This window comes from Anolis sagrei, chromosome 2 (assembly GCF_037176765.1).
Source record: "Anolis sagrei isolate rAnoSag1 chromosome 2, rAnoSag1.mat, whole genome shotgun sequence".
NCBI lineage: Eukaryota > Metazoa > Chordata > Lepidosauria > Squamata > Dactyloidae > Anolis > Anolis sagrei.
The window spans coordinates 240384041-240528219 of record NC_090022.1 but is presented as its reverse complement, the minus strand read 5'-3'; the positions used below and the strand labels follow the sequence as shown (position 1 = coordinate 240528219).

Sequence of the window (144179 nt, the reverse complement as noted above, 5' to 3'; positions counted from 1 at the left end):
GGATGACAGTTTCCAGAATTCTCAGCCAATATGGCAATGCTGAATGGAATATTCTGGGCACTATAGTGTCCCTAAATAACTTTGCCAAGCTGTGTTATGTGTACTAGACCCCAGTCTTGCTTTTTCCTTGACACTTTATGGCTGAAATCCTACATCAAATAAGTGTAATATTATTCTCCACACACGTGGTCTTGTGCCATTGCTTCCTTAGCTATCAGGATATGATTTGTGGTGGGGAGGGCTCTTTACTGATGGGAAGGGGAACAATTCACTTCCACATCATACAGCCCACTAACTATTACACTTTCTTTACTAATAAAAAACAACAGCAACTTTTTCAAAGCTTTTGCATTTTTTGTTTTTACAAAATATTGGAAGAGGCCAGCAGCCCACCATCCACAAGCAAGCAAGCAAGCAGCATGTCACCTTGTAAGAAAAACACTCCTGTATGATCTACTGGAGCAAGAGGCATTTTCAAAATGTATTATGTGGAATCTAGCCATGTTTGGGGGGAAAGCAATGTTTGGGGAGCATATTATTTTAAGTATTCATGGTTCTGAGCAGGTCATCAGCTTCACTGATTTAGAAAGGTAAGGTGGCAGCGGCAGCCCCTCCAAAAAGGTATTAGAAGGGTTCAGGGACAAGGGGAAAAGGGTGACTTCAGGTCAGGGGTGGAGTGGTTGGCTGGTCACCTCACCCCACAACAAGCCAATCAGTCATCTGAAGAAGTAAAAGCTTTGGGAAGGAGAAAACCCCCAGGATGGCCAAGGGTCAGACGTGGAGTGGCAACAGTTAAATGATTATGATTCCACAGAAGCCCAATGGTATTATTATTATTATTATTATTATTATTATTATTATTAGGTGACAACAGCCAAAGTATTATTGTTAATTGAAATTAAGAAGGCAGAGAGATTGGTAGAGGAAGGAAGGCTGGCATAACCTGGTGTTTTTTGCACAATTCTTTTGAATAGCATTATTCTTAACAACAATAATCCTTTATGTCCTGATGGAGGTTGGGGTTAGATAGAAACAATGGATTCTGTTGGCACAGAAGCCTGACAGTTGTTTATTATTATTATTATTATTATTATTATTATTATTATTATTATTATTATTCTAGGTGGCAGCCGCCAAATGATGATGATGATTAATAATTGAAATTTAAAAGGCTGGGAGAATACAGTATAAACAACAGTGAGAACTTGTTTGCAAAGGAATGAAATTAAAGGTACAGTGTTCCCTCACTTATCGTGGGGGTTCCGTTCCAGGACACTATATTTGTTTTAATATTAACATGTATACATTATTTATTTATACATTATTTTAGTAGTTACAGTATACACTATTCCCCCTTGTGTCTTCAGTCTTCTCACTCACTCTTCTCATTCTCTCTCCCTCATCATCCTTTACTCCATCCACTCTGTTGGATCTTGCTTTCGCGTTGTTCCTCATAATCCTTGTTGTTTTCGGCCAGTTCATCATTTGCGTCCCATCACTTCCTTCTTCTTTCAATCTTCTCTTTCTCACTTCTTCCATCTCTCTATGGTGTTCTTCTCACCTTCCACCTTTTCAGCCCTTCCTCTGAATCAGGCCTTCTCTATCTCTCTCCTTCTTGTCCTCCAACCAACTCATTGGTATCTCTTATACTGAGTCCTCCAGTCTCCTCTCTTGCTTTTCTCTCTTTGTTTTTCGGAGCCTGAATCCTCCTTCCCTCTCTTAGGTTTTTCCTTTGTTTAAAGAAATGTTCCACATAGACTAAACAACTCTCCCTCAAGGTCAGTCCTTTCCTTTTCAAAAATAGCAGAAAAATAGCACACCAGCCTCCCGCGAAACAGTGAGTCCACGTAAAGCAAACCGCAAACTAGCAAGGGAACACTGTGTTATAAGCACATCCACCCACTCAAGAGATACTCTTTCTTTTCTCCCAAGTCCCCAAATGTGCACAACCACCCACCAGACTTTTCAACTCCCAGTCCTACTAAATAAAAAGAATCAATAAAATGACAAAAAATCAAAAAGTTTCATGCTAGAAGTCAAGCCAAGCAAAAAGCTAAAGAAGCTGTGAGTGGCAAGGCAAGGCAATTGGAATGGATCATCTCTCTCTGGGGCCAGGACACAACTGAGCAAAGGAAGTGCTTGCCCCAATAAATAGACACAGTTTGCGTAAGACATGTCATGCCATTCTTCTACTCTGATTGGATTAACAGGCAGGGCTCAGAGGGACACCCCATGTGAACATGCGGCAGCCTCTCCACATGCCACATGATCACAAATAGACAAGAAGGTAGCAGCGACCAGCAGCCACGTGGGCTAATTTGGTAGAAAAAACATGGTGGCTGAGTCCTTGCCATTACAGCTGTCCAGACAAGCCAAACAACCAAAGAAGCTGAAGGCAAACAGCCAAAATGAATATGTGCACAAGCCTACTCTCTAACATTTCTTTCTTCTTCACAATTCATACATAAATAGTCTCCTCTTGAACCTTGGCACTGTTCAACTTCTTTGGATCTCTCACTCATTTTGCTCTTCAACTTTCCCAATTCATTCACACTGTGCCTTTCATTCGGCATTGTACTTCATGACCAGGACTTACACAATGAAAATATTTTGCATTTTCACCACAATAAGAATCTTGTTTACATCAGTTGGTAACAATGACAATTATCTCTATTTCAATTACAGTGCAAGGAAAAGTCAACAAGGGTTGAAGACCTCTATAAGGCAATGTATGCAGGAAGGTTTTTCATAAGGAAAAAGTAGATAGTTCTGAAAACATAATAATCTTCCTTAGATTCAAGACAATCAATTTGTCCAGTCACAAGGCAATTCAACTTACTTATAGTAGGTGCATGCTGATTGTTATTTTTGTTGTTGTTGTTGTCACTATTATTAATAATTACCTGCCTCTCAATGCAGCTCCCGGTGGCGCAGTGGGTTAAACCCCTGTGCCGGCAGGACTGAAGACCGACAGGTCACAGGTTCGAATCCGGAGAGAGGTGGATGAGCTCCCTCTATCAGCTCCAGCTCCTCATGCAGGGACATGAGAGAAGCCTCCCACAAGGATGATAAAACATCAAATCATCCGGGCATCCCCTGGGCAACATCCTTGCAGATGGTCAATTCTCTCACACCAGAAACAACTTGCAGTTTCTCAGGTCGCTCCTGACACGACAAAAAAAATGCAGAGTACAACATGGTTAAAATACACAAATATGACACCATTAAAAAGCACATATCAAAATACACACAACAAAGACTGTAAGCAACACCATTTTAAATTTCAGAGAGATTTAAAATGGTATTTCTTTGTCCATATAAGAGACCTTTTTTTCAGCAGCCAAGAAGGAAATCAGTCTATCTATCTCTACTTCTCTCTTCATCTGACTGACTTCTCTCTGAACACTCACATAGCTGGAGCCTGAACAAAACTGCAAGCATATCTAAAAGTTCCAGGCTCAGACATTACCCCATGCATTGCCTGATCAATTGGCTTCATGCACTTTTTTTTGCAGTTGACACACACACATTCACTGATTGCTTGCATGCTCTAACAGATTTGTGTCTCATGTGCCATCACTTGGAAGAGACACACACAAACAATTGGAAAAGTGTGAAGGCTTGCAAGAAACTGAAGCTGAGAAAAAGGACTAAAGCCATCCCTAAACACATCCAAAATGTTGACCGACATGGAAGTTAATGTTTGGAATCATTGTCAAAATACCGTAGTTGGTAAAAAGTCTTAAAGGAATAAAATATGTGTGACAGAGGAGAGGTGGGCTTATTTGCTGCTCCCAGCTTATCTATCTGAATACATCCCTCCCTATGAAACTTCTAGGAAGTTAAGATAATCTGGAAGGGCCCTGCTCTCGATCACAGGCATGTTTGGCGGGGACGAGAGACAGGGCCTTCTCAGTTGTGGCCCCTCAGCTGTGGAACTCCCTGCCCAAAGATATTAGATCAGTCCCCTCCCTCCTGACCTTTCGGAAAAGATTGAAAACCTGGCTTTTTAAGCAAGTGTTTAGAACTTCAGTGTGACCAGATAAACTCAAAAAGCAATATGAACACGGAACGGTTAAGACTATGTAAACGGATGAAGAATTGAACCGGAAGACATTGTTTTATAGATTTTTATATGGTTTTTTGCTTCTATTTATGATGTAATTTAATTGCTTTTAACTGAGATGTGTGTGTGTGTGTGTGTGTGTGTGTGTGTGGCATCTAATTGTGCCGGTCTGTACACTTCCCTGAGTCACCTTCGGGCTGAAATGGGTGGGATAAAAATGACATAAATAAATAATAAATAAATAACTGTAGGAGAAATGCTGCTGAAAAAATTGATTGAAATCCACAAAAGCTCATGCTAAAAGAAATCAATTAGCCTTGCTATATTCATTCATCTTTTTCCTTTATATGCTGAAATGTTGTTGCTTTTGTTTATTCCCACCAAACATGTCTGGGAAAGTTGTTTGGAGAGAGATGAAACAGGCTCATATAAGAAAAGATGTTCCTTCAAATATATTATGTCCAAGCCATGTATTCCATCTTCTACTCAATATTAATGATAAATGTGTCCTGTCCTATATTTCATCAGGCAACCCTAACTGCTTGTAAACTACAATGCTTGTTGCTATGGACAAATGACCACTTTCCTCATTTCTGCAGGAAAATAACCACTTGATGAAGTTACTCCATAGCTCTCTGTGAAATACTAAGAATATAATTACATTTTCCCTATATGTATAAAAAATGAAAGTTGTGGAGGAACTTATTCTAGATTGCACTAAACTAGCATATGATTACTTCTATAGATGCAAACTTCAATCCCATGGGGGAATTTTTGAAATCGCCATTTTGTGTTTGTAACAGCCTAAATTGCCATAGCAAATCAAACATAACAGACAGGAGTTTCTAGCCACCTAAGAGCTACAAAATATTTCTGTAGAAACGGTTCAGATCTTTCACTAAGAAGCAATGAGTAGTGAGATCAACAAGAAGACAGCAAGGGATTTAGATTCATGAGTTGGTCAGCCCTGTATTCTATGCACGAATAAACCCTGTTGTGTCCATATTCATTGCTTGCTGCCCTTAAGCCTTCTTTCAGTGTGACAAAATGTGAAATGTATTCAATAACTTTCATTTCCTTGCATGTATTATTTGACAAAGTGTTCTTGATGGTGTAATAAGCAAATAGCCTCAAGAACAAGATATCAAGAAGTGTAATGGTTTTTATAAAATAACACATTCAGAAAATGACTGGAGAACTATTGATACCAGTAATTAAGCTACCCATGAAATCAAAACCATTTAAATAAATCAATAAAAGACAGGTCATAATCTGCTGAATCATATACAATATGACCCCCATATTCATGGGGAAAACTTTTCTGGACTTTTCATGGCTATGTGAAACCACTGATAATAGCAAATTTTACTATTTTCAGTTGGACAAATGACAGGGGTATTGAGTAGAGGGTGAAACCTGTACAAAAGACACAACTGAATGAGTGTAAATGTGGATAAATTAAATCACATATATAGATTTTTCAGCTTTGGGAGTGCTACTGCATCAATAAAGCCCCTTACAGTACATTCTTAAATGTTTCTCAAAAGAGGAAAGTTTTAACTCGTTAATGAAATAGCAAGAAAGAGGAAGCAACCCTATCTTCTATGAAGAGGAGGAGTTCCAAAATCTGGAAGCAACACTGAGAATGCCCTTTCCCTTGTTTCCATCAAATTTGCTGGAAAGATTGTGGGATGGAAAGAGGCCTCTCCAGAAAATCTTAAGAGACCGAGGTCCTCTCTGCAATGCCATATAAAATCCAGATTATCTGATTTGAACTGGATTATATGGCAGTGTAGACTCATATAACCCAGTTCAAAGTAGATGATGTGGATTATCTACTTTAATAATCTAGATTATATGGGCCCTGAATAGGCTCATTTGGGAGGAAGAGTCCTTCAAATATGCATGGCTTGGACCTAACAAAGCTCTATCCTTAAATTGGGGGGCAGGAGAAAGTGATGTGTATGACCAACTGATGCCAAACCAGAGATTGATGGACTATGGATGATAGAAATAGCACATCAGAAAAGATAAATCAGGGATGCAGTGAGGACATCAATGTGGAGTACCTCCCTCTGTCTTACTATGGTTGATCAAGTGAAAGGAAAAGATTTCTGCACCTTTAAACGTTGGAAAGAATTGCTTCTCACTCAACCAGCAACACCTGTTGAAATCCCCTCCTCTATGTCGCTCTCTCCATTTTCCACTTTGGCAACCCATTTTGTACATGTGGTTTCTCATTTCTTTCTTTCCAACATGGAATGCAAGCATCATGTTTGAAATACCAATCAGTATTCTGCTGAAGCTGTGAAACAAATACAGTCAGAAGTCTCTAGTTGATTTAAATACTTATATACCTATTGTCCTTTATACTTTCAAACTGGGAAGGAAGCTGCAGCTTTGCTGAAAGAAGACATTTTAAGCAGTGTTGAAGCTTGACACCATTCAACAATATCTGAACTTTTACAGAGCTCTGTTCACTTCCTCTGGCAGAGAGGCCTTGCGCTATTGAAAATGCACTAGCATCACCTTTTGAAATGCATTATCCTTGGGATCCAATTGTTAAGCCAGGGCTGTGAAGCTTACTTGAAAGAACAGTGGCTCCTTCAGAGAAGCTCCTAATCTGTACAACATAGATCTTGGAAAATCACTATGAGAGAGAGAGAGATGAGAGAGAGAGAGAATGAGAGAGAGATTAATTTCCCTCTTAGGTTTTATACCAAAGTTTAAGTCAAAGTCAAATACAGTCACAAGGGTTTTCAACAGCCAACTTTGTGTCAAAGAGATGTTTAAATAAAGGGGGCAGCAGATGTGTGAATGCTTCTAACACAGCATAAAGGAATAGGAAGCTTTAAAAGGAGTTGCTACAGAACAAAATCGGAGAGATAAATCTGTCAAAAATTGCAATTGTTTCTTGGGCTCCTGACCTCCCTGAAAAGCTAAGGGCAAACACTGCCCTTCACTCTGCAGTTTTAGAACTTTTGACAATGTGGTTCTATCTGCTAAGCAAGCTAAAAGAGAAAAATTTGGGAGGTGTTGGGTGTGTGGTTCCTACTTCATAGCTTATTTAATGTTAGAGTTCATTTGCTTCAGAGCACTTCTCCAAGCAAGGTATATCAAGATGCTCTGTTCCAATAGAGCAATAACATATTTTCTGCACACTATAAAGTCAAGTGTGGTTGGTGGACCCTTTGCAGCAGGAGCAGCAAACCCACTCCTGATTTTTACAGCCACTCCTCCCACACGCTCTCCAAGCTGTGTGGGAGGTCTTTTGGTGCTTAACTTCTGAAAGGACTGGGTTCACACCAAATGGGTCCCATACAATTTGGAGCTGCTGTGGTAGGAGTGATAGCAAAATCAAGAGTGGGCATAGCAAGGTCATGATGGAGAATCCCTTGGCAACTCTTATATACAACTATATGGAGGACCGAAGTACAATTCAGTTTATGATATAGCTCAGTATTTTACACTGATCACTTTACATTCTGAATCAAGTAAACTCCTTGATTCATACTGGGCACCACTATCTTCCAGGTAGTTCCCATGTGCCTCGTCCCACCTCTTAACTACAGAAGCCTTCAAGAAGAAGCTACTAGAACATGGCTTAAAAGCAGGAAGACTCTTGTTGCCCTCAATTACATGGAGTGCCTACTGTCCCAATGAGCCAAGCAGCAAGGTATACATGGTTTAGAGAGATATTTCTTTCAGAGAAAAGACCTGAGCTTACTTCCTCATAGACACATATAAGCCTGAACCTCATGACATAAAACAACAGTGCTGGTGTAGGAGGAGAAGGGCACGGTTTCTTATAAGAATTGGAAATATCCTTTAGCCTAAGAGGATGAATTCAACTTGGAAGAATTTGTCAAAGTCCCTAGTTTGGTCGAGTTAGGTCATAAATATCAGTATTTAAAGCATTTACTGCTAATAACAAAACATTAGAAGTACAGTAAACCCTCCATAACTGCATAGTCCATATCCACAATTTCATTTATACATGCCTGGCTAAAATGATCTCTCTAGGCATTTGCATGCTTCTCTCAGAAGTCACTTTAGAGTCAGATTGGAGAACCTAGCAAGTGCTAAGAGGGATACTTGTCTAGGAATCTCTACATCCTCAATGCAACTCTATACTATGCTAGCACTGTTAGTCATTTATTTTAATGTAGTTCCAAATTATCCATATTTATTTATTTATCGAGTCATCAGCAGGATTGTGCCCTCTGTGGATATGTAGAGCTTACTGTACTACAGCTTTTCAGAAGGGTGGACTCAAGTTTCACCACCCAATAAAAAGGAGGGAATGAGGCACAAGTATAGGAAAGTCTAGAAGGATGTAAAAAAGAAAGATGTTCTCCGGTTTATAAAAGTATTGCGTGTGAAACATGAAAGGGGAAGTAACACAGGTCCCATAGCTGGGCCTGATTTTAGTTCTTATTTTGTATATTAGGATATTAAATCAAATCTTGGCACACTTGTCTTTACCTAGATTATTGCAATGCTTTTTATTTTGATTTATTTCCCAAATTGATATTTTGTTTAACGTCCAAAAATATTATTACAGTGTATTTTTGATTTTGAAATGCAACAACGATATTATTATTGGAAGGTTCATTTTTATATAGTCTTGTTTGTCTTTGTACATTGTTGTAAAACATCATTTTCCTTTTGGAGAAAGAGGATGGAATAATAACATTTTAATCAATCTGGAAACTAGTTTTTCCTTTCCTTTGCTACAGAAAGAATTCAGAAGCTTTTGCTTAGCATGACATTCCTTTCTGATCAAACCATACATATCAATTTCTATATCCACACACATATATGTCCACATGCGTGCACACACACACATACACGCAAGGTCATTCATTGTTCAGTCCAGGTATACAGAATTGCACATGGATTCTTATAAATGAAGCAATTCCAGAAAACCAATTTCTGTTCAATATAGTATATGGTTTATGATGATGATGTATACTGTATTGAATATTGCTACTAAAAGAATCTCATCATCATCATGTAAAGAACTGCTTCAAATAAGACTAAATTGCTTTTCTGGTTGTTTCACATTATACAACAACTCTTTTATCTTAATATGAGCACTTTAACTTGTAAGATAAGTCAAACCAGCATTGCAGCTAGACCTTTGATAGTGGTTCCCATTGCACAATAGCATCCTCATCCTTCTGGCAATCTCCATAATTTTCCTATTCCTAACTATCAATAAGTAAAACCCATCAATAGCTCCCAATCGTGAAATGTTCCTGCCACCAATCTTGGCGAGATAAGTCCCTTCCACTTCTGTGCTGGGATTGTCTTCTTCTATTCCCCCCTTATGTTCAGTATTTCCAAGCTGTTTTTATTTTCTACTTTCTTTTTCTGTTTGACTTCCAAAAAAATTTCTGGAACTGCACAATTGCACTAAACATTAAAATTAAAAAAAACTGGAGGTATCACTACAGATGATGATGATGATGATGATGATGATGATGATGCTGATGATGATGATGATGGCTTCCAATAGAATCCTGATGATGCACTGATTCACTTCCTGGGTTTTAGGATTAATAGCCTTTGAATGAATGTCTCTTTCTAAGATGTGGGTAAATTCTACCTTTGTACTAATAGATGTATTTTCCTCCTTCAGTATTACATACCCCAAACCGAGAGATTTATTATTCCAGAGCTGTCTGCATATAAGGAAAGAAAATGCTTAAATGTCAAGAGGCCATTACAAATATGCATTTCGGAGAGCAGTATTTTACTTTTAGTAAATACGGAACGTGACATTTTTAGAAAAGCATTATACTTAATCACGTGCTGCTCAGTTGGACCTTCTTCTAGCATCTCCATGACTGCAAAGTGCAGCTAAAGCCCTGACAGCATTGTGATTGGTTTCCCTCTTGCATAACAATAAATAATATAGCTGAACTAGGAACAGCAGATACAATGCAAGGCTAGCATTATGAGAAGGAGGTATTCTTGCGCTCCACTGTGACAAAAGGAATGTGTCCCCACGCACACATGAATATTGCATGTAAGGGAAAGCTTCTTGGAGTAGTCTAAATTCTGGGACACTTTAACTCTACACAAGGAAAAGTAAGCATAGTTCATTGCCAATGACATGCTAGTGTATTCTGAAGCAAGGATCTAGCCTACTCTTCCTCTACTCTTCCTCTAACAAACTTGCTTACCACATACAGAGAGCTTTTTACAACAGAGTGCTTTTGTTGGGAGTCAGCTGGTAAATCTTCTCGAGGCTTCAATCAGAATTTCAAAGGATACGTTAAAACTGTTGCGCCTATTAGAGTACTATGGGTAGCTCTTTTGATTCCAGACTAAAACATAGAGTAGATTCACCACCCTACCCACCCCTTACAATCTGAAACCCTATTTTCTCAAGAGAACTACATCACGTGATTTCTATTGGCAACTTCTATTGCTTGGTCTTGCCCCTCATAGCATGAAGGAAGATGTTAAGGTTTCAGCACATTTTAAACAGTATAACTGGGCTCTTCCATATGATCTTTGGATTCCTGGTGAAGAATGAAAAGCTAATGCACACAAATAAACTCATCACAAATTGCACTGTACCAAAGTCAGGAACAGAGACAATTAATATGTTTCTCCTCACATCCATATGAATGTATGTGGTTTCAGAAGAGAGAAAGTATGTTGTCTATCCTGTTATGATATTAAACTCAGTGATAATTCTGATTTAAAAGCTAAATTCGATGTTTCTGTACATCCTAACATTTGGATTCGGTCAGTGAGCACTAGAGACAGTTTCATAGTTGTCATGAAAGCCATGAAGTCCTGCTTACAATAGCTTTGACATGAGTACTAAAGTCAACAACATTATTCAGGGATTCCCTAGTAGAGGTGTGTGTGGTGCTCACTTCTCCCATTTTATCTGTTCTTTTGTTCCTTTAGTTTCATCCTGGAAAACAAAATGGGAACCCCTTCCCTGGAACAAAAATAAGCTCAAAACGAAAGAAAGCGGGAGAGGGTACCATTTTTTGCCTGGTTTTTGGGCCACATGGCGCCCCTCATGTGGCTGCGAATTGCTGAGTGCTATGTACGTCTGAGCGCTGCCTGTCCAGCCAATTGTCAGAAAAGAACACCATCTGCCTTGCCCGATCCCTGCCTTAGCCACAGCAGACCGTCTCCTCTGCAGACCAAGGGGAAAGCATCACCGGGGGGGGGGGGGGGGGTTAAGCTCTGTCTTTAAACCAAGTTCTCTTCTGCAGATTGAGGGGAAAGCACCACAGAAATAGTGGTATCTTAAGCCCTGTCTTTAAAACCAGGTCTCCCTTGCATACCAAGGGGAAAGCATCACAGGAGGAGTGGTACCTTAACTCACTCTGATGCTTTTAATCCAGATTGTAATGAAGGATATAAGGACAAACCATGCAATGGCCAAAAATGATGGGAAGGGGAGGGGAAATCCCCCCCCCCCATTGTTGGCAGTTAAAGAAGAAGTAAAATCGTGGGGCTGGGCACTGGGCTGTATGTGTGGTGTGTGGGGCATCTTTGACATTTGGCAGGAAGGAATGGCACCCTGCCCTGCCTCCCCCCTGCTGCTGTTCCTGGAGAAGTTAGAGGGCAGGGCCAGCTGGGGGAGGAGGGGGGAAAGAGAAATAATGTTTTTATGGAGATTCTATTTATAGAAAGAAAAAGATCCCTAAAAATTGGGAGATGACCCAAACTTTATAAAACTTGGTGAGCTAAAAGTAGTAGATGTACCCTCCATGTGTAGCGATTTTGACTCCTATAGCCCTAAAACCGAGGGGAAAGGGAGCCTGGGAAACCCTGCCCATAGTCGCTAATGGGTTGAGAATATTCATTTTTTCAGATGTGGAACAAAAATGCCCATTCAGAAAAGCACCCATTTTCAAGAGGCATGCAAAAACTAAAACAGAGGGCTTACGAATGAAACAAACAGAAACTGATAGCACTTCTATACAAATGCACAAGACTCTTCCCTAGATCTGCCCTGGCCTTTTTGCCTCTGTTATGCTGCATCATGAAACTGTCTGGGCAGTCATCTCAGATGAACGCCACCCAGCATATGCTACATATATACATATATGTCTCATATGCATAGATTATACTGATATGATTATAAATAAGACAGGACAGGATGACCTGAACATGTTGGGAATGCATCCCAAAAGCAAATAACACGGCTTCTTGTCTTCTAATGCAAGCAACTTTGTTATATGGACACTGACGTAACTCACTGAGTAAAGACTGGCCTTTTGAGTCAGAATGTAAAAACAATGTACAGTTACTAGAGCTAAATGCAAAACAATTGAACTGTCAATTCAACTATTGCATTTAAATAAATTTAACAGTATATCGACATTCAAACTGAGAAAATACAAAACATTTGTAAGGATATATTTGTTTAAAATTATAGACATTATTTCTGTTAAACAAGGAATTGTATGTAGGCTTTCTTTTCTTCTCTCAGTCACTAATAGTTTATTGTAATGTTATTTTGTTACTGCATTCATATGTTTTTTTAACTGTAGTTTTGATGATTTTACTTGTTTATTTATGGTGGCAGGGTATAAATAAAGATTATTATTATTATTATTATTATTATTATTATTATTATAAAAGAAAAAAAAGCATCACCTCTGTTCACATGCACAATTTTTGCAAGGTAGTTCAGTGCTAGGACACCATCTTGTGGATAGTATAGCTAATTGGAACTTGTAATACGTTACGGGTCAATCGTACAATGTCGATAATGCAGAACATAATCTAATTGCCAAATAGACATATCTAGTAACAACCTTTGCTGGCATTGTTCTCTCAGAAGGCTATCAGCTGTGCTCCTCTTTAAACTTTCCTGCCTTTGCTCCCTGTAAGGAAAGGTTCCCTGTAAGGAAACATTACAAACATCACTACAGGACTCTTACTTCATTCAGAAGAAAAATATTTCCTTACAACTGGTTCATAGATACGTCATAGGCTAGTAGAGTATAGCACCATCACTGTACATTACACTTTACAAAGTAAAGCAACAATAACAAAAAGAAATAACTCTACCAAAAACATACTGTTAAACACACACAGAAGAAATTATCTTAGTCTAATGCTGTACAACTGTGTAAACATGTTATCCAGGCAGAAATAAAACTACCAATGCAAAATAGTATAAAGAAAATTTACAAATATACATAATAAAAATATATAAGATTATAAAACAGATAATAAATTAAAGTTACAAAATGTTTTTTGGGGAAAGGAAAGTTGAATTGAGATTTTAAAAAACAATAAGGAAAAGAGCAGTCTTGAAATGTTCAGAGAGGCAATTCCAAGAGTGAGGAGCAGAGACTGAAAAGGACAAAGTTAAACTAAGGAAGAGGAAACCATTGTTGAATAAAAAGCCTAGAGTTCAAAAAATGAATTTCTGAGCAATGTAATGTTTGTTTTATTTTTTATTTCATTTTGTCTTAGTGATATGCCATCTTGCAGCCAACATAGCATTCAAGGTGCCTTATGACCGTTTAAAAACAAAGGATAACTTTAAAAAGCCCACTAATACAGTGTTTTTGTTAAAAAAAAACACACATAATAACCAACTTTAAAATGGCATTTAAAGCAAAATAAAATACAGACGTGACATCTTCCACTACAATTCCATTGCTGCAACAAGTTAAAAACCAAAATCCTGCTTAATAAAAGATCTTTGTCTCCTAGCAGAAAGAAAAGGGAGAAGGGTGAATTGAATCTCCCATGGAAAGGATGCTCGTAATTTGGGAATAGCCAGAAAGAAGTACACGTATCTTGGGCAAAATGTTTTAGGATTAGGAACAGATCACAACCTATCAATAATTAAGGGCCTTGTCAAACGTATCACCAGAAATAGCCAGTCTCGCTTCAACAATGCCCCTAAAGAAGTGGTTGTTTTTTCCTCAGGTATTATTAAAGCACATATTGTGGTTTAAAACAGGCATAGCAATGCTTGGATTATTAAGACAAATTCTAACTTGTATCAGATAAAGGAAAATAAACTATAGTGTGGTCAAGGCATAGGGAGGGGAGAACTAATGACATAATTGTGCATGCTAGGTATTGGAAAGCTGTGTTCCTTGCGTCAGAGGTTCCAGTTAGCCTGTCAACTGCCCTGCAGGATATCTCTGAGCTTGAATAACTAGTGATAATAATTTTTCCCCTAAGACAACATATCTGTGTGTGTGTCATCAAATGGCTTGTCAACAATTGGTGACCCTTTGTATTTCCATTGCCCAAGATTTTAAGGCTAGTGATACTCAGATATTAAACTGCTGAACTTGCTAACCAAAAGGTCAGTGGTTTGAATCTAGGGAGTGGGGCAAACTCCCATTGTTAGCCCCAGCTTTTGCCAACCTAGCAGTTAAAAAACATGCAAATGTGAGTAGGTCAATAGGTACCACTTTGGTGGGAAGATAACAGCTCTCCATGCGAGCCACATGACCTTGGAGGCATCTGTGGACAATGCAGGCTCTTCGGCTTAGAAATGAAGATGAGCACCACCTCCCGAGTTGGACACAACTAGACTTAATGTTTATCTTTACCTTTTAAATACCCAGATGTGATTGGTCCATCCTCTGAAATCTAACCCTCATCATCTGGTACTCATTGGTAACCTCCCACCCAAATAATAATCAGGGCTGACCCTCCTTAGCTTTCAAGATCTGACAGTGCCTTTAGGGTATTTAGGCAACAGTGTGATCTTGTGGTTTGGTTGATGGACTAAGATTCTGGAGAGCCTAAGGTGAATCTCTCATGGGGTTTTCAGAGTCAGAGTAAATTATAATGAATTAATCCATCGATCAGTTGTAATTTCACATCCCCTCAAGGACATGACAAAAGTCTATAATGCTAGAGCCAATGTCCAAAATTGGGAGAGGGAGTATGAGAATGGAACATAATATAATCTCCCCTGTGTGGTTTCTGTAAAGTCCCTTTTCAGCCTTAATACCAGCAGCAGAAGCAAACACTTTGGAAAAGATGATATTTCTTACAATAGAAGCAGGCAGTGAAAGAGATAAAAGAGAGCCAACACAATTATGTGCTTTTGGCACAGCTGTAGTCAACCTTCCTTGGGAGACAGCCAAAGTGATTGTCAGAAGTAGGGTGATAGGCTTATCAGCAGACATAAAGAATAGAAAAGATTAGCCAATTAAGACAAAAGATAAAAGCAACACGCACAAGGCTTCAAGAGCTTATTAACTCACCATAGGGAATGCATTTGGAGAAGAGAAGTATGGAATATATTGCTATTCCTACTAGACAGAAATAAAATAAGCTAGACATGAAATTGTTGTGAAAACCTAAGTCTCAAAATGGCACTAGCCCCATGATCTATTGACATAAATAGAAGATATAATATCACAGTCTTGTTATGAAACAAAAAGAGAAGGGATTGTCTATGTTTGTTGCTCATAAATAAACAGAGGTTATCTCCTTGCTTCTTTTTAAAAATAAGCTTGTACTTCCCAGAAAAATACTAACACCTCCTGGTCTACTCGTCCATAATGGAAATTTGTTCCACGCTGGAAATGAAATTGAACCTACCTTCCTAGAAAACCAGTGGAAGCCAAAGTTATCTGAGGCATTGCAATGCTTAGATTGTACTTTCACTATCTGAAGTTATGAATTCTAAATCAACTGAGAAACACAGTCAATTGTAAGTGCTGAAAGTGATGGAATCTTCTTCAAGTATTCCTTCTGAGGATTACAATTTTTAGGAAGACAGCATGGCTACTTTGAATCTAAAAATCTCTAACCTTTTCAAGCTCTAAGTGTTATCAGAACCACAATCTACAGTGTGAAACTCTATAATATGTGTAGAAAATAGCAGTGCATTATTAAACTCTTCTGCCAACTTTCTTCACTGTCCAGCTTTCTCCTGCATACATGGAAATTCAGTTTTATTTATTTTACTCACCAAAAAAAATAGATCTCGCTCATATGCCAACAGTACCACAAGAACAGACTCACTCCCAGAATCATTGCCATTCCAGCCAATTCAACTACCCATTACAAATGTTTATTTATATATTTTAATAATACTATATTCCACTTTATATTCATGGATTCTAAGTAGTTATGCAATATTTTTTAAAACCATGAACAATAGCATTAGCCTTAGAAGACTAAAAGTACATTAAATAATTCATCACCAAGACAATTTAAACCCACTTAAAGCCATTTAAAATACAGTGAACTCTCCACTTTGTGAGAGTTGGGGCATAGGATCCTTGTAGAAATTTTACCCGTCCAATAAAACAAAGAGTATTTTATTTTACTTAAGAGAACACCTCCCTAGAAATTTCTGGATTACCCAGGGCAACTCTCCGTTCAACTTCTGATGTCTTGGTGATGAACAATTTAATGTACTTTTAGTTTTTTGAAATTAATGTTCTTTTTCATGGTTTTAAAGTAGATTTGATTATTCACAAGTTTGACCTAGAGATTTCTAGAGAAGGTAGCCATCAAATCTGCAAAAGTCAGTCCCACAAATGGGAAAGGCCAACTATAATGTAAGCCACAGTGCATGTGAAAATTGGATAAATTCAGTTAGGCCTTCAAAACTTCAATAAAAAGCTATGTTTTGCAATGACACCAACACTGGTGTCAGTTGGATCCTTCAGGGGAGGATATCCCTTACAAGAAGAGAAGTCCCTCTTCCATGCCATCCCAAAGAGTTATCTTCCCCATATACACAACTTGGTTAGGTTAGGAGAAGCACCCCTCCAAAAGAACTCATTGTTCTGGAAAATAAATATAGGGAAAGTTCCCCATCCAGTACCAAATCCCTTAGCCATTTTGAGCTTTAAATTTTATCCTCACAATTAGAAGTCTCCTAACAGCCAGTTCAATTCCATTAAAACTGATGTTACATTGTTTCTGTAAAGTTACCCAGCCAGGCATTTAGCTGCTGGATTTTATCCTAACTGCAGGTTTATCATCTTCAGAGTATTTGTCTATCAGGTAGTTACAATTTTATGGACATCCTGTGGCTTAGGGTGAGTCTACACTAATTGCTAAGTCTGGCACGCTCCCAGTCAGGCATGTAGCCAGGGGGGAGAGCTCGGGGGGCTTCAGCCCCCCCCCCCCCCCCGAAATTCTCATGGTGCTTCACGAAAAGGCCTTACTGGTGCATTATTTAAACTGTTATGTTTATTCATATCATGATCTGATAACCATACTCAATATATCCCATATGCATGAGGGTATTGGGGTAATGATACAAAAGGTTTGCTAGGCTAGACCCTCTTTCACTCAGACTCACCCCCCCCCCAAAACTCACCCCCCCTCGAACCCCCCTGAAAAAAATTCAGCCCCCCCCCCCCAAAACGAAATCCTGGCTACGGGCCTGCTCCCAGTGGCAGATGCTGTGGACTGGCCACCTTGGGGACCAGACCCACACACTGAACTCACTACAGCACTGCATTGGCGCCCATATGGTCCAGCTGGGCCAAGATTACACCAGCCCTACTAGACTGTCACCTCACCCTCTTTAACCTCTGCAGCCAGTGCCATTGTTGCTCCTGGCTCAGTGGTTCTCAACCTGTGGATCCCCAGATGTTTTGGCCTTCAACTCCCAGAAATCCTAACAGCTGGTAAACTGGCTGGGATTTCGGGGGGTTGTAAGCCAAAACATCTGGTGACCCACAGGGGTTGAGAACCACTGTCCTAGTTGGCTATGGTGCTCCATGAGTATGCTTGGCTATCATGGACACCCCTCCTTTCTGATCACATGGGCATCTCTGTTGGTGTCAGAAGTGGTTGCCCACAATGGTTAGGTACTTGCATTAAGCTCCATGGCCACTTGAGAGCAGTGGTGGCAGCAATACATGCATTGTCCATCTGTGAAAGACATAGAGAAGGATAGAGAAAAGATGATGGCACTGGTCTCTCATTTAAACAGAGAATCAGACTGAATCAGAGCTGACCCTGTAGTCTAGATTGCTCTATAGCCATAAAATACCCTGGAGTTTCCAGCAAACACAGGAATATTCCCAGACTTTGCCCAAAACAAATAAAGTTGGTTTAGCTCTGTAAAACCCATGATACCCATTGGAAGTTGCCAAATGTTGTGGAAAGTGCCAGAAGTGAATCCTAGGTGAGTCTGAGTTTTCTTACCTATGTAACTAGCCCTAAGTTATTACTTTCCAGAAAATGTTGCAGCTGGAAGACCAGCTGTTGTGTAAGCACTGTACTTTGTACCTGCCTGAGAAATAGATGCCAGCTGGTTAGGAGAGCTGATGTGTTTACATGTAAAATTGTATATACTGTAGATGAATCAATCCAAGAAATCACCACTCCTTTCCCACAAGATTCATTAGAAATATGAGAGATGAGATGAATAGCTATTTTACTGATAGGATAGGAGCCAGAAGCAATTATTCATCCATGGGATAGCAGCAGCTATTTTCACACATAACAGACATATGTTCAGGAAGGACTTTACCTTTTTTGTGCTTCTACCATACTGGTCACAGTATTATATGTCATTATATGTTCAGTGAAGGAATGTGATGGAGCATTAATTTCTAATAAGCATAATGTATAAGAACCTTTATCCTATGAAAGTGAAGTGTTTCTTTACAACAGATGTCTGCATCTTATTTTTTTACTCTGACATTGTCTTTAGCTGGTATCCTGTACAAATACCTGTCTAAATGAAGATCTATATCACGGAAAGATTTCTTGAAAGGAAAATAATTAATAATATTAATGTGTATCTTGTTCTTTTTTTCTAGACCTGTGCAAGTTAGCCTTTACAAAAATCTCTCCCTCGAATATGAACTGACATCTTTGCTGGTTGTCTCATTTGATTTTCTGCAACTGACATTATTTGTAATCACACACAAGCTGGTATCTTGTTAGTGGAATACACAGACATAAATCAGACTTATACTTGAATATGATTTTTTATTTTAATCAATGTGGAGATTGGTATTCCATTCTTCCCTCTGCAAATGATAAAAGATAGTCTCTGGATTTGCCATAGAACAACTGCAGCTTCTTCCATGGTCATTCTGTGTTTTCTGGAAAAGGTGAAAGGGTTGGAGGGAGGTGTCAGAGAAGGATCTGGCTATATCCCTGCAACCAGATGTAAAGTGGTTATATCATCCACTCAGGTCTGCTGAAATCCCTCAGAAGACACAGAATAGTTACAGTGAGCCCTCAACATTTACTCAAAATTAGAGGCACAATAGTTTGGCTATTTAAAAAGTTACACCTTTTTCCCCAGGAGATAATATCTCTCTAGAAATATCTAAGTCCTGCAGATGACTCTATGGTCAACTTCCAGCAGATGTTGACCATAAGAGTCTCACTGGAGGACATAGAGATTCCTTCAGAGAACATTTCGATTAAATCTGCAAATAATCAAATTCACAAAAGTAAAGCCCACAAATGGGGAGGGCTGACTGTACACCATCCATTGAGACCTCTGGAGGACCTTGGTGATTGATATAATTATTTTACTTCTGACAATAGGAGCACAACCAGAGGTTTTTCCCCTCCCATGGAATGACCATCAGCATGCCTTCAGTATGTCTACGGATAGTGGAAATGGCCAGGTGTATCACAATTCTCTCTCCTCTCTCTTCATTGCCTAGTAAAGAAGTTTGACAGCTTTCATTGCCACTTTTATTTAAATACAGTTTCTTATGATAGCTATTTCACTACAAAACTCTAGTGGATAAAACACAAAACTATGGGTGGGGAAAAAATGTCCCACGGCCTCATTCAGCACTCCTGTCCCAAACTGTTTTTGCTATCACTTTCTGTCATTTGTCTTCATGTTGAAGAGATCCTGATTTCTGTCTCAGAACATTTGCGAGTAATGGAACTTGCCAGGCTTCCTTCAGTATCCGCAGGGTCCTTTGAAAACTTCAAATATCAGTATCAAGATAATCAATAAATTGCTTTCTCTCAATTATATCATTGTCAGGGGCCAATCTGATGAAGAAGGAAATAACTTTAAGTATAGTTTTCTTCATGGCTGGGGAACTCCTTCTCATTGGGTGCCAGGGTGGCTCAACTTCTGCCAGAAGGAAAAAACGTTTTTTCTATTCAAGCAGGCTTTTGATTATTAAACTTTGTGGGAAATGGATTTTTATTTAGGTGTGTGTGCCACACATGAGGCTGAAAGTAGCTATCTTTTAGTTTTAAAAAACAAAACAGATCAGAATACTGTAAGCTATTTGCGTCTGGGTCAAAATGCATTTTTCTCCTGTCCAGCTCATTGTGGCCTCTACACCCATAACAGAGCATAAGGCAGAAGCACAATAAGACCATATTGAAACTTCTATCTTCTACCTTCATCATTTAGTAAAGTAACATTTAATTAACAATAATAGTAACTTAAAAGTTACAGTTATATCACAGAGACTGTTAAATTATTTCTTATTTAGATACAACTGTAAGATAGTTTAGGCATACCTTTGTTATTTGAAAAAGAAACTAGTTATAATAAATCACTTATTTATAACTAGTTCCCACAGACTCTCTGTATATATCCTTTTGTTATGAAAATAATAGTTTTGTTTTAAGAAAGCTTGACCAGGCCTGGCTTTATTATATCTTTTTCTTTTTATAAATGAATTCCTTGCCTTCAGATATTTTGGACATTTTTCCATTTCTGAACAATAGCTGCTGTATGGAACTCTCCCCAGCTCTTTGAACTCATAGGGATCTTGAGGTTCACTTGCCTCAGTTTATGGCAAACCTCCCTGTAAATCTTCACAAAACAAAAACAATTGTATTTCAGTGCCCTACCGTGAAATACAGTGCATAGGCTCTGGGCATATGAAGACCATTGTACATCCTTTCTAGGCATACGTATTTTTGTAATTTTATTTCAGAAAGCTTTGGGCTCCATTTTACAATATATTTTCCTTATAATGCATAGTACATCCTTTTAGACAAGGTCATTCATCATTACATTACATTATATACTAATTTCTTGCATAACCCGGTAGCATAATTCTTAACCATGCATGCAGCTCACACATTATAAACAACAGATATTAAAGTCATTTGGGAAATGACTCTCATTACTGGGATGTCAAAGGCAAGGATAAATTTATTTCCAAATTTCCTCTTGTGGAGTAACAGAAGTGCATTGACTGAACATATTAACAAAGCAGAAGAAAGTCTTTATGAAAATCAAATTATTTCCAAGCAACATTTTATTTAGTTGAATAATACAATTGCTTCCTAAGCTATGGCATGTGAACTCCTTTGGGCTTTGAAAAAAGGATTGTTGTTGTTTTGTGCCTTGAGATTGGCTCTGACTTAAAGCTATCATACGGTTCTCTTGACTAGAAGTATTCAGAGAAAGTTTTACATTGCCTGTCCATCATACTGAGAGAGTACATCCCTGAAGTCATCTAGTGGTTTCCATGGCTGAGCAGGGATTTGATAACTGGGATCTTGGAGTGCTAGCCCAACACCCAAAGCACTACAAATGAGTGCCCCGTCCTGGCTTTCAAGAAACATACCTTCTCCCTTGCGGTCATGTTATGGCTTTAAAAAAGATAGTGTAATTGCAATTTTATGTACAGTTATCTGGAACTAAGCCTCACTGAATTACATTGGCATGCTTCTGTCTCCATGTATTTAATAATGCATTAACTACACGAAGACAGTATCCCAGTCTGATAGGAAGGCTTCAGGGATATCACACTCTCTCAGTCTGATAGAAAGGTACAGGAAAGGCATTTTTTTTAAAAAAAATGTAAATTGGAAGTGATGTCCGGTCACTTATTTTGAAAATGGGGGTGGGAGCTATCAATGTGGCAAAAAATCTTTAAGCAAAATCTCCAAGCCAATTAAATGCGAGTTTTAACTTTTCATTGCAAAGGCAAAGGAATGCTACCACTAAAATTGTTAGAATCAAATAGGACCTCTATCAAAGAAAAGGAAACTGGTATGCAATGCACTCTACGAGGGGCTGCCCTTAAAAACGGCTCAGAAGTTCCAACTGGTCCAACGAGCAGCAGCCAGGATGCTATCTGGGGTTCCTTACAGAGAGAGGTCAACCCTCCTGTTCAAGGAGCTCCACTGGCTGCCGTTTATTTTCCGAGCCCAAGTTAAGGTGCAGGTGCTTACCTACAAAGCCCTGAACGGTTTGGGACCATCCTACCTGCATGACCACATCTCCATCTACGAACCCACGCGTTCGCTTCGGTCATCTGGAGAGGCCCTGCTCGTGATCCCGCCTGCGCCACAAGCGCGCTTGGTGGGGACATGAGACAGGGCCTTTTCTGTGGTGGCCCCCCGACTCTGGAACACCCTCCCCAAAGATCTTAGACAGGCCCCTACATTGGCAGTCTTCAGAAAGAACCTGAAGACCTGGCTGTTCCGATGAGCCTTCCCAGATTAGGAAATCTCCAATACCAAGTCCCATAAGCACTTTACTAGAACAAAGATTGCTGCACACCGCACACTGCACTTGCCCTATAATGCCTTAGATACCACCTGTCACATCAGCACTTTTAATCCTGTACCCATTGCTCTGGCCTGGCCCAGTTGTATTGTGTTTTAGTGTATTGTTTATTGCCTGTTGTTTATTATACTTAATTGTTTTAATTTGCTTAGGTTTTGTATCGTTGTATTGTTATTTGTATTGTTTATTGTATTGCTATACTGTGTGTTGAGGCCTTGGCCTTTGTAAGCCACATCGAGTCCTTTGGGAGATGCTAGCGGGGTACAAATAAAGTTTAATAATAATAATAATAATAATAATAATAATAATAATAATAAATATGCAGATTCTAATTGATTACTTTCTTCATTCTCTGTGGAAAATTTAGGATGAATCCACACTTCTACTTCACCCAGTTGTGTTTTTTTTATTTACTCTACGGTTTCTAGGTGTTTTTGTTTTGTTTTGTTTTGGTTTTTTTTTTTTTGCAATGTGTGTCCTGTGCCTGGATTATGATTGAGATGGAATCAGGAGGCCAGAAAAGATGAGTGAATGGTTACCTTGGCCTCCTTATCTGGCAAGCATGGCATTGCCATTCTGTTTTTGTTTCTTTGTTTTTTTGCTCACAGTATATGTGGAAATAACCACATATTTGAATGTCTGAGATTTTCCATTTGCTAATTTCTATGTGTTATATTTTGTTAAACCTAACGTGAATTTAAACCCAAATGTCTGGGGTCAGATTTCACTTCTAAAACCATTTACATGAGAGGAGGTTTACATTTCTTTATATATTTATTGTTCAAAAAATATGTTGTCATTCCTTCATATTTGACAGATCTAGGGGTGCAAGACACCCACTGAAGTGGTAAAACCCGGAATAATTTGTGGACTATTTGCTCCCAGGTCCACTATTGCCCTTCCCAGTTTTGAATAGGATAACACTGCTGTCCATTTTCAGCTGTGTTCAGTTATATCCAACTTAGGACCTCATCACATTTAAGAAAGGAAGAATCCTAGGATGCTTCAAGCCTTTTGGGGGGATTGAGTCCCATACCAACCATCACATGACATCATGTTACTTCCAGCGAGGCCCCACCCTCAACCAGGGTGGAAGCCTTCCAGTGGAGCCAGCATGCTTCTGCCCTGTTTGGGTGACGCTTCCCCGTGTGATGGGGAAGTATTGTCATACCAAAGTACATGGGCCAACAAAGTCATCCCTCATACCTGTCATTTCACCACACTTGCTGGCAAAATGATATTGGGGGGGGCTTCCCATGTGATAAGGCTTTTAGTAAAAGGTTAAGTGAATAGTCACTGGGGGGGGGGGGAATCAAAACTGGTAGGGTGGCTGGACCAGGCCACATACACATTTCCTTGCTTGCTCACTTTAGCAAAGAAAGGAGAAAGAAGATGGAACAAGGGAGCAAGAGGAGGGCAGACAAGTGGTGTATGAGTGTCTAGGGTAGACAGAAAGAGTTGAATGAGAGAAGGGGTAATAGAAGAGAGTGCCATCACCACTGGGCTGCCTCAGCCCCTTCTCGCTGTCTCAATAAGGCCTTATTCAGTCCTGACTAAGCCCAGGTCCACCAAAGGCAGTGCTATAAAAGCAGCTGCTCCAACCCCTTTCCACTGCCACTGCCCTCATCTTGTTTCCATCAGCACCCCTCTTCAGCCTTCTTTTATAGCTTAGACTAGGAAAGTGAGTGAGTTTCTACTTGAAAGGCAAATGTAATATAACTGAATCAGACTACTTTAAATAGAAGGCTTTTACAAGCATATTTGTATAAACATATAAATTTGTATTTTAGCTAAGCTTATTTTTTTTCCTGCAACTGTGACTTTGGAAATATTTGACCAGAGCCATAGATTCTTCATGTAATACAATAGATGTAAGCTGTCACCATGATGATTAAACTTACAAAATGAATTGCCTTTAAATCTTTCAACTGTAAATAAGAAGTTGGCATGTTGAAAGGGAGGGTTGATTTAGGAAGGTTTCTTTTTTAGGAAGGTTTCTTTTAAAATAGGATAGGTGAAATCTGATGCTACATGAAAACACTATACATTGACTTTTATAGATTATCAGATGATGAAAACATAATACGCCCTTTAATTTTTTTTAAAAAAAATCACATACAAGACCATTTTACAATCCTCTAAAACTGAGTTTAAAATTTTAGTTGAAAACTAAAATTGTCACAAAATATTTCAATTTTTTTATTTCTTATCAAAAGCATTGCATAAATTAGTATAAAACCGATAAAAATAGAAGGCACGCAGGTGGCTAAATATCTTTTTACCAAAAACGGACAACAACAACAGCACTGTCTGTAGCCTCCAACAATTCCTCCTCTGTACATGAGGCAGGGCACAGTGGACAAGCATACAGATGCGGAGTTGTCTGTTCTGCTCCACAGTCACACAAGGTTTGGGATTCTTTTAACTAGTGCCATCTTGCCAGGTTGTCTTTTGATCTGCCCACTCTGCTTCTGAGTCTATTTCATTGACATCCTTGTTTATGCAGACAGATGGAAGGATCCAGTGATCCAACTTTGACATGTGGACCAGAAGATCCAACCACACCACCCCAGTTCCAGCTCTAGAGGGCTGGGAACCCTTTACCCTTTTTTTACTTTGGAGGAAAAGGAAGACATTTCTGAAAATTTCACCAGTAGAATGATGGATTTCTGGGAAAAAAGAACTCCAAAATGAATAATCTCAATATATTTTTTAAAATGACTGGACTCTTTCTTTTCAGTCCTGCACATGTTTACTTGGCGGTAGATTCTGCTTTAGATGAATTCATTTTCTCCCCAGCAGATGACACATGCTTCAAGTACACATTGCTCAAAACATGCCATTGTGAAAAAGGAACCAGTACTACATATATAACCTAATGTGGTTTCATCTCTCCTCCTCCTTGAAGAATATGATGAGCATTCAATTTTATCTGTTTCAATTCATTGTCTTCCTGCTTTGAAGGCAGCATTCAATTTTTGTTTCCTCGCACTGCATTGTCTTTGAATGTCTATTTTTTTCAGTGTGCATTTAGTCAAGTTTCTTTTTCTTCATATATTATTATATTGATGCTTTTGCCCACACTATGAAAATATGATTAAATATTGAAGCAGAGTTTAATTTAAAATTCACTCACTAGACCACAGAAAAAAAGGTTTCAAATATACTCATGCTGCTTATTTTCTTGAATAAAAATACTCACAAGCATCATATTAAAGTATAATGCAAGAAAAACAATATTGGTCCAGATGCCTGGAACAACTGCATATGATAATTAACTGGCAAAAAGGAACAATTTCAAGGCTTAATAAAAAATGTATGACTTAAAGTCATTTTCTTTTAAAATACAAAGAAACACAACCTCTCTTCCTAATCCCATTTGGGTCTTTACTACAAGCATATGAATGCCAAAAGGTATTCTCATTATTTTGCCAAGTTGGGATGTGTGTGTGCATTACGTTTTCAAGCCGCTTGTCAACATGTATTTCAAAGGGTTTTCTTAGGCAAGGTGGTTTTCCCACTTCCTTCCTCTGAAATTATAATAATCTGTAATTGCCAAAGAAATACTGCAATACACCTCTTGACCACCTGATTCCATTAATTAATTTTACAAGTTACTTTCTTGTCATTTTTTCAATGAGAATGGCTATTTCAATAGCCAGGACAACAGTTTGCTATTATTTAATCATTAGTAAATTTGCCACTAATTCTCATACCAACAAGATTTCACTCTTCCTCTAATGCAATCTGCCTCACAAATAATATATAGCTGTCTTTATATTCCCTTATTCTTCTGCCCTCTAGCATGCACATCCATTTAAATTTTATGCCAGAGCTGATTTTACAGAGATTCTGTGCATTAATAATGTTTTCAAGTTGCCAGTCAATTTGCGACAACCCCATTGATTTCATAAAATTTTTGAAGGCAAGGAATATTCAGATTCAGTTTTGCCATTTCCTCCTCCTAAGCATTTCACCCATCCTTCTCCACACAGTATAATGCCACAGCCTAGACAACACACTGTGAAAATAACAAAACTCCTTGAACGCTATTCTCATTTATGTGTTTATTTATTTATTTCCTTATTTTATAGCTTGTCTTTCGCCCAGTACTGGAAACAAAGATATCTTACAATGTAATTGGAAATATAATTATTTTAAACTAAATGTCTATAATCTTCAAACCAGCATGTTCACTGTTTATGGTGGCTGGAGGTATTCCAACCTGTGTTTTGCAAAACAACTAATTTTCCCAAATGTAGGATTCTAAAGTGCCAACTTTACGTATCTATGAGTAAGGCAAGATATAAACAAAATATATCAGACTGAACAAGACTACAGCCTGAAACACATCTGAAAAACTGGATTTCCAAATCTGCCAAGTCTGATGTATTGCAGAATTGGGCAACAACTCTAATTTTAAAGACTGCCAAAGGTCAGATTTCATAGCCGCCTGGAAGAATAACTATCAAGTTAGGTCACAGATGTCCAGGTTATGCAATCAAAGAGCAGCCAAATAAAGACAAAAAGCTTGCCTGAACCAATCTGTGAATTGGCTAAACCAAGTTTATTTTACTCGAATTTTACACAAAATTCCTTTCAATTAGCAGAAACACTGTGACTTTGCCCTCCTGACACGTTGTCTCCATATATTCTTCTAACAAGCAGCCACATTGTATAACAATTACACTCTAATCCTGGGTTTACCATGTTTCATTATTTATGTATGTATTTATTTATTTATTTAGAGTTTTTATACCCCGGTCTTCTCACCTCCGGGGAGGGACTCAGGCCGGCTAACAACATAAAATTCAATACAATAAGAAAAACATTATAGGTCATCAATATAAAATACATTAAAATACACTTCATACAATTCATACAAATTACAGCAAAAATCAGTTCATCCAAAAGAATCACAAATTCATCGCCATCTGCCAGAAAGGTCAGCAGTTATTAACTCAGTCATCATTCTGCGAATGCAGTATCCCAAAGCCATGTTTTTACCTGCTTTCTAAACATCAGGAGGGAAGAGGCAGATTTTATCTCCATCGGGAGGGAGTTCCAAAGCCGAGGGGCCACCACCGAAAAGGCCCTGTCCCTCGTCCCCACCAAACACGATTGCGAAGGCGGTGGGACTGAGAGCAGGGCCGCTCTAGAAGATCTTAACAACCTTGATGGTTCATAGGGGAGAATCCGTTCGGACAGGTAAATAGGGCCAGAGCCGTTTAGGGATTTATAGGTCAACACCAGCACTTTGAATTGTGCTCAGAAGCTGATTGGCAGCCAGTGGAGCTGGCGCAACAGAAGAGTAGTATGCTCCCTGTACCCCCTCCCATTAGTAATCTGGATGCCGCTCGTTGTACTAGTTGTAGCTTCCGGGCAGTCTTCAGAGGCAACCCCACATAGAGAGCATTATAGTAGTCTATACAGGATGTAACCAGAGCATGTACCACTGTGGCCAAGTCAGACTTCCCAAGGTACGGGCGCAGCTGGCGCACAAGTTTTAATTGTGCAAAAGCTCCCCTGACCACCACCAAGACCTGGGGTTCCAGGCTCAGCTATGAGTCCAGGATAACTCCCAAGCTGCGAACCTGTGCCTTCAGGGGGAGTGTAAACCCGTCAAGCACAGGCTGTAACCCTATGCCCTGTTCGGCCTTTCGACTGACCAGGAGTACCTCTGTCTTATCTGGATTTAGTTTCAATCTGTTAGCCCTCATCCAGTCCGTTACACCGGCCAAGCACCGGTTCAGGACTTGAACAGCCTCCTTAGTATCAGGTGGGAAGGAGTAACAGAGTTGGACATCATCTGGATATTTCTTATGACCATATACCTGGAGTTTTATCACTCTTCCAGGGAAAAATAAAAAGATATGCAATACAAGTTTCCCTTGCATTTCAGTACTTCACTTTCTGATTCCTCACTCTTTTGAAAGATCTTTCAATGTGTGCAACAACACTTTTGATCCATGGTCCACTCTTTCAACTTTCAACTATGCCCCATCTACACTGCCATATAATGCAGTGTGAATCTGCATTGTATGGCCAGTGTAGACTCATATAATACCATTCAGTACAGTTAAACTGCATTATAAGAATCTACACTGACCATATAGTACAATTTCAAACTGGATTGTGTGGTAGAATAGATGGGGCCTCAGCTCATTTTGTGCTAACACAGCTTAAAATGTTGTCTCCTTTGTTTTCTGCACAAAAATCCCATTTGTGAATTTTGTACAGAGGAAGTCCAAAACTATGGATAATCTTCAAAGACTGCACAGTCTGGAGATCTTCTCACAGCAGGAAGAAAATTGCTAAAGTTATTCATGACTTCCTTCAAGAATGAAATCAGAAAAATATCCTTACAAGAAGAAAAAAGATTGATGGGGGGGGGGGGGCTCCAAGATGTGCCTTACAGTCCTTTAGCTTTTTAGCCACATAGTCACATCCATTTAAGTGAATGATTGGCATTTGATTCCTAGGAACTCAGCAGTGGTAATGGGGAATTGGTAGTAATAGCAAACTGCTTCTTTATTAATATATATTCTGGAAACTGAGAAGAGGCAAAACAAACTAGTGTGGTATAGTGGTGAGAATGTCGGGATGAAATTGGAAAAAACTGGTATGAGGAGGAGATTAGGGAAGCCTTATTGGTACCAGCCAACCACAGCTCAGGCAATGTTGTAATGGTTGCAGTTTGTCTCTGACATAAGGCAGATAAGGGGAAAGATGCCATAGAGATAGGAAAAAGCTATTATAGAGATAAGACAGTTAACAAGGAAGAAAAACCGAAAAGGGTTTTGGGGTGTCTTAATAAGCATCTACTTTTTTAATTTACCTAATTTTTCTACAACTGTGCCTGGCTCTTCCTACTAAGTTTGGAAGGAAGTCTGCTTATGCTTACTACAGTGAAACCCTAGAACAACACATCCACTGGTCCACATTGGGGACATCTTGAGCTCAAGTATCCAATCCAAGAAGGGAATAAGAAGAGCAAAGAGGCAAGGTGGGTTACAGAAAAGTTGTAACTACAGGCTAACCTAGAGATGTGATCCTTCACACCTAGATTCAAACTTCCACTCTTGAAACCCTTTGGATAATCTGGGGGCAGAAGCTCTTTCATAGGTTTGAATCTCACTCTAGTTTTCTTTTGGCTGAAATTTCACAGGAGTTTGGTAAGGAAAAAATTAGAGAGAAGGAGACATATGTGTGGTATCTTTCATTCACCAGAGGAAATGTGGGATAGAAATATAACAAACAACAGTTTATTGGGGGCAGAATTACTCAATTTTTGATACTTTTATTTTCATTGTTTTTAGTGTAGGAATTAATTATTTTGCAGAAAAATAGCACTACTGGTGAATATTGTTCTCAGAAGGAAAAAAATAACAAAATCACCAGGCTGAAGAATTAATGTAGAAACATAACTGAAGTGTGAGAATCTCCAAACTTTTTATCCTTTTAGGTGATAGATTCAAGATTTAATCCTCCAGGGTCATAAATATGTCAGCCAATGAAAAAGGGTTCTGTTTATGATAAGCTACATTATCATATGTTTTGCATTACATGAAAAATTCATCACCATGTTTATAGTTCGGGTGAAAAGTGGTACCTTGTATACATTTTACTTCTTTCAATCAAAATTGTAAACACAGCAGTGAAGTATATTTATGTAATGCAAATAAGAACTGTAAAAGACACCTCAGAGAATGTTTTCTAGAAATGTGATAAAATCTAGACGTATTGTTAAAGTGACTGCCTCCTATTCTAAGATATGGCATGAAAAAGAATAAATAACAATAAAATTTGGGGGCTTTAATTATTATGAGGTCAAGGAACTTTTTCAACAATAAGAGCTTTAAATTTCTTTCTTGACTTGTATCTTGCTTGTATCCCGGAATGGGCATCCAAATAAATATATGGAATTATTACAGGTATAGCTAAACATTACAGAAGCACAGCTTTTTTTAAAAAAAAAAAAAAAAACAAAAATTCAGAACACCAAACAATTCTATACACACAAGGTCTCCTCCCAGACTCAAGAACGCCCTCCTAAGAGAGGTTAAAATTGGCACAGTTCTTCTTGCTATACTTTAATAGGCAGCTAAATACCTTTTTATTTCAGCAGGTATTTGGGAAGCTAAGTAATTATAAAGGTGTTTCATGTGTTGGATTGTTCATCTTTGTTGCTCTTTTTTGAATAATTCGTTTCAACTGTTTTAATTAATTAAATGGTTTGTTTAAATTTTATTGATAGTTAACCATACTTTTAATTTTCCTACAACCGTATCTGTTTTAAATGGGGGGCAGGGGAGAAAGAAGAAGACACAGTCATAGATGCCCATGATTTTAATTAATACTTATAGGACATTGGTAGATTGTGAAACTTGAAATCATCCTGCTGGGTGAATCTAATAAGGAACATGACCCCAAGCTTCCAAACAGAAATTGATTGCAAGCTCCAGAATCCCCCAACCAGCCTGGCACTGGTTAGTTTCTATCCTGGTTGGAGGAATACAGAAGCTATGGTTCAAAATGTGACTTTTCCATATCATTTTCCAAATCTACTATTGCCAGCAGCATTACAAATGGAAAAAGCCTTAATTCTCACATAAACAGTACATAGTGGCCCAAACTTCCATGTTAGATGAAGTCGGTATTGAAATGGGAAAGCTTTGTCCAATTTCTACCTTCCAGTTGAAGCTTCCCAATAATCGTGCTAGGAAATATTTGTTATGGCACATGCTAAATATATATTTGATAGTAACTGTTGTGTGGTGGTTTGAGTGTGGTACTAGAACTCTAGGGAAATCCTTTCAGATATAGAAACCTACTGGTGACAATGAACTAGTCACACACTCTCAGCCTCAGATGACAGCAATGGAAAATCTCACCCAAATAAATCTTGTCAAGAAAACCATGGCAGAAATTTACCTTAGTAAAGGTAAAAGTTTCCCCTTGACATTAAGTCTCGTCATGTCCGACTCGGGGGGGGGGGGGGGTGGTGCTCATTTCTAAGCCGAAGAACCTCCAAGGTCATATGGCTGGCATGATTGCATGGAGTGTCGTTACCTTCCCACCAGGGCAGTTCCTATTTATCTACTCACATTTGCATGTTTTTGAACTGCTAGGTTGGCAGAAGCTGGTGCTAACCCCATTCCCCCAATTTGAACCACTGATCTTTCGATCAGCAAGTTCAGTAGCTCAGCGGTTTAACCCATTGTGCAACCAGGGAAATCTTAGGCCACCAACTTAGGGTGGCCTTAAGTTGGAAATCATTTGAAAGCACATAACATTTTAATTGTTTTCTTGCTTAATTGTATTCTGCATTTCCATGTTTTAGAGTTTGCCTATTCCATAATCAGTTTCCCTCCCCCTGTGAGCATAGGAATGAAGAAGAATACTTTAGAAGAGCAAACAAGACTTGCATTTTTCAGATAATTAATCAAACATTTTACAGAAAAAAAGACAAAGCCTACAACCAGGAGCTTAATTGCGCATGAAGACACATTTTTGTTCATTTGACATGTACAATTACAGTGCTACGTTTCCTGCATGCAAATATATTTTTGTTGACAGAATTTGGGAGTTGGCTACAGAAGCAATTCCGCCTACATGTTGTTTCTTTCTTTCACACTACTTTGGCATATTCAGATATATGGCAGACATGCCACTCAACATTTGAATCACTCAAATTATGACAGCAAATCGTGAAAATGATCAGGAATATGAATTTCTATCCATTATCTGTCATATTTTACTTGACAAAAAACAAAAGGTCACATTTAAAATATTTGGTATAGAGTTTCTCCTGTGTCAATTAGCACATTTTAGGAACCGATCCATACAATACTTGTGACAAAATATTCCAGTGTGGGATACTCCTGTTTAAATATTCACCCAGCCACCTGTCATGCCCACTCCACAACATGCAATTCTATTTCCCCTCCATGTCATCAATTTTCCACACAGCCCTCAATATTCTGGGCTTTGAATTTTTCCTCTATTGAAGTTGCTCTTCTCCCACAAATGTTTTGTTTTGTAATTCTTTTTTTTTAACTCTTCTTCCAAGACAATTAGTAATGCAGATTACATCAGGATTATGGTGTGATGTATTATAATCTATACTACCAGGAAAATGCACAGGAAACTATGACTAGAGATGGTAATCCCAATCCTTCAGACATCTGGATGGACAAAAAGAATGACTTAGAAATGGAAGATCCTGAAGACTGAATACTAAAGGCATAATAAAACACAGTTTGTCTGATCCAGCCATGGTGTTTCAAGGTTTTTCAATACCATTCAGCTCAATCAACTGCCTGTACCAAAACATCTCTGAGGCCCCATCTACACTGTTGTATGGTGTAGTATAGGTATTGAATTAGCTTCCCCATCCAGAGGTTCATTACGTCTCCACTGACTATGATGCAGGGAATGTAAAGCCTACTGGATTTTTTCATTGGGTGGGGAGAGAGATGGGGGCAGAGAGGATAGGGAGGCACTGGTGCCAGCACAGCTGGCCTGCAAGGCCTGTCCCCCACTAATGAGATGAGTTTTCGCACGCACATTTGGCCAAGGTGTGGTGCTGAACTGGCCCTGAGAGATAGCTAGTCAACCTATGCTTAGAAAGTTCCAACTAAGGATGACCAACAAATCTGGCAAGGACCTAAAGCAGGGGGAACTGTCATCTTAATATAGAATTCCATTCCTTTCTGTGTTGTTTTAAAGTGGAGAATTTAGTCTAATAGACTCCAACCATTTCAACAGCAAACACCCACTTCATCCATTGATATTGCTTTCTTTTCCTTTTTATATATATATAAGGGTAACTTCTATGCAGTAATAGAAATGTGAAATTTCATGATTTTGGGCAATACTCAGTTGTGTTTCTGCACATGCATGTATTTATGTACCATTATATAGTACAACCCCCCTATTTCTGTGAAACCACTACCCACAGTTTCGATTATCCACATTAAACAAATCTGTGTCCTCTTTAGGCATTTCTTAGAGGCAATATGTGACGATGGTATTTTTAGCATGTTCACATTAAGTCTAAAAACATATTCCCTGTGGATACGGGGTGCAGACTGAACTGTGTTTATTGGCCCTGCTGTAGACTGCTTTGGAATGACTGGTGAAAACTCTCTGTGACAGCTACCTGGCCTGCTTCTCCCCTCGCTCATGCTTCCTCAGACACCACTAGAGAGTTTCCCTAGACTTCAGGGCTTCGACAATTAAATCTCAGGGTCTGGCCTTGCAGCCCTATGCTTCAGCCAAACTCCAAATGAAACTTAATTGTACAATTTTCTATTTCCCAACAGTACAAACAAAATATAGCAACTGGTGTGGAAACAGCATTATCCCCAAATTTATGCAAACTGGCATCCTTTTAAAGACTCAGCATTAATTCAGTCCAAAAGGCATTTCCAGTATAAAACTTCTGTTAGAAACTACTGTTGATTACAAAGTGACAGTACATAGGTCCCTCCATGGCCATCCATATAAATATCTGTGCCAAAATAGTGCACGTGCAGTTCTACACTGCATAAATGACATGTCTGGTCTGGATTACAAAGTCAGAAAAAAGACCCAAATAAATATAACTGGAAGCATGCATGCTAAATTATTCTGCATTGTTGTGTGATCCAAAACCCACAAATCAGCCAATTCTCCGGGCAACATAGCTGTTGAAGTTTTAATATGGAAAGTTTTGCTGATTCCCATTAATTACAGGTGCCCTGAGAACTGCTTATCGCTTGCATGCCAAAGAGCACCACAACAGAGATGCCCAGTATGACATGGATAGTAAGTAATTAAGCAGATCCTTCCTTATGATGAGCCAGAACTCTTCATAAGTATGACATTTAAATTAGAAGTAGTGATGAATTGATCCCTGAAGCTCTGGAATGTTTTTAATGTACTGTGTTGAATTGTGACAAAGGCAAGACTTATGAAAATTGATTACATATTATCTTAGCAAACTGGTGAGACAAAGGGTAATTATACACTTCTTCAAACAGTGACAGTATACTAATACCATTGCTAGGCCAACTAAAAGGCACAAAAATCTCTGTTCAACTTGTGAATATGTTTTGAAAGCAGGTGAGGGGACAGGACAGAGTGATAAGATACTTGTTCTCTTCAGATGGTATAAGAGTAAGGCTCTCAAAACTGGATCATGGGACCATTCTCATGATCAGAAGTCATAACCAACCCCCCCCCCCCCCCCCCAAAAAAAAAGAAAAACTAAAAAAAACCTTCTTTCTGCAGTAGGATCCTGATCTTAAATAGCTCAACTATCACACTACCCACAAAAAGGTAGGTGGGGTGTTGTGGCTGTCACCAACCATAACAATAGAAAAGAGATGAAAGAGGAATGCTTCTGGTGTCTCTTGGTTGTTTGAGCCCAGGGACCACAGGATAGCAGTCAACACAGCTGCTGCTAGTTCTGGTTAGGAACGCCTCAGCTGTCTTGATAATCCCTAACTCAAGAGGGAACCCAAATCCTGGTGTAGGGTTCAGGTTTTCTCCAGAATTAGCTTAACCTCAAGGATTGGGGTGGCAAGCAACTTACAGTTTATTTTGGGGAAACATGCAATGTTAGTGCAGTGCATTATTAGTAGGTGCAGCATGGAAAGAGGGGACTCTGGAGCAGCTCCAAGGCAGAGTGCTGCAATTTATCTGATTTATTTTGCTGGTGTAAACAATCCCTCGGAAGGATATCAAACAACATGGAACATGTCCAGTGAAGAGCAACCAAGATGATCAAAATTCTGGAAACCAATCTTTATGAGAAATGGCTTAGGGAATTGAATAGGGTAGATTAGATAGCTGTTGTGGTCCCTTCCTATGATTTCCTTCTTATTTTTTTGGCTGTTAGTTTTGTTCTTATTTCAATGTATGATTAGAACAAATTTACCAGGCTCAAAGTTTATGCTTAAACAGTTTGAGATACTTGTCTTCCATTCATTTTCTTTAAAACTATATCACTCTGATCTGAAGAACTGGACCAGAAATAATGACTTTGTCTTAAAAATATGGTTGAGTATGTACAATACAAAATTGATATCATTTTATGCCAATTTGAGAATCAAGGAAACTGATAAAAGATAGAGGTGATTCTCTCCCCCCCCCCCCCCCCCAATCTTTATCCTGGTAATAATTTCATAAATCTGTAGCAGTGCAGTATTTTACATGTTTATTCAGAATAATCACCTACTGTACAACCTAGGTAAATGGGTAATATAAGAATGTATCCAAAGGGGTTCATTAAAGAAGAAAGGTTATTCTACAGCTAGAGACTTTATCAGGAAGGTTTATGGATTCACCATGCATCGTGGCAAATCCACGGGGTCCTGGCAGGTGCATGGAGAACTTGTCGCTCCGTACCACGCATTGTGTGACTCACCAGGGACTCCATCACATGGGGGGAAGTGGCAGCACCTGTCTTTCCTCTATTATCCTGGAGGCAACACAGGAAGGCTCCCATGTTGCTGTGGCGCCAGCATACACCACTTATTTTCCTCTTTCCTGACAGAGCCCAGCCCAGCCCAACTGAAAACATGGCTGTGGGACCAAACATTTGAGCAGTAAATGTAGCAATGCAATAATGAGAGTGATTTAATGCGATTGACAAATGGATAGACCTTGGACTATGATTTGAATTTGCATGATCTTAATTGATGTTTTAATTACTTGGTTTTAATTACATGTGTTAGTTGTAATTGTATGTTGTTGGCATCAAATTGCTGCCTGTTGTGAGTCTGCCCTGAGTCCCCCTCCCAGGGTGAGAAGGGGGGGTACAAATGTGGGAAATAAATAACAAATAAGTAGGTGTGTTGTGTAATGGGCTCCGTTGAGCAAGTGGCATATAATGGGCAAAGGAGCCCATCTGATGAAATTGTAGGAAAGCCTCTTCCCCTCATAAATGCACCCTCTAAGTACATAGGGTAGTGGAAATGCCAATAGTTAGATCCCCCCCCCCCTCCACACACACATCTTTTGCTGATTTACTTTTTCCCACTTAAATAACATCTGAACAGGAGCACCTTCTATATAACACACCTCCATTTAATGCACTTGCTGCTTGATTTTAGATGAATTGTTCGAGTGACTGAATTAATTATTGCCTTTGTCTGTGAAACAAGATGTATGCAGCAGGCCATTTTAGTAGGAAGCCAACATTTTGTCATTTAGTCATGTCATGTTACACATTAGGCTGTAGAAACCCCTATGGGGATGTTAGACACAAGTTGGCAAATTTCCAGATGAAACATAACAAGGCTTGAATGAATATCCTAGAAGGGATGATACCAAAAAAAAATCCTGTTAAGCACTCTTTAGCACCATCCCTTCTAGGTTTACTCTGTTTCCCACTCTAGCAAAGCCGCACCCACACATACTGCACAGCATGAATGTTAGATTACCCGAATTGCACTTTGAAGACAGGAGGCTTTTGATTATTCCACACAGAAATTTTGCCCAAAATAATAGCGCACAACAAGATGAGCAATGAATAGGTCTGTCCATTTTGCTTCCCAGCTCCACAATTCAGTTCTTTTAAAAGATCACAATTTCCTTTCACTATGGCATTAGTTACTAATAGAATAAAATCAGACCTCTATAGTTATAATAGATTGTTATAGCACCCTTTATTCCATTAATTAAAATATAATAAATAATAAAATATATTTATATCTCGCACCTATCTCCCTGTGGGTGGTTAACTGTATGTCATAGAGGTCCACTTCTAACAGAGTATAACTTTGAAGCACAGACACATCTTGTAAACAGTGTGACTTTTAAATAAATTAAAGAACCTGCAAAAACTGACATGACAGAATGCCCCTAAATAACACCATGTTTCAGCTTCTTAACCACTTCTGACCTGCACATCACTATTTTCATAACATTTAAGGCCTCTTAATTATAGTACAAATATTTACACCCTCAGGCATTATGCTGCTTAGCAATATGTCTTCTAAACCGATTACATTTTAGAAAGCTGTTGAAGTGAATTAACAAATTAACATCATTTATTAATACCATAAGTCTGTTATACTAGCAGAACACTGAATAATGTATAAACATCATACATGAGTCTCAGGTAGCAACATCTCGTTTGAGAGCAATATAATACATTTGTTTTACAAGAACTGATAAATCAGGTTGTTTTTGAAGTTTCCCTGCTGCAAACATTAAAATTTGTGCCTTAAAATATATGTGATAAATGCAAGGTTTTAGAAATAGGGTGAGATGGTGGCAGAAGACTACAAAGTAGCAGAATCCAATTTATCCAAGTAAAATGTAAGGAAGAAGATCTGCATTGTCCAATTAATGTGCATGTCCCTCCAAATTCATCCCAACATATGCCTAACCTATCATGCAGTTTTATTGCCAAGATTTATTCAGAATGGATCTCATTGCCTTCAACTAAGGCTGAGACAGTGTGACTTGCTCAAGATCAACTAGTGGATTTTCTACAGGTTACTGGGAATCTGGTATCCCAGAATCCTTGGGGTGGATCCAGACAGGCCTTTATCCCAGGAGAATCCACATTTTTAAAATATGGATTTTCCTGGGGGCCTGTCCACACCCACTCCAGAAAGTGCGCACTTTCTGGGGTAGGTGTCCAGATGATCTTGTGGGACTGGCCTGCAAGAACATCTGGAGGCCCTTCCCCCTCCCCCAAAGCCTCCAGGTCCCTTAGAAATGTAATGGAAACTTACCCAGCCTCCATTGCAGGCTTCGAGTAGCTCTTCCAGCACATAGAAATGACATGGCAGGAGAGCGGGGGTGGGGGAGTGATTTTCCTCCTCCCCCCCCCCCCCGGCTCCCCTGGCCCATCATTTCAACAAGTCGGGAAGCTGCTTGAAATTTTTAATGGAGGCTGGGTAAGTTTTCATTACTTTTCTAAGGGGTTTTGGGGAGGGGATTGGTATTCCCACAGTTTACCGGCGTATTTAGCTTGCTAAACTGTGGTAAACTGTGGGAATGGTGTCTGGACTGTAGCCCAGACACTGGAAATAGTGGGCTTATCCCGCACCTTCCAAGAAGCTGTGGAATAAATCCACTATCTAATTAATTCTCTACAAACCAGCACAGCAATTCCTGAAAAGGATATGTTGGATCACTAACAGTGGACAGCAAACTATGCTTTTTGACATGCAGTGACACAAAAAATGGAAAGAAATATTGCTGACCTATTTTTACAATGATAGTAAAGTTTTGTTTTATACAACTTTATAGTTCTCAGCATTACTCTTCAAGATATTAGATATTAGCAAATTAAGAACTGTAGGATGGGTGGAAAAATCCTTAAGAATCCCAACTCTATGTGAGTCACTATATTTGTCTATGGGGAGAATGGATAAGGGGCCCTGGAAGCAATATTCATATACAGTATGTAAACCAGAGTCTCTGCAAATAGATTTTCGCTTATTGCAAGGTTCCTTTTGATGCTGTCATGAGGATGGTGGTGAGTAAGGTTCACCCTTTCTTTGCTGTCTCTCTCAGTCCTGACTCATTCTACCATGAAAGGGCAACTATAATTTACTGAATGAAGAGCATGAGATGATAACTGAAACAAAAAGCATGAATGGATAACTGCAAGTCACTGAATAATGCTGGCATTTTATTTGCCCCTACACCCCGCTAGTGGGACATACTGTTTCATTTCAGGAAGCAATGTGATGACATTTCTAATTTCAGTATCTGAAAAGCATTTGTTTTTCCCTCCCACAGAAAAACATTTAGATGTTATGGGTGGAGAAACAAGCAAAATGCCACATTTTGGAACTGTTTCGCTGACTTAAAATTACTTTTCTACCTCAAGAAAATGAGGACTTTATAGCTTTGTGAGCATCCTAGAAGAGGGACTAAAATGGGTTTTTGGGGCATAATTGATCTGGCTCTTCCTCATCCCTATGCTATATTTTAGCTAAGACTACACCATGGCAACCAATTTGTGTTGGTTACTTACTGGGTGAAGAGCTATGGAGAAGATTTGTGGGTAAACCTTCTCAAACCTGCCCATCGTGTGTTAGAATTGGACACAGGTGGACTCAACTGTGAACTAGGCATACCACTGTACACAACCTCAACATTATTATATCAGCACATACAAGAGCATCCTAAGGCCAAATCAAGCTTTCTTCAACCTTCCTGTCATTCCATATTCAAGGCTGTTGCTAATCTCTTACCTCAGCAACTCAATCACTAGACTATGGTCTTATCTTGGGATAGTTTACTCATGCCACCTCATTTGGACAACAACAACAATGATAATACTGTTTATATACTGCCCCCAAGAGGACTCAGGGCAGTTTCCAATATAAGGTAAAATATTCAATTACCAGAACGGAAAACCATACAATTAAATTAAACATCAAGATAGTGATATCCCTCACTCTACTTGTTCCCTTTGTGGCTAAACTTCCACATTGCTTAAATAGCCCTCTAGGCCAGGGATCCTCAAACTTTTAAAGCAGAGAGCTGGTTCATGGTCTCTCAGATTGTTGGGGGGCTGGACTATAGTTTGAAAAAAAAACACAAACCAAATCCTATGCACATTACAAAAAAGAAATAATGAAAGAACAGGACAATATTTAAGATGAAGAACAATTTTGACCAATGTAAACTAACCAGTATTTCAATAGGAAGTGTGGGCCTGCTTTTGGCCCATTAAATAGTCAAGTTAATTAGGATTGTTGTTGATGTTGCATTCCTTCAAGTCTCCAGCCTTGGGGAAACCTTAATGATCTGATCATAAAGGCCGCTGGAATCAGCATATATCATGGTGATTTGGGCAGTGCATATCAGGGAGAGTGGAGAACCCATCGCCCCACACCCTGCATCACCTGACTCACCCAGCTAAGCATCTCACAGGGGAAAGCATTAACCATGTTGTTTCTGCTGCAGCATACTCAATTCACTGCCCTTTTAAGCATAGAGCCCCACTGGAAGTAGCTGCGCATTGTTTAATGTGAGCTGTTGGGCTCCTTTCTTAAAGGGGTGGTGAAGTGGAGCATGCCACCAATTCTTCCCCATTTGATGAGGTTGTTGGGTGGAGTCTGGGTAAATGACATTGGAGGACCACATCCAGTCTGTGGGTCTTAGTTTGGGGACCCCTGCTCTAGGCCTTCAGAAATATTGTGGCACACACCAAAAGAGGGGAGGAGAATGGATGGACACAGTCAACCAGGCCTCTGATTGGCTGAGAAAGAAAGTGAAATACACACAGAGAAAAACCTCAAATCCCATCCTTCTGGAATGTTTAAAAAGCCACACGAAGACTTCAGTTGAAATGAAACAGGAGTATGTTGTTTATTTTGAACTGTCAATATGCGTAATGGTTTCAAATAACTTGCCAGGCTTTACTTACAGAGGATGGTACTTATATCTTGAGTTTCTTAAAACAAAGTTCCACACACACAAATCCAAACAGGATCTTTTAAACTTTTGAAATCTCCCTTCCTCCCACAGCACTCTAATCTCTATAGAGGCCTATTAACTATTATCCTTAAAGAGGTATCTGTCATAAAGCAAACAGTTCAAAAATTCTTTCTTCCTCCTTCAAACTTCTGCCTTCTTCCCCACCAAACGCCTAACTTAAAATGGCTGCCTTGCTTTTCTTTTCCTCTGGCTTCACCCATCTCCACTTACTTTTCCCCTCCAATTTCATCAGTCAATCAGACTGCACTTCTGGTTAAGAGGCTGCCTGATTGCTCCACCCACCTTACTCCTTAGCTTATGCAAACTGAGCCTGGTTTCTACCTTTCACACCAATCCTTTAAGGTAGGCCAATCTGTTAAACAAGTCAATTTATAGGTACATGATTCCAGCCTAGTTTGAACTAACAGTAAGATTTAAGTTTGGGTTTGTAACCTTGTTGGTATCCATGGGCTACAATCAATCACATAATTAGGCCTGTCTAAAACCCACTGAAATCAATGATATTCAATATTTCTTATCTCTATGTATTTATTTAGATGTATAGGTTGTTAGTAATGTGGACTAATAGTTTTGTAACTCTATTACTCCCTGTCAGTATTATACACGCTAAGTTGATAAGCACCGTTAACATGGAAGACTTTGTGATGTAATGGAATTCAAAGAGGGAATGTTGAGCACCTACAGGGCCGTAGCCAGAAAAAAAATTCGGGGAGGGTTGACAATTTCGGGGTTGAAAATTTCGGGGGGGGGGGGGGGGGTTGAAACCTGCTTCCTAGCTCACGCTGAGGCAAAGAGCACAGCAGGGGGCAGAGCAACCTTCCATAGCCTGCAGCTCCGCCCCTGTCAACCACCTCCACCAAGTCTGGCTTCCTTAATGAGAGCATTCAACACACACACACACCCAACTTGGTTGCTTCACTACATCGGGTATTGCTGCAAGTAATGACAGTGTGAATAAATTGTAAATATTTGCTTGAGATAGTGCTTACAGTTCTGGAGGGACTCTTGATTTTTTGCATCTCATAGAGCATGGGGATTTGGTTAACCAGTTAAAATTCATGAGTAAACCAGGTTTTTTAAAAAAAATCTGAAACATTTCAGGGCGGGGGGGGGGTTGAACCCCTAAAATCACCCTCTCGCTACAGGCCTGAGCACCTATATGCCACTTTTGTTTATGGACACATTATTGTTCAAATGTTATAAATCTTTACAGCATTGCATATAACAGCAATATGAAATATCCCTTCTTTAGTGCATGGAATCTCAGGATTGTTTCATCTTATTCTGAGGTGTAATTAGTTGTCAGAATGGAAGAGCAAATCAATCACATTGCTCAGGAGATTATAGTGACAAAAAAATTCTAAGAAGAAAATGCAAAAGGATGAGTAGTTTTCATTTTGACACTCAGTCATCATTTTGGACATCCTACAGGGAATGTCATACTATTGTCCCGCAACAAGTCTCTTGTCACTAAATGAAACAGAGGCTTGTTCCTTTCCCTGTCACTAATGGTCAAAAATTATAATAATATGTAATGCTACGACACTACTGTTCTGGCTTATCAAATGTGACAGCTATCCTCTTGTGTTTCTGAATTATAACACATGCCTATAATGAAAAAGCTCCCCCCCCCCCCCCCATATATGTGTGTGTGTTTTAAATCTACTTTTGTGTGGCAGATTTGAAAAGCACAATAAAGTTATTTTACAAATTCAATATTTTTATCAATTTAGTTGTAATACAGTTTCGATTATGTGTACCAGTGCAATTTCTTTTAGTGCTTTTGAATGGATTTTGTGCTATATAAGAGAGAATTTGTGTTTTGAAAATCTATTAAAAGACAGTAACCCCATTCTGTCTGCTTACTCTTTACACCCCAATTGAATTTTACTCAGTTACATATTACAAAATAAAAATGTCATCGCAAGTTGTGAAAAAGAGCTTATTGGGATGGAGCCTTTCTGATGTCATTTTGGATTTAGAATGTTAAATACCTGTTAAACCCATTTGCCTGATGGCAGAGGTCCAACCTCTAATTCAGCTGTGTTTATCCCTGTAGCACCCCAGGCACACTCAAAACATTTACCTGCCATTGGCTGTTATATCTAAAATAAAAATAAAAATAGGATATTCTGGTGGTGTTATTTCTTATGTTTGCTGCATTTCTTAAGCTTCATCTTTGTGCTCGGACTTCTACCAAGTCCTGCTGTCCTCAACTGGCAGAATTTCAGTAGAGCACTGTATTCCTATTTTTTTTTTTCAAATTTCTTTTAATTACCTTTATCTCTTTTAGTTTTCAAAAAGAGTGGATTACATTCACAATCGGAGACCTTATGGAAGTCTTATGGAGACCCTTGTATGCCTTTGAGTAATTCATGTTGCTTATTGTTATAAACATCACATTTTCTTTGTATATTTTAGAATGAATATTCATTTATATCTCTAGCATCCAAAAATTATCATATCATGGATATGTAAAAGATAATCCTGTTTCACAAAGACAGATTTCTTTTTGTCAGAATGGTTTGATTTTTTTATGCACGTTAACAAAAATATAAACACCCAGCTGTTAAATTTAGTTACAATTTTTCTTTGTTCAATTTCTACTTACCCTTTCAATTATTTTAAGTTTAGCTCATTGTCGACAACCTTTAAATAAGTATAAAAATAAATGGAAATGTGTTGATTTGCGAATACACACTTGCATCATCAGTCAACATCTTAAAATACACACTCCTCCAAACTCTCTGAATTTTGTTTAGTATATTTATAGAGCTTTTTTTCTTCCCAAAGGACCATAATTTATGCTCCAGTTAGGCCACCACTTGTTATTTACAAGTGTGCCAATTGTTTCATCACTTTTGATACCTGACTTTTCTCCAGTTTTTCAAATACAGGTTGTGCTAAAGGTAAAGGTTTCTCCTTGACATAAAATCTAGTCATGTCAGACTCTGGGGCTGGTGCTCATCTCCATTTCTAAGCCAAAGAGCCGGTGTTGTCATGTCAGGAGAAACTTGAGAAACTGCAAGTTGCTTCTGGTGTGAGAGAATTAGCCGTCTGCAAGGACATTGCCCAGGGGACACCAGGATGTTTTACCATCCTTGTTGGAGGCTTCTCTCATGTCCCCGAATGAGGAGCTGGAGCTGATAGAGAGAGCTCATCTGCACTCTCCCCGGATTTGAACCTGCGACTTGTCGGTTTTCAGTCCTACCAGTACAAGGATTTAACCCACTGCGACACCGGGGGCTCCTTGCATAATGAATGAAGAATGGGGAAAGATCACTAATCAATGTTTAGTGCAGGTATGGGCAAACTGAGGTCTGAGTGTTGGATGTGGTCCTTTGGGCTTTTTTCTCAGGGCCTGCTCTCTCTTACCATCCCATCCTTCCATCCCTCTCCTTCATCCTTCTCTTTCTGCCTTCCTTCCTTCCTTCCCTCCCTATGTTTGTCTCCCTCCCTGCCTCCTTCCTTTCCTTCCACCCTTTTGTACTTCCTTCCTTACTTCTTCCCTCCCTTCCTTTTTGTCTTTCCTTCTTTCTCTCTTCCATCCCCTTCCTCCATTCCTTCCTTCCATCCTCTTCTTCCCTCCCTTCTCTTTTTCCCTCCTCCTTTCCTTCCTTCCTTCCTTCCTTCCTTCCTTCTTTTTTTCCTTCCTCCTTTCCTCTTGGGAGATGTTTAGCTGGGAGAAGAGATGACTGAGAGGGAACATGGGAACCATGTTTAAAGATGTAAAAGAGTGTCCCATTTGGGGTGGAGGCGGGGGGGGGGGGGGGAGAGAGAACCGACTTTCTACTGCTCTAGAGACCAGGGCACAGTGGAGCAATTGTTTCAAATGGCAGGGAAAGAGATTCAACAGAAAGGATTAGGAAGACCTTTCTGAGAATAAGAGCTGTTGGGAGAGTGGCATAGGCTTCCTCAGAGTGTGGTGGAGTCTCCTTCTCTGGAAGCTTTTCGACAGAGGCTGTCTGTTAGGAGTACTTTGATTGTCCCTCCCATCATGGCAGGGGGTTGGACTGGATGACCCTTGGGGGTCTCTTCCAGCACTAGGATTCTAGGATTCTATATCAGTAGGCAATATGAGGTCTAATGGATACACTTTTTCTCTCCCAGCACCATCTCATCCTGACCTAGGTCAACTCTTTTGTGATCCAAATCTTTCCCATCTTTCCTTCACTTTCTGCCTCCGAAAGAGAAGAGGAAGGGGAGGAAAGAGCAGGGAGAGGGCTTGGGGAGAACCCCCTCCCTCCCAGCCCACCCGCCCTGCTCCATCCTGCCATGTGGCCCCCAAGTTAGAAAGTTTGCCCATGCCTGGTGTAGTGCCTGCTGAGTTATTTTGCTCAAGGAGTCTGACAGTAGGAAAGAGAAGAGAGGGAAAGAGAGGGAGAACTCTGCTTACATAAGGTCCCTGCAAAAAACAAAACAAGACAAAAAAAAACCAGAGGTCTAGATGCTTCACCAGCTATGTTAGCACACCTTCTGCCCTTTTAGTAATGTAACTTGGAATGGAAGGCTCATCCTTCCCTTGCATCCCATGAAGCTTTTTCATCCTCTCTGAGCTGGATACAGTGACATTTTCTTCAATTTCTTCTCACTGGAGAGTACACATGGCAGTGGGATTCTGAGAAAAGTAACTTTTCCAAGCTCTGATCTTGGAAAGCTCTGCATGTGACACTTATTGCAAGATAGGCTGCTTGCTATTCTATCCCTTCTTCTACTGCCTGCCTGCTACCACTTCAGATTTCTTTCAAGCAATTCCTTGGCTTCCAGGATGTGAACTTCAGAGGACAGAACTGCCAGCCAAACCTCCCACCATCTTTAGCTGAATCAGGCCATTCCTCTGTTTTCTTTGTAAGCCAAAATCTTGCTTCCAGCTTATAATACAACTCAAGCAATAAAGATGTTCTAAATCTAGACTTTCAGCTTTTGAAGGGTTTTTTTTAAAATAAAGAATTGTATGAACAATTCAGAAATATAACCCAAATACCAAGCCAAACAAACATATAGCTATCCAGTCTGAGCAAGCTAACAGACCCTACATACATGTTGGATACAGTATATATCTTCAATACAGTCTGATGGATACCAAAGCTAATACAAGTCATTCATCTATATTTTGCTTGATTAGATGGCGAAACCACTATATAACTTTTGGGGAAAGTGTGCATCAGTCACATTTGGAGGGCACCTTTGAAAATGGATTCTTACATTGACATATCTCTTCTCCTATGTAACAGAAAAGAGAGTAATTCAAGGCAATTTCTTAACTGCTATGGCAAGACAATGTTTGGTTTGTTCATTTTCTCACAATGGACCAGTAAATCACTCACATTTATATATCTACAGCAGTTCTAAATCAACACATATATTCCTATGATTTCAAAGAAAAAGCAATAAAGATAATAACAGGAGAACAAAAGGAGAGAACTACTTATATTTTACATCCAACCTTACAATATCTTGTTGTTTGTTTGTTCAGTCATTTCCGACTCTTCGTGACCTCATTGACCAGCCCACGCCAGAGCTCCCTGTCGGCTGTCACCACACCCAGCTCCTTCAAGGTTAAGCCAGTCACTTCAAGGATACCATCTATCCATCTTGCCCTTGGTTGGTCCCTCTTCTTTTTTCCTACCATTTTCCCCAGCATCATCATCTTCTCCAAGCTTTCCTGTCTTCTCATTAAGTACTTCATCTTTGCCTCAAATATCCTTCCCTCCAGTGAGCAGTTGGGCATTATTTCCTAGAGTATGTACTGGTTTGATCTTCTTGCAATCCAAGTCACTCACAGAATTTTCCTCCAGCATCACAGTTCAAAAGCATCTATCTTCCTTTGCTCAGCCTTCTTCATCTTGCATCCATAGGTTACTACAGGGAATACTATTGCTATAACTATGCGGATCTTTGTTGCCAGTGTGATATCTCTACTCTTACTATTTTATTGAGATTTGTCATTGCTCTCCTCCCAGGAAATAAACTTATTATATAGGAGTATGGAAACTTTAGAAAAAACAACAGAACCGATTTACGTATATTGTTCCAATATCTGTTATATAAAACCTACTTTTCCATCTTATTCTTGACACACACTATACCTTCCAAAGCTATTTTGAGTATGATTGGCATTGGAGCTCAATATCCCCACAGTCCATGTTGTAGGCCTGATCCCAAATATATTTTATCTGCAGTTATTTTAATGAAGAGGGTAACCAAAAGATAGGATGCCTAGGTGCATCTCACTCACTGCAGTGCCTCAAATCTTAATATACAGTAAGATTACATGTTTAATTTTAAGGCTGATGTAAATGTAGAAATATGAGAAAAAAGCAATAAAGGTGTTGACAGTCTGCTTGAAATTACTTCTTGATTGCTGTAGGGGGAATGAAAGTTGCATTGCCAGTTAGAAGGTAACCTGTTACTGCTTTATTTACACTGCTCAAAAATGTCATGACACAAAATAAAAGGGCTCCATGAAGCATCCAGAAATGTCACTGCAAAGACTAGAGGATGAACTACAGCAGGCATGGGCAAACTTTCTAACTTGGGGGCCGCATGGTGGGCCAAAGTGGGGTGGGTGGGCTGGGAGGGAGGGGGTATTAAACGGCCACAGCTTTATTCACATTTCTCCTGTTGTTTTGGTATATGTCTTCAAATTGTCTCTGTCTTATGGACATTTTAAAACAAATGTATTGTGGGGTTTTCCTGGAAATATTTGTTCAGAGGAGGTTGTCTTTATCTTCCTCTGTAGTTGAGAAAGTGTGACTTTGCTGCCTAACAGGAATTTGAATCCTGGCCTCCAAAGTCATCTTCCATATTCTGTTAAGGGGTCTCTGTTGTCATCCCCTGCCACATAATAAAATGTGTGACAAAAACATCAATGAAACATAACAAATGTATCTATTCTAATTTTCCTTGCATCTCATCATGTGTCTACCATCTTCTTCCCCCCTTCCTCCCCAATGATGTACATAGGAACCAATTAATATCAATTAAGAAATAATAATATCTGTTTTTATGCCTGTTTCTTATAGCTAGGATACAGCCATACTTTCACCAACTGATTTTTAGAGTAAAGAGGACACTTTCTACTATGGACATGTTTTGATGTTTTAAGTAATTTTCATGCATTATTAACCAGCATGAACTGCTGCAGTTTGACATGCTTTGTTTGCCATCAGCTAACAAAGCATGTCTGTTTTGGGGTTGTTTTTTTGTTTTTGGCAGCGAATATTGAAAAGCAACCCAAATATGAATAATCAACTTAGTTATCTTCTGTTAATATACTGGAGAATAATTTTGTCACACATCACTCCTTAGTCACCAGTTCAAGGTTCATACAAAAGAGACCATGCCTGCTAATGTCTTCATAAATACCTTATGAGCTTTATAACAATTCTGTTGATTTTAAATTACCTCTGTAGTAGGAATTGGTCATGAACCAGATCAATTAGGAATATAGATTCAAAAGTTTGACCAAGACATTAGAGTCAAGGAGTGAAACTAGAATCAGAAAAGACATCTGAATCAAATGACATACTAAAAGTCAAGAACAAATATCGAACAGTGGTTATTCAATATAATTACATCACGCCTCAGAAAGTCCATGTTATTGGGGCCAGTTCAAATGGATCAAGAAGTATTCCTATCCGAGAGGGACCAATAGCTTCTCTAAGTGAGTAGAGTTAGCCCTGCATTGAGTGTCCATCATTCCTTAGTTCAACTGTACCCAAACCAATGCCCTCTAGAATCTAGTGTCTGAATCTGGAAGACAATCAACTTGGAAGAGAAAAGGGTCTCTTGAAGCCTATCTTAAATAAATGTTTTTCCCTATAGTTCAGGGGCTCAATGTATAAGGCAACTAAGCACAGATCCCTACACCAAGCCTCTTTAACCTGTGGCCCTCCAGGTGTTTTGGACTTCAGTTCCCAGAATTGCTGGCCATTGAACAAGCTGACTAGGGTTTTTGGGAGTTGGAGGAAGAACCACCTGGAGGACTGTAGATTGAAGAGGTCTACCATACACTATCCTTTGAGTATCTGCAGCGATGACATGGTTTTTGGCAGATGTCATAAAATGAGAAAACTAAGGCAAATACCCAGAAGTTTTGACTAGCTTAGATATTAGGATCAAGTGTGTACCTAATCATTTGGAGTAAAATATGTGTGGATGCAAAATCAAAAAAAAATTAGTTGTTTATCTTTATTTTGAAATAAGGGCTCAGTAATTCCAAATTCCCCTTCACCAGGCAAATATCACCTTGGAGACGCATCTAAACATGAAGGCAGGAATTCATTTGAACAGTGTGAAGCTTTTAAAGGATGTGTGAACTTTAAAAAAGTGTCCCTTTTAGCCATGTCAAATCTTTCAGGAGTCTAATTACACTTTGCTCCTTTATTTATAAACAGGACCTGAGCAAGAGAACCACGAAATGACACGACATATAATTTTAAACGTCTCAGATGTTGCCTTTAATTGACATTTCTTTCCTTCTGAAAACCTGCTTCCAGCTTTTGTTCACAGGAGTCAAGATTATTATAAGGTTCTGGACCTATTCTGCAGAGGAAAAGTCCTCTGTGGTGGGGCATAATCTAATGGATGATTAGACCTGATTTTTGACTGAAGTCTGAAGAAATTGCTCAGTGACATTAAAAAGTTGAGAAAGCCTCCCCTCACACATCTACCTTAATTGGTAGTTACATAATGTTTGGTGGGCTGTGTCGAGTTGACATCCTTTCTTTAAGCACCCTTTTGAGAAAGGTGGGCTGAAATAAACCCCCAGCTTTATTTCTACACTTTCTTTGCTTTGGGAAATACTAGTGGGCTAGATATTTATTTTATTTATTTCAGCATTGTCTCTGGGTATTTCTTTAAGAGAATAGTCTTCTACAATTAACACTTACTATAAACCAATTAAACAAATTTCACCACCCCACAGAAGCAATTCTATCTGATCTCATTTCACTAGTATATGCAGTGTTTGTGTATGTAAGAGAAATGCTGTCTTCTTTTGGTTTAGTTGAGGATCAAATGATACATCATTACAGACAGCACATCATTAGATGCTGAAAGCACATCCTTATGCCAGGGACTCGATACAAACTACTCTTGACTGAGCAGCACAAAACAAAATAAGCTGATTTAAAAGCTATAGAAAGTGGGAAACACTTCTGCTGCAATAAAAAAAAAATCAACACTTAGGGAATTCCTACATCAATGTCATATTAGTAAATAATAGTTTCAATACGAGCAGCACAAAAATTGATCTGTTCCTCCAATCACTCACTACAAAACTGCAACGTTGTGCAAACAGCAGGAATGAGTCCCATTGAAATCAACTGTGCTTATGTGTGAGAAGTATGTGACTGCACTACAAACATTTAAACTTTATGGCTAGTATCTTGTTGAGCAGTTATGAATACATAACCTATAGCTGTGTATTCATGATCCTAGCCCATAGTTAAGCTCCCAAATCCCATTTAGTAAGCTACCACTGAGCTCAATGGGGCTCCATTCTCCTGTTGATGAAGAAGCAGCTGCTTGATGTTACTATCCAATCCCTACAATAAATGATCTCTGTTGTGATGGAAACTTGCAAAATAGTTGCTTTTTTAACCTGTTGCATTGGAGACTGCACACAGGAGGGTGTACAAGCATCAGACAGCTGCTTCTCGGTCTCAGAGGAATGTCGTTCCATTGTTATCATGGGAAAGCAGGAAATCAATTTAAATTACTCAGTGCTAGCCTAAACATTATAGTGACCACATGAATTTTATAAGATTTCTTTCTTTAGGCAGGGAATACTCAGGGGTGGTTTCTCCTGAAGGAACATGCACACATACATCCAAAACCAGCCTAGTTCTGCCCAGGGTTGGACACACTTTCAGTCCAAGAGCTGAATTAAGTTTCAGTGAAGTTGTTGAGAACCAGAACCAGAAAGTAAAATACATAAATCTGGGACAGCATCCAAATTATTCCTATATTTGTTTTTGGTGCAAGCATAAGTTGAAAAGACCAATACGTTGATAGCTGGACACAAAGGGGAGCTTGGAGGGGCTTTCCTGCTACTGATGGGCAAACATTTATCAGTCCTACCCAAAGGTAATTCAGTGGCACAGATTCAAATTTCATTTTCAAAGCAGCAGTACACTGAATTTCAATAACATCTTCATATTCTGTCATGGACAATATCTAAGTTTCATTTAAGTTGATAAATGGATTTTATGCCCATTCAATGTCTATGCTGATTTCTGGGAAGTACCGCTCATGTAGTTTTATTTTAAAGTACATTTAAAAATTGATTTTTCAAATTTTTCGTGGAACTCCTATGATGCTTTTGTGGAACCATAGGGTTCCATGGAACAGTTTGGGAACTGCTGTTCTATGGTGTTCATTGCATCTATACCCATATTTATGGTATTTTATTTTAAAAGATACAAACCTCATCTTATCACCCAAAACGTGTATGTGTTCCTCTAAAATATAAAATGAGACCCACCATGGTGTATTGGTTTGAACATTGAACTATCATTCTGGGCATCACAGTTCAATTCCTTGCTCAAACAAGTAAACCCATTGGGTAACCTTGGATGAGTCACACACTTGCAGCTTCAGTAAACCCTATGATACATCACCTTAGGGTTTCCCTAAGTCAGACATGACTTGAAGGCGCACCACAACAACACAAAACACAAAATTAGCAACAGAAAGACAAAATGGGTTGAATAATTTATCTGTCTATGGTTTTTAAAATGGCACATTAAAATTTCTCACTTAATATTTTCTTAAAAAGGAAGACCTTCATCAGCTTATGGGAAATGATCAGTAAAGAACCAAGGTACTCTTGCTTATAAGGAAGTTCCAGAACTTGCTGGAAACATTGTTTCCCCAATAAACATAATTGCTTCTTGGAAAATAGAACAGGGAGATCACAGAAGAGTCATCATCATCACCATCATCATTACTTAAAACACAACAAGATGAGTCCACAGCAAACAACACTCTGCTGGTTGTTGTATTGATTTACATGTTGGACACTTCCCAAATGTCTAGGACTGTGTGATGTATCAGCGAATAATGCATGCAGATCCGGGTAAGGTGGCCTTCTGCAACTGGCAGATGGTAGTTTTGTTAGCGTGCAGGCCAAGGTTTTTATGCACTGCACCCAGTGTGCCAATAACCACAGGCACCACCTTTACTGGCTTGTGCCAGTGTCTTTGTAGTTCAATCTTTAAATCCTTGTATCGTGTCAGCTTTTCCAGTTGTTTTTCTTTAATCCTGCTGTCACCTGGGATTGCAACATTGACGATCCACACTTTGTTTTTTAACACGATCATAAGGTCAGGAGTATTGTGCTCCAAAACTTTGTCAATCTGAATTCAGAAGTCCCAGAGTAGTTTGACGTGTTCATTTTCTGTAACTTTTTCAGGCTTGAGATCCCACCAGTTCTATTATTATTATTATTATTATTATTATTATTATTATTATTATTATGTTTATTTATACCCTGCTTTTTCTCTCTTCAGGAAGACTCAATAGGCAGGCAGATTCATACATGAGAATGAAGGTTTCTATGATGTAATTCCTCAAGAGTATGATTTTTTAAAAAACCTGAATACTTATGAATGTATCTATGACCTATCGTCATCTTTAAGAGCCTGACACAAGTGTGTCTGATAGGCAGATAGTGACAATACAGGTGTCCTTATGTCTTGCTGAATCCTTTCTTTTTTGTGTCTGTTGTCTCTTTTCCCAGAAGCCTTTATTTAAATTTATAAATAGGTTTTGCACCCACTCAATGTCCATGCTAGTGTCTGGGAAGTACCTGTTGTGTGCCTGTTTGCACAGGCACATTTTCAATTAAGTTTATTCCACTCAGTGTCATTAGTAATGTAGGGCTATTTTTCTTGCATTTTTAAAAAGAAAAATATGTTGCTTTTAAAGGGTGCTTGTCATGGACTGGCTGCAGTCATTTTAATTCATGAAATACATGAAAAACTGTCAAGCAGAAAGATGGAAAACACACACATAAATACATAAAAGTAAAAGGGTCTATAAACAGATGTTGATGTCACCTTCTGTAAACACATACATGCATGAGATAAATACTCTGGTATATTAATGCTTATGCTCAGACATTGAATATTTCCTGCAAGAATCATTAAGATGTATGAAGCAGGAAAGGCTTTGCCACACTTTGTACAATTAAAGGATAACAATTTATAGAAATCAGTAAAATTGCTGAGGTATTAAATAAGAATTTCAGTGTATTCACAGGAGGCCTTGTGGAAAACTTGCCCTAAATACTTAATTATACATCGAGCTTCCCAGCTGACTGCTCCAGTGACGTACTATTATTATAGAAATGAAATTTGGATTAACTTGGCACTAAGAGCAGATGGATATCACTTAGGAATTTCAGTTATAGAGGGGTGGAGATGGGAAATTTGAAGAACCATTTGCAAATAAAGATTGGTTTTCTGCCCATTTAACTTGTTAACATCCTTTGAGGCCATTGTGCATATAAATGAGAATGCGGATTCACTCACTCAAATCTTTAATGAAGAAGTATTCTCCATGGATGCGTGGAGTCTTCTTCTATGATGCCTCTCCAGCTCATGCAGAATTTAGCTGCACACACACCCCTTTTATCAGAATCACTGCATGCTTTTGGAAATAGCTGAAGGCTAAGTAATCCAGAATCATGGAATTTATTCCAGAATAAGTCATTAGTGCAGTTTTATCCAATGGGACTCCAACATGCAACATACCTTGAACATACCGGTCTCTTACTTACATGGATTAGACCAAACTAATTTGGGAGCTTTATTCTAATAAGGGCAAAACACAGGTGTCTTGCTGATATGGTGCTACAACATGAATGCTTGAGACCATTGTGTTCTAAATTAGCAATTTTCAACCTTTGCACTCCCAGTTTTTTAGATGCCAGTTGGCAGTGCTGGCTGGGACTTTTGCGAATTTAAACCTCTTGAACACCACTTACCACTATCAGTCTTATGGGAAAATATTCCAATTAAATGTGGCAGGCCGATGATGATAAGTCTAATATCTCAAATCTTGGGGTTTGCTTTCCCAGCGTGACAAATCGAAATCTGCTCCATTTTTTTTATTCTATCAGGAGCAACTTGAGAGAGAGAATTGAGCGAATTGGCCGTCTGCAAAGACCTTGTCCAGGGGACATCAGGATGTTTTTTGATGTGTTACCATCCTTGTGGGAGGCATTTCTCATGTGCCCGCATGAGGAGCTGGAGCTGATAGTGGGAACTCATACATGCTCTCCCCAGATTCAAACCTGCAACCTGTCAGTCTTCAGTCCTGCTCTAATGAAAACATGCAGAGACTGAGGACAGGATTGTTGGCCAAGACAAGATGTCATGGACTTTTTCAAAGATCTGACATAAAAACATTTACAAGCATGGCCATTTTATAGACATTTTGCAGACAGAAGAAAGAGTGGATATTTGCTGTGACTGGGGTAAATTACGATCCACAATCTCATCGGTTCAAAAGTACATTAATTTACAGTTGAAAAATGCAGTCCTAGTCCTGGAGACTAGTACGCAGAACAATGGCTTCAAACTACAAGAAAGGAGATTCCACCTGAACATTAGGAAGAACTTCCTGACTGTGAGAGCTATTCAGAACTCTCTGCCCCGGAGTGTGGTAGAGACTCCTTCTTTGCAAGCTTTTAAACAGAGGCTGGATGGCCATCTGTCAGGGGTGCTTTGAATTTTATTTTCCTGCTTCTTGGCAGGGGGTTGGACTGGATGGCCCATTAGGACTCTTCCAACTATGATTCTATGATTTAAACACTTACCACTATTAGTCTTATGGAAAAATATTCCCAATAAATGTGACAGGCCGATGAGGATAACTCTAATATCTCAAATCTTTCTGTTTGCTTTCCCAGCGTGCCGGATCCAAATCTGCTCCAATGAAGACACGCAGAGACTGAGGATAGGATCGTTGGCCAAGGCAAGATGTCATGAACTTTTTCAAAGATCTGACATAAACAATATGGACAATAGAAAGAGTGGACATTTGCTGTGATTGGGGTAAATTATAATTCACAATCTCATTTGTTCAAAAGTACATTCATTTACAGTTTCAAAATGAATGGTGTGGTGGAAAACTTAATGAAGTTTTTACTGGAAGCATTCTGCAATCTCATGTATTTGTGCCACCGCTTTCTGCCTCCAGGGGGCACATCAGTTTCAGGATGGGATTAACTTGATAAACAATGCTTGTTGATTGACATGGCTGGCAAAAGGAAAAGATTCCTATAGTAAGAGAAAAGGTGATCTTTCCAACCTGATAGGTTTAGGATTTCAAGGGTCTGTTGTATAGAGAGATGGAAAGGTGTTGTTCTCATAGCCTGTTTGACCAAAGGCTGGAGTTACACCCTTGTCAGTATTTACTAAGTATTGGGAAAGGAATGAGGAGTTGGCAGTGGGGTCAGTTGCGAGTCATTCTCTTTGGTTTTTCTTTGATGACTGAGATACCTTTCAATCATTCTCAGACCTCAGCACTTTTGAGGTCCCTTTTTTAGGACAACTACTCTAGACACCTCCTCCTGTTCCAGTAGGTCTTCTGCTCAATCACTACCACCACACATTAAAGGCCAAGAACAACCAGCTGCCTTATGCATACGATCATAATGATGTTTTATTTGTCAGCATTGCTTATGATGATTTTTTTGTATTTTGATATTACATGGAAGGCTCCTTGGAAGTTGGAATGATATGTCATGAAAGACGGCATAGTAATAATTGTAATTGACAAATGGAAACCCTAGCAAGTCCTGCATTTCCCAGAGAAAGTGATAGCATCAAACACTAAAAAAAAGTCAGAGTTTAGAATATATAATCTTGCTGCTAACTCTATTCCATTATTTGCCACTGCCCTGGTTTTCCCATAATGCTCACCTTACCTTAGTGAAACTGATATCACTTTTAAACAGAAAGCAACCCCCCTCACTCTCTAATAGTAAAATGAAGTGGTTTTTTTGGGAGGGGGCTGGCATGTTCATGTGCTGTGGTTAGCTAAAACAGACATCCTCAAACTTTGGTCCTATGGCTGTTTGGGCCTCCAACTCTCAGAAGGCCTTGCCAACTTGATCAATGGTCAGGATTTGGAGAGTTGGAAGCCCAAACAGCTGGAGGGTGGGCACATTTTGAGGGTGCCTGGCAGTTAAAGCATTCCAGCATGAGCGCAAGAACTTGGAAGTATTTGGTGTACTTATGCTTGTTCTCCAAGTTCATAGGGTAATCATTTATTGACTTTGCTCCTGGGGAACATAGCGCCAGCAAATTTCTTTTACAGTGCATAACAGTGCAGGGTAATGGAAGAAATGTTTTAAGTGATAATAGTGGGCTATTGCAATGCAAGCAATGGGAGTGAATAATTATGAACAGCTGTAACAACTTCTCAGTGTAAGTTCTAAGTGAGAGAAGGTGTTATAGTAGAGCTGAGTTCTTAATTAAAGCCATAGAACCAGATAGTTAAATTGAGAAAAAGGCATATTGGCTGGTCTAAGTAGTCAAGTAGTAAAAAGGTAAAAACAGCAATAAGTTGTTAGAGTGGTCCAGCATTTCTGAGTTCTCAAATAATATGTTAGATGGTATACCATACAGCTGTGGACAAGTCTGCATAAGGTCCACCAGACGCAGTGCCCAAACACAAATCAAGTAACATGAAAGGCGCTGCAGACTACTTCAACTAGAGAAGTCAACCATAGCAGAGCACTTGATGAACCAACCTGGTCTCAGCATATTATTTGAGAACACAGAAATGCTGGACTACTCTAACAACTACCGTGTCTGGCTATACAGATAAGTCATTGAAATCCACAAGCATGTGGACAATTTCAACAGAAAGAAAGTGAAAAGAAGCAGGGGAGCTGAGGGATGATTTATTGTTGCCACCAATTCGAAAGGAACCAGTATTCAGGAGATTTTGCCCCAGTTCTCAATTTTAAAAAGACTTAGCCGATTTGCAATGGAGGTTGCCGATTAGGAACCAAATTTACCATCAAGTTAGGAGGGAGGCTGTTCAATTGCACTTCCTCCTTTATTAAGAAAGTAATAACTTAGTAGTAATTACACTGTATATACTGTAGCGTGACTGGAGAGAAGAATGTAGATTTATTTGATTACTTTTCCCTACATTTCTGCCACCACATGAGGTAAGTTGTAATATTGTGAGAAATGGCACTTGGTACACAGAATAGACGGAGCTGAGGCAATCTTCAAATAAAAGTTAACAATTTTATTAAGTACACAGCGTGTGGTTGCAAGACGTAACTTTTCCTTGTTGCACTTGGAATACTTGTAACTTTAACAGTTCATTCTTTCAAGTAACACAGTATCTTTCTGATGTAGAGCACTTGTTTCAGAAAAAGTTCCCATACAGGGATGTTTCCCTTAGTTGATCCTCCCTAGATCAAATACTAAGTAAACTATTCTTTAGCCTCTCCTTAAACTAAAAGAATACCAGCTATGTTTCACCATTCGGCTGCACTAGCCTGAGAAACTTCCAATAGCCAAACCCAGCTTTTCAAAGCCTCAAAGCTTTGCTTCACAAGTCACTCTGTCACTTTTCCTTTCCTTCTCTCCCAACTCCTCACTCCTCTGAACCTAACTCCTGACTGCTCACTCCTCTAAACCTAAACCCCTAACTGCTCACTCCTCTGAACCTAACTCCTAACTGGTTTTTAACTGTCGTTTTTTCAAACTCTCCCCTCTAAGCTCCTCCCACTTCCCTCTCTCCTGCATCGGTCTCCATGGCAACGCACATGGAGGACTCCTCTGACTTAGGCCGCTCCAGCCTTACTGCAGCCAATCTAAACACAAATACAGTTAAAATCATACAATTTATAATCAACTCCTGTACAGAAAGAAACTATGAAAATGAACTATCAATTTAAAAGAAAAAAACCAAACCTCTAAAATCATAACAGTAAATAGAGCAAAACTCAAAAACAGGGGAATTCCAGACAAGAAACAATCAGGGCCAGCTAATCACCTCCCAACAAAGGATTCCCCCGGACATGATCTTGAAAACTGCTAGGCCATTAAATGCTAATCAAAGTGGCCAACTGCCATAGTCACACCTACCTCAAACAGACAAAAGTTCTTTATCCCATGCTGGACATGCCGCAGATAAATAAACCCCATTTTCCTAGTTTTCAACAGACCTCGCAAATTCCTCGGATGCTTGCCATAGATGCAGGCAAAACGTCAGGAGAGAATGCTTCTGGAACATGGCTATAACGCCTGGAAAACACACAACAACCCAGAAAATATAGGGATTGACAATCAATTATAGGTCACTTTATAAGGAATCCACTTGGAAAGTCAATAATTCATAATAATGCATGATCCATGAAGTTTTATAACAAATCTAAATAAATGTGTTTTGGCCTACAACTCCCAGAAATCCCAGCCAGTTTTCCAGCTGTTAGGATTTCTGGGAGTTGAAGGCCAAAACATCTGGGGACACACAGGTTGAGAACCACTGGTGTAAGCAAACCAATGACCTGATGTATTTTGACACAGCTGTCTTCCTTTGTGGCCAATATTGAAATCCTCTATTCCTATTAATCTTCCCATTCTTTCCAGCAGTCAGAGTATAAAGCTTCTCACATCACAAGAATAAAAATGTATCTTGCTTTCACCAGCTCTAGCCTTATTATGGATTTATGGATCACTGGCTTTCCATCACTAAAGTAAGGAGACTTGTGTCAGGATGCTGGTAAAGCTGCTCTTCCTGAGGTAGCTCAGCTAGCTACAGCCTGAAATGTGAGTATTATACCTTATAAATTCTTGCAAATATCAACAAATTTCATATAAACGCTTTCCCATTAAGAAACACAGGGTGTTCCAAAGAATCTTTAGGTAAAAGTATTCTGACAATTAGTAAGCAGCATTTAAGTGGTCAGAAATATACTTTGCAGTTGTTGCTGTTTTGCCTTGCTATCTACTTACTATTTGTATTATTTGTAAAATTGCACTATTGCTATTGTGGCACAATTCATTAGAATATAATGAACTGAGGAATAAATTATTGAATTTTTCATTTGAAATCTACAAAAAAATTACTCACGTTCAGAACATTCGAACGACAAGGCAATGCTCAGCATGACATGATATATATTAGTGTAACTTCATGAGAGCATTTTCAGCTGCTGGCTTGTTTGTTTTTTTAAAAAAGCAAACACTTCTGCTGTGCTAACTCTTGCAATTTTAAGGTGTATAAATCAGTACACTGGTATGGTGAAGCACATAAACAAAACTTCTTGACATGCCATTTGCTCCTTATCTCAGCACTTGTCACTTTAAGATTGTCAAATCCAAGCTCTCAACAACAAAATATTTCCAGATATCATTTTTAGCATCTTAAGAACATAAACTGTGTACAAAATCTTCTTTTGCTTAGGGAGATATGCAACGATGAGATCAGAATTTTTGCTTTTATTATGATTTGTCTGGCAGAGTGTAATCTTCACTCTCATAAAGGTTGCAGAGTAGAAGCATTGCTAGTACGTGTTGTGTAAAGTGGCAGCAATGTCGTGTGACCATGTTCAAGCAAATCAAAATAGTCACAATTCATCTGGAACTTCTGAATCCTCTGATTTTATGTCCATATTTTAACACCTTTTAAAATAGCACAAACACACCATAGAAGAAAGAACATGAGCTCCAAGGCGAGATAAGATCATCCCTCTTGCAAAGGGCAGCATCCTCCTGATACGAAAGCATTTTGGTTTCAGTCAGAGTTGCAAAGTTACTTTCAAAAAGCAATTCATTCTGTTCCTTGTCATAATGTTCAAAAATATTCCATGGCCATTTCAATTTTTTAATTTTTGAAGATACCTTACTATGTCAGTTATTCATTTTTTTCACTTTTGTCATTATTTTTTAATTAGATTGATCACAGAATGGCATTAAACTTGGAAAAACTGTTAAAGTGCCTTAAAATCCGTGTTTTCTGGTTTGTCTTCCAAATGACCAAGAACACCTCTATCTTTTCTGGAGTTTCATTTTGTTTGCCCTCATCCAACCCATAACTGATGACAAACACTGGTTCAGGATCAAGAGTAATAGTCAGTTTTCATCTATATATAGGTGACCCCACACAGCAAAATAAATCAATCACCAGGAATAGACAGAATACCAACAGAACTGCTTCAACTACAGAGACAGCATCTACTCTAGTGAAATCTGTCAACAAAATATGAAAACAAAACAGTAGGGCACAAATGTGAAATCCTCTATATAAATATCTTGGCTCAGTAATTAATCAGAATGGAGACTGTAGTTAAGGAATCAGAAGACGACCACAACTTGGAAAGGTAATTGTGAAGAAGTTAGACAAGATCCTGAAGTCTCAGTAAGTCAAAGATAGCTGAACAACCTATGCTATTTGCATGACAAATATGTTTACATGTAGTTCATTGGAAGAAATTGTTTATCTGCCTGTGCAATTTTTGAAGGAGTAGAATGACCCATTTTACATTAAAAAAAAAATTCCTTCCAACCGTCTCCCCCCCCCCCCCCCCCACGATACCAGTAAGAAGGACTGTCTGAGCAAAGTGGCCACATTTATAGAAAAGGTACACAGACGTCTTTATTTCCATTTATGTTCTTAATATGCTTGAAGTGACTTGCTTTCTCTCTCTTTTTAGCAAAAAAGGTAACCCCCAAGTTATGAAGAAAATAGGTTCTGAAAGTATGTTCTTTAATTGAATGTGTATGTACGTCAGAACAGGTACATGTTTTAAGCTTAACGTTTTGGATAGCATAAAGAAGAGTTGACATCCCTGTGGTGTTTGTGTTGTGATCTGTGCCACTGTTTAGAAGATTTCACCTCACTTTTGTTCCATGTGACAACTGGATTTTGAAAAAAAATTGGCTTGTTGTGGAAACAAGTATTGGTGCTAAAGCTTCAGTGGAGAAACCTTTCCCCCATGATAACACTTCTAGGAGTGAATTTCCCTTCTGAGAGGTAGATTTCTTTCACTTCCTGTTGCCTCACACCCGTTTGTAACTATGAGTCATTTGTAAGTCAGATGTTTGTAATTCAGGGGCTGTCTGTAATTCTTAACATACTAAGCAAGCTTATAAATAACATAACACACTATAACATGTAACATATCACATAGCCAGTATGGAACTATCTCTCTCTCTCTATATATATATGTGTGTGGGGGGGGGGGGGGAGTGTGTGTGTGTGTGTGGGGATAGATGGATGGATGGATGGATGGAGGGAGGGATGGATGGATGGATGGATGGATAAAAACTACTTAGACCCATAATTTAAAATAATGGCAGGTCCTAAACATAGGAACCTGATACCACAGCTCCACACAAATTCAGAGACAGCCAACAAATGCATTACCAATAATCTATTGTCGTGGCATATCCTGAGTTAGGCCAAATGTACGAAAAATTTTCTGAAGAGTTGCCAGAGAAAAGATAATTTCAGTCCTCATTTTTCCCCTTTCCAAAACATGGTGTTATTATATTGGAAACAATGGTTTTTTAGAGAGCATTTCGCAAAATCTCCCTAGCTGTTGTTTGAAAACAGGAGAAAGGAGCACTTCGGTGCCTTTAAAGTAGATTTACTTTGGCATACATTTTCATTTGTTATAATCTACTTTCTCAGATCATTACAGTACAATATTCCAGCTTCGAATGCACAGTTGTATGGTTTGGGGTGGTATCAAAATGAAATGGGGCAGAGAAAATGACATTTGTATTATTTACACTGGTCATAAACTTTCACAACCTGGTGGCTAGCATAAACATCTTGGCATTTGTAAACTAATAGGCATGTCTGCTAGGCTGTTGGAGACCTCTGAATGTTTAGAACGAATTCTGCTTTTAAGAAAGTTCACTCTGTTGATGTCAGAATGTTTTTAGAAGAAGAAAATGGGGAAGGAGGCTACATACAAACTCTTGCAATTACCAGCCAATTAATATGTGGTGCAAGCTAAGAATTTTTTGTTTATTAACTGGGATTTGTGAATGTAGTCCAATTCACTATCTTCTTTTCAGAACTTGAAATTGCGGTGTTCTGTAATAGTCACTATGAGATTACTTAAAGCCGCTATTTATAAGATAATACTCTAACACGGCTCCCATTTTAAAAAATCTATTGCAAAAGCAACTTTTCCACTACTCTGTGTGTACAGCTAAAGTTGGGGGAAGGTAGCCTGGAAATTAATTGGGCAAACTACAGAAGGGGGCCTAGAAAGAGAAGGATAGTCCATTTTATTTGGGGGGGGGGGGAGGTTGAAGGAGAAAAACCATTTCCCCCATTTTTGCAAGTTATTCCCCCTCCCCCTTTCCCATATCATTGCTTTTCCCGTATCATTGTCGTGGTTAAGCCTGTGATGGGGATTGTGGCCAGGATAATAATGTTAGTCATGATGAAGCTGAGGATTCTGGGATGGTCACGCCTACATTAGATGTTCCAGTAGATGTTTCAGTACAAGTAGAGAAAGAGACTGTGTTAGCTTTCCCAAGACAGCCAAGGTCGGATTATGAAAAGAATGTGTTAATTGGGGATTTAGAAGAAGATGACTCCTTCGAGGTAGATAGATGGGGTCAGATCTGTCAACAAAGACAGATGGCCGAGGGGAGGACATTGCTCTCAAAGACTAATAGACAAGAAGAAACCTCCTGAGTCTTCCCAAGGAAAAAGGCATAGTTTTTGTTTAGTATATATGAGGGGTGATTGAGGCTGATTTCTCAGAGGAATCAATGTCTGGGTTTAAGGAAGCAATCCTCTCTCTTGTTTAAGCTTCATGGGTCTTGTATTTCATGTAATCTAGTGTATTGTTCCTGGAATTATTATATTGCTCCTGGATTATATTGGATTTCAAGACTCTTGTAATCACCTTGGATCTTTGTCATGTTTTTCATATATTCCTGTTCCTCTGAATGACGTTTGTGTGCCAGGTCTCCAGTTGCAGTTTGCCTGTGCCTTGGTGTTTGGATTCCTGTTACCAAGCTTAAGTGACTATTCTCGTTGACAATCGATCTGTATATATAATAAAGAAGAGTGTTTGTTTGTATCGGACAGAGGAAGTGCGGCGGGAGGTGTATGTGGCAGCGTTCTGATTGGCTGCCGCTGTGGTGCTATTTGCATATGGTCTCTGATTGGCCAGCTTCAATAGGCGCCCCTGGTGGAGAAGAGGGTTCATGGCAGAAACGGGGCATGACAGAAGGAAATTTGCATATGGTCTCTGATTGGCCAGCCTCAAATGCAAGATTCCGAGATGAGAAAGAGAGGAAAGGAAAGGCCGGGGCCTGGGTCAGAACACTACCAATACAGACCGAAATAGGCACACAGAGCCCCCATCACCCACTCTACATCCTACTGCAGTTTGGAGGACTATGAACCATGGATGATGGGACTTGCAGTACCACCACTCACATTCTGAGACCGCTGTTAACCTTATCCAATGACTGATCAGGACCAAACTTCGCACATAGACCTCTCATGACCCACTTTACGTCCTGGTGTGGTTTGGCCGGGGATGGACCGTGGATTATGGGACTTGCAGTACCATTGCTCAATTCCTCAGACCACTGCAACCCTCATCCGATTACCAATAAATACCAAAGTTGGCACACTGCGTCTCCATGACACACACTACATCCAGGTGCAGTTTGAAGGAGGATGCACCATGGACGATGGGACTTGCAATACCTGCACTCCCTTCCTAAGACCATTACAACTGCCAACGATGATGGATCAGGACCACAATTTACACAGAGAGCCTGCATAACTCACTCTACATCCTGGTGCGGTTTGGAAGAATTTGACAATGGATGATGGGACTTGCAGTCACTTCACTCACTTCCTGAGACCCTCGCCAATGACTCATCAAGACTAAACTTGGCACATGGAGCTTCAATGACCCACTCTACATCCTGGAGCAGTTTGGAGGACGACAGACCATGGATGATGGGACTTCAAGTATCTCCACTACCCAAGACTGCTGCAAAACTCATCTAATGACCAATCAAGACTAACGTTGGCACACAGAGCCCCCATGACTCACTCTACATCCTGCTGCAGTTTTGGAGAAGGATGGACCATGGATGATGGAACTTCCAGTACCTTCACTCACATTCTGAGACCTCTGCAAACCTCATCCAATGATGGATCAAGACCAAACATGGCACATAGACCTCTCATGACCCACTTTACGTCCTGGTGTTGTTTGGAAAAAATTGGAGATGGATGATGGGACTTACAGTACCTTTGCTCACTTCCTGAGACCACTGAGACCCTCGCCAATGACTAATCAAGACTAAACTTGCCACATGGAGCTCCAATGACCCACTCTACATCCTGCTGCAGTTTGGAGAAGGACAGACCATGGATGATGGGACTTCAAGTACCTCCACTCCCTTCCAAAGATTGCTGCAACCCTCTTCTAATGACCAATCAAGACCACACTTGGCACACAGAGCCCCCATGATCCACTCTACATCCTGCTGCAGTTTGAAAGGGGATGGACTTTGGATGATGGGACTTGCAGTACCTTCACTCACTTACTGACACCACTGCCACCCTCATCTAATGACTGATAAAGACCAAACTTGGCACACAGAGCCCCCATGACCCACTCTATATCCTGCTGCTGTTTGTAGGAGGATGGCCCATGGATGATGGGACTTCAAGTACCTTCACTCACTTCCTGAAAATAATGCTGCCATTATCCAAAGACCAATAAAGACCAAACTTGGCATACAGAACCGCCATTACCCACTTTCTCTAATAACCCGGGCAACGCCGGGTCCCCAAGCTAGTATATAAATAAATGCTCTGTTCATTTTAAGTGACATCATAACTCAAAATCCGCTGGATGAATTGCCGCCAAATTTGGCCACAAGACACTAACTTACCCTAGGAGTGACTATCACAAAAATGGAATTTATCATTTGGGAGTTCTAGTTGCTTGGATTTATAGTTCATCTACAATCACAGAGCATTCTGAACTCCACCAACGATGGAATTGAACCAAACTTGGCAAACAGAACTCCCAAACAGAAAATACTGAAAGGGTTTGGTGGGCATTGACCTTGAGTTTTGGAGTTGTAGTTCGCCTACATCCAGAGTGCACTGTGGACTCACACAATGAAGGATCGAGACCAAACTTGGCACAAATACCCCATATGCCCAAATATGACCACAGATTGAGTTTGGGGGAAATAGACCTTGACATTTAGAAGTTGTAGTTACTGGGATTTATAGTTCAACAACAATCAAAGAACATTCTGAACCTCACAAATGATAGAATTAGGCCAAACTTCCCACACAGAACCCCCATGACCAACAGAAAACATTGTGTTTTTTGTGGTATTTGGCAACTCTTCTGACACCCTCTCATGCCGCCCCCACCCTCGAGGTCCCGACCCCCAGGTTGAGAAATGCTGTCTTAAGGCCATCTAGTCCAACTCCCTTCACCAGGGCAAGAAAATAATCAAAGCCCTCCTGACAAAGTCATCCATGACTCAGAGCATTATGTGTGTGTGTGTGTGTGTGTGTGTGTATAACAGATATAGCATCATAGATTTGAAAGGGACCCCTAAAGAAGATCAATTATATGTTGCATGTTCCAGAGTAGGCAAATCAGACAATCTCTACATCAACACTGACAAAGAAATAACAAGAAATACTGTTTACTCACAAGCATAAAGAAATTTCATATATTAGAAACCAACACTTTCTCATTATTTTCCAGATCACCAGACTGGTCACAGCAATATGTGGCAGAGAATAGCTAGTATTTTATATGACTTTTGATGGGGTTTTTTATAATTATTCTTTAGCTGAAGCTACATTTATTCTTCAATAAACCGCTTTGCTTATATACTGGACTCTGGAGTGTGAGATTGGTTCAGAGGTGCCTTCCCAGCCCTGGTGTGCAACAATCATAAACTATGGTTGTTTTGATGACAGTGACATGGGTGGGGGAAATAACAGGAAAACAGGGGGAAATGGTTTAACTCCCTTAAACCCCTGTCCTGTCCTTTTCCCTGTTCCTAGTAAAATCGACTATCCTTCTCTCTCCAGCTCTCCCTGGTGGCCTTTATAAAGACTCACTAGGACCGTCTGGGTAGGGGGTCACACAATCCCACCATCTACCCCTAATTATAAAGGCAGGCTTTATGGCCAAACAATATGACTGGACAGGGGGCAAACAGACCCCAACACTGTCCCTCCTTTAATAAGGAATTTACACCACTCTGGCACTTAGATAACACTTGAGGGGATGTCTCTTGATTTAAACCTTCGCTGCCACCATAAATCAAATGAATCAGGAACCCTCTAGCTATTTAGGATGTTAAAAGGTTGCTTAAAACACCACCAAGTACTGTCCATTAAAAGGGCTTCTGTGTAGGAAAACAGATGAGGCTGAATTTTAAAAGAAAAGGGACTAAATTCACAAATGGCACTTGACTCAGGCTTAAGTTTCAAAAATAACAAGAAAGGTTTATTGAATAGAAGTTACAGAATAAAGTGAATGCAGTTGAATAGGCTTGGCTGTTACAATTAAAGTGTTCTTGTTCTTAAAAGCGTATCGGTTGCATGAGAGAATGTTCTATCTTTGTTACAGTTCCTATACAAAACCCAGCTATTTTTTTCTCTAAAATAGCTGTAACCAGTCTGCCACAGCCTACTTTGCTGTGCAAACTACAGACAAGCTGTCTATTCCTAACAGGAACTCCTACAAGCTTCTCTGATCCCACTCTGACTCTAACACTAACCAGAACTGAACTGAACTGACTAAAAGCAGCTTCTCACTTTCCCTCCAACAGTCTAACTCCGCCCCCTTCTACAAACCAATCCTGGCTGTTTCAGGGCTGGCCCAGGCCTAGGCCACTCCCCCTCTCTGAACTGGAGCTTTTCCCTAAACCAAAATGGCTCCTGCCGCTCCCTGCCAGGCCTTCTAAACTGAAACTACCTAGCCTGTCTCTTCTAGGCCCTGCCACCCCAGCTGGCAAGGTAAGGGATCTTCACAGCCTTCACCTTGATAATAGAACAGTACCATTGATTGAATTGATAATATATCTTTCTCCCAAAAGTAAATCTCAAAGAAATCCACAACAGGGTTAAAAAAACCCAGAAACAAACATAAACGTGGCAAGTTATCATGTTAAAATAATCACATTATATTAAATAACAAGTTGACTTAAAGGCACAGTAGTAAAGAAGTACAACATCCCATTCAAAGTTTGTTTACTGCAGTGGGGAATAGAAGGAGCACCAAATTAAAAATAGGTGATAAAGATGTGACAAAACCATTGGTATGTGTATTGGTGAACTCTCTTAGGGGCCCCTTCCACAGAGCTGAATAAAATCCCACATTTTCTGCTTTGAGCTGGGATATATGGCAGTGTGGACTTAGAAAACCCAGTTCAAAACAGATATTGTGGGATTTTCTGCCTTGACATTCTATGTTATATGTATGTGTGGAAGGGTCCAGAGTGAATCCAAAGGTGTGAGTTGATTGAACAAGTTTTACAGCCAAGCTTGACATAAAGGAAACTCTACTGTGTAAGCCAAGTCTCTCTTGTTCTTGAAACACTGGGAAGATCTTTTCTTTCCCACTTTCCAACAAGAAAGCCAACCGTTATCTACTGAACATAAGGCTAAGGTAAATAGTGCAATAAAAGCTTCTTGACCATGTTAGATGGATTTGAACCAGCTCCATGCCCATTTGAACCATATGATAATTTCCTAGGCTTATTAAAGTTGCATGGTACTATTTTTTTTGCATGGCTGGCAAACATCCACAGTGTGAGAAGGTCATGTTTATTTCAGAACCTAATTCAGCAGCACTTCTCACTCACTTCTGCGGAACTTACTGTTGAGTAGCTATGCAAAGAACAGAACACAAAGTCTCTAGAGAGGACAGCAGTTATTTTAAATAGGTTTTTTGGACTCTAAAAAGTAATGTTGATGCTCCATACTTCTGATTCAGTTTTATTTAAATTCATGTACAAAAGTATGCAGACTGCCACCAATTTGAAGATCTGTGCATTAAGAATTTATGCAAATAACCTGGCAAATTGTCACATTACGTTGATCTGAATCCCCCCCTCCCCTGGTGCTTTTGGGAAGAAATATAAGGGTGGAGAGAGGTATTGTTACTACATGATGGTGTAATGGCAGTTAGTATACATGGCATGTTCACAAAAGTCAATGAATACATGAAAGACAAATCCATCAGTGGCTGCTAACAATCACAGCACCATTCAAACACAGTGCTGTGCTCTCAACTAGCAGATGCTGGAAATTAACAATTTGAGATGAATATTGCCATCATGTCTTGCTGGTGAATCTCCCCAAGGAATGAGTCTAACCACTGCCAATAGACAGGAAGCTGTGTTAAATGGGCCGTGGTTGCAACCTAGCATGGCACTTCTGCTCATAACACACATCTGAGTGCAAACAGATCCAAATGCTAAACTAGAGGCTTCTGATACTCATTTATATTTCACCTGCTAAACATTTTTTAACCGAATCCAATTGCTAAGCAACAGTGCCACTCAGAGGCTAGTGAATCTGTAATGTGCAAAAAGATTGTTCGACTAATTTTCCTAAACAACAGTGGCACCCAGAGGCCAGTAAGGTACAATTTGCCATGGGATTATATTCAAAGATAAAGTAATGAGGATTCCGAATCTAAATACTCATTATGGAATAATGTTTAGCGTATGGTCTATACCAACAGTACAGAGAATGATTTAATTGTTCTTTTATTGAACATACATGAAATTACAGTTTATCTCCTTCAAAATATGTTCCTTGTGAGTGAAGACATTGATTCCAGCGTTGCTGTCACTTTTCATAGCATTGCAGGACATCTTCACTTGAGATGTTGTTCAAAGCCCTAGTCGCAGCTTCCTGGATGTTTCAACTATCCCAAAGTGATGTCCTTTCAGGTGAGTTTTGACTCTGAAGAAAGAAATAACATGGAACCAAGTCAGGGTTATACGGAAGCTGGGGAGGCATTCAGAACACCCTTCATATGATGAGCCGCATTGTTCTCAGTTCTTGAAGTTGAAGGATCTGTTTCAGACTGCACTTTTTGCCCATGACAAGATACAAAAACTACTATGTACTTTGCTAATGTATCGACTGTTACTAAGGCACAGATCCAATTGGGGAAGGTCAAACTGTATGCTTTGGTTCCTTCTCTACTTGTTTCAGTCCCCACTTTCATTTCATGGCCCTTGTGCGCTGCACGAAAAAATCATTCTCATTACTTTTGGGACACATCACGTAGGTACAATTGTATTGTTGATGCTGCAGGCTCCACATTTTTAACATTCATATTCTGAGAATTGAGATATACAACACTGCATCGACTTCCGGTTGGTGGCCGTAAGATGGTGGACGTGTCCTGAGACTCTCCAGACAGGGAGCTTAGGACAACCAGGTACTGGTAGGTCAGGGGACAGAACCCCCTCCTCTGTCGATGGTCTGAGGTCGCAGAGGCCATCTCTAAGCGTTGCCGGCCGACGGCGTCTAAGAGGTGCCCCCCTCAAGGGGACATCCAAAGACGCCCGGCACTCGGACACGCTAGAGGGACTCCATTCCATGGTAGAAGGACTTAACCTTCAACTCCTCATTGGCTGCCAACACACCGAAAAGCGAAGAACAGAAATTAAAATTAAGAAAAAAAATATACAAAGCGAGCATGGTTAACTTACCAACAACTACTAAAGGAAAATGAGGATGGACAATTAACATTAAAATCTTTAGAAGAAATAAAACAATTAAATAAGAAAATAACATGGCTAAATTATCACCAAATTTATCAAGAATACAAAGAAGATAACAAGCAGGGTTTCAGCCAAAATCTAGGTTTATGGGAAATAGTAATGAAGAAGAAAAGGAAATTAATAAAAATTATCTACCAACAATTACTCGCATGGTCCACCGAAGAAGAACAAATTAAAAATTGCCAGGTGAAGTGGGCTAAGGACATAGGACACAGCATTTTAACAACTCAATGGGAAAAAATTTGGACAACTAAAATAAAGTACACAGAAGCCAGTGATCTAAGGGAGAACTGGTTTAAAATGTTCTATCGCTGGTACTTTACTCCAGAAAAATTATCAAAATTTAACAAAAATGGATCAAATCTGTGCTGGAAATGCGGTAAAGAAAGGGGTACCTTTTTCCATCAATGGTGGTCCTGTAAACTAGTCAAGAAATTCTGGCTGGAGGTGCATAAGGCAACGCAAAAAATTATAAAAGCTAACTTTCCCCAAACACCAGAAATGTACCTATTAGGAATCACAAATACCAAATTAAACGAAAACCAGGAAAAAATAACTTTTCTTCTTAGCACGGCCGCAAGAATTTTATTAGCAAAAGCATGGAAGTCGAAGGAAATCTCGAGCATAGAGGATTGGTACATCAAAATGCTGGATATTATACAAATGGACAGACTCTCCCAGAATCTAAAAGGGACAAATAAATGTACAAACTGGTCAGGCTTTAAAGACTATATTAAATTAAAGGGACTCCCTTTACAAATCAACCTGTCTTGTATATGAAGAAAAGAAACATAAAGACTATGCTGACAATGAATCACAATAACAACCAGAGAAGAAGATTTCTGGAAGACTGACGGGGAAGTAACCTCTCTTCTCTTTCTTTCTCCCCTCTCCTTCCCCCTCCCACCTCTTTCCTCCTCGTCTCCAAACCCCGTCTTCACTACCCTTTCCACCCTCAGTCTACCCCGCCGCCACCCATCCCACCCTTCTCCCTTTCTGCTTTCACCCCTATGTATGTTTTGAGATGCAAAACTCAATAAAGATATTTTTTTTAAAAAAACAACATCACTGCATCCTATAAAAGAGCTGGAAACGGGGATATAGCTTGTACACTCATGTATGAATCCAGAAATTTCAGTCAAAAAAATCAACCCATAAATTCTAGGTCAACTTACCAATGAGTCAATGTGAGGACTTTACTTTAACTGCTATCAAAAAAGGAATATCCTCTTTCTCTGAATAGAGTAGCAAAATACAAAAGCTTAATGTATCCTGAAAAAACCTAAAAGAAGCACTGACTCTGGGCCCTTCCACACAGTCCTATATCCCAGAATATCAAGGCAGAAAATCCCACAATATCTGCTTTGAACTGGCTTATATGAGTCCACACTCAGATAATGTGGGATTTTCTGCCTTGATATTCTGGGATATAGGGCTGTGTGGAAAGGCCTCCCTCTACTCTTTCTGACATGGCCACTTCTGCCCTTTTTGAATCCTATGATGGGGAAAGGATGGCAGCAACCAGTGCCAGTTGGCCCCTGAGGCAACACTGATCCTTTCCTTCCTACATGGAATGACCTTTAGCTCATCCACAGGTCACATCAAAAACCACAGTTTTGGCCCCCAATCTGCCCTCAACTCATACATGAGTATATAGCAGGCATGGGCAAACTTTGTTCCTTCAGGTATTTTGGACTTCAGCTCCTGCAATTCCTAACAGCTGGTAGGCTGTTAGGAATTGTGGGAGTTGAAGTCCAAAACACCTGGAGGAACAAAGTTTGCTCATGCCTTCTATATTGGTTAGTATGTCAGCAAAATTCCTAGAAGTGTTTTTACAAAATCACACAAAAATTTACACAGGAATATAATCCATACATTTAATTACAGTATTTTAAGATTTATGCACACAGACATGTACCAGGCAATGCTTTCAAGCCAGTCCCATTTTCCAATTTCTCGAGGTGTTACCAAGAAATGAAAGCTAAGATGGATCCGTACAAAGAAGAGGCCTTGTTCTTAATTAATACGGTAGTTTCAAAATGAGAAATTAACAGATTTGCCTTTAGCAATTACTAATTTCAGGGCTGTTACTTATTCCCATGGAGAAATACTAAGTTTTGCATACCCACCCACATTCTATTACAATGACTGATGTTTTGCTAGTTATAACTTTACTCAGAGAAAAAACATATTTTGCCTGAACCTGGGAAAAGTGCATCTCCAGAGGTGTTGAGCAGTACTATACCCATATTCCAAACATATACATAAAAATACAAAAAGGAATTTGATATAAAAAGTGTTAACGCATTTTAACACCTACCTAACTCAACATTTCTTAGAACAATTGTCCTACAAACCTCAGAAGTGTAGGCTGTCCCAAAACACATTCTTCCTGATTAAAGGCTTTGGGTTGGAATATACTGATAGATTAACAATTATATTTGTTCAGTTTTTTAAATGGTTTATGCGAGCTGTGAAGGACTCCAAGTCACTTTAACTATGGGAATGTTATGGGAATTTTAAAATACTGTTTACATTTTGTCCTCTTTTAATTTTTGCAGATTTGTATTTTTAAATTGAATGCTGATGGTTTCATGTTAAACTGCATTAAGTCTCCTGCAGGAGAGATAAAAAGGGGGTATAAACAAATATACCAGCCAGCACGTCAACGACTTAAATCAACGACTTTTGGCAGACCGTGCAAAAAGAATCTGTGAACCCCATCTCCTCCAAGATGAACTGAACCACCTCAACTGGGCTCTACAGGCCAATGGATATTCCACCTCAGACATCAGAAGAGCTGAAAGACCAAGAACAAGCCACAAGAGTAAAGATGAAGATCCACCCAGAGGAAAAGTGTTCCTGCCATACATCAAGGGAACCACTGATTGCATAGGAAAGCTGATGAGGAAACACAACATACAAACAATCTACAAACCCACCAAGAAAATCCAACAAATGCTACGTTCAGCAAAGGACAAGAGGGATCCTCTCACCTCTGCAGGAGTCTACCGTATACCATGCAGCTGTGGACAAGTCTACATAGGGACCACCAAACGCAGCGCCCAAACAAGAATCCAGGAACATGAAAGGCACTGCAGACTACTCCAACCAGAGAAATCAGCCATAGCAGAGCACCTGATGAACCAACCTGGACACAGCATTTTATTTGAGAACACAAAAATGCTGGACCACTCTCACAACCACCATGTCAGACTACACAGAGAAGCCATTGAAATCCACAAACATGTGGACAATTTCAACAGAAAGGAAGAAACCATGAAAATGAACAAAATCTGGCTACCAGTATTAAAAAATTCTAAAATTAAAACAGCAGAGAGAAAAACAGGCAGGGACTTCTAAGCACCTTTCATTAAGAGTTTGCTCCAGGCACAGTCAGCCCATTGTATGCTAATCAAGGTGGTCAGTTGAAAAGATTCACACCTAGCCCAACTTACAAAAGCCTTTTGTCTCACCCTGGTCAGTCCACAGATATATAAACCCCTTTTTTCCCAGCTCCAGCAGACCTCTGAGGAAGCCTGCCATAGATGCAGGCGAAACGTCAGGAGAAATGCCTCTAGAACATGGCCATATAGCCCGAAAAAACCCACAAGAACTGAGTGATTCCGGCCATGAAAGCCTTCGACAATAAATCAAGAAATAGTTTTCTAAGATCTACAAAGACACTTGCTGGAACACCTCAGCAAGTGAGAGTCCAAAAGTGGCAGGCTCAAACCCAGAACCTCAATCAAATAGAGAGATTCCCCCCTGGGCACACAGAAAACTGGGAGACTTGGAAGGCGCTGAGCAGACTGCGCTCTGGCACCACGAGATGCAAAGCCAATCTTAAGAAATGGGGCTACAATGTGGAATCCACAACATGCCAATGTGGAGAGGAGCAAACCACTGACCACCTGCTGCAATGCAACCTGAGCCCCGCCACATGCACAATGGAGGATCTCCTTGCAGCAACACCAGAGGCACTCCAAGTGGCCAGATACTGGTCAAAGGACATTTAATCAACTACCAAACTCGCAAACGTTGTGTTATGTCTGTCTGTCTGTCTGTCTGTTTTCTTAAAAATGTAATACAAATGTCTGGTTGCTCCTGACATGATAAATAAATAAATAAATAAATAAAATCATAATAAAATAATTTCTCTGACATTTTATGTAGACCTGGATGCTTTGGACCTAAACAAATAGTTCTTAAGATATTTTAACTTTGCAAATCCCATTGCCAATAAATACTGTAAATCATTCCTGTTCCTTTTCTCCTTTATTGATTAGTTACAGCAGACTACATTGTTTGGCATTCTAGGAAACCCTGGCTTGAAAGTTCTATTTCTCAACTGAAATGTGATGCTGCAACTTAAGAGTTCATCTACACTCAATTAATGCAGTTTGATGCCACTTTAATCACCATGGCTCAGTGCTATAGAATCATAGGAGTTGTAGTTTTGCAGTCTCGGTTGCCTTCTCTGCCAAAGAGTGCAGGTGCCTCAGCAAATTACAATTCCTGTGATTCTATAGCACTGAACCATAGCAGTTAGTGGTGTCAAACAGCATTAATTATACTGTAAATGGACACTTAGCTGGCTATAAAAACTCTTATATCCATTTTTTTCTCATTGGCAAAATACAAAAGTAAAACTCAGGGCCCTTCTACACAAATAAATATTATTATTATTATTATTATTATTATTATAGTCATATCATCCATAATAATAATAATAATAATAATAATAATAATATTTATTTGTTTAACTCCTGCCACCATTTCACAAATGGTACTCAGGGCAGCTTATAAAATAGCACAACAAAAGTGCAACACAGAATACAACAAAATTTGCAACAACAAAAAATCAATAAACAGCACCAATTAACATGAAATAAGAACTAACAAAATTAACCGAAGCAATTCAATTAAAGTAAAAAAAAACTAATAAAACACAACAATAGATTATAGCTTAAAACAGGTGATACAACCGAATAGCAGCCCATATCAACCGAATATTAAGGCAAAAAATCCCACAATATCTGCTTTGAACTGGGTTATACAGCCATATAATCCAGTTCAAAGCAGATCACGTGGGATTTTATTCAGCTGTGTGGAAGGAGCATCAGGGGCCCTTCCACTCAGCCCTATATCCCAGAAGATAAAGGCAGAAAATCCTGCATAATCTGCTTTGTATTGCAATTTATGGCAGTGTGGACTCAAATAACCAAGTTCAAAGCAGATATTGTGGGATTTTCTGCCTTGATATTCGGGGATACAGGGCTGTGTGGAAGGGCCCTCGGTGTTTGCCAATCTGTGGCTTTGCAGATATTTTGAACATCAGCTCCCAGACTTCCAGACGGTTGGCGAGGGTGGCTGGAACTTCTGGGCACTGAAGTCCAAATCAGCTGGACGACCTACGATTGGGAAACACTGGTAAAGTCTGGACTTCAACTCCCAGAATGCCTTAGCTCTGGCCTTGCCTGCAGAGGCTTCTGGGAGTTGAAGTCCCAAAATTCCTAGAACGCCAGTGTGAGCACGACTCTATTATCTTTGTGTCACAGAGTGTGCGCTAGAGCGCCAACCGGAAAGGGAGCGAGAGCGTGTGTTTGCGAGTGGCGCATGCGCATTCTTTTGCTTGGACTGATGAGAAAACGTGAGGGGAGGAAAGTTGCCGTGTTTTGGGGTGTCTTGTTGCCCCAGCAACGCGCCTTCGAGGGACTTTGTGAGGGACGATGGCGCAAGTTCTGAACCTCAACAATGAGGTGAGTTTATCCCGTGATGTCCAGCTCTGGAATCAGTTTCGCCTGCTTCAGGTGGCAGCTGGGAAAGTGAGGCAGGGAAGGGAGGAAAGTTGGAGAGGAGAGAGGAGGCCCCGGACGAGAGGGAGGGTCCTCGCTGGAGCTCAGAGGATGAAGTGTTATGAGCAGGAATTGGGGCTGATGAGAGAGGTAACACTCAGGCAAGTTTATGGGATGACGGTTCCCAGAATGACCCAGTCAGTGACCACGCTGTCTGAGGGTTGGGTTGTGGTAGGTTTTTCGGGCTGTATGACCATGCTCTAGAAGCCCAGGCTACCAGTATTTTAAAAACCCCTCTAAAATATCATAACAGTAAATACAGAACAACAGGGAATTCTAGACAAGAAACACTCACAGCCAGTTAATCACCTCTCAACAAAGGATTCCCCCAGGCAGTAAGAAGCGAGACCTTGAAACTGCTAGGCCATTAAATGCTAACCGCTTTGAGTCGCCCAAGGACTGAGAAAAGTGGTATATAAATGAAGTAAATAATTAAATAAATATAAATAATCAAGGTGGCCAATTGCAACATTCACATCTACCTGAAACAGACAAGAGTTCTTTTTCCCACCCTAAACATTCCAGAGATATATAATCCCCATCTTCCTAGTTTCCAACAGACCTCACAACCTCTGAGGGTGCTTGCCACAGATGCAGGCAAAACATTAGGAGAGAATGCTTCTAGAACAGTGTTTCTCAACCTGGGGATCGGGACCCATGAGGGGGTCATGAGGGAATTTCAGAGGGGTCGCCAAAGACCATTAGAAAACAAATATTTCTGATAGTATTAGGAACCCTTTTGACAGAGAAGGCTGAAGATCTCTCCACCTGTCCATCTTTTCCTTTTTGATATTGGTGAACTACAACTCCCAAAATTAAAAAAAATAGCTCCCCCCCCCCAACCCCACCAGTACTCAATGTTGGCCATGTAGGTAGTGTTACAAGTTTGGTGCAGATCCATTGTGAGCTGGGTTTAGAGTGCTCTTTCATTGTAGGTGAACTATAAATCCCAGTAACTACAACTCCCAAATGTCAAGGTCTATTTTCCCCAAACTCCAACGGTGTTCATATTTGGGCATTTTGAGTATTTGTGCCAAGTTTGGTCCAAATCCAACATTGTTTGAGTCCACAGTGCTCTCTGGATGCAGGTGAACTACAAAGCAGCTAAAGTTCTGCCAAACTGCATTCATTCTGGAGCACAGATGCACCTTTAGTTGCTGAATCAACCATCATATCCCATTCATTATGCTGCTGTGTTTTGCTTCATTCAGGCAGTTGGATTTATACCCACATGCACCAGATCCCATCTGATCTTGTAAGCTAAGCAGGGTTGGCCCTGGTTAGTTCTTGGATAGGAGACAGCCAATGAATACCACGTGCTGTAGGCTTTATATAAGGAGAAGGACCTGGTAAAAACCACCCATGAAACCCTATGAAATTCATTAGATCACCATCCATCGACAGGTGACTTTGAAGGGATATTCATTCAGGACTTCCCAAATATTGGTGATAAATATGTCTTGGGCTTCAGCTCCCAAAATTCCTGACTGTTGGTCAAACTGTCTGGAGCTTCTGGGATTACATTAAAACACCTGGAGCAGGCATGGGCAAACTTTGGCTTTCCATGTGTTTTGGACTTCAGCTCCCACAATTCCTAATAGCCTACCAGCTGTTAGGAATTGTGTGAGTTGAAGTCCAAAACACTTGGAAAGCCAGTTTGCCTATGCCTGACCTGGAGGAACAAAGTCAATTAGAACAATCTTTAGGTTCTAGGCTTTTCTTAATAGGATTATAAGTGTAGCAATATTACCAAGGCAATACAGATGGTTCCTAAGTTACAAACATCTGACTTGCAAATTACTCATGGTTAAGAACAGGAGTGAGATTATAGGAAATGAGAGAACTCTACCCCTTGGAAGGGAAATGCACTCCTGAAATAGTTATCATGGATAAAAGGTGTCTCCACTGAAGCTTTATCACCAATCCTTGTTTCCCCAACAAGTTAATTTTTACAAAAGTCAATTATCTCAAGGACAGAAAGTGAGGTGAAATTTAAACACTGGCACAGATAACAAAAGAAACACCATAGGGCTGTTAACCCTTTCTTATGCTATCCAAAGCTAATATATTTTTGCTGGAGTTACACTTAAAAATGCACCTGTTCTGACTTACAAATTCAATTTAAGAACTAACTTCAGAACCTATCTTGCTCATAACATGGGGACTGCCTCTATACAATATACTCCAAATATGGCTTCCTATAAGCATGCTGTATGTATCTTGTATAACCATTTCCTTGAATATGCCATATCCTGATCTCAGTACCTAAGCAGAGTCAGGGAAGTGTCTCATGCCAGGTGCTGTGTGCTATGTTCAGAGGAGTGCAGTGGCAAAGCATTGCTGAATAAATCTCACCTAGGAAAACTTATAATAAGGTCACTGTAGTTGGAAAAGACACTACTAACAATACCAGGTGATTGAAAGTACATAACAAAAACACTGCTTTAATTGGTTCTTTGAAAAGCAACTTGTACCAAAAATGAATGCATTTATCATATCATGATCTTTCATCAATTGGGATTGCTGAAGTGAAATCTATTTTATTAATGGTCGCATGACAATATATATATATGTGTGTGTGTGTGTGTTTGTGTGTGTGTGTGAATGGACTGCAACTCATATCATGCCCGGTTAATCCCTCTCAAACTCCACCAGTACTTAAAGTTGGTCATGTTGGATAAGTGTGCCAAGTTTGCTCCATATCCGTCATCGGTGGGGTTCAGCCTACTCTCTCTGGCTTCATGGTGAACTATAATTTCCATCGTGCTGGGTCAGTCCCCTCAACTGCCTCCAATATGTTCTGTTGGCCAGGGGTGGGGATGTGTGCCACGTTCGATCAAGATCCATCCATCTGTAGATGTAAGGTTAACTACAACTCCCACCATGCTGGGTTAGTCCCTCCCCCCAAACCCCTCCAGTAGGTTTTGTTGGTCATGGAGGTTCTGTGTGCCAAGTGTGATTCAGATCCATCATAGGTGGGGGTCACAGGGTTCTTTGGATGTGGGTGAATTACAACTTCCATTGTGCTGGGTCAGTCCTCCCAAACCCCACCAGAATTCAAAGTTGGCCATGTTGGGTATGTGTACCAAGTTTGGTCAAGATCCATCAGCAGTTGAATGCTCAGTGTTCTGTGGATGTGGGTGAACTACAACTCCCAGAGATTTTAAAGCCATTGTAGATCCCATCCCTTTTGGGAGAAACAGATTTGAGGAAAGGGATATTGATCAAATCTAAACTTTTAGTGTTGCTTTAGCAACATGACATGTTTCATTGATAATTTGGTTACATATAGAATTATATTATTAACAAGAAATTATGAAGTTTAAAATGTGCAGTTTGTTCTGCATCCATGTATTCAATCATCCATGGATTGAAAATATTTTTAAAGCCAAACCTTGATTTTATCATTTTATATAATAAGGCACACCTTTTTACCATGCCATTGTATATAATGGCACTTGAGCATCTACAGGTTTTGATAGCTACAGGAAGTCCTGGAATCAAATGCCAATTGATACCAAGGGAGAATTTATTTCAAATACTTTAATAAATATATACAGGTTGTTAATGGGAGTTTGGCCCATCTTTAATAGTGTTTTAAATTAGTGTTAGAAGCCACCATGGCTCTGTCCAGTACGCATTCCGTAACCCCCTGAGATGCACAAATTGTTTGTCTCCTGTTGGGTAAGGAGGTAGTACTCATTGTTTTTTTGAGTGTCATTTCTACACAACCTGCAAAACGTATACAACTGAAAAACAAGACTTTAAAGTTCTGGCATTTTGCTTTATGTTGAACAATAGGGACAACCCCCACTGAATTCATTAGAATTTATTTCTTGGTATATATTGATAGATTGTATCAGCTGACATCCATACATGTGATACCAAATAGTTTGTGTAGCTTCCTCAAATGATACTTTAAAATGTTGCTAGAGGGCAGCACAAAATAAGTAATAAGCTTTCCCCCTCATGTTGGTTTCTTCTTCACTTTCTCTTGTAAATATGTTTAATTTACAAGCTGATTACTTTAAATTTGGAAAAGTATAATGTTCCCAGAAGAATTTTATGTTTATTTTAGAACATTTCCGCCTTATGTATTACCCAGCTGATAACTTTGTAGGGCTTATGCAAGAAATTGCAGTGAAATATAAGAAGTTCATTGGCAATTTTATATAAATGCAACAAATAACTCAGATCTGGTTTTTCTATAATTAATTTTTTATATATAATTGTAACGATCCTAGTTGAATTACACAGGATGCACCAAACAGCCAGGCATCACCCATGCTGTATCTTTGCATTTCATTTTTCTCTCTGCCTAAGTGTAGTATCTTACATTTCTCATTGTTGAAATTCATTTTCTTAGTTTTGGCCCAACTCTTTAATCTGTTAAGGTAATTTTGAATTCTGATCCTGTCTTCTGGAGTATTCGCTATCCTTCCTAATTTGGTGTCATCTGCTAACACGATAAGCATACCCTTTAAATAATAATAATAATAATAATAATAATAATAATAATAATCATGATCTGTCAACTGCAAAAGGCCACCTTACTTGGATCATTCGAAAATACATCACACAGTCCTAGAAACAGGAAGTGTTCAACTTGTGATTTTGTGATATGAAATCCATCATTTATATCTCGTTTGCTGTGACATACTGTGTTTTTGTGTCAGTAAAATAATAATAACAACTTTATTCCTATATCCTGCCACCATCTCCCAGAAGGGACTCGGGGCGGCTTACAGATGGCACAAAGTGCCTAAAAACATAAAAATATAGCACAATATAAAATACAATGCAATAAAACACACACACATATAAACACATCATCCAAGTTCTTAATAAAATCCTTAATAAAAATGTTGAATTGGGCCCAGGACCAAACACTTTAGCACCCCACTAGTAAATTCTTTCCAGGATAGTTGATTTCAATCTCTTAACCAATTACCTAATAGTAGAATTGCCTAGCCCACATTTTACTAGTTTGTTAGAAAGAAGATCATGGCGGACCTTGTCAAAGGCTTTACGGAAATCCATTAGATAAAAAGGTGCCCAGTGAAATGTGGAGCAGAACAGGTTTCCCTTGGTTTAAAAGATCCTGACAACATGTGTACTTTCAAATGTAACTGCCACATGCTTTGGGCTGTGTGCTGAAAAGAAATTAAAAGCTTCTTTCTAACTCCAACAGATAAGGACACAGATCACCTATTTTTTGGTGGTATGAGTGCTTTCATGCACAAACCTCGGTTCTTATTTGCTTGGGAGTAGGTATTCTAACTTTTAATCAGGTTTGTCTCACGAAATGTAGAAGCCTCATTTGTCTGTAGAACACCTAATGTGGTGTCATCTGCTAACATGATAAGCATAACATCTAAATAATAATAATAATAATAATAATAATAATAATAATAATAATAATAATATCTTTTCCTTTCCTGATTTGATATCCAACACTTCTGCACACAGGGCATTCATTTTGCTAATTGTATTGAGCCCAGGGTGGTTTTATGAAGAGTCCCTTTATACTTTGAAGATAGTCCTTTCTTTACTTAGGCAAGGGATAGGTTCGCCTTGCAGACCATGTTCATCCTCCAGGTCATTTTTGTAGATGCAATCAAGTATTTAAATAATGTTGTCATCTAACCAGTCTATAGTGATTAAAGTCTAAAGCCTATTTATATTGACAAGAATCTTTCAGCTCATTTTAGACAAAGTGTACAGGTGCTAGCAGAGACCTGACCCTGGGAACAAGCAAAAAAGCTGGATCACTTGCTAAAATACTGGTCAAGGAAGTTTTGGCTAGGGACCAATGATGTTGCCATCCTCTTTGATGCCATCCATCCTTACATAGCAGGGAAATTAGCCATTCTGATCATGATTCTCCACCCCCAATTTGGGGTATTAACAACAAGGTTGAGCTGGTAAAGGAACAGGAAATATTGTGAATATTTTCTTTCTCTAAATGTGATACGATGATAAAGCATAAGCCAAATTTCACATGTCTACTAAAAGTTCATAATTCTGCATACAGTATCTACCAAATCTCTATTCCATATAGCTTTATTGGTGGCTTTAGTAGACTTAATTGTTTTCTGTCAAAGGGCAGAGATGTATAGAACATTAAGGTAGTGAGCCAATCTTGGGTCTGAATCATTAGATATTTGGGAATGAGTATAAAAAAGTCTTCAAAATAGTTCAGTTATGATCACTAAAATTCTTTCACTGACCTTGTCAATGTTCTAAACAACCAATTCTTATAAAATTTCCAAGCTCTCTGAAATAGAATTCAGAAAAACAGCATTTTTTTCCTAGGATCTTTTCCAGCAACTATTATTCAAGTGCAAGTTGCCACATCATCAGTTGCAGAACTTTAAAAGCAAACAGTGATCAGCACTTCAGACTGTTTTACTTCTTCAGATTTTGAAGAAATTAAAATTCAAAAGCAGTCTATGTATTTGCCATAAACTGAACAGTATTAATTGACTATATATTTAAAAGAGATTCTTTGCTTCAGCTCAGAGCAGTTTATATAAAGTGTCATTGGTTGGGCCACGTAGACTAGCTGGAAGTTGCCAAAAATAAAACATGTGGCTGCTTACTTGACTGGTGCATAATAAAGAAATATGCAAGCTCAGTCATGGGAATTTGCTCAGAACTATACTTAAAGAAACTGTAGTATAGCTATGATGGGGATAATAACTATGCTTTACTGGTACACCTTCAGGTGTATAAGGATGTATTTAGAGCCCTCTGACATTATGTACTCATGATTGTTATATATCTCAGTGCAGTGTCAATGCCATGGCACTGCTGAACAGTATTGCAGTAACAGAATTAACATCGATCGATGTTGTTGCTTTTTAATTGGGATGAGTAAGCTATTATTTTTCAGCTATGGATATGTTCCTAAATGAGTGGAATCCATAATAATGGGTTTCACAGGGACTGGATATATGCAAAATACTGTTTAAATTGAGATTGTTCCAGTTAAGGAGTATTCAGGAATTCTGGTGGGTAAAGAGGGAGAAGTATGGGTTTTCTTTTTTCCAGTCTGCTTGTTATTTGTGTTCTTGATTCCATGACATGTGCTGCTTCCCAGATTGTAAATTGAGCCCCCTTTCTGGATATGCAGATGCATCTTTATAGCATCCCTATTCCGGCCATATGCTGCAATATGTTACATTTATTTCTTTGATGATACCTTTCACTAGTTCTGCTGACACATGGATTTTTTAAAAGCTTAAGCCATAGGCAGTTGAGAACAAGAAGCAGAATGCCATGCATTTGATTATAGAGCAAAGAGGATAGATCGAACTAGGGTGATGCACAGTAGCATTCCTGCCCCTTTTAATTTGATGGTACTGCTACAAAAAATAGCTCCAACCACAACTCTGATGTATGCACTAGTGTTTGTACTCATGTACCATATAATCTAAGTCACAGAGCTAGTCAGTTAGAAAGCTTCAGAATCTGTCATATAAATCCATTAGATGGCCTTCAGGAAGACATTACATGACATGCCCAGGCTCCAATATGACTAACTCTGCAAATGGGTCAGTTGTGTGGAAAGTCAGTTTGAACTTTCCTATGACAAGAAGGGGAAGAGGGATGATCGACAACATATGGGTGTGATGGAATGGGGATGAAATTAGAGTAAGTGCTAGGTCAGTTGGAATATGGAATTTCAGCGTGGAATTAGAGGAAAGTTAGTTTGTTAGCATGTGTTCTTCACATACACAGGAAATTTGTATTTATATGCATGCATTCAATCAATATGAATTACAGATATACTAGGAATTTAGAAATACGACATGAATTATATTGCAAACATAGCTAAAATTGTGACAAAGATTAGACTTGAAGCACTTGGTTTTATTGTAGCACATTACCGAAGGAAATTATTGATTTGTATATCATCATCAGCACAACATTGAATTGGTAGGCTATTCTCTTAAATGATAAAATGGAAGCAGATGAAAGGGTGGAGTAATATCTAGCTGCATAAGAGTCATGGGTATACCAGGGAAATGGGCAAAGTGGTATTTGGAGGCCTCAATATGGAAAGGCATCAGGGGGTGGTGGTATTGGGTGAGTAATTTATGAATTAAGACATATTAATTTAGAAGGCTAACAGTAGAAAAGAATTTAAACAGAAAGAGAACACAAGGGACTTCACTTCTTGGTCATAGTCATTTTCAAATTCATGGTGAGCAATGGATGTCCAGCCTTGTCAAGTTTAAATACAAGAATGGAACTAAATGTTCAGTGCCAAACATTTGTTTACACTCTGGATAGAATGAAAAGACTTGTAAGAAATACATGGCAGTAGAGCTTAACTTCCACATTATTATTAGTCAAGATAAATGAAGAAAACTGATTGGGAAGAAGCAGAAGAAAGTTAAGTACTTTGTTTCTCATCTTCATATACTCAACTCTGCCTTGAATACCAAAGTAAAAAACCAGACTGGCAAACCGATGCTGGGCGTTGAAGGCTAAAGCAATTATTACTTCCTTATATACATTAGATATAATGAAACTTTTGTATCTTGTATATTTAGAAATAGGAGTTGGATTGAGGTCCGATGGTCTACAGGCAGTCTCCAAGTTATGAACAAGATAGGTTATTTAGGTTTGTTAGATTTAGATTTGTATGTAAGTCAAAAAAGGTACATTTAAAAGTGTAATATCTATCTACATATATGCAAGCTTTGAGTGTTGTTGTTAATTCGTTCAGTCGCTTCCGACTCTCCGTGACCTCATGAACCAGCCCATGCTTGAGCTCCCTGTCGGCAGTCACCACCCCCAGCTTCTTCAAGCATTTGATAGCATAGGAAAAATTTAACACCCCAGCGGTGTTTCTTTTGCTGTCTGTGCTCCTGTTCAGAAGATTTCACCCCACTTTCTGTCCCTGTGATAATTGGATTTTGAAAAATTTGGCTTGTTGTGGAATCAAGCATTGGTTATAAAGCTTCAGTGGAGACACCTTTTCCCCATGATAACTCTTTCAGGAGTGAATTTCCCTTCCTAGGAGTAGATTTCTCTCACTTCCTGTTGTCTCAACCCCATTCTTAACTATGAGTCTTTGTAAGGTAGATGTTTGTAACTCGAGAACTGCCGGTATTTCCATACATAATTTTCTTACTTTGATTCATATGTTTTTGCTTCTTAGGCAAAACAAGAATTTTCATGGTGCATTTTCATTATCTGTAGTTTTTGTTCATTGTAACAGTTATGTTAATTCGTACTGGATTATACTGGCTTTCATTGTATATTCTAAATAACATTAAACCAAGTGAGTCAGTTTTGTCTATATTTGGACTTTATATTTCATGCAAAATGTTGGAGGGAGTGGTGAACGGCTTATCCCATTTAAATTAAAGCACACTATGACGATAAAGCAAAGAATAATCCAAAAAGTCAGTAAGGGAATTTTAACTTACTGCCAATTTTACAGAATTGTGACCATATCATGTGTGTTCTATATAAAACTTGCTGCAGCTGTTTTCATGTTAGCTTAAAGGAGGCCTCGAAAGGGGCAAGAATTGAGTTTTTAAAATATAAAACACTGAACTGATAATTCAGAAAACATTAGGTTTTCTTCACAGTTAGTGTCTTAAAATATGGCTACAGTGTATTTAAACTTTAGTGTGGATCTAGATACCCTTTCAAATGTGATGCAAGTTTTGGATTATGCCAGTAGTTTCCAGCCTGTGGGTCTCCAGGTGTTTTGGCCTACAACTCATAGAAATCCCAGTCAGTTTACCAGCTGTTAGGATTTCTGGGCGTTAAAGGCCAAAATATCTGGGGACCCACAGATTGAGAACCACTGAGTTATGCGAACATCATTAAACATGGGCTTTGGCAACTCTACAGCAAAGTAAAACCATTAGCCTGGTATTCATTGTCAGGCACAAAAGAGTGTCATGCAGCATTGTTAAGTGTTAATTACAAACAACAGCACATTTGTTGATATTAAAATTAAATTAATCTGTGGTTCATTAAAATAATGTCTCGCATCCAATTCATAAAGAGAAAAGATGCCTCTTTGGGGGGGAAAATAGAGACCCGTGCCTCTTATTTCTTACTATGTGCTTGAACTAAGGTGTGGCCCAATATTACTAAAACATAATCCAGTTTACTGTGACAAGGCATTCTTAAAATCTAAAGCTTGGTAGCTTTCCAAAGAACCTTAAAGTGTGTCCTCAGTTACAGCAATTTAATGACACTACAACTGTTATGCCTCTTGGGATTTGTAGCTTTATGATATGCTTAGTATTATTTGCTAGAAAGTATTAAGATAGTCCTCTGAACTACAGTATTGTTACAGATAACAAACTGCTCAAGTAGCATCAAGTTGCTGTAACTCTGTAGTGTAGATACAGTTTTAAGATTAAACACACTTTGCTGTCCTTAATATGATAGAAGCAGGTTTGGTAATTTAATCACCACAGTTGGGAACATTCAGTGCACTTTACAAAAACAGATTCCTGTAAAGTAAGCAGGAATTCAAGGACTAAAGTAAACAAGTGTGGTTATTATTGGGTTACTACTGAATGCCAAGAAAGGAGCTTCATAAAAAGAAAGATAACTCTTAGAACCCTCAGGTCATTGTATTCATGGGTTATGTTGGCTATTGAATCCTAGGGGCTGTAATCCACAAAGTAGTCTTCCCGGGCTCTCATAATGAGCACAGTTGGTTAAACCTTCTGGTAGCTCATGCCTGCATTATAGAAAACTTTCAAGCAAACCTTAGCTCTTTATCTACCTATAAAACAAGAAGCATAACTGGAGAATAGATGGACACCAAAGTGAGTAGGTTTCAAGTTTTAAATACCTGGAAGTATTCCTCCATTGCACTAACAGCAGGAAAACCTATGCAGAGTATGCAGCAGAGACAGTGCACAGTAGCTCGACCGCCATCTTAAGACACCTGAAGATGGGAGGAGGCCACTTTATACTAGCGGCACTTAAACTTTTAGAAGCTAAACCAATCGCAAAAATGCTGTATGGAGCCCAGCTTGGCCCCTTTTCAAATTATACCCCACTAGAATGTGTTCAATCAAAACTCCTAAAACCGTCTCCCAGATGTGTCTCTAATGCCAGCCTGCAATTGGAGACATGCTTTGTGAAAGTGGAGGTGAGAGTATGGACAACTATTCTCAATTACTAGCTACGTCTATCCTTCTCACATGATCTTGTCCCTCTAACCACGAGGGACAACTTCCAGTCAACGTGGACTATAACCATGGCAGTAAAGATCGCAACAGTAGGTTTCTCCCAAGGACAATTGTTAAACATGAGATGGGACCAAGCCAAGGATCTAATTAAGCAATGGATCCTGGACATAGAACGCCAATTGGACCTAGCCTGTTCCCCAACCTTTATTGTTACTGAAGCCAATAGATACATCACTGCTCCCATGGCATACCTAACAGACCTGGAGGTGCCCAAACACTGAAGGGCTTTTGCCCTGGTGAGATGTCATGACCTCCCATCGGCTGTATTGGAGGGGAGGTATCGGAAGACCCCCTTCAAGAGAGATTATGCCCCTGTGAGTTTGGACACGTAGAAAGAACTGAGCATGTGCTTCTTCAGTGCATGTTCTACAGATATCATAGAACTAATTTCATCACACCATCCCTTCTAAAATCTCCAGGGCACATCCCAGTCCCAGAATTACAAACATCTGACTAACAAATGACTCACAGTTACAAACATGGGAGAGATAACAAGAAGTGAGAGAAATCTGTCCCTAGGAAGGGAAATTTGCTTGCAAAATAGTTATGGGGGAAAGGTGTCTCTGCTGAAACTTTCATCTCTAATCCTTGTTTCCACAGCAAGCCACATTTTTCAAAATCCAATTATCTCATGGACAGAAAGTGAAGTGAAATCTTCTGAATAGGGGCACAGATAGCCAAACACTACAAGAGTGTTAACCCTTCACTGTGGTATCTAAAGCTTAGATAGATAGATAGATAGATAGATAGATAGAGTTACACTTAAAATGTATCTGTTCCTACTACATACAAATTCAACTTAAGAACAAACTTACGGCTCAAACTTACTATTTTGTTCGTAACTTCGAGACTGCCTGTATTCTTACATTTTTGGCTGAGAGCTAGCTTAAGTTGGATCTCTTCTTTCTGTTCAAACTTAAAGCAACCTCTTAAAGTAGCCAAGTATAACATTTTATTCTGATGTCCTACTTCTTTCCTATAATTGCCACCCCTTACAAGGTCTTTGCACTGTATGATCTTTGGCTTAGGTCCAGTGAGTTCTTTAATACATCCATCCTCTTCCCCTCAACCCTATGTCTCATTCATGTTTCAGATTTAACTGAAGTTTATTAGAGTGATACCTCAGTTGTCATGTGTGTAATTATCACATGTATGATATTACATTAGTTGTATGGAAGAAAGCTAAAAAGCATATTTAATCATATTTAGCTGAACCTTTTGCCTTGTTGGATTGTCAGGTTTCTTTTGACTACCTTGGAAAATCTTATTGACTACCTTGGAAAATCTTATTGAATAATTACATAAGAAACATTTAACTTTTTGACTATGATCTCGGATTGCATGGTTTTCATAATGTGTTTTAATTTTGATATGATTTTACATTCATGTTTTAATGTATATGTTTATTTTATGTCTTTTGTGTATATAGCATCGAATTGTTGTCCTTGTATGGTCTCTCTTGAGTCCCCTTCCGGATTGAGAAGGACGGGTATAAAGACTGTAAATAAAATAAATAAATATAAAGTGATATATAAAATATCATAAATAATCATAGAATTTCTCCTTTGAAAGGCTATATACAGTCCTTCCCTGTGCCATGCAGGAATATACAATCATAGCACTCCCAACAGATGGCTATTCAGCCTCTGTTTAAAAACCTCCAGAGCAGGGGGTTCAACACTCGAAAGCAATATATTCCATTTCTGAACAGCTCTTACAGTCAGCAATCCTAATATACAGTGGAATCTCCTTTCTTGCAATTTGAATCTATTGTTCCATGTCCCCTCCTCACTGTGATATCCTTTCAAATATTTAAACATGGTTAGCATGTCCCCTCCCAACTTTCTTTTCTCCAAGCTAAACATATACAGCTCCCTAAGCCACTTCTTGTAGGGCTTGGCTTCCAAGCTTTTGATCATTTTGACCACCCTTCTCTGGACATGTTCTAACTTGCCAATATCTTTCCTGAATTGTGGTGCCAAGAACTCGACACAGGATTCCCGGTTGGATTTGACCAAAGCAGAATAGAGTAGGGATATGACTTCTCTGTATCTAGATGCTATACACAAGTTGATGCATATTAGTCTGTATTAGATGTCATTATTTCTAATTGGTTTAATGGCCTTTAAATTAGAAATTGGGTTATTTCGTGGAGGGAAAAGCCCTCAGTGCTAACTAGCTATGATTATTATGTTAACCTCTGGTATCAAAGCCAGTGTGGTATGGTGGTTCCACATGGGACTGTGATTTTTGAAACCAAGGTTTGACTTCCTACTCAGCCATGCAAACCCACTAGGAAATCTTAGGAATATCATACTCTCTCGGAAGATGGCAAAAGAAACTCTCCTTTGAACAAATCTTGCCAAGAAAATCCTGTAATAGGTTCACCTTAGAGTCACTGGAAGTTTGAAATGACTTGAAGGCACACAACAGCAACAAATCAAATAATGCACATATCTCAATAGACTGTTCACTAAGAGACAGATTTGGGAGAGTCATTTTACATTTGTGTCTTTCACATTGGCTTCTCATGGGTATCTGGCCAGCTGGCCAGCTGTCTTTCTACTTATAATTGGGATCTGATGTTTACTACTGCATGCATACAAAATTCAATACCTTGGCAGGAAACACTTGTGGCAAGTCAAGTCAAAGGTGGTTGATTGCCATATGTGTTTGACTGCATATCCCATCAGTCCCAGCTAACAGTGTCACTGGTAAGGTATTACGAAAGTTAGTCAGTGATATTTGGAGAACTCTAGGTTGTGGGAACCTGAAGATGCTGGTCGGGAACAGATGGAATAGACAGCATCTTATGCAGAATAGAGTAGAACAGGGGTCCTCAAACTAAGACCCGAGGGCCGGATGCGGCCCTCCAAGGTCATTTACCTGGTCCTTATTCAGGGTCAACCTAAGTCTGAAACGATTTGAAAGCACACAACAGCAACAATCCTATCTCATCAGCCAAAAGCAGGCCCACACTTCCCACTGAAATACTAATAAGTTTATATTTGTTAAAATTGGTCTTCATTTTAATTATTACAAATAAGATATGTGTGGTGTGCCTAGGAATTCATTCGTTTTTGGGGTTTTTTTCCAAATTATAATCCAGCCCTCCAACAGTTTGAGGGACTGTCACCTGGTCCTCTGTTTAAAAAGTTTGAGGACCCCTGGAGTAGAAGGTAGGCCTTCTTGTCTTGAATTTTTGAAGGTGAACATTTAGACGTTGGCCAAGAATTTTTGATGGGGAACACAAATTTGGTGCCAGTATAATATCTGTTTTTATATCCATTATTAAAAGTGAGCTTCTGGGTAAAATATTTTTCAGCTTGCTATTGATGTTATGCGTGAAAGCATATTTCCTTGCAAACACAATCAGGGAGGATATTTATGGACAATTACCTCCTATTACGGGGTTAATTTATTTAAATTTTGTCTCTTCAGAAGTAATTATTCAAACCAGTATTTCCTGTTTGTCTGGTAATAAGAAGAAGGGTGTTGGTTAACGTGAAATGGTCACTGTGGTCATTTCTCATTCATGACTAATTGGTTTCAAGAGGAAAATACTTCCACCTTACAGTAAACTTTTAAAGGGAGTTGGGTTTTAATACTGTTTCTGTATCAATATTTGTTCTGTTTGGAATGTATTTCCACAGAATGTAGCTGTCTTTTTGGCCTTCCATCAGTAGAAGGAAAATAAACCCTGTATTCTCTCTGACTGCTCTTTTAAATCCAAATGGGATCAGCTTGATGCTTTGGTATTTACTATCTGTTATTCTTCCTTGGTATTGCCTTCAAGTTGTTTCTGTCATATGGCAATCCTAAAGCGAGCATTTTTGGGGGTTGGAAATATTTGTTCGGATATGCTTTGCCTTTGCTTTCCTCTGAGGTCGACAAAGTATGCTTTGCCCAAGGACACCCAGTGGGTTTCCATAGCTGAACAGAAATTCAGAATTCTAGTTCAGCACTCAAACAACTACGCCATACTGGCTTTGCACAGGGTTATTCTTCCTATTGCTATATAGACAAGAACAATTTTCTATAACAATACAGATAAACTAGAAAATAAAATGTTGTCATATCTATAGCAGATGTAAACAGTTGAAACCGTGCTGTGGGGAATATTCCTGAGGAAAAGAGGAAATTCAGGAAGACATGATGTACTGTTAGTAAAAATCATGATATTTTTACTAACAAGGAGAACACAAACCCGCCCCCTCAATCTCTTAGGACAGGTTATTGGATATGGACACATGCAGTGTCATGTATACTTCTGTTAATTCTTAAACATCTTTCCCAGTCTTGCTCCAGTGACAAAGCCACTTGTGAAGAATGCAGAAAAAAATGAGAATTGAGCACTGGCCCGGTAAAAGACCAACATACTGTAACGAGGATGGCACCAATTTGTAACGGTTTTGTAAAGGAGCCTCCACTTTGTAAGGGCTTATTAAATTGATAGCGTAGCTAATAGCTAGTAATATTGAATTGGTCTTTCTTCAAGGTGTAGAGTGACTTAACTTGGAAAGGATTTGTAACAGAGACCGGCTTTATAAGAAACTGTAACAAGCGTATTGAAATGTAGCAGAAGCTTGATGGTTTCAATGTTTCTTGACTCTTAGAGGCACATATCTTCAGAGGTTACATTTATAACATTTCTTAAAAGAACTCTGGAAGGGACTCTTCCTTCCACTAAACAGGTTTCAAACTATTTTTCTTCAAACTATGATTCTTTCCTTAGTAGATTACTTCAGATACAAGCTTATTCTTCCTTTGTGATATTTCTGTTGTATTCAAGATTCTCACTGGGTTTCTCTCACCCTTTCTACTCATACACCAACCACTAATATAAATAAGTCAACTTGACTTATCTAAACTACCTGGGCTAAAAGCCAAAACCTTCCTGATTCTCACTACAGTAGAATCAGCCTTTCCCTATAGTTTTTAAACTACAGATTACCTTCCTGGTTCTCACTACTACAGAACCAGCCACTCCTGCAGTTCACACACTACAGACTGACCGTTTTAAAATGGCTGCCCTGCCAAGTGGCAGTTGGCTCCGCCTCTTTTCCATAGCAACCCAGCTCAAAGTTAGTTGAGCTGGCTACCATCCCCCCCCCCCCATTTATGCAACTTTAAATACTGCAGGTTACAAGTCACACTTCACCACAAACAAAAGACATAACTATAAAATATTTCCTTGTGGTAATGAAGTATTTTTAAACAATTAAATTTATTTGAATGATCAGCAACAGGTTTAATACTTGTACTATTTCATTGAAAATTGAGATTCAGAATGTTGCTTTGCATAATTAGTGTCTTAAGATAAAATTTGTATTCATGATGTTTTGGCTGTCAGTGTATACTTACATTATGTTGTGATAGAAAACTGGCTATTTCACAGTTAAATGACATTATGAAGTTACTAAAGAATGAACAACTATTTTTAATCATTATCTTAAATTAGATCATTTATGTGTCAATTGAAGAGAATCTTGTTCTGTACATATCTTTGAAGAAGGTGGTACAGGGATTGTTATGATAACATGGGTATGTTAATGAACAAATAACAAATTATTATTATTATTATTATTATTATTATTATTAACTTTATTTGTACCCCGCTAGCATCTCCCAGAGGACTCGATGCGGCTTACACAGGCCGAAGCCTCAAACACAATACAATAGAGAATATAACATCACAACAACAAGGCAAATCAAACAATAAGCAAATAACATAACACCGCAATACTAAGCAAATCAAAACAATAAGCAAAATAACAACAATGGCAGTACATCAGGACATTATTAAAAACTGGTTCGGCCGGCGCACTGGGGTACAAGGGTTAAAAGTGCTGAATGGCAGGAGGCACGTAGGGTTAAAAGTGCGATGTGCAGCGACAATTTGTTATGCTAAGGTGCTCCTAGGACTTGGGGTGGGGATTCCTAGTCTGGGAAGGCACAACGGAACAGCCAAGTTTTTAAGTTCCTTCTGAAAACGGCTAGAGTGGGGGCCTGTCTGAGATCTTTTGGGAGGGCGTTCCAAAGTCGGGGGGCCGCCACAGAAAAGGCCCTGTCACGTGTCCCCACCAAGCGCGCTTGCGACGTGGGTGGGATCACGAGCAGGGCCTCTCCAGATGACCGTAACGAGCGCGTGGGTTCGTAGATGGTGATGCGGTCACGCAGGTCTTGATTGAAGTATAGCCTACATCTAAGAATATTCAACAGGCCTGCATGTTTTGGCTTTTTCATACATTGTTTGCATTCAGGCCTCATAGATTACTGATTTGTTTTTCAACTGGCTGAATGATTTTGGAAGTGGTTTGATTCTAAAGAGAAATCTGAATTCAGGAATATGATAAGCAAGGAAGCTTACTCTGCTGAAAGTGATTTGTAAACTTGGCATAATCCAAGTTATATTTGCAATATTCTGCCTAACATTTTATGTTATGGGTTTTCTCCAAAACAGGTTGTAAAGATGAGAAAAGAAGTTAAAAAGATTCGAGTTCTGACAATTCGCAAACTGACCAGACACATTGCAAAACTAAAATCAAAAAAGTAAGTTTAATTTTTTTTCCTCTGTGTTTTTCATGTAAAACACATCAATCATATGTGACTTCGACCAAATCCTGAGTTAGATGTACGCTTCTCATCTATACAACATTAGTTGGGTAATATAAATCCAACATTTCCTGTTATTTTTGTCTGCTTTTTAGTTAGTAGCACAGCAACCATTCAGTGACTACTACTTACACTTTACACCATATTTCATATAGTTGGAGATAAAGATTGGTGTCTAAAATTCTAAAAGGATTCCAAAAGAATCATATTTGAAATGAAACGGAGGAGCCAGGCTTTCCTATCCTGTTGCCCTTGTCATCTCCAGGTGCCTCAGGATTAAAGATATTTCCTTTTTTTTGTCAGCTTTTGCCATATCCTATTTGTTGGAGCTCGACTCATTCTCTCATGTCATTAGCCTCGGATACCAGCCAGTCCTATACTTGAAGAGCATCAAGAGTTGAGGTGTGGGAAGGTAGAAACAAGCAAGCAAATTCATGTTTCTGATGTAATACAAGCTGAGTAGTATCATCTGATATAGAGAAATGACCATTTTGGTTTTCCTGACACATTCATATACAGCCCAAAGCCTCTTGATTCCCTGTGTAAAGGAAGAGGCGTGTGCGTGTGTTTTTCATTTTGCAATCCCAGACAACGAGCAGTTGGAGTCAAGTGGTTTTTCTGACAAGGAGAGGGAAGTAATCTTCCTCCAGTTTCTCCATCTTTGAAGTCCATGAATGTCTTCTCTTTACCATATGTCCAGTTCTGGGCAACATAATTCAAGAATGATATTGTCATTTTGGAACATATCCAGAAGAGGGCAACCAAACTAGGAAAAGGTCTGGAAACCATGAAGTGTGGCTTAGGAGCTGGCTATGGTTAGGCTGCAGAAGGGAAGGTTAAGAGATAACATGGCAACCACGTTTTAGGCATTTAAATTGATGTCATATTGAAGGTGGAGCAACTTTGTTTTCTACTGTCTAAAGACTGGAACTCAGAGCAGCGGATTCACATTACATGAAAAGAGATGTCACCTAAACATTAAGAAGAATTTCTTTGATGGCAAGATCTTCCAATAATGGAATATACTACCTTGGAATGTGATAGGGTCTTATCCAGAGATTTTTAAAGAGAGACTGGATGGCTTGTATCAGGAATACTTTGATTGTGTATTTCTACATGACAGGGAAGTGGACTGGATTCCTATTGCGGTCTCCTTTAGTTTTATGATTCTATATTCTTTCTATGGGAGACAGCCTTAGTATCCCTGGTCAGTGTCAGAGTCTAGTGTGCACATTGCTATACAACTGTTGAATGGGAAATAAACAATTCAAGAAAAGATAATAGTCACGGTTCTACAATACGTATTTATTGGAACACTTTATTTTTGATACATTGTCAACTAGTATGTTTGGACATAACATTAAATCATTGTGTAGTGTTGGAGAGTTGGACGGTTGGAAATCTGATTCTCCACCATAGTTTTGCTGGTGTTCCTTATATCACAATATTATGACCCTACAGTAACCATGAAGTGGAATCCATGAAGCACAATCTTTTCTCTTGTGCATTCTACAGACAGACTTGACAACATATGATTAATCCATTAATGTTGAATCTACCTGGAAAATCAACCCAGATTTATGTCAAATTCTTACAAGAAAATAAGAATTCCGGTTTGATATTTGCTTTTGCTAGTTTTTTGTCTGAGGTTGTCAGAATTGGGGAACAGATAACTGTATTTGACCTCGTGTTCTTAATTTATCTTGCATGTTATGAATTTGAACTTGCTGGGTCTTTGTACTGTAATAAAGAATTGCTATTGTTGTTGCCGCTTCAAACATAGTAAAGTACACATATTTTAAACCAGAAAGTTGATGTTTCTAGTCTCATCTTTCACACAATGCTAGGGAAAGAGCATGCCATTGATTTGAAAAATGTCACAATATATATATATTTATCATTTGGGGTAAAACTATTCCCAGGCAGCCCAAATGCATGGGTCAAATACTAAGCCATTATAATAAGTTCCATAAATTAACCCAAAACCCTTACCTACCAGTGAAAGATCATTTTTCCTAATCATGATTAGGGAATAAAGAAAGTTTTGTTGTCCTTGGATCTGTGTGATAATATTTTATAAGATTATGTTTTAGAAGCAGAGAATGAAGTGAACCTATTGCCTTGTTGGTACTAATTCCTATTATAATTCGTTATACAGCCAACAAAAACTGATTGTTTATATATATCCGTACATACACACATGCACACACACACTATCAAAAGTATTAATTGAATACTTTCCTCCCTCAGGGGCACTGAAGAAGCAGTGTTGAAAAATCACAAACGTGTACAGAGGTTACTGGAAGAAATTCAAGCAATGAAGGTAATGCAAAGCATGTTTTGAATATCTAGAACATCTGTGTGGGTCATCTTTGAAGTATCCTTTTAAATAAACTTCTTTTAGATCTTGTATGGATGGCTGTAGATATAACTTTTGGAAGAGTACCAGATTGCAAGCATTGTGGCTATTTTAAATTTCTATTTTACTGTTTATTAGTCAACTGTCAAGGTGCTAGACAAATTTGACGTTTCAAGAGTTGCCAATCTAAATATATATTTGTTTCCAAGAGCAGTGTGTGCCCCAAGTTTTAATTCCTGGACTAAGTTATTTCTTATGAGTGATTTTGCTGCACACAAGCATGGCTGACCATTTTGGTAGTTGACATCATAGTTCCTAATCTTCCTACTTGCCAACTCCTTACATTTTTATGTGGTGCTGTCACTGCCCTAATATGCACAGCAGTAACTGACAAAATGAACTGAAACCACAGATTTTTTTTTCTTCTGTAGCCAGGGCATTCATTAGCATTTGCGAGTCTCTCTTACTTCTCTTACACTGACACATTGGCCCATTAAATGCCTGGCAGACTCTTGTGTGACAGAATTTTTCTGTAGCAATGAATAGCTTAGTTATACAATGTATTCTCATTGTGCAATGTTTATGCTTTTAAAAGTCAAAATACAAGAACAATCTTTGAGGCTTAACCATAATATTAAGCTGCAGGAATGTGGTTTTTCCCTTTTAATGAATGCTTAGCTTTCTATCATAAACAGATGGATACTACTAATTTTATAGTTCATACTAATTCTTACAAGTATTTCAAACTCAGAAATTCTCTCAGGATTAGTGAAAAGTAGATTAAATATAGTCTTCAACACTGTCCATAGACAGCATATAGCAAATACTTCAAAGATTTTTTTATGTGTTTCCTTTTTTCAAACTCTTTTTGTAAACTTTTCGCAAAATTTTTGATACTAGTTGTAGCCATAAAAGCAAATATAATAGTGAAAAAACATAGATCCATATTGTCATAACATTTTGCCAACTTTATTTGAGTGAACAGAATCTCAAAGAGTAGGTACAATTGAATGCAATTGTTGCTTTTCTATGCAACATGAATGTGATGTATTGCAGGTGTCCATTTCTTTCTTCTCCTCAGAAATACAAATTCTCTTTACATTTTTTCCTATTCAGTATTTCAGCATAAGAGAGTTAATTTTGTAACAGTTTCCCCATCGGGAAAGCTTTCAGTCAAAATCGCATGAGTGTTCAGTTGCTTCTCCTCTAGACACTTTTTGAGCACTACAGTTGAGCAATAACTGAATTTGAATTCTGCAAGGACGTCATCACACTAGAGCATGGATCCACGTTAAATCCAGTTTCTGCCTCCTGCGGAATTCTAGGGCTTGTAGTTTAGGGAGGGGACTTTAAACTGCTCAGCCAGACAAGTCTTGGGTCTCACTAAACTACAAACCCCAGAATTCTCCAGGAGGCAGAAACCAGATTTAAAGTGGATACAGGCTCTGGTGAGATGAGATTGTAAGTGTTAATTTTAAGACCTCGTAAAAAGGTTGGAGAATACTCACAAAGTGGGTGACCCAACCTTGCCTCCCCCTTTTTCTGTCCTAAGCCTGGAAAACTTACTTTGTGGAAGGGAAGAAGATAGGAAGAAGAATGTGGAGTGTCTCTTAAAGATTCTTCGGTGGCTAATACTTGCTGGAAAGTGCCAATGTATTTGTGGTTTGCATTGGTTAGAACACCCATCCGTGATGGGTAAAATATATTCCTCTGGACCATCTTACCATAGCACAGGTGACTTTCGGAGACTTTCATTAGTTTTCAAGAATATAAGCAGAAAGCCATTACCATTTTCAAACATTGAAGCATGTGGACTCACTTTTAAAACCAATGTTGCAATATAACTCGAGTTATAGTCCTTTCATGTTTAAATATGGCAATGGCTCCTCAGAAATATGCTTGAGGAAAATGAGGGGCATAAACTAGGAACTATTTTTACCTGAGCTGGTATTTGTACTGCATAAAAAGTGTATATGAGCCTCTATCTAGAACTCTCTTCTTATGTTTAAACGTTATATGTATATGAAAAAAATATTAGAAACAACACGTGTTCTCAAAATTCAAACATTCTCATTGATGTTAACAGTTGTCAGTAATAATTCTTTACTATCCATGTGCAGTTACAGGATACCTGAGTAGTTCCTGTCATTAACCATTAAATTGAATTATATTTTTAACTTTAGCAAATACATTACATCAACATGGTTTGGCCAAGGCATTTTTTCCTTGAACTTTATACTTCATTATTATTTAGAAAGCTCAATGGATTTTTAAAGTAAACAGATGTTTTTGAAATATTCATCATTACTAATGGAAAAGCTAGAAATACCTTTCATTTTGGGGAAACAACATTTGTTGAAAATTCCAGCTACGTGGATGAAAAAACTGGGTTAATTGTTTGCAGGAGATTTTGAAGCTATTGGAACAGAAAACTGTTTTTAGATTCTTCAGCCTTCGTTTTGCCAGGATTGTATAAAACACGTATTTTAAAATACAGGAAAGAGACAAAGAACACTGTGAACCTAGCTAGTTCTCTCTCTCTACAGGATTAATTTCATGGATGTCAAAAACAACAATGGAAGGTATATTATGAATGAAGAGCATGGGATACATAATTTTCTTTGTCCTCTAAGATAGTGTAACAAGGAATTATAACTGTAGTTATTTATTGTACTTTACTTTATATTCCTAATATATGACATGGTATAAAATTTCATATAAAAGTATGAAACTGTTAAGTATTGTGGTTCAGTGGTCTCTTAATTAAGATTAGACATTTGGAAGAAACTTGCCCTGGAATTTTGTAGCCTTGCCCAGGGGAAGCTTCTTCCTCCCCACCTTGACTCTACTTAAGGGATTTGTTGGAGTCTTTGTTAATGACAATTAAAGATGTTCCATGAGTAATCACCCTTAGAATGAAACAGTCAATGAATCAATGTTTGTGTGAACATAAATGGAGAGATGTGAATTAATCTCTAAGGTAAATCTAGCTTTGTATGTCATAGATCGTAATTCTTTATGCCAGTATTTGTCTGAGAATGTGTGGGTGTCAGGTGCTTAATACTTGGCAATATTGTTTACAGCTTTCCAGGTGGAAATATCATAAATTATCTACGTTGTGGTTCTAGTTCTTTGTGTATTCTACAACACGACATGACCTGGAGAACGTAGGAAGCTGCCTTATATTTCCAGAAGCTTAGCATTGTTAACTTTGCATGGGAACAGCCTTTCAGAGTTTCAGGCAAGATTCTTTTCTAATCCTATTTGGAGCCCCTGGTTATTTGCCACCCAAGAATTAATCAAGTCCAATCCCGCTCAGCTTCAAAAATTAAACTAGTTCCAGTGTCTTTAACATAACATGACAGCAAGGCTAAGCTATCCCATCTGCCAGGTTGAGGGTTAATCAGGACTAATGGCTAATAGTACTATAACTATGAAGTCTGATTTCCCTTTGTATACCACTCGCATGATGAGTGGCTTGGTGAATCCTTTTACATCAGTAGTTCTCAACCTGTGGGTCCCAGATGTTTTGGCCTTCAACTCCCAGAAATCCTAACAGCCGATAAACGGGCTGGGATTTCTGGAAGTGGTAGGCCAAAACACCCGGGGGCCCACAGGTTGAGAATCACTGTTTTACATCTAGGACTTGAATTGGGCATTGCTGGCTTGACCTCTCACTTCTGTTATACAGAGTGTTTCAAAAAAGTTCTACTAATCATTTTATTAATGTTCTATGTGCCTTCCACCTGCTGTGCAGACAACATTAGAACCATAGAGAACACAAAATACCTTATGCTGCAAGGTCGACATCTTGCAAGTGACTGAGGGTAGGGTCCGTTTGTTCACTGGAAGGGGCATCTAGCAGTCACATTTGAAAATCTATACCCCACCCTTTCAAATAGGAAGAGTTTCTTTGGTGGTTTGTAGTTTCAGAGATGTAGCAATTTCAAATCAGGTTAATCTTTTTGAAGCACCGTATATATTTCATGTGAGAAAGGCTAGGATAGTTATGATGTGTGTTTAGGATGTTTCTCATCACCCAGCTCAGGAATTTGGGACTATTCTAAATATATAAAATTACATTTTGAGTTAATTTCATACATCTAGAATTGGAAGAAACTGCCCATGGTTTCTCTTTATTGTGAACCAAAATGGATTCACACCAGTAAGTCTATAGGAAGTCAGTAGAGTATAGAAATAGCAGTTACCTATACATCATTGCTGTCTGGTTTGTATTGATTTGTAGTGAAGCATGAAAGTAATCAAGCTGCAAATTGCATTGATACTTTCTAGAACAGAGGTGGGCATCTTGTAACCAATCCTCCACAAGTTGTTGGACTAATGCCTCCATTAGCCTTCCCCAGCATTGCTAGTGATGAGCAGTGATAGAAGTTGTAAGCCATCTTGTTCTGGGAGACTGCAGATTGCACACCTGACCTAAAATAAGTAACATTGAAGTTACTTCTGTCAAAACTAGGGACATGTATTGACATTTTATCCTCAATATTGTTTATTATTCAAATCTAATTCTCTTACTTTTGGGGAGTATTATGAGATATCTTTCAAGTAAAAATTAAGGGACATTGTCTCAAGCAAATGCTGACATTGAAAACTGAAGGATTTCTAAGGAAATGGAAAAGTCAAATCATATAATTTTGGCTTTTGTGATTCCCCCACTGAATGATGTTATGACCTAGCTTTTTCCTTTTGTCTAACTTGTTTTTTGTAGCATTGATAGCCAAAATACTTTCCTGCAGTTGGTTGAGAAGGGCAATTTGAAGAACTACTGCTTTTAAAATTACCACAAAATTGTCATCTTGCTAACTGATGTTTGTATTCCAGAGGAAAGGCAGTAAATTATATTTCCCATATGTGACTACTGGGTTGAATGGGAACCTTTCTAACATTTTTATAAACTTTCTAAAAAGCTCAGATCATAATTTCCAGTTTTAAACTTTCAGCTGAAGTCATTGCTTTAGGGTTTTTCTTACAGTCATTTTAATTCATAATGGTAGTTTGAGGAAAGGAAAAAGCCCCTGGTTCCCTTTGTTAAAATGTCAGAAGTAAAATTATGGCAGAGGAGGAAGAACAGGTTGTGTGTGTTGCAGTATTTGAAGGGAGCAAGAGGAAACGTGTAAAATAGCACCTAATGCATCCCCTCATGGCAACCTTTGTTGTGTGAGAGTTGCATAAAAGCATCTGCCTCCAATTTCTTAACTGATGAAAATCACATTGTCTTTCTGATTTATCTGAAATAAGGACAACTTGTCCTTCATCCAAACGATTATTTATTTCAGTTCTCATACCAGAAGGATGAATCAACCCTTTTGTATAATGAATAAACTTCTGGTTATATTATCAAGAGTGAGAATGTGGTGCACTTTTTGTGATGTAGTCAACAAAAAACATAGAAGTGGGCAAGCATGACTTCTTTGTTTTTTTCAAAGGATGTTTGTATCATATTCTGACAAAGGGAAAAGAGGTTTCTTTTATTTTTAAAAAAAACAGGAAGTGGACTGGCAATTTCCAGTTTACATGTAGGGGCGGTTCAGCCCACAGTGGGTCTGTGATGTATGGAAAATTGCCCCTGGACCTTCTTTTTCACTTACATTGAAAAGGGGCATTATATTAAACAAATTGCAAAATCCTTATACATAGGGTTTTTTATTTATTTTATCATATTTCAATACATTTGTTATATATCGTTTGTTTTACGCCATACACATAATATTCAGTACAATCTACAATACATTATCTTTTGGCATCTACTGTTATTTTTATGTTTATAAATTATTTTCTATCCCTCATCACCATTTTCCCTCCCCCCGAACCACTCCTTTTATATATCATCTGTCCAAAATTTCATTTCATCTTGTGAAGACAACTTTCCATCTTTCTTTTTGAATCCTCTTTCCTTATACATAGTTACTTGGCAGTAAGGCCTGTAACTATTTATGATAGTACTCACAGTTAGGACATTCTGGTGTATTTTTAATCTTATGACAATGCCAGTGCATTTCCGTACATAACAATGTCCAATATATCGACAAGTTTGTGAGCATAGAATGAAAGGGTATATCACAACATCCAAACACTGATAGCCAGAAAAAGGGATTCCTATTAACCAAAACATTTGTATAGTTGATCAGTCTCATTTTCTGGAAAAAGAAGATAACCAACATTATTCCTTGGACCATTCAAATATCACCACTATAATCCCCAACTAAACCTAAGCAAAAATGAGATGTGAATCCAAAAAACTAGGAAATGAACATAAACTCTCAAGAAATGCACAATATCAATTTAGACTCTCTTTTGTTCTGAAATGGCACCATCTTGCCATTGTGGTAACAACATTTTTAGTCACTCTTTATTCCATGTTAGCAAAATACAGTAAAGAAACTACAGTGGGCATTCTAAACACATTGGGGTTGGCAAAATGTGGTCTCTAACAACTAAGTTTGAAGAGGACGAGTGCAGTGAGATTTTATGATTAGTGTTGTAATTGTCTTTTTTATTATTCCTGTTTTCTCTTATTCTAATCCCACAACTATGTAGTTATGTATATATAATTGAACCTTTAATTACTTCCTCAATGTATATGTGAAACTTGTGCTAAAATTAATTGGGTAGTCTTACAGGTGGCACAAGAGTTTTATTTTCTGTCCCTCTCTTATTTGTACTAAAACAAACATGGCTCCCTTTTAGCCTTGGAGTCTCAAAGAATATACATTATTTTGTTTCCTTGCCTACAGAATGAAATATTCAGGAGTATGTCCGCACTCATCTGATGTTCTTGTAAAATTGTTGGATTCTCTTCTTCAGACTCAAAGAACATGATGTACTTAGTTCACAAGGTTATATTCCATGCCTCATTTAGTCTCTTAGTATTCACATACAATGAACAACTATTCCTATTTTACGAGTAACTCCTGGAGATTGTGACTTCATACAGCCAACAAATGCAATATGTGGCAGAATTGGGTTTGGCTAGATTTCCCAGGTCATGTGCCCAGCTCAATCAGTTAAACCCATTTTCTGTTGCAGTGCAATTCCATGATGTGGGCACTTCACCCAGTGTTACAAGATGGAGTCACACTTTGTTGTTGTTTTGAACTTAGCAAATCATTAGGATAGGCTTTAAATGTGAATTTTGAGACAATGGATATCAAATTCATATCAGCTCTTTTGACTCTGGGGCAGACAGAGATACTGTTGAACTCACTGTGAATCATAAAATATGCAGCTGGTAAAATCATTTCTAGAAGTAATGAGAGTGTTTTTCCTGTGCTTGGCAGTGAACTTTAAATGATGTTTCCATCTGCAAAGCCTAGTGTACATTTGACCACAGTAGCAGTCGCAAGACTGGAAATTGCATCAGCATGCTATGACAAAATATTTTCCCCCTACTATTTCAAATCAACAATTCCCGCTTTGGTGCATTGCTTACATTTCTCACAACCAATCATGCAATAAACAATCAATTTTAAAAGTTCAGTAAACTGACACTCAGTGAATTGGACGAACCTTTAACTCTATCCTTATTTCTAGCCTTTGGGAAAGAATTTAGAGCACTTTAGATGAAATAGTTCCACATATTTCTCTTAACTTTATATTCAGTCTTACTTAGATTGTGCACCTTATGGAATTGCTAATGGATAAAAGAATAAAAGATGGATCTAATGGTACAGAATAGATTTCAATCTACTGAAGTAAAGGATTGTGTGTGTGAAAGGGTAGGGTAGAATTTTTTTTTGTCAGTTTCCTATTTCTAATGTCTGAGAGGGTTGGATCATCTCCCAGAACAACATGGAAAGAAGCATGTGAGGCTTCAGATGAGAGGGAATCAATTTTAAAAACTCTTCTCCCATCCCGCAGGATGAAAAACTTCCCTGCAAGTTGAATTACACCATAATATTATATCAGTAGTTTATGTTTCCATTGTATGTTGGTGATGATGATTTAAATAACACAGAAGTAGGGAAAATTCAAATAGTCCAGGCTACTTGAAGGAGTCTGTCTTCCCATATAGAAAGTTAGCATGGTATAGTAGTTTGAGCTTGGACTCATCAGACCAGGGTTTGAATCCCCACTCGGGCATGGAAACCCACTAAGTGACCTTGGGCAAATCACATTTTCTCAACCACAGAGAAGGCAAAAGCAATACCCCCATTATGAATACATCTAGCCAAGAAAGTACTGCGATAGAACTTAGAGTTAGCATCTGTCAGAAATAACTTGAAGGCACACAAGAACAAAAACAGTTTCCTATATGAGTCTGTAAGAAAGATACTTTTTTATCCCATTGCCTTCACTGGTGGGAGAGTCTCTGGTGGGAGAAAAAAAACAACACTTTTCTGTGATTGTTCCCACACTTTGGAGCCCACTCCCAAGGGAGGTTCAGGTGGCTCCTTTGTTTTCCTTTTGGCAACAGGTTAAGACGTTTCTTTTCTAATAAGCTTTTGGAAAATGATTTTAATAAGCATGACTTTTTGGTGCTTTACCATTTTTAACCTGCTTCATAGCAAGATTTTGGTTGGTTCTGCTGTACTGTATTAATTTTTTATTTTGAATGTTTTTCACTACTTATGTTTTCTTACATCCTCTGTCTTTGTAAGCTACGTTGAGTCCAACCTGGGAGAAAGCAGGAATATAATTAAAGTGATGGGTGGTACCGTTCGAAAAAATCAAATTTATTTAAAGACAAATTTTAAATCAACTGTATTGTCGAAGGTTTTCATGGCTGGAATCATTCAGTTCTTGTGGGGTTTTTTGCGCTATATGGCCATGTTCTAGAGGCATTTCTCCTGACGTTTCGCCTACATCTATGGCAAGCATCCTCACCTCTGAGGATGCTTGCCATAGATGCAGGCAAAACGTCAGGAGAAATGCCTTTAAATCAACTTTTCAGATTTGAAAATTTGTGTATTTCCTGAACCAGCAGGCATGCTACTTAGTTAATAGCTAATGCATTAATAAAACTATTATGGTTTGCCACATAAGTAGCCTTTGTAGGAAAGCAAAATGTTTAATTTGTTGTGAAGTGAGGCTCTGAGAATTTTTTTTAAAAAAAGAAATAAGGATGGATTTGATAATGCCCATCAATGAAAGTGTATTTCGAAGAAAGATTTTGTACAGGCCTCTAATTTTCCTCCTTTATTATCGAGGCACTATGTCAACTTCTTAAAATAAATGGGGGGGGGGGGCTACTTTGTCCATGCTGATTTTTCTTAAAAGAAATTAATAGTTATGGTGTTCAAAGGTGGGAATTATTTGGTACCATTGGATGCCAAGTATTTATTTATTTATTTGAGTATGTATGTATGTATGTATTTATTTATTTATTTGCTAGCTGTATTTCTATTTATTTATTTATTGTGTCAGTATCAACCAGACAATTGTATTACATTTTTAACAATTTTTTAACAAACGGACAGAACAGAGTTTGCAAACTTGGTAGTTGCTTAAATGTCCTTTGACCAGTGTCTGGCCACTTGGAGTGCCTCTGGTGTTGCTGCAAGGAGGTCCTCCATTGTGCTTGTGGCAGGGCTCAGGTTGCATTGCAGCAGGTGGTCTGTAGTTTGCTCTTCTCTACACTCACATGTCGTGGATTCCACTTTGTAGCCCCATTTCTTGAGGTTGACTCTGCATCTCATGGTGCCAGAGCGCAGTCTGCTCAGTGCCTTCCAAGTCGCCCAGTTTTCTGTGTGCCCAGGTATATATTTCTATACCAGCAGTTTTAGTTTGCATCTCTACCTGTGGCCTACATGTTTGGGAATGCAGTGCAGGTTAAATATTTGAAAAGCTGAGGGAAGGAAAGAATGGTCCAATATTTACTGAAGAAGTTGGAAAAGATGGTGATTAGATGTTGGGGAAGAGTGGTGATTACATTAAGGTGGACAAAGGGCAGCCATGGAGCTGTGAGGGGCTCTTTTTTGTCTTTCCTACCCACTCGCTTCAAATCTTTTTTATGGGAAAAATTAAGTGCATTCCCTGGAACATCTAAGAAGTATGGTAGCACCCCCCTCTCCCCTTATAACTAGATTAAAAGTCTATGTAATATGTAAAACATTTTTTTTCAAAACCAGATATAGATGTCCAGCTACCTTAGGTTTTATTTTTAATCTTCTTTATTCCAATAGGGGTTTCGGAGATCCTAGGTGCAGAAAATCTGCCTTAGCATCTCACCAAGTTGTCCACTCTGGTGGGTGTGGTGTAAAATTACTTACATTCTCTTGGAGATCATTTTTCAGTGTGGTCAGTTGCAGTCTGTCCTGATTAGAAATAAAAGATTTAATTGCTGTTATGAAGCAACATCATGGTAATTAACTAGCACTTTCTCTCTCCCTATTTTTCCCATAGGAAATAAAACCGGATCAAGTTACCAAATTGGCACTTGGAAAAGAAATTGATTTTGAGATTATCTGCAAAATGGTATGACTTGTCTTGTGTTTGTTTTATGTAATAGTGCATAATTGCTTGGAGAAACTTCTCACATATAACATCAGCAGACTTACTTAAAATCTGAGCAAAGAAATAGTTAATAAAATTCAGGTCTAATACTACTGGGAAGCATGTCATAGCATTTGTTTTGACTTCTGAACCTGTTAGAAATCTACAAACATCTGGAATATGGAGAAGTGGCAGGCTTGAAAATTAACAAGGACAAAACACAACTCATTGTCAAAAATATGAACAGAGAGAAAAAAGAAGAGCTACAAGAAAGGACGGGAATAAAAGTCACCACAAAAGTAAAATATCTAGGAGTAATAATTACACCCAATAATAACCAGCTGATAAAAAACAATTACGAAAAAAAATGGTCCGAGTTAAAGAATAAACTACTTAAATGGTCACAATATAACTTATCAATGTTAGGGAAGATAGCGATTGTTAAAATGAATGTGCTGCCGGACGCTCTTTTCATATTCCAAACCCTCCCGATACTTAGATCCGATACGTTGCTAAAGAAATGGCAGAAAGAAATCATTAAATTCATCTGGAGCAACGGAAAACATAGGATAAGCGTGATAAACCTTATAGACGACAAGAAAAGAGGAGGCCTGGCACTCCCTGAGTTGCAACTATATTATGACGCTGCAGCCTTAAGTTGGCTCAAAGACTGGGCACTATTAAGAAAGGAAAAGATCTTAGCAATAGAGGGATTTGACATAAATCAAGGATGGCACGCGTATCTATGGAGGGAAAGAGAAAGGAAAGAAAAGCTTTTCAAAAACCACCCTATAAGAGCAGCCTTAATACACACCTGGAATAAATACAAAAATAAACTACATCAGAAAACACCAATGTGGTTTTCCCCCAATGAAGCATACCACAAAAGGGAAATACCCCGGAACATCTGGCTAACATATAACCAACTAGTAAAGATTAAGGGACAGGAAGTATTACTAAAGACAAGAGAAGAACTGGCACAGATAGATCCTAACATCTCGTGGTTCCACTACCATCAAATAAGGGAAAATTTCAAGACGGATAGAATACAAGGCTTTGAAACTAAGAAACTATTCTGGGATAAAATATTAGCGACAGAGACAAAAATAATAAGAAAAATATATAATCAACTCCTAATATGGGCCACAGAAAAGGAACAAATTAAAACTAACATGATAAGATGGGCACAAGATGTAGGACATTCCATACCCTTAGAAGATTGGGAAGATATCTGGAAAAGGAAAATTAAATATACCTATGCCATAGAACTCCAGGAGAGTTGGTATAAGATTTTCTTTAGATGGTATATAACCCCGGAGATATTAGCAAAAATTAACAAAGGTAAAATGAAAGACCGATGCTGGAAGTGTGGGAAGGAGAAAGGCAATCTTATACACATGTGGTGGAACTGTAAAAAAATAAAAAGATATTGGACAGAAATACACAAAGCGATGGAAGACATACTAAAGGTAAAACTTGAACACAATCCAGAAACCTTATTATTAGGCTTACATAAAGTGAAGTTGGAGAAGAATGAGGACAATTTTTTTTTAATTTAATAGCAGCAGCTAGGATGGTACTGGCAAAAAGATGGAAAACTGAAGAGATACCAACAACCGAGCAGTGGATCAGTAAAATAATGGATGTAATAAGTATGGACATCTTGACCCAAAGAATCTCCCAAAACTACACGAAACCGCAAAAAACAGAATGGGGTGCAGTGATAGAATTTATAAGGGAAAGAAACAAAGAGATATATTTAGCGGACATTTAAAACAACATACATAAATAAATAAATAACACAACCTAGGGCAATGCAGATAAGGATGGGGACGACTCCCCAGAGCAAAGGAATAAAACATATGAGGAGATGAAATACTCAATCAAAACATTGGAACGAAGAATTGAAAGTTACTAATGTGAATAACGAATATGCAAAGTAAAAGAGGGAAAAAAATGGAACCCCTTTGGATGTACCTGGAAGTACCAACACTCCCCTCCCCTATATCAAACCTTCCCCACACACACCCCTCGCCCACCCCCCCCACAACCCCCCCTACCCTTCTCCACCCATACCCTATCCCAATGTTGTTACCCGCCCCCACACACTCATCTGTGTACATTTGTCAATGTATGTACTTGTGAGGTGACTTCTTATATGTTATATGTAAATAAGATTTATAAAATAAAAAAATAATATTAAAAAAAAAAGAAATCTACAAACATCTGGGACGGACTTTCTCTCTGTCCCACCACCCATTCAATTGCATTTGGTGGAAACAAGGGAGAGGACGTTTTCTGTGCCTGCTCCCAGACTTTGGAACTCCCTCCAAAGAGAGACTAGGATGGCCCTCTTGTTTGGCGCATTTAGTCCATTTATATTTAGAGAAAGTATTTTATGGTTCTCGTTCTTGAGATAGTAAATCATCATCCAATTATTCTTCGTCATGTGGAGTGGTCTGTTACTGTTGTTGAATGTCTTCCTTATCCAGGATCTGTTAGGGTTGCATTCTCTTCTTGCATTCTTAGATGTTCTCTTTTTCCTTGGCCTTCTGATCTTTCTTCTGAATCTAGGTCTTTTTTTTTTATTGAATTGAACAACACAGTTACATCTCTTTGAAGATTATTCCTAATTGCATGTTGAGATTAGAACACAAAGCTTTTGTTAATTTGAGTCTCAACCACATACACTTATCTACCAAGGATTCCAGCCACAACTTTGGTTTTCCCTGTTTTCACATTTTTTGGCTGTGTCATGAAAGGCTTTATCTTGGTTCCACTATCAGCAGAGGCACATTTGGTGAGACTAGTTAGGAGGAGTCCTTTAAAAAGCTTCTCTGCCTTTGAAAATACAGCTGATGATAGTAAATTCCACAGTAAATGTTCTCCCCTCCCCTGAATGGGAAGCATATGAAGGCTGATGAAAACATTTTTTTTCCCAAATAATTTTTGTCATTTACTTGGAAATTGACCTCCTTGTTGCTTTGATATTGTTGCTCTTCTTATTTGATAGTATTTTTGTGTAGTATTTTAGAAGCAGACTATCATTGTCATCATCATCATCATAGGCTATCACTCACGGCCGTATGATTGCCTTCCAAGTGTAGGTGTTTGTGATGGGCCTGTAGGTGACTGTAGAGACTGTCTTCCATCTAGAGACCAATGCTATCATTGCTAAAGAACATGAGGATCAAAATAGGTCTCTACAGTCATCCTCTGTGTAACCTGGGCCTATACCATGTAGGCCTTAAAGGTCAAAACCAATGCCTTGTGCTGTGCCCAGAAACTAATTGGCAACTAGTTAAGTGACTTTAGGATAGGTGTAATATGCTCACTCCTGAGTGTTCTCGTATTCAATCTAACTGTTGTATTTTGAACCAACTGGAATTTCCAAACCTAGGCCCCATCTACCTGTCTTTTTAATGCTGTTCGAAGCTAGCTTAAAACTGGGGAAGCTAGTCAACAAACCCTCACAAAACACATGAAATGAAGCCTTTGATGTGCCGCAGTGCCATGTTATTTTTGTAATCACCATTGGGAGGAATTATACATTTCTTGTATAATCATCTTTGCAGCAAAACCACTTTCTTCTTTGAAACTGATTTCAATGTGCCTTAAATTAAATTAAAAACTCTAGAAATTCCTCAGTAAGTGTTCTCTCAGGTAAAAAAATAGTAATTTCTTTATTCTTTCATGGTGGTCTCAAACCCTTAACAAATGAAGTGAATTGACTATTTCTTCAAAAAGTACAATATAAGTTATCATAGGAATAACATTCATAAAATTTAAACAATACCCCAGTTCTTTCAGGAATGGAAATTATTGTGGGTGTGTAAAAAAAACCCACTGTTTCCTGATGGATTTCCATGGCAGACACATACTAAGTTCAAACAAAAGTGGTTGTGGTTACTTTGAGAACTTTGGTGATGAGGGAATGTTGCATTAAGGTGTGAGATTTGTCTGTCAGTGCCTAACTCAGACCCAGTAATGCAAATGATTCATCTTTGTGATCTTCAAAACATTTGTACTTTTGAACTATGCTCTTAAATATTTTCATAGACTTAAGTATTTGATGTCTAACTTAATGCCTCCTCGGTGCCAAAGGTACACATTCAGTCTTGAGACATCAACAGAAATGGCTCAGAAACCTTCCAGAAGTGTGTCCTGGTGTTTCTTTCCTGATACAGTTCTCTATGTTCCCTGAAATAATCTACAAACCATCAGAACAGATTTTGGAAACACATTGGGTTCCAGAGAGGAAAAGAATCCACTTCATTGAAAGATGCCACTCTACAGATGGACAGACTCAATAATATCTGATCTGGATGTTTTACACACTGCCCCTTATTTCTTATGACTCTGTTCCTGCCTTTGCCAGGTGTGGTTATCCTGTAATAACAAAGTTCAGATGTACACATAAACACCATATGGAAGACCTATGAATGGTTCCATGTTTCATTACTTTTAGGGAATGTATCTATGTATCTATCAAATTCATTGCCTTGTCACATAAAGAGCATTTATTACTTAGTAGAAATCTTAGGAGGAATTGTGTGAGATGGGGGATAATCCATGGAATGTGCTTCTTTTTGGCTACCATCTGGAACTCCTGCAGAAAAGGAAGCTGTTTATGGAATTTTTGTTTTGACACTATAATGTCATGTTTATGAAGACGTATGCGTGAACTTTTTTCACCTATGGATGAAGTAAATGAATTCCTGGGTCAAAAGGTTTGCCCATGTCCAAAATGCCTGTTTATTGTGGTTCTCCTACTGATGAAAGACATTTGCTTTCCTTAGAAAAGGAAAATAGGCAGCAACCATCTGGATGTGGTCAAACTCCGCTGTCACTCCAGCAAATATTTTAAATCTTCAGGCATTGGCATTTGGCATTTAAATACATGCAAAGATTGATTTACTTCTTATTCACTATATTTCAAATATAAACTAGTATTTTATATGGTCTTTTAAATTAAATACTGTTTGTTTCATTTTCAGTCCCAAAGCAGTTTAGTCATTAGTATAGCATTTGGATATCAGTAGAAAAATGCCATATAATAACAGACTGAGTACAGTACATTACAGCTTTTCAAGTACAGTATGATAATACCTATATTATTATTTGTCAAATTCTACAATAGTCAGAAACAACTAAACATTATTGTTGTTATGTTCACGCACTGGATGTTTGCCTTTTATGATTGGAATCTGAGTCCCTTCGGGGAGATAGGGTAGAATATAAATAATTTTTTGTTGTTGTTACTATTATTATCATCATCATCATTGCCAACTCAGAGGCCATCTGCCCCTGGCAGTCACCATTATTTCTCTGTCCAGGAATTCAACAAGATCAGAAGTGGCACCATGGTTGAGAGGAGAGTGGGTCAATGCTTCTTTTAGATTATTTTGGGTTGGACTAAGCTCTTACTTTTCACCACATAGAAGGGGATATACAGTACTTACATTGGCCCATGGATAAGTCACCCCACTAATTTCTACACTAATACATCAGCGTATAGGCTAAGTTCTTAAACATAAATGCTACACAGTTCTTCCATATATTCACAGAATCAGGAATATGGATAGACATGTTTAGAAGACAACAAGAAATACCAGTAAGATTTTTTTTCAGTCTATAAACTTTTATTCGAAGTAATGAATATGAAAAACAAGATACTTTATCTTGAACAGGTGAGATTAAAAAACAAACAAAGTATCTTACAAATGAGATGGGACATATTTCTTAACTGAATGCATACAGATTGAAATATATTTTCAATTATCTGTCTAAAAAACAATGTGGCTTCATAACAAATATGTTTCCACTATATCTCCCCGAAGGAACTCAGGACAAATTCCAATTATAAAAGGCAAACACATCCAGTGCCTGAACATAACAATAATACGTTGTTATGCTCTAGTCTGTATGGATCACTACAACATACTCTGAATGGTACTTTCCCTTCTTCTCAGAGTGGCCCTCAACTTATTCACAAGTCATATCAAAATCCACAATTTTGGCCCCAAAACTGGTCTCAAATTATATATGAGGTCGTCTTATTCATAACTATATATGGTATAAATACGAAAGATGCTGTGTAGGTAATTCATTTTAGTATTATTTGTGTCAAAGTTGACTATTGCTTGGATCAGTGAGTGAGATTTTATGGACTGTAGTTGGTGATACAGCATCATTATTTATTCTCTCCAAGATAATTTGCTTTTTTTTTTCCTTCACAGCCCAATTGTACAGCAAAAGACAGAGCAATTGCTCGATTGTCAGCTCACCCACTACTGAAGAAAAAAATTGCTGATATTAAAGGTAAGCCAAAATTAGGCCACCTAATCTATTTATATTCCGATCTTTTTTCCGGTTTTAAAACTGTTTAAAACTATACATCTAGTAGTTACTGAGCATTTGCCATAGTCATGGAGACCAAATATTTTGCATTGTGTTTATCTGAGATCATTAGGAAAGAGAACAGAACAATCTTGAAGAAAAACAATATATCCACCGATGCCTGGACTTGTACTAATCCATGTATTTGTAGGTTTTTTCTGAGTCATAAAATGCTATTACACTGGTCCCTTGATATCCACTGGGTTTGATTCCAGGATCCCCCATGGAGACCAAAGTCACTTTGCTTGGTCTGTATGTATCACTGCAACATACTCTGAATGCTAGAAGCTCCTCAACATTTCAGACAGGTATTTTCACTACCATATTACCTGAAATATTTTAAATTTTGGATGCCAACATTAGAACATGGAAGTAAGCTACTATTATTCTAGGGTTTATCTTCTCAAAATATAGTTAGCACATTCCATGATGTCATTATTATTACGATATTTATGTTATATTTTAGCATAGCTACTGCACTGCTGTATTTTAAAAAACACTGTTTTTCCAGCTGCTGTAAAAGCCTTTAAGGATGCAAGACTGAAACCACCCAGAACTGTTTCTTCAGAAGAACATAAATCGGAAGAACAGTTTACCAAACAACCTGAGGAGACCCAACATTCCAGCAATAGGGAACATAACAAAACATTTAAGCAAGCTGAACACCAAGACAAAATAAAGGTGAAAGAGAAGCCAAGAACTGTCATGGGAAAGGAGCAAATTAGCGTGTTAGAAGTACAGAAAAAAGCAGACACTGAGCAACAGTGTCCTGTGGATGATTTCCCGCTGCAAGATGGAGAACATCCTAAATTAGCTCATCACGTTCAAACAGATCACACAATCTGTCCAGAAGGAGAGAAGTGTTTGGGTGATCTCCACAGCAGGGCAGATGAATCTGATAGTGATGAAAGTCAAAGTGAGGAAAGTGGAACTGAGAAGGAATATTTTGATGACAGCACCGAAGAGAGGTTCTATAATCAGTCTTCTGGCTCCGAGGAGAGTGACAGTAATGATGATTTCTTCATTGGGAAAGTAAAAAGAACAAAAAAGAGGGCAATGGCTGATACCTCCTTACCTAGAGAAGAGAAAAAAGGAATTATGTTAAAGAAGTCTGGTATGGTACAGGACACAGACACAGACACAAAACACAGCTCTCAGAGGTCAAAAACAGCAAATCTCGATTCTGTATTTTGCTGTTCGTTGTCTAATTCAGACAAATCCAAAAATGTGACAAGGTAAGGGTTTTTTCTTTAATCTTCTTAATACAACTGGTGCATACCAGTAGTAAAATAGTAAATAGTAAACTTTTGGGCAAAGTTTGAGACTTGGACTCTTAATGAGTGATAGTTAACTAGAAGGAAGCATTTTACGAATCTTGAGAGACTTCATAACTTTTTGGGAGGCAAATAGTTTTAGTTCACTCTTTCAGCAGAGTGTGATTGAGGAGAGTTGGTGTATACTGCTGATCCCACTCATGATAAAATCCCATGTCTTTCCTTTTTCCCTCCACCATGTCTTGAAAAAAGTTTTTAAAGGCAAAGAAGAATCAAACACTAATTTGTGCCCTACCCGCTTAAAGCAGAAATGAACAAAAAATGGTAGTCCACCCATTTACAATGAGACTACATTTATGTGATGAGATGGCAGAAAAAGAAAACAAGACATTCTGAACAAATAATGCTAATATAAGTGTGTCATATCCCTCTGGTATAAAGTCACATCCATGTTTGTACCTGAATGTCAGCAGAAATGTACCTTTGCTGGAGCATGGCTGTTTTCATATATGTATGTATCCTGCTCCAACAATTTGAAGACTGTAGTTAAAAAAATTAAAAACAGTAAAATAATGTAAAGGCTAAAAGCGTATTTGGGCAAAGCTAACCATGCCCCCAAAGCAGATGGGTTTTAACTTGGCATCTTAATGACAGCTGTTTGAGTTCCAGTCAGACTACTAGGAGAGGTCATTCCATAATTGACAGCCACAACAGGAAAGGGCAGCTGCCATATGCTCTCACAACATATTTTTTCTGTCTGATGGGACACAGAGGTAGGGCCCTCCAGCAGACCTAAGATCTAAGGTAAGTGTATGTAGGGAGAACCATTTCTTCGAGTATTGAGGTTCCTAGTGGTTTAGGAATTTGAATTCATAAGGTTCATACAGGATCTTAAACCAGAAGTGCAATGGTAGCCACTGTTGTTCTTTTATGGCCTAAGTACCAAAGGCACCAGATCCTGTCTGATCTTGGAAGCTAACTAGGGTCAGTACTTAAATGGAAGACCACCAGCAAATACCAGGCATTGTAGACTATATTGCAGAGGAAGGAACTGGCAAAACCACCTTTGAGTATTACTTGCCTAAGAAAACCCTATGCAGTTTTTGTGAGCACCAAAAGTCAACAAGCGATGTGAAGTCGCATAATTCCTATAAAGCTGGTGTGTGATTTATATTTGGTGTTCTGGTCAGGAATTTAGCTGCTTCATTTGGCACTACCAGCAGCTTCTGAGTAGACTTCAGAGGCAAACCCTCATAAAATGCATTGCATTAAGCTAGTCGAGAGAGTCAGCAGTGTATGGAATATTGTAGCAAAATTATCATATAAAGGTTATATCTGATTCAGTGTAGGAACTGTTGCTTTAGTCACTCGGGTCAAATGTTTTCATACTGTATGTGTTGAATCAGTTTTTATATTGAGACTTTCCTAGAAGAACTAGTACATTAAGCATTACTCACAGACTTAAGAAGAATGCAGTCTAGCCATGCAAATCTTATGTCAAGAATTCAGGAAAAGCCACAAAGCTCATTGTGACTATGCGAGCGCAGTTAAATAAACAACCCTTGAATGCTTAGATATGATTGAGGTTCATTTTATGGTTTCAGTTATCAAACGTTTGTTGATGTAAACGTACGTTTAAAAGGAAAATGTGTTAGGATGTTTTTTCCTACACTATCTAATCAAATCACTTCTATTTTGTAGAACTTCTAGAAACAATCTTCCCAGAAATAAATCTAGTAAGTCTCATTTCTCTTGCTGCTTGGCTTTGTGGAATAACAAAAGTAATACCTCATTTGTACTAACGATGTGGTAATCATTTTTCAGATTGATTAAATCTTCTTTTTTTAAGTGCTGCTGTTGGTCTCAATCTTTGTCATTATTCACATTTCAAAATTTTGAGATACACTGTAGGAGGCCTGTGTAGTTTACTTTCCATCCTGATTATGGTAGTTGCTTGTAAAATAATGTGCTACCCTATTATTAATCCTATTTTCAAAAGTAAAATAGTTCCAAGTTTAGTGATATTAAAATGGGATCTTGCACATACATTCTCTTGAGTAAACCACATTTTTTCTAATATAAATGTATGTGTTTGGCAGGAATGTGTCAATTCTATTGGAGCTTAGTTGTGTTAAAGTATTTCTTGAAAATTGAACTTTGCCCAAGAAAAAATGTATTTGTCTGTGTCATATAACTCAGGAAGTGTATATTCCAACAGAAAAATGTGCTTAGAAAATCCATGTGACTCCATTATTTTAAAGATGTATTTCTTAAGACATTTGCATTATGTCTTGGAAGATTATGTTTTTACATTAAAAATAAGTTATTTGGTGAGAATCAGAATAGTGTAGCAGTTTGAGCATTTTTTTCTCGAGTTAGGAGCGACTTGAGAAACTGCAAGTCGCTTCTGGTGTGAGAGAATTGGCCATCTGCAAAGATGCTGCCCAGGAGTCACCCAAATGTTTGATGTTTTGCCATCCTTGTGGGAGGCTTCTCTCATATCCCTACATGGGGAGCTGGAGCTGAGAGAGGGAGATCAACCCGCTCTCCTCGTATTCAAACCGCTGACCTGTCGGTCAGCAGTCCTGTCATCACAAGAGTTTAACCCAGTGATTCTAAACCTGTGGGTCCCCAGATGTTTTGGCCTTCAACTTCCAGAAATCCTAACAGCTAGTAAACTGGCTGGGATTTTTGAGAGTTGTAGGCTTAAACATCTGGGGACCCATAGGTTGAGAACCACTGGTTTAACCCATTGTGCCACTGGGGACACTTTGAGCATTAAACTACAATTTTTGAGACAATATTTCACATCCCTGCTTGACTGAAAACCTAAAGTGACCTTGGGCAAAGGAAGACAAAGGCAACTACCCTCTGAACAAATCTTTCGAAAAAACCAAGTGACAGGTTTAGTGTAGGGCACCTACTTGGGGGAACACAACAAATCTTTTTGGTATGTGTATGAACGGAGACAGGGAGATCACACACAAGAAATAATACAGAAAAAACTTAAATTTTAGACAAACTTTAAGGAAATCTTCTAATTATTGTCTTTCATTCTTTCACAGCTTTTGAAAAAAGTCATCCACAGAAACACAAGCACAAAAGTTTAAGTATGAGGCAAGATACAGGGAAGAAACAATTGGAGCAAGCCCTTCATCCTTCATGGGAGGCAAGCAGAAAACGTCGAGAACAAGTATCTCAAATTACAGCATTCCAAGGCAAAAAAATTGTATTTGAAGACTGATTTTTTTTTTAAAAAAAGCTTTTATATTTATATGATCCTAACAATATTGTGTGAAAGATTAACTTCTTGTTTATAATTGAAGTAAATACATAAAGTGTCTAAACTGCAAACAAAAGTTTTGGGGACAAAAGTCATTATTTGTCAGGAGTGTTTCCAACTGGGGTATTTTTAAATTGCCAAATGGGAACTTGCATGAAAGATTATACACTTAATTATTGGCAGCCACTTTATCTTGAAATCATACAGAAAGGTAGGAGAACAGTCTGAATTTCGGTTATGACTTGAAAGTTGTCTTACTTGAACAGAGGAAGAGAGAGACATAAGCCTTATTTGGCTAAATGGTTTGGCTACATGGGTGGTGGGGCCATGCTTGCAAATCATCTTGAAACATCCCCACCTTAGATACAGAGAAATTTTATTGTTCTTCATGGGCAACCTATTGCAACATATTAAATTAAAACCAGGCTCATACCATTTTCTAGTCGAATATTATATTTTAATCATAAAAAATTCTGAATTCCCCTCCCAAGTGTGTTGCCATTGGCCAGGTGGAATGCAGGCACACAAGTTTCCAAGAAATCTTGTTTTTTTACAGGGGCATTGTGTAAGCAAAGTCCTCTCCCCACTTTCTTTTCCTGCCAAGTTTTCATGAGGAAGATCTCAAGTGACCGGTTCACTGGACAAGTAACTGGCCCTCTTTTCCCAAAGGTGGAAGTAGGCAGCTAGCAGCAAAACGTTTTGGCTGGTTTATTTTGGATTTCAGCATAAGGGAGACTCAACATGCCTTTCTCTTTTTAGTGAATATTCAAATATTCTGAAATGAAAGGATTCTTATTAGATCCTCAAGTCTTATTTTACCCAATAAGTATGTCTGTAGTGTTTTGATGGAAACAGTAGAGAGAGGTTCTGAGCATTTGAAACATTTTTATTCAGTTCGTTTTCACAGAAATTTGCCACCATGATACAAGAATGTAACACAAGAATATGGAAGTGCATTGAAGAATACAAAGCTAGTGTACTAATAATTATAAATAACTTTTCAGAGAAAGATGCATAGATTTTTAAAAGGTCTTTGAAGAACTGCAGTAAAAAACATTTTCATCCTTCAAGAAGGTACAAGTGACTTTTAATTGAATTTGTAATATTTGGTTGCTTATAAAGTTCCTAGTAGCAAACTGTTTTATTCAAGTTAAAATCTGTAAGCACCGTTGTAATATCTGGAATGTGAAACAAATGTTTTTGCTATTGTAAGGCACTTAATGATATGCACATACCACTTCAGTTAAGTCCAACAAACATTATAGGAATGAATAGAGGCAGACTGGGAAAAATGCTCATTATATTTTACCATCAGAAATCCCTTAGGTTTAATCAAGGGTCATAAAATGCTTGGAATGGCAGTGTTCTACATAAATACAAGCCAATTTGGGAAACAGAGTGAAAAAAGTAGTTTTGTGACCGATCTTCATGTTAGGTGTGTTATCCAGCTGGGAAGTTAATAGATCTGATGATTATTATAAGATGTGATCCGTTGATTCTTCTGTCTTCTAGGTACCACAGGAAGATTTCCACATTACAGTGATTATTTCTAAAATAGTATTTTCATATTAGAATAATTTTGACAATGGACATCCCAGCTGGGGGATGAATCCAAAAGTGTTAAATAATTCTGTCCAAAAATTAACAACAGAGAAGGGGCATTTTGTAAGTAACCTGTATAGCATAGTTATTCAAAGCAGCTGGCAGGCCATTCCTACCACTTTAGCTGCCAACATGGAGCTATCAGCTTTGCTGAGACTCTGCTCCTCTCAATAGTCACCAGCTCCTTATTGCTAGGCATTTTTCCTGTTGCTGCCACAATAGCACTTCTTTTGTGCAAGCAAGCTTTGTAACATCTATATGTATTGCAGACGAACTATGATTGTTGGCATATGCTAATGCATATTGTTGAAAGGGGAAAATTTGAAATCAATTCTGCTGTCATGGAATCCTGAGATTTGTAGTTTTTTATATCCCCCTACCAAAAAACTTTTTTAATATAGTGTGTGGAAGTGGGCTAGATAATTGTAAGTCCCTACCCAATCCTAAATTCCCAGATTTCCATAGTACGAAGTCACAACAGTTTGTAATAAGGAATAGCTACATGCCATGTCTGATGGTTCAGTACACATGATAACCATCAGATATGGCATCACTGACAAGTTGAAAGAACAAAATCTCTCAAAATCAGTCATATCAGACAAATCAAAAAGTGTGTTATTGCCCCAAATCTGAGGAATAAAACAAGTTTCAGTACTAACAGAGTGTGAAATCCAGCTATGCTTGTTTGCTGGTGGAATTGATTCCTGCTGTATTGTGCCTTTTGTGCTACTATAGTTTGCTTTGCAGGCTTATGGTAGAAGAACAGATTTGGGACAAGGCGGAAGGAAAGAAACTCCCTTGGTGCAAGTAGAATTATTTGTGACTGACATTTTAGTTATAGACAATAGTCTACAGATGTCTGGGATTCACCCAGATGATCTAAAAATATTTATTGCTCAGAAGTCAAACCATCAATTGAATCCAGGAAAGAAATTAAGAAATAAATTATATTTCAAGTTTCCTGTGTCACTTTTGACAAATTGTGCTATAGGCTGTATTTCCAAGAAAGGGACAGGCAAAATCAGCTGAGTGTTCTTGGACTAAACTTTATGAAATTCATGGAGTTGACATCAATTGCCAGCCAAAAGGACATAAACACTATAGAATGCAATCAAAAATTAAGCAGTTTTCCTAGTTTTATCTAGCACAGCCAGCAACTATTTAGAAGGCCCTTTCAGCAAACTGCTAGTGGGGAGAAGACTCCTATTGATATAAAATATTTCTCATGGGGATATTTAATGGATAAACTGAGTTTCAGCAAAAGAGGGAACAATTCTTTTACATATAAGTAATTTACCTCTAAATATTTCTGGTTTGTCCACTAAGCCACCAGTACATGCTATCACCTATGTCAGGAATCATCCTACTATAGTATTGTGTGTAGTTTTTAAATAACTCATTCCATCTATCTAAACAGACAATTTGGGTACAGTACTTTTGAGTTCCTGAAGAACATATATTATCATTCAGAAATTCCAGGCTTCTTAGGCTTGCTGTAGGACACCACTTGGATATATTACCATTGATCTTTTAAACAATCTATCTTCTATTATAAGCAGTGATTTGATTTACTTCAAATAATGAAACATACCAGGACATCTAGTTTGTAAACTTTGATATTTTTCCGTGGTACACATACCCAGCTTTAATCCAGTTCATTCAAATCCCAACTGTTCTTTTTCACAAAGCATTAAAGCACCATAAACCCTTTTATAACCCACTTAAAAAATAGTGATGGAAGTTTCGATCACCAGCTGGTTCAGGTTTTGCCACATGATCACTGAGATTTCCTATTTTTTTAATATAATTACACTCCAAATCAATATAACATTACTTCCATGATCTCAAAAAGGCTATAGCCAAAAAAAAAAAAACCTAAAAGGGGGACTATCAAAAGCAATTTTGTGAAATTAGACAGGAAAAATCCCCTCTTAAAAACAGCATATTAGCTTCCATCGGGCAAACATGAAACATCAGATGAAACCTATAGAATCTCAGCCTATTCAAACACTCTTTTAAATTGTTCTTAAAACACATTCACAGATAGCGTACTGATTTCCAGTAGTCAAAGGGAAGACATTTCTGTGAACAGTAGAACTTCCTGGAGAATTCAAATTTCTGAGTGTAAAGCACCAATCTTTCACTGCTCTCAAATGCTGAATGTGTTAATTGAGTAACACAATTTATTCCAAAGGAGGTCTTAATGCTTCAGACTTGCATTAAAATTCTTTGTATATACTCTGCTTCTTTTTACGTTTTCAAAAGTTTTTACATCCTATCTCAGTTTATAAAATAATTGTTTTGCAACAATGGGCACCGATTCATAAATTTTCTTTCAGCTTAGTATCTATTAAAAAGAGAAGAAACAGCATGTAAGTACAACATATTACACATAATTAGAAATAAGCATTAGTTTTAAAATTTAAGCAAAACAGTTTGATAGTTACTTTTCTTCTGCTTAAATTCTTATCAACAAGGACATAGAATAAATAGTAACATCTATTCGTGTTGTGGTAGAGGGTTAAAACACAAATACCAGTATGTTTAATCTTGAAAGAGGTTCTTTTTTTAAAAAAAAATGAAATCTGCCTTATTCTCACAGAAAAAGAGCTGTTTAAGATTATTGTTTTAAAAGAAGATTCTCAGCCCAGTGACTAGCTGTGACAAATTCTTCTTATGGCGCTGTTAATGTCACGTTGATTTGTGAAAATACTACAGTTTTACTTAAATCCCTGTGAATTTACACTGTTAAGAAGAAAACATACAATTCTGGGGAAGGCTTCTTAGTCTGTTGGCTTTTTATACTGATTGTAATTTTAGGCTCATAGTTGTAGTAGGAGATTCAGTTGGTGTTTGGCTGAATAAAATATATGAGGTAAGGATAAAGGTTTCCCCTTGACAAGTCCGACTCTGGGGGGTTGTGCTCATCTCAGTTTCTAAGCCAAAGAGCCGGCGTTGTCTGTAGATGCCTCCTAGGTCATGTGACCGGCATGGAGCACCAGTACCTGATCTACTGATCTACTCACATTTGCATGTTTTCATACTGTTAGGTTGGCAGAAGCTGAGGCTAACAACAGGAGCTCATCCTGTCCCCACAGATTAGAATCACGAACCTTCTGGTCAGCAAGTTCTTCAGCTTAGTGGTTTAACCTGCTGCGCCACTACAGCCCCAAATAATATATATAATTGTAGGTTTAATTGTGGTAGTGTTGATTAACCTTTAATAATGCATTTGAGAACAACTTGGAGAATACAGCAAATGCAAAAATTTATAGGAAAGGGCTCACTGATTATAAATATTTAATCCCAACCTACAATGTATTGTGAAGTGCAAATGACCATTTTCATCAATAAGTTTCAGAATTTAGAATGTAATCCAATGTAAGACACAAAAATCCTATCTGAGCTTGGAAGCTGAGTACAGCCTGCCCTGGTTGGTACTTGGATAAGAGGCCATTCTTCTGAAATATACCCTTCAATACCTGGTATTCATTGATGGTCTACTTTCAAAGTACTAACCAAGAACCAATCCTGTTTAGCTTCCAAAATCGGTTGGGATCTGGTACCTTTGAGATATTTAGTTACCACTTTTTTTTTGGGGGGGGGGGGGGCTACTTTTGGTATAATCTTGTTGCCAGCAAGTGTAACTCATTAGAGGTGACTATACACATTTCCCTCTCCATTTGCACATTTTAATGCAGAAAGTAACTTCTATGTGTGCCAGAGAAAGTACCATCCCACAAATCATTGGCAGCTATATTTATGTTTAGCCCAACTTGTACTTCTGTGTCTCCATGAGATTAAAAGCCTGTTGGAGGGCCCAGCGTATTGTGAGAGAGCAATCTCCAACAGCCTTGGTATGGAAACCCCAAGTTAACTTGAATTTGTTTGGAGTCCCTGGTGTTCTAAAAGATGCTCTGTATGTAGAACGGATAAGCAGTATCCGGAGAATTTAAAAGTGCAAGCCAGAAATAACAGCTGAAGCTGACTAAGTCTGTGCAGCAGTAGGAATGTACAAATCCCTTTAAATCCCCCAAACAAGATTTTTAAGGGAGAAGTATTTCAGAAAGAATTCAACTTGAGTGTCTTGCATTGGCAAGTAAATCAACACTTGCATTATTGTAGGTTCATGCTAGGCCATTCAATTACCCTGATCATACAAAAAAACCAAATGTATCATTTAGTTTTCAGTGGCTCTAATTTTACAGCTGTGTAATTAAGGAAATGGACAGACATTGACCCATTTCCAAATATAACTCTAAACCAGGGTTAGAAATTACAAGACTCTCTACCTGATCTTTTTGTTTAAGGGACAGGGGCTTAGAGAGAGTTGGCAGCCCTCAAGTTACCCTTGGCAGACAATATAGTCCCATAACTTCCTGTAGTTGCCAACCCCAAATTTAAACAATGGTATGTTCAAACAAGTTATCGTGGTTCTGGTACAAATGTATTACATTCAAATGAGAGTTCCCTCAAGCTCAGAATAAGGGAGAACTCACCCAGTTCCAAATATAAAACTCTAAACCAGGTGTGGGAGTTACCAGGCAGTTCCCAAGTTAAAAAAAAGATCGGATCTGTAGGTTTGTTCTTAAGTTGAATTTGTATGTAAGTCTGAACAGGTTCATTTTTAAGTGTAACTCCAGCCGAATATCTATCTATCTATCTTTAAGTTCTGGATAGCTTTGGGAAGGGTTAACACCCCTGTGGTGTTTGTTTTGCTGTCTGTGGCCCTGTTCCGAAGATTTCACCTCACTTTCCTTCCCTGTAATAATTGGATTTTGGAAAGAAAAAAAAAAAAATCTGTTGTGGAAACAAGGATGCGTGAAAAAGCTTCAGAAGCAGCATCAGTCCCCATGATATCTGAGGAGCAAATGTCCCTTCCGAGGGGTAGACTTCTCTCCCTTCCTGTTGTCCCACTCCTGTTCTTAACTATGAGTCATTTATATGTTGAATGTTTGTAACTTTAGTTTTCTGTCTGGCAGATTTGTCATTAAAGCATACTACTTTTTCCTAAATACCATGCACATGTGATACTAGTACAGAAAAACACATAAGACTGAACTGGGAAGTACTTACGGAGAAATTGTACAACCAGAGGCATATGCATGGTGGCCTGTATAGCGGATATCACAACGCACTATATTGTTGGAATAGTCTGATTCTGGTACCAAGTAGCTAGGATTCACACTAACCTGTAAAATTAATATATTCTATGTGTTATAATCTCACATACTATTACCCTATGTATAATTTTTATTAAGGCATTTTGATTACCTTTAAAATGTAATTTCCAGGTTTTACATCTGTAATATCAATCCATTGGCAGTCTATGTCAGCATTGTATGTGTCATAACATCCAGGACTCAGTCCCTAGAATTGTAATTTAGAAACAGTTGAAGGTGTTGACTGATTGCAATTTCTTAGCAATTTGCCGTACAATCCAACATTGTAATTTTTATTCAAACATTGCACTGTATCTTGGAGAACCTAATAATTACTGTACAACCATTTCTACATTGACATCTGGAGCAATACAGTAAGCCTTGATTTTCAAATGACTTTTGGTTTGGCTATAGAGGTATTTTATGTAAGCAAAAAGGCACTTGAAGGATCATAATGCAGCTATATCAAAGTATCAGAATTCCCCATCTTGTTGCAGTTTCTTTTGCCCCTCAAATAGAGAGGCAGAGAGACTAGCAAAAGAGCCAAATTGGGCTTTTTATTTCTGGATCCAACCCAATATTTGTTTTGTTCATTAGCCTACAAAAGTAACTGCTATAGTAATACAAATATTATAACATTTCTAATGATAATTTATTCACTTTTCCATCTCAATATCAAGTTAATATGGGATCATCTTCCTCCCATTTCTGTCCCAAAGTAAGACAACAACTTGCAATGGAGTTACTGAGTATAATAAAAAGATTTACACTGGTCTTTGTCCAATCCTCACTGCAATTTTGTTGGAGTAAAGAAAAGGCTTAATTTAGGAAACATGTTATTGTCCTGAAATGACAGCTTCATTTAAGCTGTGGACATACAGTTCTTTTGGGCTCTATGTAATATGTGAGGTCCAGTCCCTTTCTCCACCCTGAAATCATTCTGAGTGGTGCCTGACTGCCCCTGTGAAAAGCACAACGTTTGGCTACAGATGGTGTGTCACTTGGCAGGAGTGAAGTACTTGCTATGGAGAAGGAGGTCATGGGTATATTGAGTGCTGGCAGCAGGATGCATTTTTTAAAAATTCTAGAATCTGGACGTAGTCTTCGATTGCTGAGGAAAATATGTCACAACAAGCACAGGTCTTGAAACAGATGAAGCCACAAGAATTTTAAAAGAATTCAAAGTAGCATTCGTTTGTAAAGAGTGCTATATATTATGCGGAGATTGTTGGTGAGCAGTTGCCAGCTGTACTCTCACCTACTGTACTGCCATGATCCCTAGCAGTCCCTACAGCCATGGAATGTGTGTTGTAACTGGCTGCCACTGCAATATAGTTCCTTCCCAGGATTGCAAACCTATAAACTAAAGCTTATTGAAAACAGGGAATAGGAGGGTTCAGGATATACTGGTCTATATCCAGCCAAATTAACAGGAGAAAAGTATCACTGGTTTTACATATTGATGCATGAAAACTCAACAAACTATCCTGCACAAGCTATGAAAGTAGTAATCCTCAAGATCTAGTCAATGTTAATACAAAACACTATTGGTTAGATGCAAAGTTATAATTCACATGCATCAGTGGAATGGCAAGAAGTGACAATCTTTCTCAATGTCTCATTTTCCCTACAGCCCCTAAATTACCAACTAGAAGGCTATTCTGAAGTTGTCAGAGAACTCTCCTTCGCCTTCTAGTGTTTTCCATGTCCTGTCTTTAATTCACTAAACACATAATCCAGATCTATCCAATTGTGTGTAAGGGCATGAAGAATGTTTCGTGAACATTTTCCCCAGAACATTTATTTATCTGTTTATTTGTGACATTTATATCCCACCCTTTTCACCCCGAAGGGACTCAGAGGACCTTACATAATTGGCATAATTCCATGCCCAAACAACAATTAAAAGCAATTTAACAAAAACGTAAAACATTAAATCAACATATATAAACATTACACAATTGTAAATAGATCATAATTATCAATCCAGGGTTAATTACAACTATTGCACAGATAATTATGCTGGGTCAAATGCTTGCTCCAAAAGACTAGTTTTCACTTGTTTGCGAAATGATAGGAGGAAAGGGGCCTATTGAATCTCCACATCCGAGGAGCCACCACTGAGAAGGCCCTGTCTCTCGTCCCCACCAGTCACACCTGTGAAGATGATGAGACCAAGAGTAGGGCCTTTTACTCTCTGTGATGATTCATAGAGGGAGATGCGTTTAGACAGATAAGTTGGGCTGGGGCCATTCAGGGCTTTATAGGCCAAAGCCAGCACTTTGAATTGTATCCAGTAGCAAACAGGCAACCAGTGGAGCTGGTACAACAGATGGGTTGTGTTTTCCCTATACACCGTTCAGGCTAGCAATCTGGCTGCCACGTGTTGGACTAGTTGAAGCTTCCAAATAGTCTTCAAAGGCAACTCCATGTAGAGCCCTTTACAGTAGTCTATACAGGATGTAACCAGCGCATGGACCACCATGGCCAAGTCTGACTTCCCAAGGTATGGATGCGACAGGCGCACAAGTTTTAATTTAATTTCACTGATACTGTTTTCAGTGCTTGATATAATACAGTATTATGCTTCTAATTATGTTTCTGGATTTCATATTTTTGCAGCAATGATATATTGCTTAATTATCACAGATGCTCATGAATGTTAAGTGTGGCACATACAGCGTACCCCTACTGTATAAAGCAAATCCCCCCCAAAAATAGGTTTTTATAACCACAGTCCAATATACTACATTATTTGTGTGTATTGTTTCCTATGGCATCTTTCACACCTCTTTATCTTCTGTGTATATTATGATTTAATTAAAGAAATACAACTGGTTATTTATTGACAGGAAGGCCTGGATCTTATTGTTAGTCCCAAATAGAAGAAACCTACTGAATTAATGGCATTTATAAGTGTTGGGTCATCAGTCAATAACTGATTCAACAGGCCCACTCTAATACTACTACCAACAAGATTCAGGCCTTTGGATTTGCATGGAAACAGGTCTACAACTATGAATCTTAATCAAACTGAATCTGAATTAATTAGGGTGAACAAAGTCCATCAAGTATGCATAATAAACCATATGTCCAGGTTTTCTTTACATCAAAACAAATACACAAATTATTGGGGGGAAAAAATCAAAGCCAACTCTTTATATACAACCTTCAGCATCCTCTAATGTTATGGCTGACTGCCAGAATTCCAGTTGTCATTACCTTCAACTAGTGACACATACCTCAGATTATAATACTGCATATTTAACAACTATTTAAGTTTTAATATATTTTACAAGCACACAGATATCTAAATTTGAACATGATAATGAGCCATCCAGTGTGATGTGAAATCAACAAACAACAGTGACCTTTATTAAGACATACTGCTAAATATGTGAACTTGACAGAAAACAGGTATAGCACAAGCACATAGGGAAATTCCTTTTCTGGAAACCTTCTAATGTCTTTGGAATCTATGGCAAACTCATTTTTAAGATTCCAAGATTCGCACTGAAAAGTCTTCATAATCTAGATTATGATTAGTGAAAAACAAATAATACCTTATATCCCTGATAGGGGCATGTACATATTACTTGAATGAGCTATATTAGGTGGCTAAAACAATGTAGTCCTTAGAGTATAGAGCTGAGACTCACTATGTTCACATTAACTTCCCTAATGAACTTTGAAACTCACTTAATTGATCTTGCTTAGCCATATCCTCCCAGCCAGATCTACCTCACTGGATTATTATGTAGATAAACCAGTTAGGAGGAGAGCCATGTACACTGTCTTGAGCTAACTGGAGGAAAGATGGGTTATAAATAGGCCGGAGTGGACTGGTAAGTATTATGACACAAACTTACTTTTTGTCCTAATCAAAGGTCAGCCAATCTTCAGTTAAACTGCTAATGAGGCATTGAACATCACCCCACACTTTGTATTTCTATCTTCAGTCTGCTGCGGTATACTTCCTTATTCCTAAAAACCCACAAAGGACCCAACAAGTCTAAGACAGGCTTAAATATCCCTTTCTGTTCCTATATGTAATTATCTTCTTAGAAAGGTCCTAAGTTAAACCTACAAGTACAGAAATTGAAGTTTATTAAATTGCATATGCCAGTATTTTTTGGTCCATTAAAACTTGCAATTTAAACCAAGCTGTATTAAAAAAAACAAGCAATGGTTTACAAATAACAGCCTTACCTGGGTATGCGCAGTACATGCATATCTCCTATAATATCCATAATCACAAGACGTATCTTCAAGACAAAAGCTTGCTTTATGTCCCTCAGCTACCCTTCTGTGTGAGCTTGCTTCAAGTAAGTCGTAATGACTGAATTCATCCATACTGTGATAATGTCTGTCAAATCGCAAGAAAATTAGTAAACAGATTTGCTTTCCTACAAATTAAACCAGTAACCATATCAATAACCCAATGAAATGACCCAACAAATCTACCATTAATAAGATTGTAAAAGATACATAATACTGCAATATTTGAAACTCATGGGTTAATATTTCAGGGGTGTTCACAACAAGTTGGGATAGTCAACAACTATATGAAACATATAACTTTTAAAAACAGATATCATTAAATTTCTTTAAAAGCAATGTACAAACATTATTTCAACATTTCCAGCTGTGATGAATAAACAGAACTGCTGTACAGCATCCAGCTGTTACCCTAGAACAAAAACCAAGAATGTAACCTCGTACAGTGAAAATTCTGAACACTTCTATCATTGAAACATTTGCATAACTTATGAAAAAATATGTGGAATTTACTCTTAAACTCCTTTGTGTCAGCCATCCTCATTTAGTTTAAAATGGCATGCTGCTTTACCATTTTTGTATTAGCCATTTTTTATGATAATCCTTGTTTATACAATGAGATCCCCATACCCGGTGGGACACGTTCCTAGCTGCACTTTGAATATCTGAAAGCAGATGAGACCAACTACCATTGAAATAGCTGACATCTGGTTCCAGAGTTGTGTAAAGATTTCTAGGTCTGCCAATTCAACTCTACAGTAAGTTCTGGAGGAAGCATATAAAAAATTTCCTGGAGAATCCAGCTAATTTCTAGAGAGACCATTTTTCCACAGATGCAGCTAAGTGAAACCACATATATGAGTTCCGTTGTTATTGGGGGGAGGGGGTATCATACTATATTCTGAAAGTCATTTTTCTACAGTGATTTCATCCACAAAGGAGTAGCAGGAAGAGTATACCAGTATATACACATATACATATTTTAGTCAGCCATAGCCAGGTACTATTAGTCTGCTGCTAAAACACTGAAAACAAACAAAATGTGAACACAAATGTGATCTAAAACTATGAAGAGCTCAATGGCCAAATGAGAAGCAAAAACTATGTTCTGGTCAACACTCAGCAGGAGCAGCAACAGCACTACTACTATGTTGCAGTTCAAATTCATATGCAATATACTCCAGTTCAGTTCAACTTCACGTCTGGTACTAACATACTACAGTATAGCCTCAATATCTGAAGAGGGCACGTTCCAAGACACACACATTCTCCCCCCCCCCCCCCCCCATAATTGATAGTATAATTTGTCCATACTTGGATTAGGTAGAAAACATATCACAGAATCGCACCCCTTTACTATGTGTGTATATGCCTTCAAGTTATCTGTCAACTTACGGTGACCCCATGACTTCATTGGGATTTCTATGGCAAGAAATTCTTGCCAGGTGGTTTTGCCAGTTTATTTCTCTGAAATAGGGTCCACAGCACTTATATTTGTTGGTGATCTCCTATCCAAGTAGGACTGACCTTGCTTAGCTTTCTAGATCACACAAGAGCTGGTTCCATTACAATTTAGCCCTTTATGGTTATAATGCATACATTATTTTAGCAAGATACCACTCTGTCACTCTTGGACAAAAAATATGTCAGATATTCCTTTTGCATTCTTAAGATGGCAAGTTTCCAGACCTCTGCTATACTTCCAAAACAGCAGCCAGGAGTAGAAGGCAGAGAGAGAACCACATCACAACAAAGAGCAAATAAACATAATTGAAAAATACCATACTGAGCACTTCACTCACTGATGGCAGCTGTGCCACTCCCATGAGTATCGTGGTCGGCTTGGCAAAAAATCCGAAGTGCCTTGGTTTTTCACTCTTTGAGGGAATCTCAGAAGTACTCTGTTGTCATAATCTCTAACATCTCCCCGGTAAGCAGAGCTGCAATGATGTAAAATATGCATATGACATGTAGGCTCAATGCTACTTGTTAAACAAAGATTCAGCTTATAGTGCAATTTTTGCATTTAAAAAACAAGGAAATCATTGAGTTAGCTTGAGACTTACTGAGTTTGCTTCAGATTTAGATATAATTAGATTAGACCCACTGAATATATGGGACAACTCTAACCATAACTTATCCTGCCTCTATCAATGCATTGAGAACTCAACATTAAAAAATCTGGCACTATTTAACAGTCTCCAGTGGAACAACTTTATGTTTAGGCCTTCTAAAAATATGACATTGGCATTAATTATGTTTTCTTATTGTTTTTGGAAATTTGGTCTCTTTCTGACTTGTTTGGAATGAGATGCAGGACAACATATATACTAATTTAAATAAAACGAAATGAATAACTAACGTTATATGTAACATTTCACAAGCACATTCATTCAACAAGTCTTTCAGTGGAAACTTTTGCACCCTGTGACAACTCGAGGAGATCTGTCAACTCTCAAGAGCAAATTTTGCATCTGCAGAAGGAATTTCAGGGGAAGAGGGAATCAATTTTACCACATGTGACTTTTCAGGTGAATGGATACGAGCTCTTACTGACAAAAAGCATGATCCTTTATTGTCCATTCAGTATTAAGTCCCACTTCTGGATTTACCCTATCCATAGATAGGTTCAATAACTTAAAATATCTGTCAGTGGTGCTGTGGAAATCAGAGCTTCTGTTTTTATTGCTAAGTCAAAGTTCACTTTGAATATTTAGCCAGCCAGACAATTTTTTTCTACCAGATTTGTTTGTTTCTGTTTCCTCTTAACTGCTGTTCATGCCCACTGACTTGCCACTTCTTTCCTCTCCTGCCAATTTCAGCAATGCTTATTTCTCTTCTCTATAATTCTTCTGTTTTTAATCATCTCAACTAAGAATATTTTGAAGGTGTGTTACATTCCTACTTCAGCTTGTGGTTTAACTTCTGGAAAACATTATTTTTTCAGATGAAGTTGCAACTGCGTCCACATCCCTGCAATATATTTGTCACCAGCTTTGTTTTTATAGTAAACACTCTGATCAGTTTTGTAGTATTGTTGTAATAATTATAAGGTGTGTAAATTATATTTGGAATAATTTTAAAGGCAGGTTTCTACAACATTATTGAATTTATTGAAATGGTTAAAAGCCATTTTGAGTTCAGCTCCAAACAAAACAAAGAAATTATTCTTTGCCAGCAAGGCAAGTAAAGTGCATTACAGTTTATTGAGGTTTTCCCTAAATGTTGGACACAGATGTGCTCTGCAGTTTATGTACAGTGCAGCCTTATTCATTTATACTCAAAAGCAAATTCTATCCAGTTCAATTGGACTCTTTCCCATAAGCCTCATATAAGCACCATCTTTTAGAACTCCATTCTGTTCAAGTTTGCCATACTCAAGACACTGTATTGCCTTAGGTTAAAAGAAGGCATCTTCTTCTATACAGTCCATTGATGTCAATGGAGCTTACTCCCAAATACCCGCAAATGCAGTTTACTTCATGACTACACAAATGACAATCAGTTTGACTAACAGTCAATTTATGTGGTACTGGGAGCAACAGATTTTTTAAAAGGAGGTGGTTTAAGGACAATTTAGAAATTGCAATAATAAAAAAGTTGGTTAAAAACTAGTTTCATAAGTGATGTGTTCAGAGGCAAATTGTTTTCAAACAATGAGCAAAGCTCTAGATTAATGAGAAACAGGCCTTGGTAAGGCATTAATTCCCAGACAATAAGGGCATGGAAGTTTGTATCTTGGTCAACAAACTCTCAGCAGAGGATAATAAAAACAACATGTTTTGTGAATTGAGACAAAGGAGTGAATGCTCCACTTAATTTCTCTCCCTCCCTTTTTAAGATACTAGTGACGTTTTCAAAACTTTGCTATTGAATCCTGAACAATGTTGTAAAAGACAACCCCATTTCACAAACTTCAGAATTTACAAGGCTGCTTTATAGTTACTCCCAGATCCCCTTGGCGACTGACTGAGGATCACAACAGTCACTTCTCTCAGTTCTGCAAACTCTTGTATACAGGTTTTACATCTTTCTATAATATTCAGGAATAAAATAGATAAATGGAGGATCACGGACTAACCTTGCCAGGCAGTTCTCCTCAGCAGCACACCTAAGGTTGTACATGGATGTCCTCTGGACATAGGTGGATGCTTGGATGTAATAGGGATCTGGAACTAAATCAGGAAGACCTGCAAGACATCAAATCAAAGAAAGAGAAATTGTATCAACCCAAAAACATGTCTGCAAACTTCCTTTTCCCTGACAGGGAAACAATTTTCTACCACAACACTATAATCCACTAGTCTAACACCCATCTAATAAAGAGCTACTTTCCCCCAGTTCAAAAGAAGTATAAGGAAGCAATGTGTCTTGCAGATTAATGGATACTGTGTGACACCCCACTCCGTTAGCCATATTTTCTCATAAATCTTCAAGCATTCCCACCATAAGGACGCCAGCTGAAGAAAGGATTTGAAATCTGCCAAATCAAAAAACCAGAAATATACTTGATACTGCAGAGATCTGCTCTTTGGTTTAAGGAGCTATAGCTACTACAAAAAGCTGTGAGCTGAGCATCTATATGAGGCAGGCAATGTTTTGAATTAAACCCTATTATAAGATGAGCTTTACCATGAAAAGCATCTGTAGTCCTTCTCTGAAACTCAAAGAGAAAGCTCTTGTACTAATTTTCTTTATTCTAGGAGCGGGCAATGAGATTGACAGAATACAATTCAGCTTTCTTCAGTCTGGTTAATCTCCAGCCCCTTTGCCCTGCACATTCTCTGCCAAAGAATGCTGGTGCCTCACTAAACTCCAAATCCCAGGATTCCATAGCATTGAGCTGGCGTCAACTACATTCATTCTACAATGTAGATGCACCTTAGGTGACCTTGGGCTTTCTCTCTGTCTTAGAGGAAGGCAATGACAAATCTCCCCCTAAACAAATTTTCACAAGAGGACGCTCTAGAAGATGGAGTTGACTTTAACAAGAAGTGAACATTTCTCCTGGAAAATCTTTCCATGCCTTCCAGTTTTATTATTCAGCTTTCCATTCTAGGGCAGGAGAGGGATTCAGTTTTTATCCCCCTTCTTATAAAACAAAAGAAGCAACACTCTAGCTGACACTAGTATTGAAAAGAATCATGTTTCAATCACTATCTCCTCTTGCTGACAGCAGAGGGCAGGAGGAGAATTGGGACCAGATGGTGACGACTGGCTGAGGAATGGCTGGCCTAACATTCCCTGGCGACCCTAGCAAGGCTTTGACCACGCAGCACCATTGAGAACTTGTGGCTTTGCAGAGAGGGGGTCTCATGGCCCTTTGTTCAAAGTTCTCTTCTGCCAATCCAAGGATGCATCCTCAGTGTAGAATGAATGCAGTTAACTGCCATGTCTCAATGCCATGGAATCCTGGTGGTTGTAATTTGGTGATGAACCACCCCTGCTAGGCAGGGACAGCTAAAGTTCTTGTAAAACTACAACTCCCATGATTCCATAGTATTGAACCATGGCAGTTACAGCAAAACAGTGTCAAGGTGCATTTATCTACTGTAGTATAGATGCATCCCAAGTTGCCCTCGTGTTTTCTCAGCGCAAGCATGTAATGAAACTACCTTTTAGCTGGCTAGGCCGAAGCCTGCTTGGCAGTAGCTGGCCCCCTGGTTGTTGAACAGAGAAAGGAGGAGGAGTCAGACTGACTGCAACAATCAGGGGTGGAGTCAGCTGGAAGGAGGGAAAGGGAGCTGTCTTATCTGACAGGGAGAGAAGAGTCTGAGAGACAGAGAGAGAGAGTTGGATTTTTGAGAGAGCAGGGAACTGACAGAAGTGAGAAAACTTTTGGGGAGATCTCTAAGGTTTTGGAATAAGGGGAAGGCAGGAAGCCAGAGCTTTACTGAGTTAGAGAGAACCAGTAAAGGAGGGCTGTGCTTTAGTGAGCCTTGTAAAGGTTTCACAGATACCTTATTGCCAATTTTCTTGGGTCTGTATCCCAGGGAATACTGTGTCTAATAGTAGAACAGTGGTTTAAAGGGATTCTCAGTTATAAAAGTTATTCTGTCAGGAGAACTGTTTGTGTTCAGGCAACCAAGTTACTGCAACTGCATCAAGATTTTGTACCACTCATTTCATCGAGTTGTTGTTAAGCTAAAGTTAAAATAAACTCTTTATTAGTTTACTCTCAACTGTTGTTCGCCTCAATCCATTCGTTTCCCTCAGAAATCATTCTCTCAATACATTTCTAAACTCCAGTCAGCCATAGCAGTCTAAGCGCTCAAACACCCTTTTATTTATAATACAATCACACCCTTTTGGTCCCTCAGGCCGGCAATTCTGAGGTGGTGGCAGCTATATTTCTATCAAGTACTTCGGTCACTTAGGTTCAGCCTTTTTGTTCCACGCTATATACAGAAGGGCAGAGGTGTGATCGTGGTGTCCGCCCTGCCCGGATATTCCTCTGATTCTACTATATTGGTGGCAGCGGTGGGATTTGGTTTGTCCCCCCTGCCTCGATAAGCCTCTGATTTCATTATACATGCCATCTTGAATCATACTTTTTAAAGGGTTCATCTCCATCTTCTTTATACAGTAATTAGTGCCAAGTACATGTTTGTTTGTTTTTTCCCCCTATGTATGGATGCAAACCAGGAACCATTTACTCTGTAATGTCCCACAACCATATAGTAGCAAGTATAGTTCTATGCAGGCATTATCATCTCATGGTTAACCACAACTCCCCTTGTTCCTCATCACATTAACTGCCACAGCGGAATGCTATGGAATCATGGAAGTTGTCGTTTCACCTGGTCTTTTGATGCCTCTGCCAAAAAGTGTTGGTGCCTTACCAAACTCCAAATACCAAGATGGCATAGCATTGAACCATGGCAGTTGAAGCGGTGTCAAAAGCATTGTTTCCTCAATTCTGCTTTTTCCAGGTGTTTTGGACCTCAGCTCCCAGAATCCCTGATCATTAACTAACATAGATGAGGCTTCTGGGAGTTGAAGTCAAAAGACCAGAGTTTGGGAATTACCAAGTGGCCATTCATAACCTTCCTTTGCACATGCACACTATCCTCAACTGCACTGATCTGGACCACCCCAGGTGCATGTACACTGTAGAATGGATGCTGTTTGACACAACTGACTGCCATAGCTCCATGCTATTGAATCATTGGAGCTGCAGTTTTACAAAATCTTCTGCCAAAGAGTTCTGCTGCCTCGCCAAACTGGAAATCCCAGGATCTCATAGCACTGTGCATGGTGCTAAACTTGTATTGTTTCTCAAATTGGTTTTCCAGGTGTTTGAGACTTCAGCTCCCAGAATTACTGATCACTGACCAACACAGCTGAGGCTTCTGGGAACTGAGCTTCAAAGCAGTTGGAAGACTAGAGGTATGCTCTTCGTGGCGCTTTAGACTTCAGCTCCCAGAATCCCTGATTACTGGGCAAAGCAGCTAAAACTTCAGGGAGTTGAACTCCAAAACATTGAAGGACCAAGTTCAATTCTTCCTAATACAGGAAGTCCTCATGTTACAAACAAGATAGCTATACGCTTTATAGTGCCATTTTCTACAGTGTTTGATAGGAGTTGCCAGGTCCTGCTCGCTCAGGCTCATAGTCTAACCCCCTGAAAGGTACAGAGTTAAGCAGCCACACTCTCTCATAGAGTAAGACACACTCATTGTCCAGGTGGAGGCCACAAGGGGATCTTGACAGAGAGGACAGTCCCTTTTACAGGGGGTGGGGGAGAATTTAAAACCCTACACCTATGTTGCTGTCATCGAAACTATCATTGTTTATGACATGGGAAAGGGAGGGGCAGAAATAACCAGCTAAAATAGGGGAAATGATTTTCTTCCTTCAACTCCCCCTTCCCTCCAATAAAATGAACTATACTTCTCTCTATAGGTCTTCTTATGGAGTCCACCTAGATAATGGAACAGTATTACTTGCCATATGTAAGCCACCTTGAGTCCTTTTCAGAGTAAAGAAAGGTGGGTATTAATAGGGTAAATAAATAAATAATAGATGGTCTTTGTTTTGCTGTCTGTGCTTTGTTCAGAAGATATCACCTCACTTTCTGTATCTATAAGAATTGGATTTTGCAAAATGAGGCTTGTGGAAACAAGGCTTGGTGATACAGCTTCAGTGGAGACACCTTTTCCCCATGATAACTCCTCTCCAGGAGTGAATTTCCCTTCCCAGGGGTAGATTTCTCTCACTTCCTGTTGTCTCACCCTTGTTCTGAACTAGGAGTTGTTTGTCACTTAGGGACTGCCTGTACTTTGAACTTCAGCTCCCAAGATCCCTGATCATTAGCCAAGACTAGGGCCAATACTCCTGTAAGCTGAAATCCAAAACACCTGAAAGGACAATGGATTGTTGTGAGCTAGCTGATGTTTCATCCAAATCTATGGCAGCCATCCTCAGAGATTGTGAGGTGTGTTGGAAACAAGGCAAGTGGGGTTTATATATCTGTGGCGCGTCTAGGATGCCTACCACAGATGTGAGTGAAATGTCAGGAGAGAATGCTTCTGGAGCATGGCCATACAGCCCAGAAAACTCACAGCAACCCGGTGATTCCGGCCATGAAAGCCTTCGACAACACACTTGAAAGGACAGGCTGCCTCCTACAGAATCCTGGGGTTTGTAGGCTAGTGAGGACCAGGACTTCTCTGGCACAGAATGTTGAAGCTGCAGAATGCAGCCATAGGATTTAAAGTGGATGAAGACATTCTATGAGGCATGGGCAAGCATGGGCCCTCCAGGTGTCAACTTCAACTCCAACCATTCCTAACATCCTCAGGCCTTTTCCTTTTCCCTTAAGCAGCAGAGGGGGGGGAAGGAAAGGGCCTGAGGGTGTTAGAATGGTGGGAGTTGAAGTCCAAAACACCTGCAAGTCCCAAGTTGGCCCATGACTTTGTGTGATGGGTGAACCTTTCTGTGGCTTGCCTCTGCGCATAGGTCAGTGTTTCTAAACCTAGGGGTCGGGACCCCTGGGGGGTTGCGAGGGGGCATCAGTGGAGTTGCCAAAGACCATCAGAAAACACAATATTTTTGGTTGATCAGGGAGGTTCTGTGTGGATGGGGTTCTGTCGTTAGTGGGGTTCTGAATGCTCATTGATTGTAGGTGAGCTATAAATCCCAGCAACTACAACTCCCTAAATGTCAAGCTCTATTTTCCCCAAACTCCACCAGTGTACACATTTGGGCATATTGAGTATTTGTGCCAAGTCTACTCCAAATCTATAATTGTTTGAGTCCACAGTGCTGTCTGGATGTAGGTGAACTACAACTCCAAAACTCAAGGTCAATGCCCACCAAATCCTACCAGTGTTTTCTGTTGGTCATGGGAGTCCTGTGTGCCAAATTTGGTTCAATTCCATTGTTTGAGTTCAGAAATGCTCTTTGATTGTAAGTTAACTATACATTCCAGCAACTACAACTCCCAAATAACAAAATTAATCCTTCCCCCAACCCCACCAGTATTCAAATTTGGGCGTATTGGGGTTTTGTGCCAAATTTGGTCCAGTGAATGAAAATACATCTTGCATATCAGATATTTAAAATATGAAACTCCCTTCCTAGTAATATTAGATCGGCCCCCTCCCTCCTGTCCTTCAGAAGGATGGTGAAGACCTGGCTGTGGGACCAAGCCTTTGAGGAAGTGCAATGAGGCAAAATGGTGTCCTGAGATGGTCTGTAAACAACTTTTAATGTTAATATACATTATTTTAAGGTTTGTATATACTTATGGTTTTATGTCCCGGCATTGAAAGTTTGCCGTGTGTGTGTATGCAGGCCCGTAGCCAGGATTTCGATTTGGGGGGGGGGGGGCTGAGTCTGAGTGAAAGAGGGTCTACCCTAGCAAACCTTTTGTATTGTTACCCCAATACCCCCATGCATACGGGATATATTGTGTAAGGTGATCAGATTAAGATATGAATACACATAACAGTTTAAATAATGCACCAGTAAGGCCTTTTCGCGAACCACCATGAGAATTTCGGGGGGGGGGCTGAAGCCCCTCAAGCCCCCCCCCCGCTACATGCCTGTATGTGTGTGCGTGTGTGTTTATGTGCATGTGTATATGTGTGTGTGTGTGTGTATATATACACACACACCTCTCGTAGGTGTGTATATGTGTGTGTGTGTGTGTGTGTGTGTATGTGTATGTATATATATATATATATATATATATATATATATATATATGTTGTGCTCCCTCCTGAGTCCCCTGCGGGATGAGAAGGGCAGAATATAAATGTTTTAAATAAATAAATAATTCATAACACTAGCAAAAAAAATGAGCCCCCAGTGGCACAGTGGGTTAAAAGCACTGAGCTACTTGACTTGCTGATTGAAAGGTCACAGATTCAAATCCAGGGAGCAGTGTGAGCTCCCGCTATTAGCCCCAGCTCCTGCCAACTCAGCAGTTCAAAAGCATTCAAATGTGAGTAGATCAATAGGTACCACTCTGGCGGGAACATAACTGCACTCCATGCAGTCATGCCGGCCACATGATCTTGGAGGTGTCTATGGACAACGCCTGCTCTTTGGCTCAGAAATGGAGATAAGCACCAAACCCCAGAGTCAGACACGACTGGACTTAATGTCAGGGGAAAACCTTTACCTTAACCTTTACTTTAGCAGCAGCAAAATTACAATTGTGAAGTAGGGACGAAAATAAGGTGATAGTGGTTGGGGGGGGGGGTGGTCACCACAACCTGAGGAACTGTATTAAGGGGTTGGGGCATTAGGAAGGCTGGGAACCACTGACATAGGCACTTCCAAGAGAGAGACACGGATTCGCCTTCTTACCATACTGGAAGTACCCCGTGCCATAACCGGGCCGGTACCGGCTGCTCTGCCGGGGCCTCTCGTAGGTGTCGTGGTAGTTGTAATACGGGTTGTCGTCGGTGTACTTGTAAGGGTTGTAGGGGTCGTCGCCCTGCATCACGTCATCGCGGCGGCGGGGCAAGCTGTTCAGTGGAGGCGCATTGCTGCTGCTGCTGCTGGTGGTGGTGTTGTTGCCCGGCCGGGAGGAGGCGCTCTCGGGCGGCGGCGCTCTCCTCCCTCCTCCTCCTCCTCCGGCTTGGAACCAAAGGCGCGGCTCTTGCCCCTGGGCGTCGGGGGCGAGGGAGGGCGGCGAGGCGGGAGGCGCAGCCCTGCGCGGAGCCGTCCCGTTCCCCCGGAGCAGCAGGACGTGGTTGCCTTGCGGCGCCTCCGAGCTGTGCCTCCTCCGCGGAGGCTGGTACTGGGAGCCCACGCTGAGGAGGCTGTACACCTGCCCGTTGTTCTCCCACTGAATCCGCTGCTGCCACACCGCCGGGGGAGGAGGAGGAGGAGCGGGGTTCCTCGGAGGAGGCAATCCCTCCGCTTGGAGCCAGAAGAGGCCGAGCCAACAGAGAAGCCGGGAGAAGAGGCGCATCGTGGCTTCACGGTGTTCACAACAACACCACTCGTGCCTTTGGGAGCAGTAATAATACAAAGCGGAGCAGCCCGTCCTCTTTGATGAGCCCCTTCGACTGAGGTCTCGCTTCCTTACTAGTCTGAAAACCACCTCTCACTTTCTCTCTTCTTCCCAGATGGGTTTTCTCCGCTGAATGAAGAGCGAAAAGGAGCCCTTTCTCTCTGCTTCCCAATTGGGGTTCCTTCCTTCCCTTGAAGAGATGAGTATGGAGAGAGAAGGCGCCCTCTTTCTCTTTCTTTCTCTCTCTCTCTCTCCTTCCCAATTGTGTTTTCTTCTCTCCACTGGAGAGATGGATGTGGAAAGGAGCGAGTCTCTCTCTGTGTGCGCCTCTTTCTCTCTCTCTCTCTCTCTCTCTCTCTCTCTCTCCCTTTGGCTGCTGTCTGGGACCAAGAGACGGAGGAGGGGAGAAAGGCTGGGGAGGAGGGATTCTGCTTTATTATTTTTTCAAACTTTTCTGGCACAGTTGCAAAGTTACACAAGGCTGTTTGTTCACGTAATGGGATTCCTGACATGAGATGTCGACGGCGCCCCCATTTTTTTCCTCCTCTCACTGATAGACACAGGGTGTATCTACTCTATACTGTGGAATAAATACAGCCTGAAACCATTTCAGATAACCTAGTTGAAAGCAGATATTGTGGGATTTTCTGCTTTGATATCATGGGTTATAGGGCTGTGTGGAAGGGCCCATAAGATCTGGGCAATTTCAGCACTGGGGAGCCTTCCACATAGCCCTATATCCCAGAATATCAAGGCAGAAAATCCCACATTATCTGAGGACCTTTCCAAACAGACCCTGTATATCCCAGGATCTGATCCCAGGTTTTCTGTTTATCCCAGATTATCTGAAGGTGGGGATTTATATAATCCAGTTTAATGCAGAAAAACTGGGATCAGATCCTGGGATATAGGACCTTTCTGGAAGGGCCCCAAAGTGTGGACTCAGATAACCCAGTAGAAAGCAGATATTGTGGTATTTTCTGCCTTGATATTCTGGAATATAGGGCTATGTGGAAGGCCCCCCAGTGCTGAAATTGCCCAGATACTAAACAGCCTCTGGGGATGCCTGCCATAGATGCAGGCAAAATGTCAGGAAATAATGCTTCTGGAACATGGCCATACAACCCGAAAAATGTACAGCAACCCAGTGATTCCAGCCATGAAAGCATTTGACAAAGCAGAGTTGATGCCCCCCTCCAAACTACAAATCCCATTGTCCCACGAATACACCACAGCATTGAACCATGGCAGTTAAAGGGGGGGGGGTCAAACTGTATGCGTGTGTGTGTGTACACACACATATATTCATTCAAAGGGGTTGGATCATGTTTGCACATATTATAAGTTTTGATTTATTTTTTTAAAATGGAATAACTTAACTAAATTCTAGCCACTTCTAATATTACCCTATTACTAAAGACAATAAGACAAACAAGGACAGACCCCTATTCCATAATAATAATATTAATACTACTACTACTACTACTAATAATAATAATAATAATAGTAAATGACACAGTCCTAGATGCTTGGGAAATGTTCGACTTGTGATTTTGTGATACGAAATCCAGCATATAGATCTCGTTTGCTGTGACATATTGTGCTTTTGTGTCAGTAAAATAATAATAATAATAATAATAATAATAATAATAATAATAAGCTGCTACAAGAAGATCGCACAGACTACAAGCAGAGGCATAACGCCATTGCTCAGATGATTCATTGGAATTTGTGCCACAAATGCTATCTGCCTGTGACAAAGAACTGGTGGGATCACAAGCCAGAAAAAGTTACAGAGAATGAATACGCCAAGCTACTCTGGGACTTCCAAATTCAAACAGAGTTTTGGAGCACAATACTCCTGACCTCACAATCATGTTAAAAAACAAAGTATGGATTGTTGATGTTGCAGTCCCAGGTGACAGCAGGATTGAAGAGAAACAACTGGAAAATCTGACATAATATGAGGATTTAAAGATCAAACTCCAAAGACTCTGGCACAAGCCAGTAAAGATGGTCCCAGTGGTGATCGGCACACTGGGTGCAGTGCCTAAAGACCTTGGCCTGCACTTAAACACAATCGGCGCTGACAAGATTACCATCTAACAGCTGCAGAAGGCCACCTTACTGGAATCTGCACGCATTATTCGTTGATACATCACACAGTCCTAGACCTTTGGGAAGCCCAATTTAAGGTGCAGGTGCTTACCTACAAAGCCCTAAACGGTTTGGGACCATCCTACCTGCGTGACCGCATCTCCATGTACGAACCCACGCGTTCACTTCGTTCATCCGGAGAGGCCCTGCTCATGATTCCGCCTTTGTCACAGGCACGTTTGGTGGGGACACGAGACAGGGCCTTTTCTGTGGTGGCCCCCCAACTCTGGAACACCCTCCCCAAAGATCTTAGACAGGCCCCTACGTTGGCAGTCTTTAGAAAGAACTTGAAGACCTGGCTGTTCCGATGTGCCTTTCCAGAATAGGAAAACTCCAATAACAAGTCCCAGAAGCACTTTATTAGAATTAAGATTGCTGGCACACTGCACATACCCTATAATCCTTACATATCACCTGTCACTTCAGCACTTTTAATCTGTACCCATTACTCTGGCCCGGCCCAGTTTTATTGTGTCTTGGTGTATTGTTTATTGCTTGTTGTTTAATTTTGCTTTAACTGTTTTTAATTTTTTAATTTGCTTTAGGTTGTGTATTGTTATGTTGTGTTTTGAGGCCTTGGCCTTTGTAAGCGGCATCGAGTCCTTCGGGAGATGCTAGCGGGGTACAAATAAAGTTAATAATAATAATAATAATAATAATAATAATAATAATAATAAGTGTCTGACGTGTGATCCAATACAACAGCCAGCAGAGTGTCTGCTGTGGACTCATCTTGTTGTGTTTCAAGTAATAATAATAATAAACTTTATTTATATCCCACCACCATCTTCCCAAAGGGACTTGGGACAGCTTACTAAGGCACTCCAGGGTGCAGCATATAACATAAAATGGTACAAAAATATAAAACAATAAAACATAACATTATAACAACAACCATTACCAATGCATATAACAAAAAATAAAATTGCTCCATTTTATAATGCAGAACACCTGTAGATAAAAACTAGTTGCCAGCAATTCACAAACTAAAGTACCAGCATGTCAACCTCATTTAGGCCCATTACAGCCTACTTGAGGTTAAAGGCCTGTTTAAAAATCCTTGTTTTTAGGCTAGATCGGAAGGATTGGGGGGTGGGGGCTAACCTAATCTCTTATGGGAGGGTATTCCAGAGCTGGGGAGCCACCACCAAAAAGCCCTCTCTCAAGAGAAGGGACTCCTCTGCAGATCTCAAAGCCCGCACCGGTTGATAGAAAGAAATGCAGTCTCGAAGATAGGTTGAACCCGGAAACTAGTTGGAAGAGAGTAGAGCTGCTTTAATAGAGGTGTGGTATGCTCTCTATAACTAGCCCCAGTTAATAATCTGGCAGCCAACCTTTGCACTAGCTGCAGTTTCTGAACCATCTTCAAAGGCAGCCCCACGGAAAGTGCTTACCATAGTCCATTCTGGATTTAACTAAGGCATGGACCACCATGGCCAAGTCAGGCTTCTCGTGGTACAGTCACAGTTGGCACATAGTGTGAAGGCGCTCCCAGCCACTGCCAACAACTGAGCTTCAAGCATCAATGATGAATCCAGGAGAACCCCCAGACTCCGGACCTGTGTCCTCAGGGGGAGTGTAGCCCCGTCGAGCACAGGTTGACACCCTATACCCCGATCCACCTCACGACTGAACAAGAGGACCTCTGTCTTGTATGGATTAAGCCTCAGATTGTTGGCTCTCATCCAGTCCATCACAGCTGCCAGGCACTGGTCCAGGATATGGAGAGCTTCCTTGGAGTGAGGTGGAAAAGAGTAGTAGATTTGAGTGTCATCTGCATTATCCTATAGCATTGAGCTATGGCAGTTAAGAGGGTGTCAAACTGCATTCCTTTTAAAAAATATATTATTATGTTTATTTATACCCTGATTTATCACTCCAGAGGAAACTCGGGGCCCTTCCATACAGCCATATAACCCAGAATATCAAGGCAGAAAATCCCACAATATCTGCTTTGAACTAAGTTATCAGAGGGCCGTTCTAGACAGACCCTATATCCCAGGATCTGATTCCAGGTTTTCTGTTTATCCCAGATTATCTGGCAGTGTGGACTCTAATTCAGTTTAAAGCAGAACACCTGGGATCAGATCCTGGGATATAGGACCTGTCTGGAAGAGCCCTGAGTCCACACTGCTGTATATTCCAGTTCAAAGCAGATAATGTGGGATTTTATTCAGCCGTGTGGAAGGGGCCTCAATGTGACTTACATTAAAAGTATT

General features: G+C 39.0%; 2 protein-coding genes across 3 annotated transcripts; one reads left to right on the top strand and one right to left on the bottom strand.

Moving 5' to 3' along the window:
• The first annotated feature begins 75390 nt into the window (after window positions 1–75390).
• Window positions 75391–117256, top strand: SRFBP1 (serum response factor binding protein 1). Its single transcript, XM_060761952.2, has 8 exons — window positions 75391–75573; window positions 93373–93461; window positions 95775–95847; window positions 106246–106317; window positions 112575–112656; window positions 113246–113969; window positions 115710–115744; window positions 117074–117256. The coding sequence occupies exons 1-8, from the start codon at window positions 75544–75546 to the stop codon at window positions 117250–117252; spliced, it is 1284 nt and encodes a 427-aa protein (XP_060617935.2). The 5' UTR covers window positions 75391–75543; the 3' UTR covers window positions 117253–117256.
• Window positions 117257–118156: 900 nt separating this feature from the next.
• Window positions 118157–140165, bottom strand: LOX (lysyl oxidase). 2 transcript variants are annotated; one of them, XM_060761953.2, is made up of 7 exons: window positions 139152–140164; window positions 132415–132523; window positions 130136–130273; window positions 128265–128421; window positions 124168–124263; window positions 123970–124085; window positions 118157–121240 (listed from the first exon to the last, which is right to left on the bottom strand). In XM_060761953.2, exons 1-7 carry the CDS (start codon window positions 139759–139761, stop codon window positions 121234–121236), a joined length of 1233 nt encoding a protein of 410 aa, XP_060617936.2. In that variant the 5' UTR covers window positions 139762–140164; the 3' UTR covers window positions 118157–121233. The 2 variants fall into 2 exon arrangements, with proteins under 2 accessions (XP_060617936.2, XP_060617937.2); XM_060761954.2 differs by lacking the exon at window positions 118157–121240 and having other exon boundaries at window positions 123966–124085; window positions 139152–140165.
• Between the last annotated feature and the right edge of the window lie 4014 nt (window positions 140166–144179).

Excerpts from the sequence above, each read along its gene's own strand:
- SRFBP1 (XM_060761952.2), top strand. The coding sequence starts at position 75,544 with ATGGCGCAAGTTCTGAACCTCAACAATGAG. Across the intron at positions 75,574-93,372 it reads TTCTGAACCTCAACAATGAG|GTTGTAAAGATGAGAAAAGA; the intron begins GTGAGTTTATCC and ends TCTCCAAAACAG. Across the intron at positions 115,745-117,073 it reads TCTTCCCAGAAATAAATCTA|CTTTTGAAAAAAGTCATCCA; the intron begins GTAAGTCTCATT and ends ATTCTTTCACAG.
- LOX (XM_060761953.2), bottom strand. The coding sequence starts at position 139,761 with ATGCGCCTCTTCTCCCGGCTTCTCTGTTGGCTCGGCCTCTTCTGGCTC. Across the intron at positions 130,274-132,414 it reads GAGGAGAACTGCCTGGCAAG|CTCTGCTTACCGGGGAGATG; the intron begins GTTAGTCCGTGA and ends ACATCATTGCAG. Across the intron at positions 128,422-130,135 it reads GAGTGGCACAGCTGCCATCA|ACATTATCACAGTATGGATG; the intron begins GTGAGTGAAGTG and ends GCGATTTGACAG.